Genomic DNA, 144,179 nt, shown 5'->3' on the forward strand with positions numbered 1-144,179 from the left:
GATTTACCATGGTAATTGGATCATAGGCATTTGAGAGACAATAGTCCTGAATAGAGGATGTCAGTTCTAAAAAGAAATAGATTGTTTGTTTATTAACACTGAAAGTAGACCACATTAATGTGGGAACACAAAATTCAGAGAAAAGAGATACCCAGGATTAGGTTATCAGGTAGTTTTATAGGTCCTGATGAATTGCCACTGATCCTTATTAGGATTTTAATGGCAAGAAATATGTCAACCAGCTTTTTGGAATATAAGGAACATCATCATCAAAACCAAAAGATCTTCAGTAAAGAGCCCCCACAAGTGACTTGTTGGGCATTCAAGCACTGGTCCAAACAGAAGCACAGTACAATGATCGAGAATGTCACATTTGGGTGGGTGAGGGCTTGTGCTTCAAAAAGATAATGCTCTACATGACCAGTCAGGGCGCTGGTACTTAATACAGTAGCCTGGACTTTCATCTCAGAACAGCACACTTTTTGTTTGAATATGTATTCTGGGAGAGTGTGCTCTCTGTCCTTCCTGATTTGGATATGCAGTTGGAAACAGACAGACATATCTGCCCTCTTAGAAAAAATGAAAGCTAAGCAGATGGTGTTTAAATGATACAAATCATGCTAAAGAGTGCACAAAACAATTAATGAGTGATGTAATATAAAAAATACCTAGGTCCCAATTATGATGTTGGTCGGAGTTGCCTCCGACCGACACCGTCTTGATATGGGAACCGACCAACCATAGGTCGTGGTTCCAAGCACAGTATTTTGATGTGACCGCACCATACTTCTATTTCTCTATGGCAGCTTGAGTGGGGGGGGGGGGGGGGCGGAAACTGCCTGCAGCCCAAGCTCTCATAGAAAAATTGGAGTTTGTGTATATCCCTGCACTGTTGGCAGGCACAACACGGTGCAGGGATTTCTATGGTGCCCCCCTCAACCCCAAACCAGAGGCTGCAGAGAGTAGGGGGCCCTGATAGGGGCCCCTTATGTCACTTTCCAACAGGATTTCCATATTGGAAAGCCAGACATGAAAAGCCTGTCGGAAACCGACATCATAATCTCGATGGTGGAAACTCCGTCCGCATAGGATTATCTTGGGTTTCTGACTGGCCGACAGGCTCCATGAGCTGGGATTTATGAGGCAATACATTTTGTTTAACTGGCAGCTCTGTGTTTTTCCTGTGAGCGCGTTCCACTTGCAACCCTTAATTTGGGTATATAGCTCCGTTACCCCTTCACCAAGAATCAACGGAAGGCACTCTCGGGGGTGAGTTAATATATGTTATTGTGAACTCTGTAGAAATTCCGTCACGGGTACATCCCCGTGACAAAAAGGCACCCGCCCGCGAGTGTACAGGCAAAGGTGGTGGGAGCAGTCATAAATATTTCAACTTCCCCAGCACATGTCCAAAGAATATGCACAGCTGGGTTAGCCACTTATGGGGAGCTGGCCAGAGGAAAATATTGCATGTACTATATGATCAAGCAAGCACAAAATGCTCTGAAAAACAAAGGTGAAAGTGGAGTTATGCTTAGCTTTGGTTATAATATCTCAATGTACATTTACAATAACTCAGAGATTTACATAAAAAACACAGCTAAAGTGCAGTTATAGTTAGTAATTAAAACTGAAAGACCACTGAAATTTGAAACTTCTGGTTACAACCACAATTTATAAGACACACAACAGTCATGCAAACAATAACTTGCACACCAAAAGCAAAATGTATTTAAACAGGAAAACATACTCAAACCATTACATAATGCTGAATTCATGGCCCTTGCTTTGAAAATGATATGGGTAATGTGATATGTAATCTCTTCTGCAAGATTATTTGCAACATTTGTGGTGAGGTTATGCTCTTTGCATTTGGGTACGGGTTATAGGTTATGCATACAATGTTTTGCACACCAGGTAATCATAGATGTCTATGATGCTGCATGTGTGGTTTACATAACAAAGCCTTATCCCTCTAGTGAGGTGCTAAACTAATACCATTAATGTGGGTAGCTAAACAAATAGCAGTACTATGTTTTTCTAGCAAATCGCTGTAGATGTGGAACTGAAAAATCATTTTGCAAACATTTTGAATTGTGAATAATTGTCATTGATTATCTCACTGCTGGTGAATTTCAGTGATGTGCACATTGTCAATTGTGACAATAATGACACTCTAATTGTAGTTCAGTGGTGGCTCATCCACATGGTCGTTCGGGTGCTGCCTCACCCAATGCGAGCCATCACATAAAGAGCAGTTATTATTTTGCATTTGTAGGTGTTTTAATTAATCACCCATACTTTGGTCCTGGGTTTCTATAATCACATATGGATGAAAGGGGTGTGACATTCCAACGACACACTATGCTCACAATTCATGAAGGTAATAACATAATTCTGATGTCTGGATGACCAATCCCCTTGTTCAAATAGTCAGACATGCCTAATTAATGCGTCTAAACCACAGTGACAAAAACAAGCTGCAGCTTCTAAGAGCACTTGTCAGGCATGCACTTTATAGTAGAGAAGCTCAGAACTGCTGGTGGAAGGAGTGTAAAATCAAAGAGTATGTTAATGGGGCAGGCAGAGTGTAGTGTGTGTTTATTCTGTCATATTCAGTTGCCTGGGTGAAGCATTGTTTCAGTACAGCTACAAGGGCTTAGCAGAAGGGACAAAGAATTCCAGTGTGCTAAAGGAAGTAAGGGTGCTGCAGGGGCCTGAAATCAGGGAAAGAGTCCAGTAGGAGCAGGATAGAAGAAAGTGCTGCTGCATGCATCCGGAGGGAGGGTGGACACTGGACACAGGGATCTTAATGGAGGGAGTGCTGCAACCACTTGAAAAGAGTGGCACATGGGCCTCAAGAGAGCCACTACTGTCCAGAACAGAAGAAGTAAATTAGAAGTCAAATATTTTAATGTGCAGGCATCAGGAGGTTAGAGGAAGTGAGCTCTGCAAGAGTCAGAAGAGATGAGAACGCTTTTATTTACTGGAACAAAATAGGGTTACTGATGAAACCTGGGATAATACATACTGCAGTAACATTGCGCACACTTGTTCGTGTATTTAAATATTTCAAGAGTATCCCTTCAGAATTGTTTTTTAAACCTAAAGCTTTTTATCCAACTTCTTTGCCAAAATATGTTGTAAATGCACTATTTTGTCATGTATTTTACAAAATTGTGTCCGGTTGAGACCCCTCAAACCACGGTACAATATGTCGCACTCACTTGGTCAAAGTCGCAAACAGTTTTTACGCCGCACTACCTTCAAATTTCACCAGCTCTCACTGACAACATCGGGGCAAGCATCCTTTGCATACCAGGTGCTGATATCTGCATTGTAAGCTGTACTTACACAGCAGGCACGATTAAACAGCAGCTGCTTCATTTGCTCACAGAGGTGGAATAACAGGAATACTGCAGCTGTTCACGTGCTCCTCTTAGACATATATGGCCTGATTCTGAGCGCCTCTTTCTATGAAGCTATAACTCCTGGTAGCCCACAACCCCTTTCCGCTCCTCGCTCATCATCCGTTCTCCTGTATCCCATGGTCAGGCACTCGAGCTACTTGGTAAAGGCACCACCTGTCAAACTCTCTCTCCACCTGAGCTTCTGGATAGTGCCTGACCTTGGAATGGAGGGAAAGGAAAGAGGGATTCTGCAGACGAGTATGGGATAAACATACATGCGCCTTGCCTCTCGGATTTTGGTGTAGGGTCAAGCAAACAGAAAGACCCGGGTCGTTGAATATTCTCCCGATATGAACTCTTTGCAGAAGAGGCACAGTGACAGACATGTCTATGACAGGGCTAAGTCAATGCTTTTTTTAAAACTGTGTAAAATTCAAAAGTCAGGAGCTGGACAAGGCCAGGAGCTGCATAGCGCAGGCCACCCTTATGGCGGTCGCACCAGTCCCCGGGGCTCTGGGAAGGTGGGGGGGTCGACGCGCCCTCTGATGACGCAGTGCTCCACCTCCCCTGAGCAGCCAATGAGGTGCCTCATGGGGGCACGAACCGGAAGCACTTTAAGTGCTTCTGGTTCAAGCGTGATTCCGCAGATGTCGGGGCAGGCCGGTTTAGACCGGTCTGCCTTGTGCCCCCTTTAAAAGGGGCTAGGGGAGCGGGAACAGTCCCTTGTTCTCTCGCTGCCCTCAGCCAGCATACAGGTCCGGGCCCTCAAAAGGCCCGTAAATTGTTTTTCCCCATCCACCATCCCCTAAGGCAGGCAGTTTATAGGAGTGTTGCAATCATATTGTGTCTGTCTTTGTTTAAAAAAATAATTAGTTGCAGGTAGCTCGAGGGTCATGGTTAAAAAAAAAGGGGCTATTATCGATGGTTTTTGTATTTTGTAATAAAAGTGTTAGTATATTGTCTCAGTTACAGGTAATGTGTAGTGTAACGTATGTGTTGATGCTATGGTAATGTGTAATAAAAGTGTCAGTATGTCGTTTTCAGCTACAGGTAATGTGTAATGTAAAAGCTCTGCTTTGATGCTAGGGTAATGTGTAATAAAAGTGTCAGTATATGTCGCTTTCAGTTACAGGTAAGGTGTAATGTAAAGTTATGTGTGGATGCTATGGTAATGTGTAATAAAAGTGTCAGTAGATGTTGTTGTAAGTTACAGGTAATGTGTAATGTAAAGTAATGTTGATACTATGGTAATGTGTAATAAAAGTGTCAGTATGTTATATGTTGTTGCAGGTAAAAATTGTCATATTTTAGTTTTTCCTTGGTCAGGCGGTAAGGTCATGATTGGAGAGCATGTTTTTGGTTCATAGCTGGCATCACCACTTAGCAAATGGGGACGCCCGAGGGGGAGACAGAGGGTCCCACATGGAATTCCAGGGGCATTTACAGCCGGTCGGTGGGCTGAAAGGGTGCGGGGGCCAGGAAGTCACTCTTCCAGTAGTCTGCCGTATGCGCAGCCGCACAAGGGCGCAAGGTTGGAGAATTGCAGTGCCCCTTTATGGCGTTAAGGCTCAGGGCGTAGGGGGGGCCCGGAGGAGACATCCGTCCGGTAAGCTGGATCCCCTACGCAACGTTTACAACTCCAGGGGCGGTGACAGCCAGTCGGTAGGCTGTCGGGGTACGGGGCTGGGGAAGTCACTCTTTCCAGTAGGCCTGTGGCCACCCTCGCACGCGCATCAGTGCGCAAGTATGCAGAATTGCAGCCCCCGTTATGGAGTTAAGGCTCGGTGTGGGGGGGCCCAGGGCAAAATATCCGTCCAATAAGCAGTACCCTCTACGCAGGCCTACTCCGATGGAGTCTTTGTCATTTTAACGGGATCTGGGGGCCGCCAGCCATTGACCTTGCCGTAGGCTCTAGCGGGGGCATGCAGAAAGTAATGTATATACATGTTTAGACTATGATAGGAATTTTGTATGTGTTAGTAACATGTTAAGGTTTTATTAAGTAACCTTGGGTATCGATCAGGGTATCCGGACTTTCTGCGTAACTGTAAAAAATGTAAATAATATCAATGTTTTTAATTATGTAATAAATACAGCCGGGGGTTCACCCCTCCTAATCCAAAAGAGTGTGGTGTGAAATGCTTGCCTTGGAGGAGGGAGGGAGTCCTCATCCAAGGGGCGGTCTTGTGTCTTAAAGAAAAGGGGACTTAGGCAAGTACCAGGCCATATGGGTGATCACAGTTTTTGAGGCCTCACTAAACTAAAACGTGTACCTACGTCAAATTTCCTAACTTAGCATTTTTCTCAAAATCGCAGTAATGGACAATGATCTACTGTAATAAAAAAGGCACAGGGAAATACGTTTACCAGTCGTGTTCTGATATGCTGCTGTGAAATTCCACATCGTTTTATGTAACAGCAGCTCCAATAAGATTAGCATGGACTGCTATGGAATATGCTCTCAGTAATAGCACTTTTGATTAGCCTATATGCCTGATATGAGCAAAAGCAGAGCTGTGTGCCTTGCTGCAGTGTAGGGCATGACGATGCGGTAAACTCGGAGAAACAGAGACAAGGCAGATGGCACAGTGGCTAACAATGGAACCAAGACATGATGCCCCCTGCCACCCCCTGCAGCTGCCACTGACACCAAAGAAATGAAGATAACGAGAACGGGTCTGCTGACATATTTAACTGATTGCATAAATGGCAGAGGGTTCAAAGTCCGTATTTTCATAGTAATTATGTAATGCCCATGATGCATATTTCTCAAACTTACATCACTCAAATTTTGGGGTGTTTTGAAATGCTTGAAACTCGGAAACTTGATTGTGAATTCAATGGTTTTGACCCTTAAATCCCCGTTTCAAAGTTTTCATGTAAAAACACAATTTATCTTGGTGCTACCTGTGCTGCTAGGAAGGCAGATGTAGACTTTGAACTACCTCTCTCAGAACGGATTTCACTACATAAAGTAGACAACAGAATTCAATGACATTTGTGTTCATTCGACCCCAAGGTACGTTGGTACAACATATTCCATTCAAACAGGAGCCAAAATGAAAAAAAATAATGAATCTGCCAAAACCCTAGTGAGTGCTTTAGCCGGTATAAAATGACACCGGCATGACATTGCACGTGTTTTTTAGCCACATTCTGCCTTTTCAGTCCAGGTGATACAGGCAACAAAATAAACCAGGAAAGTCCCAGAAACTTTAGGTTCTAGGTAAACAGTAAATACAAGTTTCGACTGAAGACTTACCTTACAAATTGACATTAATTCAGTTTTCATAAAATGATGGTATGTCCTACTAGGATGTAAGAAGTTGCCAACATAAACTCTCACGTGCAGTGAGGTGCGTGGTAATCAGAGAGAGAATGGTTCTTTTCTGTCGCCCTCGCTACTTACAATGGATGTGATGGTACACGTGGTTACCAAACCTATTCCGCTAACGCCCTTCAAATATGTACTTTCGTGTCAGTATTTCCCGCTTCCGTGCTTCCATATTTGCCACATTAGTACGAGTTGCAGAAGACCGTGAATGTATGCTGCACAGGATTTAACTTAGTTGAAGATTTTGTTATTGCTGCTACAGTAGTAGCTTCCAGTAGACCATCGATCGATCGATCGATCGATCAAGTAGCATATTCTTTCCACGCACAATAATGTATCGGTCACATCTGAATGACCCTCTCTAGTGCGATAAAGACACGCACAACAGCCTTGTGCTTTTATTCAACTCTGAGCCGTTACACCGGGGATCGTTCAAATTGTGTGTAAGAATGAAATATTGTAATTGCTCACACAATGACTAGCAAATCACCTGAGAATGTGCCAACAATTCCATAGAGTCTTACCACCCAAAGCTACTGTTTCCTTTACTAGGATATATTAGTCTCCCTTTCTCTCTCATCATATCTCCCCCAGTTTGTTTGACTCACTCCCTCTCCATCTCAATGACACACTCTATTTCTTTTTCTTTTTTAATTTCTCCCTTTTTTCTGTCGCTCGTTCCTCCTTCTTTTTCTATTTCTCTAGCAATCTCCCCCCCTCTCTCTCTATAGATATTTATATATAGCTATCTATGCATATATATAAATATGTGTGTGTGTATATGAAATTATATATTGTGTTCAATATTTATATATTTACCAGCTATAGTTTACTGAGTGAATTGTAACTCGAGCCGCATCATGCATTGCTTGCGATCTCACCTATTACATCACGCATGACAAGTTAAATAATATCGCTGATGACATCCCAAATTACATCATTTGACATCACTTTCGACATCACTAATGACATCATCCAAGCTACTACTACTAAAATTACTCTATAACCCTTTGTATCATTTTAAAATAGAATGTTTGACGTAAATGTCTCACAATCATATAGATGTACCAACTGGGGGTTTATAAGGTGCAAATATTTTTTTTCACATGCCCACTGAAAAATTTGAGACACTATAGATTGTCGAATGATCCATAATTTCCAATTACAGACCTTTTAAGTTGCTCTAAAGTTGTTCGCCATTCTGTTAATTTGAGGAATATGTGTAATACATTTTTACAAACTACAGAGAGTTGTCTATATGGCCTGGTTAAATAAATACCTTATCAGTGAGTAATGCACAGATGCGAAGCCATTGCCATACAATTGTATGCCAGTTGGGTTATGCATCATGCACACCACAAAGGTCATTCTATGCTGAAATTTCACTCAGCCAGAGTTGTGAGCCTTGGGGCCTTTTTCACAAAGGGCATCAACACTCATGGAGGAGGCCCCACAGTCGTGGTGGGGGCCTGCATTCATGGAAACACCTGCGCATTGCAGTTTCTCATGGTGGAGGTCCCGCCACGAGAGTGGGCCTCCCGCTATGATTGTGGGACCTTCCCTATGAGTGTGGAACCCCTTTGTGAACCAGGCCCAAAGTGTTTCAAAGTGATTCAGTGAACAAAACAAATTCTCACTGAATAAACTCTGGGTTCGAGGACAGTACACTGAAGATTGACCCGCTACCTCCAACTTTTTAATCCCTCACACCCCACCCGACCTTTATTTAAGGTTAGTTTCTAAAAAGCAAGTAAAAAGATTTACACAAACACAAGTAAAAGCATTTCCTTCAGCAAAGTTCTAGTTACATGCCAAGTTTAGTGCAATTCCGTTTCCACCACCATACTTTGTATTAATCCACATGAAATTTGCCATCATGAAGCAAAATCGGAAACCCTTTTTTTTGGAAAGTTTTGGACATATTTTTTGAATGGTGCAGACGTTAGTGACTAAAAAACGCTACAGATGCTACAGATAATATACCTATACATTTTCACTGACAAAACAAACGTGAAAGTGATATTAGAGTTGGGTGACTGAGTCACACAAAATGTAACGTTCAAAACATGAAAAAACACTGTAATTCACCATAGTTCAGATAGTTCTGCAAGCTAACTATAGCTGACACCCGATTCTTGCGCTGCTTATGACCTCAAACATGCATCACTCTTAACATGTTAAATGAGACCATTGAGGACACCACGACATCTTGAATTATATCACTGATGACATCACGGATAACATCACTGATGACATAATTCAATTAATGTGAAAGTGTATTATAGCTTTTGTTTACTGAAAGTGATTCAACAAAATACATTTAGGACCAATTTTCTATCATCACTTGAGAGGTAACGAACGCAACCAATTTACAATATGTATGACAAGAAGACTATGGGCCTCATTACGATGTTGGTCGGAAAGGCTTCAAATGGCATTCGGATTTTGCGAACTCGTTTCGGAACCAATGTTTCCTAACGACCCGGAAACGTTTCGGAACGACTGATTACGATAGAAGATAACAGTTTGGTCTTTCCGACTCGGTTCAGACCAGCATTCTGAGAAACCGAGTTGGTCAGAGCCAAATCGTACAGCTCTACGGACCGTGTTTCCGACCGACATATTACGATGTCAGATTTGGACAGCCTTTCCGACTCGGTTGGACCAGAACGCCTATCGGAAACTGACTTTGGGGGCCCGTTGCAGGCCCCCCTTCAACCGGAGGCCTCCGGTTGGGGTCCGTGGGGGTACCCATGGGAACGCTCTTTCAAACCATGCACAGTGTGACAGGCACAATGGGGGGCCCGCCACAGGGTGCAAGGTTTTTCGCAACCAGCCCTTTCTTCAATGGTAGCCTGTGTTGTAGGTTGGGACGGTGTTTGGAAACATCGTAATTGGTCGGTCGGACTCCCCGAACCCAAGTCAGCCGGAAACGATTCCGACAAGGGGTCAGGCAAAATACTTTCTGACCGACATCATAATGAGGCCCTAAGTGTCAATTTGGTCACATTTAGATGATGCCGTCATCTTTTACTGGAATTATTCTGCCTACCAAATGAAATGTCTCTATAGACAATGAATGAATGAATTTAGGGATTTATAAAGCGTGCAAATACTGCTAGAGGGTTCCGGCGCTATTAATGGGACTAACACCTTAGTAGGTCTTGAATACCCTCTAAAAAGTGTTTTTCTTTATGTACCTTGAAGGAGTCTAGGCTGACAATCATAGACTGCAAATTCTTTCTGGGTAATGAGCATTATTTTGCTCTAGGATTAGTGACTTGTATATTAATGTGGAGAGCTGTATATTGGAATATAAAATACAGAAATATCATCTGGCATAATATCTAGTTCTAAATACCATTCACAAAAATTGTCCTCGTGGGTGCTGTCTTTTTATTATTAACTCCAATTGAGAGATTTGTTTGTAAACAATATTTGTTTGGCTACTATGTTGCAGAGCCACAATTCAGTTTATAACTCTCTTATAGTGTGGATATCTGATACTGGGGACATTCTGGTACCATCTCGCCACAGTTGACTTTGCTGTGGGCAGATAATATATGAGGCCAAGAGTCCAAAGTCAGATCCAATTTAAAAACTAATCAGCACAAATTACTGGATTTAACTCAATGTTTTGCATTTAGAAAAATCTTTGGATTGTTAGCTACCACAAGTCTCAATGCATGTATGGTTAGAACTAGTGCAGATAAAAGAGAGCCTCTATGTAGGGCACCATCAATGGTCCAACGCAAGCCCATGCAGCTGTGGTGCAGGAGGCCATCCCAATCATTCAGGTGCCCCTCAAGACTTGAGGCGGGCCCCCATTCAGTCCACGGTCAATGAAGACCTCTGAGATATGGGAGACTCAAGAGGTCCTCTTCATATTCTGCTGGGCGGCCCCATTATCTTTCGGACATCCACTGGGCAGCATTTTTTAAGCTATGCCACAAAATTAATAACGCCCACCGCCGCTCTCTGAAGTCAGTTTTCTGGTACATCCTGCCAGGATATAATGCACACTTATGAATCCATTTGTGCAGGGAATGTATCGCGCAATCAATGACCTGTGAGTCAAAGACACGTGGAAGAATGGAAGAGAAGCTACAGAAAGCCTGCTTATTTAGTTATATAATCATGTTACGATTAATTTAGAAATAATATTTATCTGCAGCAATTAATTGATCATTCGTTAGTGCTTCCTTCTTCCAATTTATGAATTCCGGAGTAATTGGAAGACATTTCCAAATTTTATAGGAGAATGCAAATTGTGTCATGATCAGCTCGAATCACTAAAACATATTTTATGCTGTTGCCAATATTTATTAGAGGAAAGAAGATATGCAATGCTGACTGAGTAGCTGAATACGATTGATGAGCTGAATATTACCCAAGAGTGCTAACTGAGAGGGAGAGATCTGAGATATCAGGAGGGAGTGGTTAGAACTTTGTGGAGGCATAGGTACTGATGAAGTGGAAAAGTAAAGGTTCTTGGTTTTGGAAGAGTTTAACATCAGAGACCCAGTGGTGAATGGCAGCAAAGCAGTCAGAGATACCTGATTTAAGGTAGAGAGCAAAGGTTAGAAAGGATCAAGAAATGTGTTTGTATTCATCATAGACATGGTTGGGGACACCAAAGGTGGAGCTCACATAACCAAGCGAGATATTTTGGAAAGAGAAATGCAGTGGGCCTAAGAGTACTAAGAATGAGCTGTGCTTCTTTTGGTACCTGGAAGTCTGCAGCTGAGGGGGAGAGGGGCTAGTCCACAGATGAAATCTCCAGCGCACACCTGGAGTCTGCAATTTATCCCATACTAGTGCCTAGAATGATCGACTGGCTATCCACAAGGAGGCTGCTTTTGAGGTCCTGGAGACTTTTTCCTGAGACTGACTCCAAGGCCCATATCCTCCTAGCCCATCCCCAAAACTGCATTCACCATTGATGTTGCTGGCAGAAAAGCTGCATTGTACCCAGCAGTACAGGACTCATGAAGGCACTCACAGCCACAGCCCATCAGGTTGGAAGAATGTGGGCTAGGCCCTGTGCCCTAGTCCAGTTGTTTTTAGAACCTAAGGCTTTCATGACTTTTTGATTTTAGTGGATTAAACAAGGGAAAATGGAAGGCTGCCACTCCTCTTTTGAAAATCACTAATGGGGAGAAGCACCATTCAGCTCTTATGATCAAAGGATTCTTTTAGAAACAGTAGGTGCCATAAATAAGGGGATTGACCAAACTGCGCTGCACATTAGTCATGTGCAATAGGCTAGTAAAGGGCAGCGGACGAACACTAAGTTGTTATAACTACCTGGGGTCATTGGAAACACTATCAATTACACCCACATCACTATGTGAGAGACTGAAAATTGTTGTGGAGACTGATGTGCACGGTAATAATTTTAATGAGGTGACCATGCAGCACCAGGGCCCCTCTACTTGCAAAAAGGTCTCGAAGGGATTTGTGGATAAGACCAAGGCAAAACAAGCTGTAACTGTGTCTTGCATAGGCCTGGGTGGAGTTCACGGAGACGCTCTATGCGGAACTCCGCAGATCACCACGGAGTGGTTAAAAAACTCTGCAGTGCTACGTGGAGTCCCGCAGGTGGGCGGAGTTTCCCTGTGTGCCCATTTGCGTTGCACTTTTATCATCAACGCAACTCGGAGTGCGTCCTCGCTTTCCAAATCACGCGCGAACGGCACTACGCAGTTCGCATGGGCACAGGCATTTTGTTTTCTACAGGTGCTGGGCCTGTTTTTTAATCCCTCTTTAAACTTTGTAGTCCTCCACCCTCCTAATTTATCTACAGCTTGTTTTTATTTATTGTATTAGTGTGTGTTTTAGTGTCTGTATATTTTCCATTTTCTTTATTTGTTTTGTGTTTTTTCATCACTTTTAGTATTTTTGTTTATTTTTCCATTTACTTCCTAATTTCTTCCTTCCTTCCTTCCTTCCTTCCTTCCTTCCTTCCTTCCTTCCTTCCTTCCTTCCTTCCTTCCTTCCTTCCTTCCTTCCTTCCTTCCTTCCTTCCTTCCTTCCTTCCTTCCTTTTCCTGTTTCTTTTCTTTACCCAAACCAGTACCATGAAAAAGCAGGGTGATCAGGGGAGTGGCGGCGCTCCGAACAGCCAGCAACAGCCGCCTACCTTGGGGGCAGCACCACCGCCCAGGTGTGCAGCCCAGGGCTATTTTCAGTGAGTAGGAGGTGACAGCACTATTTCTTTTTGTGCAGCTGCACCTCCTCTCCAAGCTGGCAGCAGGTAGCAGGCTTGGCAATGGATGCCCCCTGCGGGAGCTTCAGTTGCGCTGTGGAGGGTGCACCGGTGCTTGCAGTGCACCAGCCAGTTACAGCACACCTTCCAGAAGCTGGATATTCTTAAATGGGAGCAGGACCTGCTTGACCTGCTCCGTGTTGAGATCCTGGGGCTCGGTGAGTATTATTCATTATTTGTTCTGTTTATGTCCTGCAATGCTAACATTTTTTGCCAAATAGCATGTTGCTCACACTCAGAGGTAAGTTACATTTAGTTTACGTTAATAATATTACAATTATGTGATCCAGTTTCAGCTAGGCATGTGCTCAGTGCTACCTAATCATACTTATCATCGGCAGTCACTTTGGCTGATTAATTAAGAAGCCACTGTAGACTCTTCTGTCCTCCTGTCACCATAGTGAATCAGTGATATCAGTGAGTTAGCTTTCTCTGTGACCATCTGTATGTAGCTCATACAGTTCCAAGGGTTTTCACAGTGATATGTAGTATGCATCTATGCATGGGAAAAAAGGGAGTCTGAGTTGGTCCATCAAGGGGATTGGGAAACGAGAAGAGAATCAAAGATCATTCCTTGCAAAGCATTAGTTCAAAATGTATTTTTTGCCTAGGAAATTCGGAAAAGGGATTTGAGGATTAGTATGGCAACTCAACGATAGTCAATAGGTTCAAAACTAGTACTATAGGCAATCTGATTTAGATAGGTACAATGTGACTAGGTTTGCCTGTCATAATACTTTTGAGGAGATTAACTGAATCACTAATCTACTTTTTTTTATCTCTTCATTTCTTACATCAGCACCCAAGGGCAAGAAGAGGGAAGTTGTGGAGACGGGTCTGGGAGAAGCTGGTTAGGAGGTGCAAACCACCAGCGGCGCCGCCGAGGTCTCTGCTAACTCCAGTACGTCCTATTATTTATTGTTATTATTTCTCTAATTTTGGGTTTTAAACTTGTTGTTGGCTTGAGGGAGAATCTTGGGATATTGGAATGTTGGTGCTGGGTTCCAGGACAGGAATTGCTGCCTGGCGCTGGTATTGCAAGCAAAAAATAAAATTGCTCCGACACCATTACTTGCCGTCTTCCTTTCACATGGCAACGAGGATGGGATACGAACCTGCGCGTGCAAAGCAGAATGGATGAGCTCTTTTTCCTCTGCCCACTATGCTAGTTTTAAATTTGACTTGTTTCTTTTTATACAGTGTCTCTGTTGTTTTCCAACTCCCCTATCCAATTTTAGTTTCAATCCTGTTATCTCTGCATTTTTTGTTTCCTTATTTCATGTTTTTAATTTTGGTGGATGACTTTTTCCAGTCTCTAGTTCACTTATTTTCTGCTTTTTAAGTAATCTTTCCATTTCCCCTCTATATGTTGTGGTGCTATAAGACCAAGGACATATTTTTGTTATTCTACTGTCTACTGTAAAGATTGCAGGCCCAAGTAAGCTAGTATTATAAATAATATTCCCCATGTATGTTTGCTGAGAAGGCTTTCTTTTTCTTGTGCATGCGTTAACAGTTAACAAGAGCATGGCCATGGCCCTGGACCCCCCCCCCCAATGTTGTGGTGCTGTGTAATTCATTTATACAGTATACTAGCAGTCTCCATGACAGTGCAGCATGGCTAGAAAGTATGAGGTCACATTGCATTTGCCAACCAAAACCATATGTCTTTCATTGATCATTATTACACCCCTTCATTGTGCTTCAATGACTCAGAGTCATCATGATCATCATAGGTTATAACTCTGCCCCTCTATCACAAAATGTTTTTGGTTCATCATCATCAAAAGTATCTTTATTCGGATATTAAAACATCCAGAAAAGAACAATATATTTACACATTTCAAATACAATAATATGAGCAATTCATCTTAAAACATTAAAAAACAACATATCTGATGGACCATTCCAAGATATCAGTAGCAAAATTGGGCCCAAGATTTATACTAAATTACAAATTCATAGTTTTGTTTTTTTTATAAAGTGCAGTGAGATGACATCTGTACAGGTAGGGAATACCAACCTTTTAGCAATAAATAAAATGCAAGATCGTAGTTTACATAAGATCAATCAAGTTAAAAATAAGCCGTAGCCTAATTAAAACAAACTTCTTATAACATCCCAAGTACTGTAAACGTTGCAGTTCAACAATTGTGAAGACTCCATGAATCATCTCCTGTTCTGTGTACAGTGTAAAACTATCATACGGGGGGCCTTTTAATCCGGATGCCTCAACTACAGCATCCGGCAATCAAACTAACTTACGCCTCCCTTCTAGATTTCCTCAGTTTCACGGCTAATCTTAGAAAATTTACAGTACAGAACAATGTGAAGGGTTCCACGGACAGTTTTAAGTATAAGAGAGCTACTCTAACCTGGGTAAATTTATTCGCTCTTAGGATGGTTTTTAAAAAAAGAGCCCGCGGATATTCATAAAATGGACAAAAGAATACAAAATGTAGGGTGTCCTGTGGAGATCCCAGATCGCAGCCACAGGGACCCTTTGTACCAATTTCTTTCGTGTACCCCGCGGGAACTGCTAAAATATGGTGTAAGAGATCCAGTCTGAATCTGGTCATTAAAAATCTATCGTTTTTGTTATAGATCCGTGCCAGGTAGGGTTCGAGACCTACAACAGATTTAGTTAATATATGAGATCTCACTGACCCTTTCAGAATTTCGCTATCTTCCCGGGCACAGGCTATCCGCCTCATGTATTCTGCTTTTAACGTGACCTTTAGCTGCGGCGTTAGTGCCGTTGGTTCCTTAAAATATTTTGCAAAACCCAGCCACTCCAGTTTATCCTGAACATATTTAAGCCATGGTATCTTATGACCTTTATCCCTGTTAATACAGTCTGTTAGTATTTCTCTGCTTAGACTTGCTTCAGGGTTGGTCCAGATTTTAATCCAACACAGTAATGGCCTGAAACTTAATCTATCAGAGATATACGGGATCCCTAGCTCCTCATGAATAATATGGGCCGGTGTGCTTTGAGGAACCTGCAAGATCCTCCTAAGAAACTTGTTTTCCTCTAGTTGTATAGAGGCCACGTTTCTAAATCCCCAAACCTCACTCCCATACATAATTTTAGAACAACAAATTGAATGATATAAATTCAATATTTCCAGCACTGACCATCTACCTAATCTCGTGGCACGATTCATGATTGAGCCCATAATGCTCACGTGCTGTTTGCATTTTTCAGTGGTTAGTGCGTTAAAATTGAGATGTTTGTCGAAGGTGATCCCTAGATAGTTGAAGACCTCGACCTTCTCTAATTTGTGTCCCCCAATTTTAAAAGTAAAATTCTTGGTTTGTCTTTTTCCTACTTCCATAATATAGGATTTTGTGAGGTTAGGGGATAAATCTAGATTTGCCATGAACTCGCAGAAGCCATCAATAAGAGATTGCAGACCCCTCCCTGTACGCGAGAGGAGTACTGCGTCATCCGCATACAATAAGACCGGGATAATTCTATTTGCTACTCTCGGGCAATCAACTCCCAGTGTACTCAGAGCATTGTCCAAACCATTTATATATAATGTAAATAAAAAAGGCGCCAGGATGCAGCCTTGTCTCACACCCCCTGTGCAAGAAAAGTGGTCGGTTAGATTCCCCTCGTTGCTATACCGAACCTGGGCTGTAGTACTCATGTGCAATGATTTTAAAATGAATATCAAGCTCAAATCTACCCCTAGCAACTCTAGAATCTCCCATAATTTCCCTCGATTGACCCGGTCGAAGGCTGCTGTTAAGTCCATAAGAGCTAAAAAAACTGTACCTTCGCCAGCCACCGTGTATTTTGCGACCAGATTATATAAATTGAGGCATTGGTCAGTAGTTGAGCGGCCCATTCTAAAACCATACTGGGTGTCTGTGATAATTTCCTTTTCCTCCGCCCAGTCCATAAGACGATTTAAAATCACCTTCCCTAGCACCTTTGCAGACACGTCAATTAAAGAAATCGGTCGGTAACATTGTGGGTTACTCTTATTTCCCTTTTTAAATATGTGGACAATATGGGCAGTTGACCAGGACCTTGGCAGTCCCTCTTCCACGGCTGTATTAAAAATTCTCACTAATATAGGTGCCCACAGCTCAACCTGTGATAAGAATAGATCTGGAGGAATCCCGTCTGGCCCCGGGGCCTTGTTTCTTGTCAGGGCACATATTCCATTTTTGACTTCATCCACTGTAAACTCCACCCATGAATTTGGCAGAGTCCCCACATCTGTGGCTAATTGGGTTGGAGCGCTGACATGATTATACAGCTTACTAAAATGAGAAACCCATTCTTCTGGAAGGATGTTACAGGCCATCTTCTCGCTATTTGATGTCTGAAAAATTGGGTCGTTTATCACCTTCCAGAATTTAGACATGTCTCTCAGCTCCGCTGCCTCCTTTAGGTTCCCCCAAGCCTCAGATTGGATAGTTTGTTTCCTCCTTTTTATGGCCAGCTTATATTGGGCCCTGCATTCCGTTATCCTGCTCTTATCTTTTGGTACTTTTTTAAGTGCCCGTTTTAATTCTCTTTGGGCACTGGAGCAAGCTTTGTCAAACCATTTCGGTTGGCTGTTGGACGTGGGTGGTACTTTAGCCCTGAGTAACTTATCGATGTCCCTTGCCATATTTATAAAGGCGTTTATCAATTTTTTGCCTTTCACATCCTGGTCTAAACACGTCCAGATCCCACTATCGGGGGTTGCAATAAGATTTTTATAGAATGCTTCCCCATCTATGTTAGACCAACGTATGCGCCTGCCTTGATCAATTGCATCTAGTTTGCCCCTCGTCATACTGGCCTTTGCCTGAGAGGATGAATCCTCGACCATCAATGACAGCACCAAGGGGTTATGGTCACTAAAAATGCTAATCTGTATACTAAAATCTACAATCCTGTGTTTAAGATCATTCGAAACAAAAATAAAATCGATAATGGTATCCCTACCTCTGCCTTTAAACGTTGGGTTAATAACATTAGAATTAGTGGGCTTGATTAAGTCCATCGTGGGGATTAGATCATATGAGCCCAGGATATTACCAAGTTTACTACCTTCTAGTGTATGTTCTAGATGCCAGTCCTTGGTAGAGGGGCAGAAATCCCATTTAGCCCCTTCCCATTTTAAGTGTGGGCATTGATGGCAATTAAAATCGCCTGCCAGAATCAGGGTTGGGGGGTTATTTCCCCTGGAGTGTAGATCTGATAATCTATCCTCGAGCTCATTCAACCTCTGCGTTGGCTGAACTGCATTATAAAAATTTATTAAGACAACACTTAAGCCCTTCCTGCGATGACTAATACCCTGTAAATGATCCGAACTCCAGCCCATGACCTCCCAGGACCCTTGTAGTTTAAGAGACACATAAATCATTAGTCCCCCTTTCGCTCTTCCCATGCTAGATTTCCGGGCCGGTACAAAAAACATTTTATATCCCTCTAAGTGTACAGCGCTACTATCCGTCTCCCACGTCTCTTGAAGACAGATAATATGGAATTTCTGACTAAAGTCCAACCACTCCTTATTTTTTAACTTGGAAGATAATCCTGCAATATTCCAAGAGACCACCCTAAGTTCCTCCGCCTCGTAATTTGTTGTCCTCCTGGCTAGGGTGGACTGATTTTGGTCAAGGAACCCTGCAAAGCAAGTCCCTCCCGAAACCACGCTATTAACTACAGGAGTTGGTGAAATTTCATTTTGCCTGGTGGAAAGTTCTAGAGTATTTCCCGTGATATCCAGAAATTCCCTGTGCTCTAAATTAACTGAGGGAGATAGGGGCTCTAAAAGCTCTTCATGGGCCAGTCAGTCCAGTTCGTCCATCACTGCTGTCTCACATAATGGGGTGAACCGGTTAGGGCCAGACCACGGACTATTATTTCTTGTGATAAACCTTTCCCTTCTTCTCCAATTCATTTGTCTTTGCTCGGTTAAGTGGTCCCTGTAGAAAAAATTAAGTGGGAGCATTTTTATTGTCGACCCACTATCAAAGAACCCACAACTAAAAGCAAGTAATTCTTTTACCATTTGCGGGTCTCTGAAGTTAACAATAACGCAATCCCCTGGGAATTTTTTCTCTGATGGTCCAACCCAAGCTACCCTTCTTGCCATGAGGATTTGAGTATTCCTCGGATTAACTCCCCTCACGTTGTTATGTAACCAGTGGTTAATTTTATTTATCAGGGAGCTTGTCGATTCTTCTCTGTCGGGGTTTTGGGCTGGAACTCCCGCCAGGACTATTGTGTATGGGCAGGAGGCTGGGGGCAAGTCCAATGTCTGAAGACCCGGAGTGCTCTTGGCCTGTGCCTCTGGAAAACTGTGAGCTATTACCGTCCCACTATTCTTACCCTCCTGCTGTAGTCTAGGGGTTGCAATGATGGGGGGTGTATCTCTGTCCTTGTTCACTATAGTGTCAGCTCTCATATTGCTCCCTACCAGCCTGCTGTTATTTGAATCGGCACTGGCTGGACACAAGTCGCTCCTCAGCCCTTCCTGACTCGTGATTTTTCGGGCCACCGGATGTTCCCTATTTTGTGCGTCCAACAATCTGATTATTTTCCCCTCTATTTTCTTGATATGTTCTACTAAGGGGGCCAAGTGTTTAAGGAGAAGGGCTTCTATGTTGGACTCTAGTACTTTCGTTGTCTCCATTAACCATTCCTTTCTAACTACCGGGGAACAGGTTTCACATTGTGTGCAAGTAAGTCGGGATCTTATGTCCTCAGTAGCTATGGGCTCATTCCTAAGTGTACCTTTTTTAGATTTATTGCCATTTCTGTTTTTTTCGGTTCCTTTACGATGTGCGTTTGGCAGGGACCTTATATTCGCAATAGGGCCAGGAGCTAGGGTGGGGTCTGTCCCTAGTAACATTTTTTTCGATCGGGTAATCACTTCACTTTCTCTCCCTAGTGGGATGTCAGGTTCTCTCTCTACCCCAATGGCATTCCCAGTTTGTTCTTCAGCTCTAATTTCCCTGATACCCGGGGTTGGTGGCTCGGAGACTCCTGACACCGTCACATTTGATCTCAAGGGAGAAGTATGGTGTTGACAGGGGGGGGTTAAAGACCCCTCCAATATTATTACCTCTTGTTCCCCCTCTACTACCGTTGGTGTATGAACTTGTGCTGTGGTCACATGCTGGGTGTTACTATGGACTAAGATGTTCTGACCTTCAGGGGTACTCCCCCCAGGTGTGACACACTCAGCAATTGTCCCCAGTGAAGATCGTTTGTGGGCCAGGAGGGAATCAAGAGATAACCTCCGCTCCGTCAATAATATTTCATGTGAAAGTAAGGATTCTGCCCGTGTGATGAATGCATCTAGGGTTCCCTTTACTCCTCCCCCTGGTCTACTCTGGGGTTTTTTCGTTTTTCCCATGGTCCAACTTTGGCCTCCCGAGTTTATAATATCGTCTAACAACCGCTTTAACAACCGGAGAGCTTTAACCCTTAGTCAGCCACGTGTGGCTAGCCAATACCAAGCACGAAACAATAGGTGTTGTCTGACAGCAATGTATAGCCCACGAAATGCCCCCTGTAACTTATCTCTCCTGTCCTCTTGCAGATGTGACAGTGATCTGGAATTGGCTCGAAGACCAAGAGTTGTAGCCCGGCCCGGCCTCCTCCAGCCCCGGACGGCCACAGACGGCCCCGCCCTTGTCCCGGGCTTCTCCCGGCGCCGCCCGCGCGCGTCCCGCGACGCGGAGGAAGCCTCGCCCTTTTCTGCGCCTCCTGGCGCGACGACGGGCGGAAGTGCCCCAGTGGCGCTTGGGAGGCTGGGGAATGTAGTCCTTAGGGTGACAGGACGGCGGCAACAAGCCGATGGCGCTGGTGTCAGTGAGCGCTATTCACGTGCCTCGAGGTATGTTCAACCTCCTTACACCTCCTTACACCTCCTCTCTCGACTGGTTCTGGTCCCCCGCTCCTCCGTGGAAGCCTCGCCCTTTTCTGCGCCTCCTGGCGCGACGACGGGCGGAAGTGCCCCAGTGGCGCTTGGGAGGCTGGGGAATGTAGTCCTTAGGGTGACAGGACGGCGGCAACAAGCCGATGGCGCTGGTGTCAGTGAGCGCTATTCACGTGCCTCGAGGTATGTTCAACCTCCTTACACCTCCTTACACCTCCTCTCTCGACTGGTTCTGGTCCCCCGCTCCTCCGTGGAAGCCTCGCCCTTTTCTGCGCCTCCTGGCGCGACGACCGGCGGAAGTGCCCCAGTGGCGCTTGGGAGGCTGGGGAATGTAGTCCTTAGGGTGACAGGACGGCGGCAACAAGCCGATGGCGCTGGTGTCAGTGAGCGCTATTCACGTGCCTCGAGGTATGTTCAACCTCCTTACACCTCCTTACACCTCCTCTCTCGACTGGTTCTGGTCCCCCGCTCCTCCGTGGAAGCCTCGCCCTTTTCTGCGCCTCCTGGCGCGACGACGGGCGGAAGTGCCCCAGTGGCGCTTGGGAGGCTGGGGAATGTAGTCCTTAGGGTGACAGGACGGCGGCAACAAGCCGATGGCGCTGGTGTCAGTGAGCGCTATTCACGTGCCTCGAGGTATGTTCAACCTCCTTACACCTCCTTACACCTCCTTACACCTCCTCTCTCGACTGTTTTTGGTTGACTTCACTATCTGGCTTGTCTAACATCGTCAACCAACAAAATGCCCAGAGTTATATTTTTGTTAGAAGATACTGCAGTGCTAACTGAACTGTAGTGATGTATGTACTGGGGGTGCATTTTTCTGATAGAAAAAATTTAGGGGACGCAAAACTGGCATCTAAAAAATTTACAATGTTTTATTCTAGCCACACACACCACCTGTGATGCCGGCTCAAGTACTGCTGCAGGAGTGGAGTCAATTGGAGGGGGAGAAGCTGCGGCAGGGACGGGCACTGGTAAGTCACATAATTGCTTGTTTCTTAACTATTACTATTATTCTCAGTAGCTAACATGTCATTGTCGACTTGTGACTTGTGACTCGTGACCATGAACACTCCTACTTTACCAGCTGCAGTGGTGGCTGAGTAACTGCCTCGTCTATCTGCAACTAAGCAAAAGCTCACATAATGAGCATTGACGACTTGAGGGAAACGGGAAAGAACAGAAGGTTAAAAGAAAGGATAGATGGAATGGTATATGAGTAAAAGGGTGGGTTGGTAAAAGGGTATGTGGTTGGGTAAAGAGATAGATGGATAATGGATTAGAAATGTTGGTGAAAGAGTGGATGAGAAAAGTAGAGCTTAATTCATGGTGGCTATGGGTGAATTAGAATGAAAGGATGAATTTATATTTGGATTGCCTGGATGAATAAGCAAGGCAACTCTTCTCATGGAGAGGGCAATGATGCTCAACAACTTCTTTTACTTTGTTTTATGGTTATCAAAGCTATGATTCAAAGTGTTTTTTTTTATCTACTCTCTTGACTCACTGCATTTGTTAAGAGAGGCAGATGTATCCCACCCATCATCATTTATCACCACCTTCTCACCCATGGAATTTTGTCACCCATGACCGAAGTTCAGTATTGTTCCAGTCGTGACTGCAGAGTTGGCTGTGCGATGTGCATCTGCTTCAGTTAATGTGGCATTTACAAAGTTTTCAATGCATTGAAAACCAAACATTGGGAGAGTAGTTGGTCTAACAGCTAGGGCAGTCGACCTCAAATCTGGGGAACCAGGTTCAAGTCTCAGCAAGGACGGGCAGCATCATGTGATTCTGGACAAATCACTTAATCTCCCCTGGCCTAACAAAAATGAGTGTGTCGTCATGCAACGCAGCTGGTGCTCGTGTAAAGCGCTCTGATACCCAATACCAATGGGTCAAGTTTGTGCTATATGAAACTCTGTAAATAAAAAATAAAAAAACACAGGTTGTGTTTCCCTTCGCCCACTCAGCCACCTCTTCGTACTTCACTTCTTTATTCTTTAATAAGTTCTTCAATCCCAGCCTACCAAAAAATAGAAAAATCCATTCTTGCCATGTGTCACATTTTATAAAGTGAAGGGATTCCAAAATATATTTCATAGTTTCCCATAACAGATATATTTTACGCCTGTTCATATTTTTCCCTTTTGAACTTCTGTCAATTACTGTGACTGAATAAGCCAAAGCTTATAGTCACCAGGAAAATCAATGATCAGTGTAGTGAGAGTGACTCCACAATTCTATACCAAAAGCTCTACCCTACCCACCTAATCCCTCTAGCCTACCCTGCAGTAGACTAAGTCAAGTTTCCTTTCCTTACTGCCCAGCAAATTCATTTGTGGAAGTAATATGTGGTGGTGGGTGAGGCCAGTGAATTAAGTGGGACTAAGTGCATGATTTGATTTCAAGTTTAGCGTATAGGATACGCTGTGACGAACGTGCACAATACAATCTATATAGCCTGTTCCTTTCCCTGTATTACAGTGAATCATTTTCCCCAACATCTGCTTATGGCAGACAGGAGCAAAATACCTGAAAAGCTGGCTAGCAATGAGAATGCCTCCATTAATTTAGCACAACACACAACTTGTGCTCCATAGTGCATAATGCCTTACTCATTAATGAGAGGTAATTTATTTTTCCACTCAAAGTGTCTGTTACTAAAAAAGCCTTTAGAAGAAAAATTTAATCAAATCACTGTTTTTTTTAATTCAGTGTTATTCAACCTTATTACTTTTCTGCCACACAGGAAGTGCTTTATGCGAGGCATCTGTGGGTAAAACATAAAATTGGCCTTGTGACTCTTCTAATCATAATCACATCAAATTCCAATGGACGTAGGGGACCAGCAATTTACTGCTACTCTGCCACCTACTAATTTCAAACAATTGTTTGCACAGCGCATTATCTATAATTTGGCTTTTTCTTTTAGTTTTTCTCAATGTAACTACTCCTGCTGGTTGGCTCATACCACCCACCACACAGGAAATAGAGGCTTGTCGGTGGCGGCTGAGGCTGGACTTTATCTAGTGAGAATACTGGCTGCTGGTAGTCCAGGAAAAGAAGAGGCAGAAACAGCTTCCTCTGAGCCGGGCCCCATTACAGACGGTCACCCTCAGCCTCCAGCCTCCCAGCAATCCCATTGATTCGCCACCACCAGTTGACAGGGGCCCTGGCAACAACTTCTGCTGCACCCGTCCCGTTCCCCCTCTGACAGGCGGTTGCTGCTGTGCTTCCTGCAGCAGCTGGATGCTATGGATAGCTGGCTCATCAGGATGGAGCAGAGCCTGGACCAGCTCCATACCCAAATGGACAATGCCCTCTTCCAGTCCATTTTTTAATGTTTTTGTTTCTGTGGAAGGGACTTGTTGTGGGTAGAGAGTGTGGGAAGGGAGTTGGGACCAGGTTTTTATTTGTTGGACCTTTTTGGACATTGGTGGTTGGGTCAATTTGTTTGAGGAAATGGGTAGGCCTGTTGTGGGTAGAGAGGGTGGACTTGTCTGTAAAAAAAAATAAAGGGTAAAATATATTTCATCCAAATGCATTTCGTTTTTACGCAGCCTCGTTATCTGCTTGTAGGAGTGTATACCGCTTAGTTATAGGCAGTTATACCTATGTAACTGTCTTGACCATTAGGGGGGATGCTGCCAGTCCATGAGCTATATTGTCTACATCAACCTAGATAAACAATTACCTGCAGTAGCAGGTAATTACTTACTAACTTAACTAGTTCACTTCACTCCATAGTTGTCATTGCTGAATATACATGAAGCAATAACAGGGAAGGCATCAAAACTTCACAAGCGAGGTCCCACTCCCACCTAGGTGAGCTCAATCTGTAGGATTAATAGGAAGGATTATCCATCGCAGGCAACTAAATGGAGAAAAAAAACACTAAGTGAGTGGGTTATAAATTATATCAAAGCTTTACAAAGAATTGAGAACGAACAACTACATGACTGAACAAAGAATTCCTGATAGTGATAAAATAACAAAAATTGCAATAGTAATTCCTTAGCAATGGGGAACTACTATTTATTAAAACTAAATTTATGAAATCTACGGGTCTTGAAAACTGGACTCAAAATCTGGATTGGGAAGGTTAGGCGTTCACAGTTATGCAACACAAGGCCTGAATGATGATGCTGACGACTGATGTTTTTCATTCTATATCTATAATGTGGGCCACTTTTATGCATAGGTGGGTAAATGGGACCAGTGTGTGCAATTGTTTAGGTACTAGAAGTATCAACAGTGAGTTGATGTTGCTTTCACCACATTTGCCCCACCAAGTATGTGATCCATTGATTCTGTAAATTAAGCCATGCTTCAATAAATCACACAGGCCGGGGAAGAGGGCTAGGGGTTTGATGAATAGATAGGAAACGGGAATTGGTGAAAGGCTTGACAAAGATAAACACTACACAAGTACAACATTCATCTTGGTGATGAGCAGCACACCACTGTCATCAATCTGTTGTGGAAGGAAACAATGGAATGTGAATGACACTGTATAGTTAAATGCATTGCAAACAGTCTTTCTGCTTCAGAGACCCACGTTTTCAGATATCTAAATGTTCTGTCTTCTAGGTTGATAAAATTAAATTGAGGAGGAGTGAATGCACCCACCCACTTCTCCAAATATGATTATTTAAAGAAAATATACTGTATTACAAACTTAGGTGGTGTATCTGCGTTCTCCTTTGGAATGTCCATCACTCTTTGGTGCCTGTCTGGATTTGTCTGGTAGGTAAGTAGGTGTGTTGAGCTCAGATTTAACATTTCATTCATGAAGAAACTATTTCAGAGGAAAGTAAGCTTCATGGGGAGTGTACCAAGAAGACTCAGAGACAAAGCAAAAATAAAAAGTGGGCTCAAAGTTTCTCTTTTGCAACCAGTGCAACAGACACATGGTGCAGTTCGGGTTCTTCAATTTCCCCCTACTACCACGGACAGAGTGATTTCGCAGTCACACACACACACACACATCATACGCTGGTGGGGCCCATAACACCAACATTAATTCTATCAATCTATCAGTACCTTACTCAGAAGGGGAAAACATTTGGTTCCGAACTACACTGCTTCCCTTGATGGGAACTTTATCACTTTCCCTCTACTATCAAAACCCTCGCTTCTCTTTCCATCAAGGAAATATAGGTCAATGAATCATTTAGTTGGGATTAGCTTAAAGACTCCTTAATTCTCTGAAATTATTCAATAATACATTTCAATAAAAGAACAACCCGACACATGAATTCAATTAATATTTCTTTATCTAAATCAAATGCAGGTTAAATCCTAGTTAATAAATTTCATCTGTTGTCATATTTACCTATTCTGGCTAATTGTCGTTTTCTAAGTCAGAATCTGGTCCTCAGTCAAATCATCAAAGTTCTGTTCTATCATGCAGAGTCACCGTCCTCTCCGTAAGCATAACATCAGGATACTGGAAATGATGAAGTCACGATGAACGCACCACCTCTCTAGTCTACTATTATTTATACAAAAAATTACATTCCAAATATTGCAATTGACATTTTCAGTGATTCTCATTGGTCAACTGAAATACAGTCTAATGCATCAGGAAACATTCAATGTCGTTCCCACATATTAAAAGTTCCAAAACGAATGTATGGGAATATTAGCAATCCATAGTTCAGGTTGCAACAATTTCTGTTGAAGGGTTGGCCTTTCGCCCAGAGCAGCCTTGATGGGCACAGCAATGACAGTTCACCGGCAGGTCGCAGCTGCTGAAGTTTGCGCAGGCGCATTTCTCCTTTCCCTTCATTGGTATTACTTCATAAATGTCTGATTCAGTCGGCGGCCATTTTATAGCAGGCCCAAATGGTTAACTTAAGCAAAGAAACACAAAAAATGTAATTAATACATTGAAATGGTGAAACAGTGTTATTTCCCTTGCTAATACCCATGTGTGTGCATTTATCTAGCCATATGCAATGTTCAAAGCCATTAATACTTGTTTACTTAAGCATAATTCACGATAACATCACATAAGCAACGTTTATCCTATTAATATGCATACAAACTTAGTTTACATATTATTTTAGCCATGCACAGCAATCCCACATGTATTCTCTCGGTTAATAAGGTTGATGAGTTTCCATTCAACAAACTGTTAATTATTATGATTAATTATTAATCGTTTTAATACATAAATGGATTGGGTATATAAAAGGAAAACATTTTACCCGCTCCATCAATCCCCCCTTTGGTGATTTTATCACCATAAAACCCACAAATTTGATTTATTTTCCCCTTTTACGGAAATTCAAATGTTTTCTTGCTCAATTATAATTCTGTTTCCCCTTCATCTTCTCTTATTGTTTTGTCATACATACTCTCCTTCCATTCTTCCAATTCTATTTCTTCAAAATCTCTTTCTTGTTTCTTTTCCTTCTTTTTGATAATTTCTCGTCTAATTTTCTTTTTATTTCTTTTATGTCTGCAACACATACATCCTAGTCTAAGTATTAATAATATGAAAATTACACACGTTAATGGAAATAATATTTTCCCTAATGTAGTACTACCTAATTTACCTAAGAAAGTCTTAATAGCAGCCATCTTATTACTAATTTTAGTCCAGATACTTTCAACCTTCAGTGGTACTATTTCATCATGCAATTCTGTAATATTTTTGATATAAACCTTTAGATCTTGGCCTTCATCAGGAATGTAAGTACAACAATGTTGAACTTTCAGCATTCCACAGACTCCACCCTCTTTTGCCAATAAGATATCAAGGGCAAGTCGATTTTGCATTATCATAGCACGCATAACAACCATTTCGGTGTTTACCAAAAGAAATCCTCCAGCGGCGCTTGTTGACAAGCGATCCACTATTGTTGACAATTTCCGAATATTATTTGCATTCAAAGATATTCCCAATGCTGGTATCAAGGCTCCAAAAATGTCACCTACAATTTCTAGCCAAGTTTCTCTTCTACTACGCATTAATAGGTTATTTTGTCCATTATTTTCTACTCTATCCATGTGAAAGATCTTTGGAAAGACCAGGCCAACATAACATGTGCCATACCAATGGTCAGGCAACCAGTAATAAGCCTTGTTCCCACAAATGTAGTACAATCCAGGAAAAACTGGATCCTCTCCGCCTCTAAATCCCCATCCAGATGCAATAAAATATGTATCATGGCACTCACTAGTCCCGATATAATAATAATCATATTGGGATCTTTCCCTCATAATACATAATTTGCCTTTCTGTGGTGCATCTATAGCTATTGTTGGACTAGCTTCACTTTTCAGCTCCTCTTTTCCGTCTATGTCCCAAGCATTTTTCCTTGATTCATGTCCTTCTGCCTTTTTATGCATTCTTGATCTCCTTTCTTCAACCATATCTAAAAATGTTTTCTCTTCTTTCTTCAAACTGCAAGTTAAATTGTTTCTAAAAATATATTCTAAGGTTAGTTCTTTAGTTTCTATAAAAATCTCACCTAATACATTAGCAGTTTTAGCAGGATTCAATTCGTTATTCATGGGCAATTGTCCAAGAATGTTATCTATATTTGACAGATTATATTCTAATTTCCCTACTTGATAAAATATACTTGTTAAAACACTACATGTTATTCCATAAGTTGCTGTGAGGTGATGATAAGTCACTCCTTCTGAAACAGAGGCAGGCAACTGCATACATACGTAGCAATCCCTTACATCCATTGTTTTTACATATTCATACAACAATTTTGAAAACACATTGCTAGAAAAATCAGTTATAGACCTATCCTTGTGTATATGTTCAGTGCTTGTTTTAAATGGAACTACCATTTGTGAACTCTTCACTATCTTAGTCATATTCTCTGTATGCCCTTCTAGAGTATCTAAAGTTATCTTGAAAGAGATCAATAGAGCGAGTACGCTCCAAAGAAGCATTAATAATCCTGTACAACAACAACACATTTTACACCATCTTCTCATAAAGGTGCATCTACTCTTGTTATCATCTATGTTAGCCATCTTGTTAAATTGACCGTGTCTTTTGACTTAGCCTCTTCTACTCCACTCCTTGTTCTTTCACCTGAAAGAGCTAAGCTCTTATCAGGTTAATCTCAGTCCTTCGATTTCTTATTCAATTCTTTATATTTTCTACAAAGACCTTGAAATTACTCAGTTTGGCATCTCATCGTTTTTCACTTCCTTCTCATCATCCACATACAGAAATTCCTGAATTTCCGCTTCTTCTCCAATATCGGATAGGATAACTCTCAGGATTTCCGCTGTTTCTTCTTCCTCCACCACTTTCAGTAAAGTCTCCTGTGGATTTCCTTGACTATCTACCTCTTCTCCTTGTTCAGGTAGTGCCACATACGTCCATTCAGGTGACTTATACTTCTGGTTTGGTTTTCTTGATCATTTGTTTTCAGACACCTCTGTCTCTCCCTCTTTTTCTTTGAGCTGACTTGTCACTTCGTTGACTTGTTCAGCTTTTGAGGGTTTAACTCGTGTCAATCGATATCTCAGTCTCTTATTTCTTCTTAGTTTGCCTTCTTTATTGTTTCTTTCCTCGATCCAAGTTCTCTTTCTCAGAACTCGACCCTCTGGTATTTCGTTTTCACTGTCTTCAGATTCTGTTTCTTTTTCAACAGTTTCTTTTTCCACCTCTTGTGTTTGCCCTACTTCTGTCCCTCCTCGGGTCTCCGACACGCAATCTTCCTGCTTGCTGCTTGTCCCTTCACCTAACTCAGTGTTGGATGTCCCTACACCTCCTCGGGGGTTTTCCGCAGAAATCTGTCCCTCTCTCTCTATTTCTGTCCCTTCTTCCCCTTCAAGAATTTTCTCAGGTGGAACTTCTCTTACTCTTTCATCTGGTGTGAATGTCACTTCTGTTGAAATGTTCTTTTCTTTTCTCTTCTTCTTTTTGTGTTCGCCACTGGCGTTTTGCTCGTCTCCAGAATCTGAACTTGTATCTGAAATCTGCAATCTTTTCCTCAGAATTTCTTCTCTTGGAGTTAGAGCTAGTCTTGGCTCCTTCACCCCCTTTCAGGATTTTCTTTTGTCTTTGAATTCTCGTTGTCTGAATCAGCACTCGATTCCGAATCATCAAAATATTCTTTTCCAATGCTGTCTGCTGGATTTGGAACTCTCAATGTGTGACTTGCATGTATCCAATTTTTCAGTCCAGCACACTTCACAGCAGTTGTTGTGGTCAGGACAACTTGCCTTGGCCTTCCCCACCTTGGAACCAAGCAATTTCTTCTTCTGTGGAATTTTATTCTCACCCAGTCCCCTGGGCTCAGGTCATGTGCTAGTTTTCTGTCAAGGGTAGTGGCATCCGCTCCAACCTGGTGAAACACAGAATGGACTGCGTCAGCCAGGCCTTTACAGTAATCCAAAACCATGTCATCAGTTATTGTCATCAATTTGTTGACTGGAACAAACACGTGTCTCATGGCCCGTCCCATGATCATTTTGTGGGGACTCAAACCTACAGTTCTGTCTGGAGTAGATCTGATTGTCATCAAGACTAGAGGCAAGACATCAGGCCATTTCATTCCTGTGGCTAAACACATTTTCCCTATTCTGTTTTTGATCGTACCATTCATTTGTTCAACCACACCAGAAGCCTCTGGTCGATAGGCACAATGTAGTTTTTGTTGTACACTCAATGCTTCACAAATCAATCTCATGATTTCATTGTAAAAGTGTCCTCCTCTGTCTGATTCAATGGTCACTGGGAACCCGAACCTTGGGATGAATTCTGTTAACAATAGCTTTGCCACTGTTATTCCATCATTTCTTCTTGTTGGGAATGCCTCCACCCACCTGGAGAACAGACAGACTATCACCAGAACATACCTCAACCTGTTACAAGGGGGCATCTCAATGAAATCTATTTGCATTCTGGTGAAAGGTCCTCCCTCTCGGCCTATTGTGCCTAGACTCGCCACTGTTTTCCTTCCTGGATTGTACTGCTGACATATCAGGCATCTTTGACAGAGACTCTCTGCTATCAACCTGAATTTTGCATTGTACCAGGTCTGCTTAAAGGCCCTTATCATGGCATCTCTCCCTAGATGTCCTTGGCCATGATACATCCGTGCCATGGTTGACATCATGCTATCAGGCATTACTGGTCTTCCATCCCGATAGACCCACACAAGATCCTTTTCCCTTGGTGCACAACCTGCTTTTACCCACTGTTTCATTTCTTCATCTCCTTCTTCATCCTGTAACTGCCTCACTTCTTCCCATGTTCCCACAACGTTAGTAAACATTAAGGAGCAAGAAAACATTTCCTTTTCCTTGGCCCTATTGATTGAATACTGGTTTCGGGCACAATACTGAGCCAAGTCATTTGCATATCGATTCCCGGTAGTGATATAATCACTACCTTGACTATGAGCAGCACATTTTACAACCGCCAGTTCTTTGGGCAACTGTATTGCTTCAAGCAATTTTCCAACCACTTCTGCATTCTTTATAGGAGTTCCACTTGAGGTCAGGAAACCTCTCTGCAGCCAAAGTTGGCCAAAGTCATGGACAACTCCAAAGCCATACTGGCTGTCAGTTATCACAGTCACTCTCACATTCTTCCCAATTTTGCATGCCTTCGTCAATGCCACTAGTTCTGCTACTTGAGCGGATTTAACTCCTTTCAAGTGTGATGCTTTTACGACTGCTGCAACTGTGCATATTGCATATGCTGCACTCAACAATCCTTCATCCGTTCTCAAACAAGATCCATCCACAAACATCACATAATCACTTTCTTGCAATGGTAAATCTCTTATGTCTGGTCTGGGTTTCGTGCAAAAATCAAGTAAATCCAAGAAATCATGATCAACATCATCTCTTACCTCCACTCTCTCTGCATCTGGAAATAGTGTGGCTGGATTCACATTCACACATCTTTCCAGACTCACATTGGTTGCACCTAGAATGACCTTCTCATACTCCGACTATGTGACATGAACTGTGTTCGGCTCCTTGTTAAAAGGATCGCCACATCATGAGGTACAAACACTCTCACTGGATATCCCATCACAATTCCTTCACTTTGCTCTAGGCTTCGGCATGTAGCACCTACTGCTTTCAGACATCCTGGCAAACCTACAGCCACTGGATCTGGCATTGACGAGAGATATGCAACTGGTCTCCTCAATCTTTCATGTTTCTGTATTAACACTGAGAGTGCACATCCATTTCTCTCACTGCAGTACAACTCAAACTCTTTCTCATAGTCTGGCATACCCAAAGCTGGGGCTTCACAAAGGCTGTCCATTAATTGTCTAAATGCTGCCAATTCTTCTTTGTTCAATTCAAGGGGGTCTTTAACCACACTCTTTGTCAACTTTACCAATGGTTTGGCAATCAGGGAAAAGTTACTTATCCACTGACGACAGTAGCCAACCATCCCTAGGAACATTCTCACTTCTCTTTGTGTCATTGGGGCTCTCATTCCTCTGATAATTCTGATTCTGTCTATTGTTACTTTTCTCAGCCCTTTTTCAATGTTATGTCCTAGGTATTGTACTTCCTTTTTGCAGACTTGCAATTTTGTCGGAGATAATTTTAGTCCTCCATCTGCCAAATGGTTCAGCAAAGCTATCGTGTCTGTCTCACAAGCTTCACGCGTTTTCGATGCCACCAGTAGGTCATCGATGTACTGGACCAAAACTGAATTTTCAGGCATTGTTAGACTTTCCAGAGATTTGTTCAGCAACTGATTGAATATTGAGGGGCTCTCTGTGTACCCCTGTGGGATTCGGCACCAGGCCAAAATACGCTCTCCAAACCGAAAAGCAAAAATCGGCTGGCTGTCATGATGCAACGGAATGGAAAAGAAAGCATGACACAAATCAATTACTGTGTACCATTCTGCATCATGGGGAATCTGATACAAAATCACTGATGGATTTGGAACAATGGGACAACATGACACAACAATTTTGTTAATCTTTCTCAAATCCTGCACAATTCTGAACTTTCCATTAGGCTTCTTCAGTTCCATTATAGGTGAGTTACATGGACTGCTCATTATTTCCCTCAAAACTCCTTGCTGAATCATTTTCTCAACTAAAGGTGTCATTCCTTCAATTATTTCAGGTGTCAGTCTGTATTGTGGAATGTTTGGATAAACTACTCCTTCTTTTAACCCCTTCCATGCTCATGACGGAACGATTCCGTCATGAGCATCGGTTGAGCTGTGCTCATGACGGAACCGTTCCGTCATGGCCCCGCCCGCGCTCGAACCCTTCAGCACCGCGGGGGAATCCGCGCAGCGCTGAAGGGGTTAATGTAATTTTTACTGGATCTATATTTCTCATAAGGCCTACATCTTCTCCAGTAAAATCCCAGACTCCTGCTTTCAAAGACTGTTTCAATTCTTTGGGCAATTCATCTGGATTAAATACTGCATATGTTCCAATAGTTTCACATTCTCTGTTAGCTATGGTCATTTTGTACAATACATCCTCATCTGTGTTTCAAAGGCTATTCCATCTGGAGTACAAAATATAGTGCAGTTCATCTTGCACAGTAGGTCCCTACCCAGTAAATTTACAGGACTGGTGTCACACACCACATATCGGTGCATGTCAGAAAATTTCCCTATTTTAACCTTTACTGGTACTGTAAGGTATGTCCAAATCTGGGTGTTTGACACCCCAACTACTTGGATTGTTTCATCCGAAAGAGGAAGATTCTTTACATCTGCTGACCTGACAGTTGATCTCGTAGCTCCAGTGTCTACTAGAAAAGTAATGTTTTCATCATTAACTTTCCTATCCACAAATGGTCCTGTCTGATCTATTTCTAGAGCTGCGCCAAGCACGCACTCTTCTTCCTCCCTTCGGCACCGTCAATAATTCTCCTCTGAATCACTCTCGTCATTTCGCAGCCAATATTGTAAAACAGCGCTTGCGCGTTGCGGTTTGTTTACCTGTTCTTCATTGTAGAATCCCACTTCTTTGCTATATTTCTGGGTATTTCTGCTTTGCGGTAATGGCGGTTTTGGCACCTGATTCTGTGGATTAACAGCCTTCTGCTGCTGCTGCAGTTGGCCACTCACCTCACACTGCACCTGTGGATTCAATGATGGATTTTCATTATTAGTACTTGGTGGATATTTACACTCGGATTTCCAATGCCCTACCCTACCGCAATTGTGGCATGGAAACTTCTTTTTAGCTTCTTCTATATTACCTTTCCCCTTTCCTGGGCCAAATCTCGGTTTGTTCCCTGGGTTATTGGCTTGTTCGACTAACTGAGCTTCCTGTCTTTCTGCAACTTTCACTTGTGCCCACATTGCCTTTTCCTTTAGTTTTCGCTGCTTTGCCTCAATCTCATCACTAAAGTATTTGGCATGTCTCAGGATTTCGTCAATTTTCTTGCTTTGTCAATCGACTGTGTGCTGCTTTATCATTTCACTAATTTCGGGACATAAACCATACACAAATCTGCACACAAAATAACTCAAATCCTTTTCACCAAGATTCTCATCTCCACTAAACTGCTTGAAGGCTAGTATTAGTCTTTCATAGTAAACATGAACTGATTCTTTTACTTCCTGATGTGTTCGATCTATTTTTACCCAATCTGCTTCTTTGGGAGGCACTTTGTTTTTCAAAAATACCATAACTTGTTCATATTTCTTCATTACCTCGGGGTCTGGTGCTCCTGTTTTGGGATCTCTTGGGTTTTCTTTAGCTGGCCAATCTATGACTATTTTGCATTCTGCCCATAAGTCTGCTGGCACTATTATATCGAATAGGCTATTTAGATCAATCCACAGTACCTTTGACAGCTTAACAAACCTGTCCACCTGTCTGTACCACTCGACGGGCTTCTCTCGCAATCGAGGGAAGTCATTTGTAAATGACAAAATGTCCTGTCTTGTCCATGGGACATGCACATATCCCCCTCCTGGAATCTCTCTCATGGGAAACTCTGTCACTACCTTCTCCTTTTCTCTCACAGGAAATGCTGGGAAAGTTCTGTCTAAGGTATCATCTCGCTTTCTATACCATCTACTTTTCCATTTGTCCACATCTCCTCATTTTCTTAACAATGTGATTATGTCCTTAATCTGCATTATTCGTCCTGTAGTGTTCAGGTTTTCAATATCTTTGTCTGTGAAATCCACTTGGTAAGGCTTTTTGTAAAGCTTTCACCTTGTCCATGTCAATTCCCATTTCACTTGCTATTTCTTCTAACCTGTCATGTAAATTCTTTGCTCTCCAAGTGACACTCTTACATAAGAACAACAGCTCCTCATCCTGGTAATTTTTCAGCTTTTCTGTGGGGATTGTCCCTACTATTAATTCTTCTAACACCATGCGTAATTTCGCCACATCAATTGTTTGGGATTCCTTTTCTTTACCTTGCAAGACCTTCAGCCATTCGCTCAATTCGTCTGTAGTTATACCTACTGATTTTTCTACATTCCCTTGTTCTGTCATTCTTTGTGGTTCTAATATTGGTCCTCCTACTATTCTGTTTCTTTCTACAGAATCAGGACTATAAAACGGGTTATTTGACACATTTGGTTCACCTTCACTCATTGTGTGTCTCCAAGAATTCTCCCTTGCTCTCATTAGGGTTTGTTCCGCTTGTCTATTGCTTACATACGGAACTGTTAGACCATGCTCACTATCTTTCTGTTTTTCAAAAATGGGCATAACCGGACCTATGGTTACATGGACTGTAATTTTTGGTCAATTCTCTTATTTTCTCTGTTAGTTCTAACGCGTTTTTTGCTAATTCCCTGGAATTTTCACTTTCAGCCTTATTTTCCATCTCTTTCTCTCTTTCCCTAAGAGAATTTCTTCTCTTCACCTCTGGAGTCATAACCTCTGTTTTGATGATTCGCAGAGTTTCCTTCACTGGAGTACCTGAGGTTAGTATCTATGATTCCTGTCTGTACGGCGGTGGGTTTTTGTAAACCATATCATCTAGGACATCATCCTCTGATTCATTCACTCCATACCTTCTAGGTTCTACATTATGTCTTTTCTCTATACATTTCCTTCCTTCATTTTCTCCTGCAGCTCTTACGGGAAACAGTCCTTCAGTCATACTTGCGTCTCGCCACCTTCTCATTCGATCACAATGAGTTTCACGATCATTTGGCCGTCCAAACATATATCTATATATACTGCCATTTCTCTGTTTTTCTCGCTCATGCATCTCATCTTCCCACTCAGTCAAAGCCTCAAAATGTGTCGGTCTAGGCCATGGATCTAAGCTCATCATTCTCTCCCTCAGGTTCCTTAAAATTGCCAAATTAAACGACCCATTTTCTGGGAATGCTAAAACTCCGTCTTCCCTTGTGTACTTCGCCCAATTGTCTAACCAAATGCAAGTATGGTATCCATATTTCGCAACCATGAAGGATGCGGGGGTTTTTGTCGGAGGAAGTAACTGTCCTTCCCTAGTCGCAATCTCTTTGTCTTTCACAAACCATCCTTTTATTTTACTAAACAAGGATTTTTTCTTCTTCTCGGCTGAATGATAATACATTTTCCTTTCTCCCGTGAACCCTTAGTCTTTTTCTTCAACTGTACGATCTTTAGTCCAATAGCAGCGCGACTCTCACTAACGCACCAATCCTGGAGCGTCTACGTCACTGTCACTATCCTCAAATCCCAGCGCGACTTACACTAACGCACCAATCCTGGAGCGTCTACGTCACCCTGTACTTCTCCTAATCCTAGCGCGGCTTTACACTAACGTACCAATCCAGAGCGTTTTACACTTCTGACTAGCTGTCCAATCCCAGCGCGGTCTTTCTGACGTCACCAGTCGCTGCGGCAGCTCCTGCTCCTGACTCCTGTCTCCAGTCTACCCCTCCTTTACAAGACTACTCGGTAGACTTTGTTTCAATTTTACAATACCGTTAGTTACAACATATAAACATCTCCATTGTCTGCTTCGCTAACCACAGAATAGCAATAGACCTTTCTCACGAGAATCCTGTTTTTCCCCGAGAGCAGCGCTTACCTGTGCCCTACTACAGAATCGTTACTTCCGGTGATAAAGTAGCACATCCCTCCACTTCACCCTTCTATCAAGCATCAATTAACTGTTTCTGCAGAATTAAGACACATAGTTGGAAACGCAATGCTCCTGAGAAATAAAACCAGAGTTTCACAATTAACCCGAATGCTATTTCATTCACGCACTTTCACACAAGAAAATGTAGTACATTCACACAGAATTCTGTCTTTCCCGAGAACAGCGAACAGTCTGTCCTACTACAGAATTATGACATACGTTAACAAAGCAGCGCTTACCTCTACTTTGTCCTTCTAACAAGCTCAGAGAACACCTGCTACCTTTTCAGTGATAAGCGTTATCGATATGCCAACTGGTTTCCTGGTACTTAAAGACCAAAATTTCACAGGTACCCTTCGCTATCATACACACTCTTTTCACACAGAAATGTCTCTAACGGCAACATACGACAATGTCACCAATTCAAACCCAAACGATGTGACGCGCAACTTCAATTGTTACACGCTTTTCCCTGTGTACCTACAGGGCCAACAATTCCGTCTTTCCCGAGAGCAGCGTTTTCTTTTCTCTGCCCTACTACGGAACTGTTACCGACTTCCTACATCCCAGAAGCCGTACAAACTACATAAAACTCAATACGACTTCAACATACAGTGTTAGTACATATATCAATACCAATCAATAATCAATCAGCTATATACATGCCAAAATCATTAAACCAAAACAATAAAAACCATCTCTAGCTACCAGAAAAACTGGTGCAGTTCGGGTTCTTCAATTTCCCCCTACTACCACGGACAGAGTGATTTCGCAGTCACACACACACACACACACACATCATACGCTAGTGGGGCCCATAACACCAACATTCATTCTATCAATCTTTCCGTACCTTACTCAGAAGGGGAAAACATTTGGTTCCGAACTACACTGCTTCCCTTGATGGGAACTTTATCACTATCCCTCTACTATCAAAACCCTCGCTTCTCTTTCCATCAAGGAAATATAGGTCAATGAATCATTTAGTTGGGATTAGCTTAAAGACTCCTTAATTCTCTGAAATTATTCAATAATACATTTCAATACAAGAACAACCCGACACATGAATTCAATTAATATTTCTTTATCTAAATCAAATGCAGGTTAAATCCTAGTTAATAAATGTCATCTGTTGTCATATTTACCTATTCTGGCTAATTGTCGTTTTCTAAGTCAGAATCTGGTTCTCAGTCAAATCGTCAAAGTTCTGTTCTATCATGCAGAGTCACCGTCCTGTCCGTCAGCATAACATCAGGATACTGGAAATGATGGAAGTCACGACGAACGCACCACCTCTCTAGTCTACTATTATTTATACTAAAAATTACATTCCAAATGTTGCAATTGACATTTTTAGTGATTCTCATTGGTCAACTGAAATACATTCTAATGCATCAAGAAAAATTCGATGTCGTTCCCACATATTAAAAGTTCCAAAACGAATGTATGGGAATATTAGCAATCCATAGTTCAGGTTGCAACAATTTCTGTTGAAGGGTTGGCCTTTTGCCCAGAACAGCCTTGATGGGCACAGCGATGACAGTTCACCGGCAGGTCGCAGCTGCTGAAGTTTGCGCAGGTGCATTTCTCCTTTCCCTTCATTGGTATTACTTCATAAATGTCTGATTCAGTCGGCGGCCATTTTATAGCAGGCCCAAATGGTTAACTTAAGCAAAGAAACACAAAAAACGTAATTAATACATTGAAATGGTTAAACAGTGTTATTTCCCTTGCTAATACCCATATGTGTGTGCATTTATTTAGCCATATGCAACGTTCAAAGCCATTAATACTTGTTTATTTAAGCATAATTCACGATAACATCACATAAGCAACGTTAATCCTATTAATATGCATACAAACTTAGTTTACATATTATTTTAGCCATGCACAGCAATCCCACATGTATTCTCTTGGTTAATAAGGTTGATTAGTTTCCATTCAACAAACTGTTAATTATTATGATTAATTATTAATCGTTTTAATACAAACATACATAAATGGATTGGGTATATAATTGGAAAACATTTTACCCGCTCCATCAATCACACTCAGCAGCATTTCAAAAATCAAAGCACCTCTCTTCATTCCACATATCTGAGTACTTGCTCTCAGAAGCATGGTTTCCCTTTGAAGTTGATAACTTATTGCTTCTAGCTGTTGATGAGGTAGTCCCACTCTGAGTTCTTCCATCCTCTACGTGACTGCAAGTAATTCAGTCCCAGCCATGACCAGAGCAAGATAGACATGTAGTGCACTGCTGTTGAAGTGAAGGACAAGTAGAGAAACAGAATTGCAGTAGTTTGTATAGGTTTTTGTTTGTTAATTAAAGTGACTGTTCTGGTCTCTGAAGAAACAGAAAAAAGAAGTGGACCCTGCAAGTAAATCAGGCTAAGAGGGAAAGGGCCAATCACCTCCAGGAAAAAATGATCACCCAATAGTCAGACCCCAAACACTTCAAATCATCTTGAACAAGTTCCCAAATTACAGTTCAACACCCTCCCTCACTGTCTGCCACCACATGAATCATCAATCATCACTCACAATCACTCACTCACCATTTCAATTGTAGTTACTTCTTCCAATCCAAGCACGAGGTAGGTTAGGTAGTAGGTACATAATTGAATCTTTGACGCAGGCAACACATTGGAATTTGGTACTGACACTCTTGCATAGCAGTGATCTTCTGGAGCAGGCCTACTAAGTGAAGCAAAAAAGGATAGTCATGCAAGGAAGGCAGGCATTTACTCTAATATCATGAAGGAACTGAGGAGGCTCCTTCACTGTACACTGGTCCAACTGCAATCTGGCAATTTATGTGACTAAGAAATCGTCAGGCAGAATAATTCTGACACAAACATAATGTTGCACTAGCTGGTCTTTTTGCAAAGAAAGAATTTCAACAAGCAATAATCAAAAAGTTCTATGGTGGGGGGCGTGGTCTCGCTGGGAATGGAGTAGGACGCAGGTCGCGGCCGCTCCGGACCGCCGCTGATGTAAACTGCCACTTACAGTGGTGTGACGGCGACGCTTGGACCGGAGACACAGCCCGGGAAGAGCGGAGCACTGGAGGTGCCGGTCTGGGCGATCGGCGGTGGCTGTTGAGGCTGGCAAATACCGCGCAGACGAGGAGCCGGGTGCCGGCCGGGCTGGCCGCCATCTTCTCTACACCCGATCTGCGCGCCCGGAGCTGGGCGAGTCCGGAGCTGAGGAGGCGTCGCACTGGTGACTGCTGCAGGCTCCTTGCTGGAAGGCACCGACTGTAGAGGACCCCTGACCCCGGACGGCGTTGGCGATGAGAGCGATGACTGCGAGGCCCGAGCGGAGGCGGTGATCGCCGGCGTCAGACTCTGGTAGGCCAGGACGCTCCCGGGTGCGTTGGGGGCTCGCTGCGGGCCCGGAGACGGCTGCTGACGGCGCTGGGTGTGCGGAGTGCGGAGAACGACGGCTCCCCGAGGGGGACGCCTGGCTGGCCGGTGTGACTGGGGACGCAACGTGGTGGCTGAAGAGCACCCGCCGCCATTTTCCCTGCTGCGTGGATGCGGCCTGGTGGTGAGCCTGGCGCTAGAGGCGGCCTGGTGGGGCTGGCGGCCGAGGGAAAGCGTCGCCCCTGGTGAACCGGGCCCCGGTGAACTGGTGCTGACTGCCTGCTGGGCCTATATCCTGGGAGTGTCCGGTGCCCGGCCTCACTGCACCCCGGTTGGCGCCTGCTGAGCTGAGCCCCGGAGACCTGCGACTATTGGTGCTTGGGGGAGCGCTGAGACGAGAGAGCAAGCGGTTGGAAGGAGATCACGGAGCCCCGCGTTGCCGCGCTGTCCCTGGGGGCTGCTCTGGGACCCCCGACCGGCTCGTATTGAGACCTGTTTGAAGACGGAGGGAGTGCGCCTCAGCCTGGGGCGCTGCGGCCTAGATTTGCTTGGAGCCTGCCCAGACTGGCGGGGGCGGGGACAGAGGCTAACCTCAGCGTAAAGGCCCCCCCACGGCTGAAGGGCCGATCGGGGCCCCACCGGGTGGACCGGGACTGAAGCGTCGAGCCGGCAGATGCTACGGCACCCCCACTGCACCTCCCCCATTCGACTGAGCCGGTGGGATCCCCCGGGGGGGCGGATCGCCTGTCCGGCAGCTGGGCACCACGCGGGGGCTTGAGAACCTGACATTCCCCTTTCCCGACGGCGCAGAGCCTGGAGGGCCATTTGGAACGGGCTTCACTGCCATTAATGAACTGCGCAGCCCAGTGACCTGCGCTTTACGCTGGGTTCACATTCTGGAGTGCCGGGGTCCCTGCTCCCCCCTGTTGAGACGCTGCCCCCTGACCCTCTCGCAGCATGACGCGCACTAAGCCAGGGAAGGAGCCGCCCGCGGCCCCCAAAGATGCCTCGGTTAAGGACTTGTGGGGCAAGCTGAATGTACCATCGACGAGTGCAGCATTATCGGATCCTGGGGCCGCCGCTGCGCCAGTCACGCAGTCCTTCATGGCGTCGTTCATGCAGGAGCTCAAAACAGAAATTGGGTCGCTGCGCACAGAGGTCCAGGCCTGTGTCAAGGAGCTGCGACGAGATGTTGGGGAACTCGGTGGCCGGGTTGATGACTTGGAGAAAACCTTAGACGCACGTACGGAGGACCAGGAACACCTATGGCAGCGGCTCGCCACTCTAGAAGAACAACATGTCGAGCTGCAAATCAAACAAGAAGATTTGGAAAATAGGGGGCGCCGCAACAACATACGCATACGGGGGGTGCCAACTGGAGCGGAAGGAGCAGACATTATGTCATTTGTTGCGGACCTACTCCATGATATTCGAGGTGACGATGACACCTCACCACCCACATTGGACCGTGCGCACAGGGTCTCAGGACCGTCTGGAAGGCCGGGACTCATCCCTGACATCTTGACGCGGGTCCACTTCTTCGTCGGGAAAGAAGCCATTCTCAAAGCGGCTAGAAGCAAACCTGAAATCCTCTGTGGGGGCAAGCCCATCCAGCTATTTCAAGACCTGGCCCCTACTACCCTCCGGCGCCAGCGGGACTTCCGGCCCATTACGGACAAGCTGAGGGAACTCAACATTCGATATCAATGGGCCCACCCCTTTGCCCTCATGTTCCAGTGGGAATCTAAGCGACGTGTGCTGCGTTCCTATCGAGAGGCGGCCCAGCTGCTTCAGATCCCGGACTCCCCGCCGGCTAGCTCCTCGCGCCGGCCTACTGGTCTCCGCGTCCCTCTGAAGCCGCAGTGGTCCACGGTGCGCCACCCTAGGCACCCCTCCTCTCCGGATGGCAGCCGATCCTCCCGGGACAAGCAAGACATCATAGAGCACATCAAATCCCTGGAGGGAGGTCCGTCACCATCTGGTTCGCAAGCGCCCGCCTCCAAATGAATGTTTCTTGGTGACACCCTCTTTCTGGTAACAGCTTGGACACTGAGTCGGCTGTGGGCTTGGTCTACTTGTGGCGGCCCTGGCCCTGCCTCTCACGACGCCCGGGGGACCTCCCTGGGGGGGCGCACACCTGCCTGGTACCTGGCGTGACACCTGTACGGCTGCGGCGGTGGTCCGGAGCGGACCCTCGACATCATGGATCTACAGATAAGCGATGACTCACCCCCATTCCTATTTCTGGGAGAGTGACATCTCCGGGACAGCCTGTGCCATTGTGCCTGGCTACTCCCTAGACTGGAATAGGCCTTGCTGGCCCTGTTGGACGATTAAGTGTTTTGGTTGTTGTTCTTGCCATGTTTCCCTTCTCTCCTCTCCTTCCCTTTCTGTACCCTTTTGGTGGGGGGGACACACGTCTGAGGGGAACAACAGCATGAAAGATGTCTTGCTAGTGGTCCTGCGTCAATGACTGACTCGCCTTCTTGGAAGATTGTATCCCTCAATGTGAAAGGGCTTAACTCACCCAATAAGAGACGCCAAATATGGCGCTATTTGCTCCTGCAGAACCCCGACGTCATTTTCCTCCAAGAGACCCACCTTCTCAAATCGGATGTGGTGCGAATGGCTCACCCCCGCTTTCCCCACCAGTTTTGGTCTTCAGCCACCACTAAGTCGGCGGGAGTAGCCATCCTCTGTAGGGTGGGGTTCCTCCGGGGAGACACTAGGGTCAGCAGAGATGCCGAGGGTCGGTTCCTGCGGGTGGAGCTCAGGAGAGGGAATCACCCACTCACCTTGTGCAATATCTACTCCCCCAACCAGGGTCAAGATGCCTTTATACGCGGGATCATTAGGGAGCACCTTGAGCCAGTCGACACCGATCTCATAGTTGGAGGTTACTTCAACTTGGTGTGGGACGCGGAGATGGACCGCTGTGGGGGGGCGTTTCACGGGACGGGGGCCATGTCTGCGGCGGTGAAGAGTTCCCTCACTTCCTTAAACTTGGTGGACACCTGGCGGTACTACACTTTCTACTCCCATGTACACCGCTCATACTCTCGCATCGACCTCCTCTTTGCATCGCACTCCCTGCTCAAGGACATCATATCAGTGTCACACTCTAGCATTTCGATTTCGGATCACGCTCATGTGGAATTGCTTATACGGGAGTGTTCCACTCGCCCGACGCGCTTGAGCCGCTGGAGATTCCCGGATCACGTCCTTCGTGACCCGGTGGATAGAGCGGATAACGACGTGCCGGGGACCCTCCTCCCTCTTCTCTGGGATGCCTTTAAGGCTACGATACGGGGTACCCTCACGGCAATAGCAGCAGCCAGGGCGCGGGAAGCCAGGCTCTATGAAACCAAAATCGAGCGTGAAGTAAAGACATTGGAGAAGCTAGACCACGAGCGCCCGATGGCGTCGCGTAAGAGACGCTTGGCCGTTCTACACGGGCAGCTCCGCGCGCACCGTACCAACAAGGCTGAGCGCGCCCTGCTTTCACTCAAGCAGCGGTACTACGAGGGCGGAGATAAGGCAGGTGCGGTTCTGGCACGGCGCCTGCGAACACGAGCGGCACGAGCCCATATCGCCAAGCTGCAAATGACGGACGGGTCATGGGCCATTGCGGAACCGGCAAAGCTCCAAACGTTCCGCGATTACTACGCGGCTCTATATGCGAGTGACCCGCCGGCGGCAGCTCTGATATCGGAAACCGTAGACACCTGCGGATGGGAACCGCTGAGCAAGCGGCAATCTGAGACCCTGGAGGACTCTATCACCTGCACGGAAATGGCGGAAGCCCTGAAGGATCTTCCGCTCGGCAAGACGCCAGGCCCGGACGGGCTGCCGGTGTCCTTCTATAGGGCCTTTTTGCTGCAATTGCAACCGTATCTCCTGCGCCTCTTCAACTCGTTCGCGGAATCAGTGGGGCCCTCGCCGGACATGGCAATGGCTGAAATAGCCCTCATGCCGAAGCCCGGGAAGGATCACACCCTTTGCTCCTCTTACAGGCCTATCGCACTATTAAACACCGACTTGAAATTATACACCAAAATCCTGGCTAAACGGCTTAGCACCCACCTCCCGAACCTCATCGAGCCCGACCAGGTGGGGTTTATCCACCAACGCCAGGGGGCGGACAATGTGCGCCGCATAGCGCACATAGTGGGGAAGGCCAAACACTGGAGGATCCCAGCATGCTTGCTATCGCTTGATGCAGAAAAGGCCTTCGACCGAGTGGACTGGAATTTCCTCAGGGCGGTCCTGCGGAAGGTGTGGTTGGGCCCTAAGATGGTGGCACGTATCATGGCCCCCTATATCTCACCGATGGCCAGAGTGCGGGTCAACGGCCAACTCACGCAGCCTTTTCCCATTTGCAGAGGTACTCGGCAGGGTTGCCCCTTGTCGCCCCTGCTGTTCGCCCTTGCGGTGGAACCTCTGGCCATTAGGATACGCCAGTCGCCAGATATAGGTGGCATATCCCTTCGGGGGGTTGAGCACAAAATCGCTCTCTTTGCAGACGACCTCCTCCTTACTCTCTCAGACCCCCCCGCGCTCGCTGCCGGCGGTCCACTCGTTACTCCAAACCTTTGAGAGTGCCTCTGGGCTGAAAATCAATCATACGAAGTCCTGGGCCCTTAACCTTACAATTCCGGATGGGGAACTCGCGGCGATCCAGGCCTCCATTCCGTATCAATGGGCGAGCAAGTCGGTGCGGTACCTGGGCCTTAACATAACCCCAGACCTGGACACTTGGACGCAGGCCAACTGGCAGGAATACAAGCTCTCAGTCATGGCCGACCTCCGCACATGGAAGGCCCTGCCCCTCTCCTGGCTTGGTAGGCTGAACACGGTTAAAATGTCTATCTTGCCGAAGATCTTATACCTTTTCCAAACCTTGCCGACTCCTATTCCGGAACACTGCATTCAGGGGCAGCAGCGTGACCTCACCACATTCATATGGGGGGGGGGGGGAAGAAACCCCGCTTTTCCAACCGGATCCTGAAACTCCCTCGGGATCGGGGAGGGCTGGCCTGCCCCAACCTTTTAGACTACTACTGGGCGTCACATCTCCGCTATATCTTGGAATGGGGGGCGTGGGAGAGTGAAAAAGTGTGGTTCCGCATGGATCGGGCAGTCACTTGTCGTCCACTCTGGGACCATGCTTGGCTGCCCCGGGAGGCCCGTCACCGTAGCGCCTACATGGCGGTCCCCACCAAAACGGTCCTTGAAATCTGGGACAAGGTGGCAGTTCGTCGGAGCCTAACCACTTTTCCGTCTCCCCACACCCCGATTGACCGCAATCCGCAGTTCCCGCCGGCGGCTCGCCCTCCATATTTCGCGAATTGGACGGAAACCGGCTGCAGGACGATCCGTGACCTGCTTATTGGGGACTGTCTCAAAACATTCGCTCAATGTAAGCTAGAGTTTGGGCTTATGGAGAGGGACAAATTCCAGTATGTACAACTGCGCCATTGGATACAGGGCTTTGCCTTGGTGCAGGCGGCCACGCGGCCCTACACCCCGTTCGAGCGGTTGGCGCGTACTTTCGGCACATACAAGGGGCTGATCTCCCGCATATACAAACACGCACAGCGACCGGATTCCCATCCATACCAGGAGAGATGGCACAAAGTCACTGGCTCAGGTGTTACCCCTTCCCAATGGTCTCGGCTCTGGAGCAACATCCCCAAACTCCTACGTAGCATTCCCCAACAGGAATCGGCCTACAAGGTGATGACCCAATGGTACTACACCCCCGCTAGGCTCCAAAAAATGTTCCCTACGACATCCCCCCTCTGCTGGCGCTGCACTCAGGCGATGGGTGATTTCATCCACATTTGGTGGACATGCCCCCTACTGATCACCTTCTGGAATGAAGTCCTCAGTCACATAAAAAAGGTTTTGGGGTATCCTCTCCCGGAGGACCCGCTGGTGGTACTCTTGGGCCTTCGGCCGACGACTCTACGGGCCATGACGGGCCGTGACGGACACCTTAGCTTCCACATGCTGGGCGCTGCGAAACAAACAGTGGCTCTCTATTGGAAGAAGCCCGACACACCCTCAATCAATGTATGGTTTACCCGCCTGTGGCATGTGGTGGCAATGGAGTTCCTCACGGCACGCCTTCAACTCCGCGATACCAAGTATCGCCAGCGTTGGAAGCCCTTGATCGACCACCTGGGGAGACTAGAGCATACGAGACTGCAGCCTCCACGGCTCCGAGCCCTGAAACTCTTTGACGATGTAGTAGACCCTACCGATCCAGGGAACTTCTGGAGACAGGCAAACAATTTGGGGTCTCCGACTCTTCCAGACACCCCCGGGTTGGGGGGGAACCTGCCCATGGAGGACCTTGACCTTCGGCCTACGCCCTGTGGTACTGGTGGGGCCCATACTCCCCCCCCTCCATGCTGAACCTCCTCCCCTAGACTCCCCACCCCCACCTTCTTCCCTTTCGTTCTGTCTCCCTTCCCCATTAGTTGATTGGTCGCCTCTTCTCTATCCATTTGATGCAGGTGCGGTAGTGGATAGCTATCACACGAACACAGCACAGGGAGAATGGGCGGGTCCCTAATATGTTGTTCCTGTGCCATGACTTACATGCTGGTTGTTGCCCTATGCCATACTCGATACGACCCTGTTGGAAGCTAGCGAGCCTATGCCACACAACGCTTGGCAGTTGCCAGCCCTCTCATGCTATACTCACTGCAGGCCATGAATGGGGACTCATTGAGGGTGGGCTGGAGGGTATCCCTACACGCTGTCCATTAGACGGGCGGGATATGTAGCAATGCACTGCTTGTCGTGACCCAAATGTATAATAGCCGAGGCGGACTGCATGTGTGGGTGGATGTGTTTACAGGGAACTGCATAGCAACGGTGTCAAGTGCAGTCTTTAGAATGCCAGGACATTGGCCCCTGAGGACGTGCTTAGTGTTGCTCGACCTGCTTGCCTCCGCCTAGTGACTATTGCAATGTTATACACTCCCTTGTCAGATGGGGGGCTCGCGCAGGGTGTAGGGCCTCTACCGGGGATCCGGGCTAGGGGCTGCCTGCTCATAGACCTACCCCCGGGGCATCATTGAGTCTCCCAGGCTTCCCTGACTCTGAAAGTGTTTCCTGCTGTGTGTGAGTTGTTCGCTGCCAGCCTATAAGGTTGTAGGCACATAAGCTGTGTATCAACTCTGGCATGACCTGTTAAACGATTAATAAACGTTTGATAACAAAAAAAAAAGTTCTATGGTGGCACTGGGCCAAACACAGAAACCTGAAATAGCCACCGTCTGACATGGCCTTGACTATGTTACTGCCATTGTACATGGAAACAAATTTTATTCTTAGACTTCTTGGTCACAGACATCCATACACTTTGCTGTTAAAGCCGTCCAAGATGTTTACAATTGTATGTGATTTTTCCATGGTGAAAATGGCCACTGCTGCATGCCTTTAAGCACTCCTAAACTTTCTTTAGGGCAAAGACCTGTAGAAATCTTTTGCTTTACCCCTGCAAAGGAGATCCAGTGTGCTGTGATTCACATGAAATCAGTTGCCTGACAACTGGTCCACATGTCTGTTGTCAGGTGGAGAGTGTGTACAACACTTTTCTGAACAGCTTGTCCAACCAATTGCAGCACATCGTGATACACCTCTGGAACGGCAACTCTGACAAAATAGGTCTGACTTGGAACCTTTCATTTCCAGCAGATGGCTGCCACAAATTCTAAGAATACCACTCCTTCCACAAAAGAAAAAGGTAGGAGGTCCAGTGCTAACATTTTTGCCAGCTTCCCATTGTACAAATGTCCTGTTGGGTGGTTGTGGTCATAGGGCCCCTCCTGCCTGCACATCCCCATAATAGTAGCCTGTATTTTTTGTCTTTTCTGGGGACACTGATGCAGGTGACATTTGAGAAGTAGGTGGCGGTAGACTCAGTCTGCATCATAGTGGGGCAGTCACTGCATGCTGTGGTTTCTCCTGCTGATTTTGAGTCTTGTGCCATTGTGAGTCGCTTAGGTAGATGATTCTGCAGGAGCATTGCTGGGGACATAGCTGCTTTGATAGTGGATGTCACCCTGTTCTTCCTCATCATCATCATCATCACCTCCCACCTTTTATCTGATGCTCCCCAGCTCTCCTCACCATCAACACCACAACCACATTCAGCAATTCCTTTAGGATGCTCCACCCACCGCATTGCATGGTGTTTTTTCATATGGGTTGTTTGGCCTCCAGTACCATAATGTGTACCATTTGTGTGATAAATGGTGCATAGTGCAAGGTGCTCCCCCTCTTTGCTCACCGTAAAAAGTACCTAACTAGGGAGGAGTACTTTTTTTACTGTGCCACTGCCAAAGCCTGAAGAAGAACTGGAGGTAGGTGGATGTGCCATTGATTGTCTCTCTGCAGTGTATTCTTCTACTGAGGTAGTGGTTACTAGTGCAGGTCACTGCTGGGTATTTGCAAATATGGGAGCTGGCCTTGCTAACTCTGCCACATATCTTGGAGCTGGTTAAAGAGCAATGTCAGAATCCTTAGTGTCACCTTCCACAATGACTGGCTCTTCATTGTCATCCTCCTCATCATCCCCATCCAAAATTCTAAGGCTTTCAGGAACTTTTCTTTACCCTGCCTCTTCTCGGGTCTCCTGGACTTTGCCCGGGTCCACTCCATATCCCTAATATCATCATCAGAAGTGTTGCTTCGAGAAGATGGTGGAGTAGTACCTTTCCTTTCCCTTACTGGAGATCTGGGAGTCAATTAATCTAAAAGAGGAGGTTCTTGCTCAAAAGGAAGCTCAACCGCCTGTTCTGCTGGCTGCTGTCCACTTTATGCTGTTTCCTGAAACGATTGGATACTACTTTGCAAAAGGGACAAATCAAATTCAGTGTCACTGTTCATTGGCGTCCCCATGACTTCAGTGACCGCTTCACTGACAGACATGGTGTTGGGCTACTGTTGATGTGTGAGTGCTTTTCTCAGTTCATTCCACAGAGGCCAGTGCAGCAGGCACACAACGTGGTCCACAAAAGTTTTGGGGCGACATGCCACTGGTGGGAAGCTGCTTCTTCTCACTGACCACTTTCATGGAAGCATCTTTCTTCGGTGCTATCTTAAAACACTCAGTTGTCAGTTGCACTAAGCTGCACAAGAGGATGAGATTGGAGGATTGATGTGTGACTTCACTGCACAGGCCTTCTGTTTGGCAGTACTGCGAGTGATGTCTCGTCTCCTGTGCACCTAAAATCAAACAAGCAAGAAAAAGATTCAGTAAAACTTGGCATTGTTTTAGTTTGAATTAGGACATGCAAAGGCAATATTAGTGTGGTTGGTGACTTAGGTAATAACCATTTTAAAGTCAAACCACACCACCATACCATAAAATGTAATTCCCATCAGAAAAACACACAATATACAGAATGATAGAGCTCCCTCCTTTATGTCCATATATTCTAACGGAGATACCTGTGGCACTCAGGGAGCTGCATGGGTAAATGGAATAGTAATCTTTAAAAAAATGGAGGTTCCCCCGAGGAGCAGCTCTCTCCTTAGCATTCTTTCTAGCTCTGTACATATTTTTGATTGTTAATTGACTTATTGGGTCTCTGCTTTTCCCCTTTTCCTCTTATCACAGCAGTGTGACTGATAGACGAGGGGGGTCCAGTCTCCCCTGAGGGGCAATCACCAGGTGTATTCAGTGTTTTTCGCCTTGCTTGGGTTTGGTTTGTGTTTGTGTTTATTTAAAATAGAACCTTTTTGCTTCTCCTGTCTGTGCACTGTGGACGCTCATTTGTACTGCTCTCTTGAAGCTGCCAAACCTCCGGGTTGTCGGCTGAATAGCTGTGTCCCTGATTCTTGATGAATAAAGGTTTTTTCACAAAAAAAAAAAAATGGAGGTTAGTGTGTGCCTATGCAGGAACATGTGGTTGAGGGGGAAATGAAATAATCATCATTACACAAATTAATGATGCTGATGTGTCTAAAGTGCCCCACAGCCAGGCTGTCCAGCAGGAAATGGAATTATATACCTAAAAAAAAACTGAACAATTTTGCACAGTTGTGCACCGATGGTGGATAGATGGATGGATGGATGGATGGATGGATGGATGGATGGATGGATGGATGGATGGATGGATGGATGGATGGATGGATGGATGGATGGATGGATGGACGGACGGATTGATGGATGGATGAGAGGAAACCTATTGGAGATGCAAAATAAAACAAAAAGCAAAAAATGCATGCAAAATTATATAAGCACTGGTCATCAAAATCATATTTTTAATATGCATACTACAATGATTCTCAAGCATGTTATTAAACTGATATCTCACATCCATTCATTAAAGCCTATGGCAAAGGCACACTGGCTGGACAGGACACACACAAGTGCTGCCAGCCAGTGCAACATTGTCAAACTACAACACTGAGGAAGGAGGTATCGGGAGAAAGAACACATGCAAGCCCATGGCAAAAGCACACTGGCTGGACACACAAAATGGGTGTGAGCCAGTGCCACAACAACAACACTGAGCAAGGAGACATAGGAAATAAAGGAAGCATTCAAGCCAAAGGCAAAAGCACACTGGCTGGATGCACAAAATGGCTGACAGCCAGTGCCAATGGTCAAACTACAACACTGAGCTAGGAGGCATGGGGAACAAAGAATGCATGCAAGCCTATGGCAAAAGCACACTGGCTGTATGCATAAAATGACTGACAGCCAGTGCCACAGGTTCAAACAACAGTGCTGAGCAAGGAGGCATGGGTAACAAAGAAAACTTGCAAGCCTATGGCAAAAGCACACTGGCTGGACCCATAAAATGGCTGCCACAGGGTAAAACTACAACACTGAGCAAGGAGGTAAGGGGATCAAAGAGAACACATTCAGACCTATGGACACACACTCCACAAAATGGCCCCCGGCCACATGGCATGGAGAACAACAATAAATCAATGATGGCCTATTGCAAACACAGACACACACACTGGACAGACAAAGGAGGCATGGTAACACTGAAGAAAACACTACCATTAACTCAGCAATGCAAAACGAAAATTTACTGAGCTATAAAATTTTACAACAACACACATCCTCTCAAGGCATTAAATATTACCCCACATATACTTTATATACACAAAAATACGAAAAATACAAAAACAACACACATTTTTAGGTCAATCCAATGCCATCCCACCCCTGAATAATGTTTTAAAACAATATATCCAGCAGAAACTGTTGTTTAATACACCCAGGACTAGCACTGGCCTGGGCCTACTGGATGGCCCCTTGGCAGGATAAGCCGCATAGTAAAATAAATGCAAACATACAACTAGGCCCTTACTAAAAAAAAATGCAGGTCACTCACCCCAATAACTTTGAAAAATTGAATACAAGTACAAATAAATACTGGTGCATGTCCTCTATCAAACAAAAAAACAGCCTTATACAAGGTTTTTTTTAACTTATTTGTGAAATCTCAAATAGAAAGCCCTTAAATCCAATGGAATATATGCAGCAGACAAGGAGAGTGATCCTACTATCTCCAAATCCAAATGAAAAGGGACCAGGTGATGAGCAAAGCACTGTGAGGAGCCTGCTGGACAGGAACAGAAAATTGGATCTCTGGGGCACTTCCAGTTGAAAAAAACAACTTTAAAAGAAGGCTTCATGCACAAAAAAACAACTTCAGTGGCCAGTTGGAGAAGAAAATGTACCCAAAAAGCCTCTCAGATGCTTCTTGGGCACAAAAGCTGCTCAAGCGGTGCATTCAGGATCACAATTGGCACTACATTGGTGTCGTTACGGCCAGAAGCCATGCAAACAACCATGAAGTCTCACTTGAGGTTACTAGTCACCCGAGATTATTTTGCCACTCACAATTGATACCTATTTGGGAGCCGGGATGGTCATCAGTGGTCAGGAAAGACTGCCACCAGGATTTAAGAACCCGATGGGTCAGCGGTCAGAGTCATAGTCCCGACAAGAGGCAGTGACGAGGAAGGCACCGCAGTTGGAATTACGATGTCCCTTTCCAACAGTCTTTTCATAGAATAAGATCGCCATGAAAAGACAATCAGAGACAGACTTTGGGAGCGCCAAACAGGACCCCTGTCCCTCGTGGGCCACTGTAAAGTGGCCCTGGGAACATATGTAGTACCCCCACATAACTCCATGCACTGTGTGCCATGCACCACTTGGTGCATGTCACACAGTGCATGGATGTACACAAAGTGCTCATTTACACTGCGGCTTTTGCTGCAGCCCTTTTCCTAATCCACAGCACAAGCAGGAGTGTAAATGATTACTTTGTCACCACCAGCCAGTTCTACCACCTTTTCAGGGGATTTCAGACGGACTGAGCACCTTCAAATGGACATTAATAAATGGCAGATTCACTGCAACTGATGTTCCACTTGAACAAAGGAGCTCATAAATGGGCTGAACAATATTTCAGCCAGGGAAAACTGAAGACATATCAAGCACATTGCAAGGTGCACAGATTGCAGGGAAAATGGATAGACAAGCCATAACCCTCTTGTGTTAAAAAACTTGCAGTGTAAATAATCATAGCAACTGAAATATAAACCTTTGTATGGATTAAATATGAATATTGGGGTAAATAAAATAGGGTTTGGGTAGAACAATATGAGTAGACATGTTCCCTTTCAAAATATTACAAGTAATCGCACATTCTATATCATTAAGGCCTGTTTCAAATAGTTTTCTTCTCTTGTTTCACTACATGCAAATGATTAACTCCTAATAAGCTCGCTTTGTCCTTTAATACAATTTGCTGTGATTTATCAAAAACTGTGATAATTGGGCACATGATAATGTCGATTCCGAGGGTCTTTCCCTGAGCTGTTTGAAGCTTTTTTCGTGGAACTTTGTAGGTGTTCATTCTAAAATCACAAAGTTACTCCATGGTGGAAAACCATGTTCCCCTCTCATTATACACTGATCCACTTTAATCCTGAGTTAACGCTGGTCTGAGTCTTAAAGCCTTTGATAACAGATGGATAAAAGGGGTGCAGCATGATAGCACACATCATCCATGGGGATCTTAACAGATCATAGATAGAGAGAGAGTTAGATAGATAGATAAATAGACAGATAGATAGATAGATAGATAGATAGATAGATAGATAGATAGATAGATAGATAGATAGATAGATAGATAGATAGATAGATAGATAGATAGATAGATAGATAGATAGATAGATAGATAGATAGATAGATAGATAGATAGATAGATAGACAGACAGACAGACAGACAGACAGAGAGAGACAGAGATAGAGAGAGAGAGAGAGATAGAGTTCCAAACCACAAATATCAAGAAGCTTGTAAATTTCACCAGAAACTTAATATGGCATGACAGAATATTACACATTACTTATTATCTATTATGGTGGTGTTGTTACTCATTGGTACAAATATTTTGTGGTCATATGCTATGTTTCCTGTGGAAAGCAAGCGTGCCCACCCAGGGCCACACTAGGAGTGCACATCATATTCCAGGCATTAGGAAAAAGACTCCAGCTGCTCATTTAGAAAGAATGCAGCAGCGTGCATGACGTTTTTTCTTCATGCTTGCGGTGCAATAGAATTATGCCACTGGGTAAAACATCTGGAACTGAAAGCATCAGAAATGACAGAGAATACCAGATTGAAGAGCTTATTTAACTCACTTTTTGATATCAGGGGTGAGATATCCAGGTTATTTGCATCATTATTAGGGTTTCAGAAAATCCTCACCTGGACAGAGATTTCAAAATGGGACTTTCTTTGGAAAGTGTGGCAGACCATGTACAAGGACATTAAGAAATGCTTCAATAATATCCAAAGTAGAGTGGTCCACTAAAATTTACATGAGTGCTATTATATTCCTGCAAAGGTTCACCACATGTTTACAAAAGATAGCCACAGGTTTTCAAGAGTTTACAGGCAGGTGGTTGAAATCTTGCTTATTTAAAGGCCCTGCCCCGGATTGTGTCTTGTGTGGAGAGATTTTCTATTGGTGATAGCTGAAATATTGTGATAGCCGATGCCTGAAGATCCAGGAATAGCATTATTGAGCCTGAGACCATGAGGCACCGAAGGAGCTAGGAGTAATGACACATTTCTGATATGGTATTTTTGAGGGCTGCTAAACTAGCATAACACATTAGAAGAACAAAATAAACACTCACTATAACTCAGTGACACTGGATGTTGTGGAGCATGCAGGCAATGGAATGATTGATTAGGAATGCTAAGAAAGAATATTTGGAATTTGAAAAGCCCTGTACCCTTATACATTATGTCAGAAAAAATGCTGATACTTTGCATACCCCCAGGCTTAAAGCCCTAGGCCTCTTCACATAACCATATGATAGGGGGATTGATAGGAGTGGTAAGCCTAGATCAATCAGATGCCCTTTTGGAGAAAGAGAAAACTGTTGGGGTATTTCTCAGTGAAATTGTTAGGCGTCTGAAATGTTCAATTGAGGACAGCAACAGAACAAGAAGGTTAGTGAGATGCAGTTTGCTCAAGCATGTGAAAAGGGCTGCCCAGGGAGAAATAATGCACAAGGAACTTAAATACTATGTCGACCTGGGTGTGTTGGTGGTGTAACCTTATCTACATTAGCTGAATGGGGTCTGCACAGTCGTATTGAGGTCTTTCACACCTGCCTAGAAAACACCAGGAAGTTGGCATTTGGGTGCTGCTCATTGTGGGTCTCGTAGTACCAGTGTGACAAGTACTGTTGATTAAAAAGCTAGGAGTGTTGTAAGATATTGAACAAGACTTAGGGTGGCTGTGCAGTTTTGGTAAGCTGTTTTCAGAGCTTTCCACGGCAACGTAATACTGATTAATTTGAGAGATGGATAGGTTTAAATAAACATGTTGAGTCTAATTAATGGGTACTTTTTCAATTTTATATTTTTTGTACATGATTTGTAATCCCAGCTTCAGTTTTTGTCAAAAAGTGATTCTGGGCACATCGAATACTCTCATACCTAAAAATTGTAAGTCCTCCTGGGAACTCTCCTGTGTAGTCAAGTCTAGCGTTATGGAGACAAGCATTGTTTAACTCTTCAGCCAGAGGTTTGCGGTGCCAACAGTGCTAGTAAACCGCACCGCATGAGCCTGCATGTTTTTACTGGCACTGCATGCACACGCGCCGGGATCTGGTGTTTCTGTCTCTGCAGGGTGCCCAGTTCCCACTCTGCCCCTTTGGATGTATGAGATATGTGGTATGAATGTGTTTTGAATGCTATGCTTTTAAAATTTAATATTTTTGTTTCTCATGTAGACCTGTAGTGTGAATACCCAGGATAAATGCCTGTGTTGATGAAAACAAGCTATGTATATTGAGAAATACTTGATTAAACTATTGCATTGTTATTCAATAGAAAAATAAAATGATAAATACATAAATATACATAACCCTTTGGGCCGTACATTTATGTGTGAATCTTAGACTTATGAGGATGATGTTGGTGTTACATTGAAAAAAACAAGAAATTCGCTGAAAAAACTAAAGGTTAAAGTTACATTATAGTTAGGTAAAGCAATAATATCTTCATTTGCATTAAAGAAAACCTTGGAAATTAACTAAAAAAAAAAAGGCTAAAGGGATAATATAGTTAGGTGAAAATGCTGTTTTAAATTTAAAAAAAACACTGAAATTCAACAGTCATAGTTATGTCAAGCAACTATAATTTGTAACCTAAGGTAACTATAACTCACGCCCTTGCCATGCACAGCTAATTATTACATAACTCATGACCTGTTCTATGTTATCATTGATATCATCACTGCAATATTTGAAATGACATCATTGATAACAATATTGTGCATAGCAGGGCTGCAATTTATAATTACCTTAGGGCTGGCCATTGTAAGGTTACACACTTGTATTTGGGTTAAGCAAAGGTACAAGATCGCTGAGAAGAAAGGTGCATTGGCATGTCTATGTTATAATACATTTAATGTGTGAATTATTGGAAACTTGAGGAGGATTTTGTATGAGATGAAACCGCAGCCTCAACCTACACAGTTTGAAGCACTCAGTGTTTAGGAGCGTGCAGCTCATGCGAGAGAGAAGGAAAGATATCAGGGAAAGGCAGTGCGTATGTATGTTGATGCAAGGTAAGGCGCAGAACAGAAGTGGTTAACGGACATGATATAGGGAGCTAAGTTGTATCCAGTGTTGACAGATGAGGAGGTTGAGAAGAGTAGACAAGAGAAGAAAAGGGGAGAGCGCGGAAATAAGACAAAGGAATCATCTGAGGGAGGTGAAAATGGTAACAGCGATACTAGTGATAGTCTTTTAGATGTGTTGCTGTCAGAGCGTCCAACCTCACTCAATGAGACACAAACAAGGGTAGGTGGAAGAGCTACTATTACTGGACATTCTGGAATTGCTACGGCACCAGTAACTGTGAGCCCTAAAATAATGGGGACCACTCCTGTGAATATGAACCATACCTCAGTGGGAGGGAGTTTGGGGATTTGTGCCCCTGGTGCCTCCACAGTTCCAAATGTTACTGCACCTTTGAATGTTCCTGATGCTCTCACTGTTCCGGTTACCATTGGCCCTGGTACCCATATAAAAATCCTAGCTCTATAGGAAGTGTTATATGTAATTGGGCTGTTCCATCTGAGTCTAGAGTCCCAAAAAAGGCTTCTACAAATTTGAATGTAATGTTTATTCCCCTGGTCTCAATTAATGTGAGTATCCTTTGTGGTGCCATTTCAGACCTATCTGCAAATGAGACAGGATTTGGACCTTTGAGGTCAATCGGGGAGTTGCCAGGTTTGGGTTCGCTTACATGGGAGCCACCCCTTGATGTGTAGAGTAGCACCCCGAAAGACAGACCAGTACCAAAAACGTCTGAGGGTTCACATTGACTTGAAGCTCAGGAGCTAGATGCCTGGTTGAAGGTTCTTAGAGCCACCTTAAACAAAGGTAGAATCACAGAACTAAGTCAAGGAATGCTTAAGTCATCAATAAAAGTGCATTTGGTGTATGTAGATAAATTAAAGTTTGAATTAGATGAGATGAGAAGGTAAGGATTGAATTGGCTCAAATATTACTTATCAACAAAATAAGCTTCTGTTTATTTGCAAAGATGTTACTGGGAGAGTGAGGCAAGCTCCTAAATTATCTGAAATAGCTCAAAAATATTAAGTAAATTTGGAGCAGACAGAAGCTTAACAGAAAAAACATCGGTTCTGCTTTTCTGATCAGGATTTAGAAAATATGAGAATACCGAGGTTGAAAATGCAAATTTGAGAATTAATTTAAAGCATTTGGTTTTGGAGTGTGCTTGATAGATAGGAAGTCAAATGGTCAAAAAGGAAAAGTCCCACAAGGTCAATGGGGGAACAGTCTCCTTCTGGAGAGGGGGGAGCTGGAAATGACAATTCAACCTTTATGAGAGGTACCTAGTGGAGGTTATGTTTATGTACCTTGGAGTAGCAGTGATTTTGTGTCATTCTCTAATGATTTCCATAGGTGAAGGGAGAAACCTGTGAAATGATACAAACAAGTCGAGCGGTTTGTGAAAATGTCAACGGTCTCTATGACTGATTTAAATACTCTATTTGATATTTTGGTTCCAATTGATTTGTGGACAGCATGTGAGATAGCTATAAAAATGGCCTGAGAGAGAACCAGCAGGGATCCTTTGACTTTTAACCTGTCTCCCATAGTAATGAGGAAGTAAAACCAGGTGATGAGGTGGTTGAATTTTAAAGTGTCACCCCAAGATATTGAATGGGTCAAGATTGATCGTACAACCCAGGAACCTAAAGAGGTGATTCATGTATATTATGAGAGACAGTTGCAGGCGTTCAAACAGTATTGCAATATTGGAGACTAAGGACATGGGATATTTTCTGTCTAGGTTAGTGATGGCATTGAGATCAGCATGAAGATTCAACAGCATTTGATTGTTGTCGGTAGATGAGATCTTGCAGTTCGCTAAGTATTGCAGTGATGAGATTGACATGAGGCAGAAGAAATTAAAGGAGAAGTTCATGGTAGCCAAGATGAAAGCTGCTCAGAGGCGAAGTCAAGGTCTTACATTTGTGGGGAATGCACCCCCTATGCAGAGAGTGTACCTGCAGGGTGGAGGTGGTTTTCATGCCTGATTACACCAAAGTGTTTTTGCTCTTTTGCAGTGAGGGCTGCACTCTGTGGAAATATTGTTAATACGTACTCGCGCACATCATTTGACAAACGCTGTCTGACCCAGTATGAGCAGGTCGTAATGGCGACTGAGAACGTTACTCAGAAGAGGGGTTCTGTTTTGAATCCTGCCACCCTACTGCCTCTTCCTGATACTAATAATAATGAAAATGAAGTGGAGCATGACTGTCTCAATGTTACTGAACTGTCCACCAATGTGAGACCAGATATTCAATATGAGCCACTGCCTGAATCGGATTTTGCATTGTTTGTGGATGGCTAGTGTTTGCGAGACCATGAAGGAAATTTACGAGCTGCTTATGCAGTTTGTACAGTTTCAGAAGCAGTAGAAGCTTCATGGCTCCAGTGAGTGTTCACAACAGAAGTAGCTGTGTTTAAGACCTGCAGCCATTGACCATTTTCACTCATAATCAGGATGGCTTTGATACTTTTCATGATTTCAGACAGTTATGCTCCCAGATGGGTTTCATGACCTCCTCGAGCTTGCCCATTCGGAATGGGGAGCAAGTTCAAAAACTTCTTGAAGCATTGTAGATGCCTAGACAGATTTCTGCTGTTAAGTGTGCAGTGCATTGTAAGGGGAATAATTATGTGACTGATGGCAACAGAAACACAGAGGAAGTTGCCAGACACTGTGCTTACAGTGCTTGTACCTTTAATGGATGGTATACAAACGAGGGAACAGACAAGACCATCTGCAACCTTTTATTAACTACTGCTGATAATTGGGAGGAAATTAAGAGTTTGCCGGAAGAAGTGTCAGAGGCAGAACAGTAGAGTTTAGTCAAAGCATGTTGTGTAAAGAGAGATAAGGAAGATATTTGGTTTCAGGAGACGGGATGGCAGTGTTGCCTAACAGCATTTTACCCCTGATGGCCAGAAGTTATCATAGTCCTACTCATGTGGGAAGGAACGCAATGGTCTGTATGGTCAGGTATACGCCGATGTCCCAGCCCAATGCCCCAACCCACCTTCACCCCCCTTATAAGAGACCATGAACACCAAATGATGTTCTTTGGGTTAGGGGTCGTAAACCCCTGGCCATGTTTATTAAAACAAATAAACAGGAATACACATTTTGGCATTTATATGCACAGTAACACATAATTTTACATTTTTGCTTACAGAGTTACATCCTAGCCTTAACAGAGTTGCTAATACATGGGAGTTACCTTACCTTAACTAAGGTTGTTCCTGTGCATCCATCATAGACATCTTCCAAGTGAGATCATGACTGGTTCCAGGACCCTTCTTTTAGATCCCCTTGTCCGATACCAACTTGGGCATGAATTTTTCTGGGGAGGACCTTACCCACCAATCTCCCATTCCAGAAGTGCCTGTGCAGGGGGGCCGTCTGACTGCTAGGATACTTCCTTCAGGTACCTCCATACATCCATCTTCCTCCCCCCATGGGCCTATGCTACCTTGTGCCGACTGCGCATGCGCGGATGGGTGTGTGGTTAGGGCCGTGGGTTAACAACCGACCCAATCGCCGGTGCCACTGCAACCTTCTTTTGACTTGCTGCCAGCACCCCTTGGAGTGTCTAGTGAGGCTGCTGTCTCTTTGGTCTAAAAGGGGGCCTTAGATGGACCCGATTGTCCCACAATTCATGAACTCACCCGCCAACCAACATAAATACGACATATTAATCTAGCATAAATTCGACAAACTTTGATGACCTGCAAGAGAAAAAGTTGTGTTAGACATGACACACAACATTACCACGACTACCCATAAAGCCCAGGTTACTTCACCAAGCAAGATTGAAAGCTTTACATTTACCCATCCTGCTGAGCCACAAGAACTGAGCACCTCCCATGCCCTTTGCTCTGGGGATGATGGGTGGGGACAACATGGTCTCCAACATGTGCAGCTCCCGGGAGCACCAATCGCAGGAAAAATGCAAGGGTTGTGGCTGCAGATTTGCGGCAGCGGAGCTTGCCAATCCTGGGGACATACGGGTGGGGGAGTCACGAGGTCCTGTTGTGTCCGTGGAAAAAGAGACTTGCACACTGCCTGCCTTGCGGCACTTTTTATAGGGGGGAAGGGGCTGCTGTTTTAATCCCCAGAAGCATTCCACTGCTTCTGGGTGCTGCTTCCCGGCCAACCAATCACACACCTGACTCTGCCCCAAAGGTTGCAACAACCTGTGCTGCAACCCTCTTTTCGTGCCCGGCGTCACCGCTATAGGCACAGCTCACCCTATACGGGGGAGCTTCTGCACTTGTTTAGGCAGACTTGGTCCAATCCAAGGTTTAGATTGATGGCTGAAACGTTGTGCCACAGATGTGTTGTGTGTCAACAGAAGAATGTGGGAAAGAGAACTGCAGTAACACTGAGTCACATAGGGAGATGAGGTGGTCATTTCAATAGGATGTAGTTTGACTGCAATGAGATACCTGTATGCAAATGATTGAGGTACGTGTTGGTTGTTGTGTGTATCTGTTCACGATGGGTTGAGGAATATCACACACAAAGGAATGGCAGTCCCACAGTAGCAAAGCTTTTATTGAGGGAGTTAATACCAGATTTGACTTTCCTACTTCTTTGGAATCTGGCCGAGGCACACACTTTAATAATTAAATCCTGAGGATGCTGTGTGCTTCTTTACAAGTTGAACAGAGACTGCATTGTTGCTACAGACCTGAGGCTTCGGGTTTGGTGGAGCAGGTCAATGGGATTTTCAAATCCAGGCTTGCAAAAGTGTGTGCTTTTACAACTTTGAAATGGTCTGATGTGTTGCAGCTTGTTTTGATGAGTCTCTGTAGCATACCTGATCAAAGGACAGGGTTGTTTCCCCATGAGATCATCATGGGTAGGACAATGATGTTACCAGTCATACCTGCAAATGTGCTTGTGAACATTACTGATAATCTTATACTTAATTACTGCAATGGACTGGCTGATATGGTGCCTTCTGTCTACCATCAGGTTGAAGTGGCTACAACCCCATCTCACCAGGAGCAGTGCCATGACATCAGCCCCAGTGACTGGGTCCTGGTGAAAAAGCATATACAAAAGAGTTGTCTGGAGTATCGTTGTCATCGGCCATACCAGGTGATCCTTGTCACCGCAACTGCTGCAAAGTGAGAAGGTCTCCCCAATTGGATGCATGCTGCCCACATGTGCTAAGTTCTTTTTTCCCTTGATGATATATCAGCACCTTTCCCAGAAGCGCTAGTGGTGGTCGAGAGGCCATGGGAGAAAGTTAGTATGAAACAGCACTTGTTCAGCCTGAGGTGGGTCCTGGAGAGTTGGTTGTCGAAGCATGAAATGAAGGCACTAGTTCTGTGTTTGTGGCTGAACCAGACTCTGACCCTGACAAAGGGCTTAGTGCTGTAGAACCACAAGTGGCTGTAGTAGAACGTTGGCTGAGAAGGCAAGAGAAGGGGAGACTGGTCTCACATGGAGAAGGTGACCTCCTAGTCATTTTGCAGAATACTGCGGATTCCGGTCTGAGTGACGGAAGAGGAGAGGGGAATGCACTCAGAAGGTCAAAGCAAGCAAGAGTGCCTTGTTGAAGGTACTCTACTACTTAATAGACCTACTTCCCTGCAAATGACAGAGAGAACGAGATCAGGGTATTCTACTGAAACTTTCAATACTTGATCTTTAGTTTGATCTTACTTTTGAACTTCCTTTGTTACTGAAATTGAGTGCCTTGAAGCATCTGATTCTGGATTTGGCTGAATGTCCTTTCTTGGGTGTGAATGAGTTTCCAGTGCTAGTTGAGGAACTGATTGTCAGTTAACTTGAACTATTTATCATTAGAGACATTTAAATAGACGTTTTAGGGCAGAAAGAAGATTCATTAAGACGTTGTATATTATTTCACTGCATATCATTTGAACTTGGTTTTGCTGCTTGCACAGGTACAAATGACAGAAAAGGCTCTGAGCTGCTACGTTTCACCAAATGGTTCAGATTCTAGTGAAAAAATGGAAGCCAATTCTAATACTCAAAGGTATAGAAACATTATAGCTGGCACACTAATAGCGGCAGTTATCGTATTAATTATTGTGCTTATAGGGTTATATCTAGCTACATACAAGTCAATGGAAGTTTAGCCTACTGCTGCTCATATTACATCACTTCCTGATGATGATAGATTAAAGTTATGGGGTGTTGGGAAACTGCACACAGATTTCTTATGGGTGGATTGTGCTTCAAACATTCATTTTAGATTTTTGTGCAAATATATTAACAGCATGAATGTGAGAGATTGTTACAGAGGGTATAACGTACCTTCATACCCCATTGACATTAGAAATTCCTGTAGTCTTCTATTGAGCATATTCTATAGACAAGTTCGTTTTCAATATTAGTTTTCAAGCTATGCTTTTGTTCTTTCAGAAGTGCCTATGTTCAAACATTTGAATAAGAATCCTTATTTCAAAGGTGATGAGATTGCAGGCAAGTATTTTGTGTCTCTTATGTCACTGGACACTGCATAATCACATAGACATATTTTGACCTATTCAATGTCATTTTGGAGAAGAAATTCTTGAATTTGGTAGAGCAGAGAAGGAGAGGTTTGAGTCCAATTCCTAAACTGATAGAAAGCTTTTTATAATAGTGGATAAACTGGCTACTAGTGCTGCGAATTCCTTATATTGTTTGAAAATACTGAGATGCGTTATACCTTGTACTTGCAAAGGAGGGCAGAGTCTGCAGGATGTTCAAAGTTCAGCAATACTGTACTTTTATCCCAGATAAAAGTAGGAATATATCTAGGTTGACAAAAGATCTGAAAAAGTTAGAAATGACAGGATCTTGTGAAGCCATTGGGAATGGATTATCTGTGGTAGGTAAATGATTTGGAAACCTGGGAAGTGAAATCTTGAGTGCCGTCTTGAAACCCCTTTTGATAATTGCTCTTTGTGTAGTATTTCTATTCACGATCTTTAAGGGATACAAGTATGCACAAGTTAGATGGGGAGTGAAGAGGTAGAAAGCAGATGTAGAGTCAGAGGAGAAAAATACTCAAAACCGTGGAGTTTTAGATGGTCCGTCTGATAACATCAGATTGTAATCTGTAATGGATTAGACATGTGACCTGGAATTCGAAGGTTCCTTAGAGGGTATAATTGGGTATTGCACTTTAGCTTTGTTCAGATTTAGATTGTAAGAGGTACAGAACGCTTTGTAACATATCTGTTGTGTGACGTTATTCTATGCAATATTTTTTGTTTTGAGAACTTTGACAGAAGTTATACCATGCTGATACCTTTTTGTGCTTTCCTGAATTAATGGGGTTTGCGACATTTCCAGTCGGAATAGGGCTTAGTAGATCTTAGATAACCTTATGTATAGGCAGGAGGATTGAAACTTTCAATCTACTCACCAGACTTTGTTCCTTATCCTTTGTATAGCAGCTACCAAATTCCTCATTTGCTGTTATTGATTCTCTATTTTTATACATGTTTCTGAGATTAATTTATATCAGCTTGGCTTTGAATTTATAATAAATCCATACTCTATCCCATCAATTGCCTCTGAGCTTTACTGTGTGACCAAATGGGTTGCACTGTAACCAGCCGCGGCCCGTGGAGGGAGTTCCGTGGGGCGGAAAGGCGGGGCGGGGGAGGGGCAGTGTGAGGGTTACTAAAAACCGGAATGTGGATATTTGGATGTAAGTAAACAATTAAATAAATAAAATGAATTTCGTAGCGCGCGCTGCATCGCAAAATGCAATGCAGCGCGCGCTACGAAATTAGTTTTATTTATTTAATTGTTTACTTACCTCCAAATTTCCATATTCCGGTTTTTAGTAACCCCCACCCTGCCCCTCCCCCGCCCCCGCCTTTCCACCCCACGGAACTCCCTCCACGGGCCGCGGCTGACTGTAACTGGTAAATTTTAGTTGATCCTAACTCCTTTTATTTCTCAGGCACCTAGAATCTTCAAATGCTGGGGGCCAATAAGAAGGAGTCCTCAATCTATGCGTTCTCAGCACCATAATGAACCTTTTGTCTACTGTAATCCATCCATGCAATAGCACCCTAGAATTACCTGTTAATAGCATCAACATCATACTGACATAGACAGAAGAACAGTTGCTAAACACTGGCTTACCCTTTTGACGCCAGGCACTCCCATTGCTACCCAATTCTCAGGGTCAATGACGGCAGCAGTAGGAACAGAAAATAGAGTCACTGCACTTTGTGTGTGTGTGTGTGTGCGCACACTAGCATACTCATTTGCATGTTTCCACATGATCACATAGCTTAAGTGTTTATATATCCCACTGTTTTGTATGAAGATATGATTACAAAACACATAACTCACACTCTTAGGCACTAAGAACATTCTTAATAAAAGCATTATAGAGCCTTGACTGATGTTCTGGTGATTGGGGACCCAAAATTAGCAGTCCGGCAGTGGATCCTGTCTCCTGTACCACAGTAGTCTACTAAAAGGGTTGCAACTTTGCAGGAACACTGATGATGGATCAAAGAAGTGCTTTGATATTTAGGGTCTGATTTAGAGTTTGACATGTGGGGTTACTCTGTCACAAACATGGTAGGTGCCACATCCACTGTATTGCATGTGCTTTATACTCCCTAGCTCTTGTAATATGTGGGACTGACTGTCCAGCATTTTGTGATGGATTATCCCATCCATTAAACTCAAAATCAGGCCCACAATTTCCTGCATACTGTAGTAATGAAACATGACATTAATTTGTGTCAGATTACATCAAGGAAGTGCCCTATATCATGGGTTCAAGGGTTGCATAGTTGCCAGAGGCTCCAATCTCAGTTTAGCATCTGCTGGCAGGTGAAAAGCTTTTTCTTTCTGTAGAGTATGATCAATAAATCAGAAAAATAGTAAAAGCAATAAGTTTGGATCCTGTACTACAAATTAGGCAAAATGTTCCCACCAGCAGACCCTGGACCTATTCAGAGAGGCACAAAAGAAGGCCTTCAACAGACTTCTTCAGTTGACGCTGTTTAAAATACCCAGATGAGAGCACTTTTAACATCAATGTCTGATGTAATTGTGAGTGATATAAACTTTCAAAAGAAAATCAAATTCAAAGGAATCAAAAGGTCATCCATTCAGCACACGCGTGTGCCTCACTATTGAGCTAAACAGCGCAAGGCATTCACAGCATGTATTGTGTTTATAGTAACTTACTGCACACCTGTGCTGCCTCGAAACAAACCATGAATGCGACTAATGCTTCACCAAATGAAAGCATCTTCTCTACAAGCTACAGTACAGAGGCAAAATGAGTCAGTAGAGGAATTTAGCTCATGTAAGGAGAACTCACCAACAAATGCCAATTTGGCGATATGACAGACAAATTGATAAAGAACCAATTATTAGTCCAATGTTCTTCCATGAAAATGCAAGACCAACTGTGGGCTGCCAAGATTTCAACTCTTCAGAAGGGAATAGAAATAGCTAATTTACCAAGGAATCCAGGGTCTTTATGAGAGAAATGGGAAAATAAGAATTGTGACAACCACTTAGCTGGACAGGAAAGAAAAATTACAAAGAGGATATACCTCTGGGGAATAAAAATGAATTCAGTAGTGTCAGATGAGAACAATTGGAGGCAGAACACACAAAGAAGGAAAGTTGTGTTTTCAATGTGGGGGTTTACAGATGGTATGATAGAAAGAAGAATTTGACTAAGATGTATAGGCCCTAGACAAGGCCAATATTGCTTCAGTGGAGAGTATGGAAAGAGGCTTTGATAAGGTATTTCATGTAGGTGGTGAAGACGTAGAAACGAGAATGACATTTGGGCCTAAAACTAATGGTTGACGCATACTTGGTGGTTACCAGAATGCATGAAACCCTGTAAGTGAAAACATGAGACAGATCAGCATTGTTTGCCAAAATTATCAATCCCGCTGGATATCAAGGTAGGATTGTTAACGTATTGGGGTATGTGTGGTCTATTAATGGGTTTTCGTGAATAAAGAATACAAGGTACAGTTTATATAGGTTGCTTGGGGTCTCCAATGTTTAAGTTGATTCACCACTATGGTCTCCACATCATAATTAATTCTTGTTGTGAAAATGAAGTCACAGTAGTGGAGGACATCAGTGTAGAGAAGATAATGAAGAACGTCAAAAACCAACCTCAGGTCTGTCATTGGGTACACATATAAGATCACTCTGAATAGGAAGCCCAGGAGAACAGCAATTGAACCTGGGGAGGAAGCTAGAGAGATGTTGGAGGACATGGTAAAGAGCAATGTAAAAAGAACAAGCACAATCCATAGAGTGATCTTCTCCCTAATAGCTAGGAAACCTGATGGCAAGTTGAGGTTTTGCTAAGTTCTTCATACCCTCAATGAGACCATTGAAGTGGACAGTTTTCCATTACCAAATATAGGGGAGATGGTTTTACTGTCAAAGGGTGCTAGAGTATTTTTTGTAACTTGATCTTCACAGTGCCTACCATCAGGTCAGATTACACCCTGAGACAAAGAAATCAACAGCTTTCATGACAACTGAGGGTGTACTTCACTTTAACCACCTTCCCCTTGGCTTGGCTTCAGCTGGGAGCATTATTCAAAGATTTATGACATAAACACTCAAGGGTAAGAAACAAGTTGTCTTCTTCCAGGATGATATATCTTTGGTGGTTCGGTTGAGGAACACAACTTGATACTGAAGCAAGTGTTTTGCAAGATTGAGAAAGCAGAGCTGACTTTACATAAGGATAAATGTGAGTTTTTGAAGGAGGAGGTTGAATATCTGAGATACATGCTGATTGCACATGGGGTTAAACCCAAACCGGACTTGGTAGAGGCCATAGGTTTGCCCCAGAACCATGTGACAAAGAGAAGTTGAGGTCCTTGATGGGCCTGGTGCAGTGTTATGACAAATTTGTCAAAAATGTTTCAGAGAAAAACAGAAACCCAGAAGCTTCTGTTGCAAAACAAAGCAAAATTTGAGTGGAATTCAGAACAAGCCACAGCATTTGAAACTGTAACAGTTTAAATTGTATTTTCAAAGATTTTAACACTATTTTACAAAACTTGCAATACTATTGTCACTGTTGATGCTAGTGCAGTGGACATTAGGGCTTTTTTTATTACAAAAACAATCAGACAGAGAGAAAGCAGCATATTTTGCCTCTCACACTCTGCCACACATTGAGCATCAAAACTCTGTCATAGAAAGGAAGGCATTGGAAGCACCTTGGGTGATGAAATACTATGAGACTTACATTTAGGGGATACATATTTTATTGTGCATCATTGTAGATCATGGGCTCTGTTTTTGCCTCGGGCTCCAAGTTCAATTTAGCTTTTGCTGAATGGAAGAGAGCTTCATTACTTGCTATGGTCAGCACTCCCTATCCTTGGGAGATATCAGTACGTTTGGTTCGGGTAGTCTATATATCTAGACACCCTTACCTTTCCTGAATTGTACAACAGCACAGCAGATTGATAATTTAACTGTATCTTGGGATATCTTAGTTGATGTAAAATAACTTGTAAATGATCCCATGAAAATAAAAGATAATTAAACTATTACTTTTTAACAAAATGACAGTGCTCGAATGTACACAATTGTTCTTATGAAAAGCACTATGAGACAAATTTAGTCTAAGTTGCACTTCCAATAATTTAATTATAATCAGAACCCCTGTACTTTTCTTCGCTCCTGCTCTTTCCCTTTCTCCAACCAAGCAGTAGATAATAGTAAGCTGCTGAGAGACTACAACCGGGACACTGTCCCAACCAGTCGGGGTCAAGATGGTTGCCATAGGAAAATCCTCCTGCCTCCCTAAAGACTCAGAATAATAATACTTGCAATGTACAAAATAATTAAAATCAGACTCAGGAGAAACATGTATGGAGGTAATAATGCGTTAATAAACACTTGGCCACAGGCAACAGGTACTTAGGTTCTCTTCACCTCATGGAATGGCATGGGTTACTGTTGGAAATGGCCCTTTTTGCAGGGTCACCCCCAAACCTTTTGCCATACTCCTCCACATTTCAGACTTCATTTTTACTGGTAATATGACTCTGAGTACTTTGCCACAGCTAACCAGTGCTAAAGTACATGTGCTCTCTCTTCTAAAACATGGTAACGTTTCCTAATACCTAATTGGCATATTTAATTTACTTATAATATATTCCTAGTAAAGTGCACTACATGTGCCCAGGGCCTGTACATTGAATGCTGTTAATGGGCAGGCAGCACTGCTTGTGCCATCCACTTAAGTAACCCTCTAACCATGTCCCCGGCCTGCCATTGCAGAGCCTGTGTGTGTAATTTACACTTCCATTCCGACCTGGCAATAAAAACCATTTGTCAGGTCCAAGCCTTCCCTTAGTATACATATGTCACCCCTCAGGTAAGCCTTGGAGCACCAGAGTGCAGTGTATTTAAAAGGCAGGACATGTACTTTTAAACTTTACATGTCCTGGCAGTGAAAAATTCCCAAAGTCGTTATTCACTAGTGCAAGACGTATCTGTCCCATAGGATAACATAGGGATTACCTTATTACATTTTATAAGTGCAATTCATAATCTGGTAGAGATACACTTTTTAAGTTTGGTGGTTCTGGAATCACAATTTAAAATCACAATTTATGGTGGAGTTGGATTTTAAATTGCACTTATGAAAATGCCACTTTTGCAAAGTTGTCATTTTCTTACTTTAGCCATTTGGTGCCTACTGCCTTTCTCTGATCTCTTGTCTGGGGGGTTGTCATCTGGACTTTGGATAGTCCCCTTGATAGCCAAACACAAAGGGAGCTTAAATGTGACTTGATGGGCCATGCAGGGAGGATGGGAGGGAGGAGATGGACCCAGACTCATTTCCATATGAATAGGCTGTGTCCTTTACCAACGCAAAGGGCTGCATACCCCCTGGTAGTGAGTCTGGAACCAGGGCAGGATGGGAGTACATCTGTGCACTTGAAAGACCTGTCTTTGAAGTCTTCCCCACTGCAAAGGCCCAACTGGGTATACGTACTGGACCTCTGACACCACCACTTCAGTACACATCTAGACCTGTGACTACTCTGCAAGGGAGATGGACTGCTGTGCTGCTGAAATAACTGCCACTCAGCTGGACTGCTGCTTTGATCGACACCTGCCTTGGTGTACTGTACTGCTGCCTGCTTTTCTCTTGCAGTTGTGAGAAGGACTACACCTGCATTACTTGAATCCAGAGTGACCCCAAGGGCTAGCTGGCTGTACTCCTTATCTGAAGTCTCAGGGACCTAAAATACTTATTTCTAACAACCCTACTTTTGCACCTGGAGTCTGCCTACTGTGGGTCTTCCCTGCCAAGAGTTGCTACCCTAGTCCTGATTGCTTGCAAGTGGGCCTCAGGTGTTTGCTCCAGTGGAACCGATGTATCTTCTGCCAAACCAATGCATCACCACTGCTGCGCATATCAGCATCAGCACATCACCGCTGCTGCGTGGATTGGCACCGACTTATCACTACTGATGTGTGAATCAAACACATCACCTTTGAAACTGCCACTGCACGATGCTCTTCCCAGCACAAGATCCCTGTTAGCATCAGTCTTGACGAGGATGCCAAAACTCTACACTGTAGCTTTCCCGCTCATCAGAGCTGACGCATTGCCTCAACTTCACAACACATCCTCAACACTGGTCTTCACATTACAAGCTGCTTCAACAGGATTCTCAACATCGATGCAGCAGGATCTCACTGCGCATCTTTGATCCAAACCCATGCATTTTGTGTGGTGATTTCACTGTTTTATTGTTTGAAGTGTTTCACAAACACTTTACACACTGCCCCAGTCAACCTATAACCCAATATCTAACAGTTACACACACACACAAAACGTTAGTACGGTTCCACACAACATCCTCAAAAGAGGATCGCACATACAACACATAGACTAGGAAGATAACTGGAACAGAGGAACTCAAAAACAGGTACCTGGAGTTCAGCAAGAAATGCTACAAGAGAGGAGAAAATCCCTAGGGGGAATCATATGGTATCACAATAAAAAAGCAAATGTGCTGTATGTAGAGTTTAGATGCAAATTTGATGAAACTCAATTGGCAGGCATTGACTAACAGCTCAAATCTGCCCCCATTCTGGTGCTATCCTTTGTAACTGGGAAATGAACAGCTGCCATCTTGGATTAGAGAAGTGGAATAAAAACCAAGTTAAATTGCAGTTATTTCCAATTAGGAATCATGTAGACCTACCAATAATGTCCACCACGACCCAGGTGAGCACTGCAACATGTACAGGATCTCCAGTGATGCCATGATTCCAGGCCCGGTCTGCCCTTTCTAGGTCTCGCTTAGCGATGCAGCGCATTCGCTGCTCGCTTTGCAAGGCATCCAGTATACAGTATAGCGGGGAAGCTCCGCCCACTTTCCACCCATCTTTTTGATTGGCTTAAATACTAAATGCTGCATTGTGATTGGTTTTTGGCTTGTTAGTCCCGCCTCCTGGCGGGCATGTCATCATTTTTGTCCTTCCATGGCTAGCGGCCCCTTTACTTTAAAAACAGTTTTGTTCCCCTGCCTCTCCCCGTTCCCTCCCGCACGCTGTGACTTCTTGGACTAACACCACCCCCCCACCCCCTCCCATTCGTGCCTTCTTTGACGCCCGCATTTCCGTTTTTAAATGCAATAGGTCTCGGGTAAATAATAGTCCTATTGCATTTTCAATGCTTGTTTGTCGTGTGATTGGTGGGTGAATTTGCACTCTTTGTCTTGCATGCGCGCGATGCCTTACATTGTATGCATGCACGACAAAACAGTGGCGTTTTCCCAATTCACAGTGGGAGGTAGAGACAGCACAAGCAGCGAAGCAGGACGAGGTGAAGGGCGGCGGGTTCCACTCCCTCCTCCTCACCCAGAGATCACCTGCCTGACTACTCTTCTTCGGTCTGCAGGTGGGAGGGCCCATTGTGCAGCAACTCCCATGTCTCTCGTTGCTACATCCAGCGGTAGCAGGCAATCGGGAAATCATGAAATGGCAAGCATAGCCGCCATTAGTGGGCGGCCACAGAAAGAGTGAGCCCTCGGCAGCATCATGGAGGCAGCCCAACTAGGCTTGAGTGCGGCCCGCGATCGCGCCCTGTGAGCCCTGATTGCCCCCCCTGGCACCTCTCCCCCAACACCGCTCCCATCTACCAGGCTCTTCCATCATCATCATCCGCCACCAAGCAACAACGGACGCTGGCGAGATGGCAGGAGCGAGGATCCTGAGGAGAGGCAATAAGGAAGGATTGGGGCGCACAAGACCTATTGACCCGGCTAACATCGCATTGAACCCGGGCTGGAGTCTTCCATGTCCCCGGAGCACAGAACTTGTCCTGGAACTCTTCTCACCTCTGGAGGTCGGTGAGTGTGTGTCCCGAGTGCACATCCCGAGGGGTGTGGAGCTGGGCAGGGTGAGGAGTGGTAAGGTCTGCAGCACAGGGTCAGAAGGGGCAGTGCTTATTGGCAACCAGAAGAGGCATACAATCATGTTTCTGCCTGTATATGCCCCGGATGGCTGCCCCTTTGTCTAACACTCCCCGTCCCATTAAACAATATTTCAAACTCACTGTTTGCCCCTCCAACTAATTTTCTCTATCTCATAAGCAGTCCCTTTAAACCCTGCGTCCTTCCCTCCACCCCAAAACTCTGCCTCTCTCTGTTCTTTTAACTCGTTCTCCCTCACATGCCTGCTCCCCCACCTATACTCCCACCCAAAACTCTGTCCCACTCTTTTTTCGAGTTTTCTTCAGGTGCAGGTTTCCCAAGAGCTCACTCCTGTCTTTTTTTCATGATAGCAGCGGTATTGTGCTCTGTAGATTCTCCTTGACCTCTCTTATTCCAACATCTTATGTCACCTCAGAGGAACTTGCAAGAAGCCAAGATTTATGCTGGACAACTGTTGGCTCGACTCACAGCTTTTTATGTGAAATGTAGGGGTTCCAAAAATCCTCCTGCTGGGGTAACTCTCAGAAAGACAATTGTGGGATCACGGTCGGCGGATTATTTATGGTTGCAGATGGAAATTACGACCATGGACATACTCTGCCAGTAGGTCATATTTTGTACAGTAGTAAAATTAGTGGTAGGGCTGGGGCGTGGATCCTCCCAAGGGAGAGGAGGAGGGCTATGTTCATTGAGAAGGCAAAGAAAGGTGCAAAAGTAATTCGTTTTTTCCAACAAGACCATGACATTTTTTAAATCGGTAATGAACATTTTCACTAATGTTAAAGCTATGGGTTGTCTAATATGGAGGAGTAAGTAAAGTGGTGGATACTTACATAATGTCTGTTTGGTGGGGCTCTGACCCAAATTATGCCCATTGTTAGTGAGACTGCCTACTGGCTCATCAACGCAGGTTATACTTTGACAGGTCTTAGTAGCAGTAGACTAATATTGCTTGGGCAAAATACTTTCAACCTGTGTTATTGTGGCAATATTGGCTATTGGCTGTCCAGAGCCCCAGTGTCTTGCCTTCATCATGTCTGGAAGCTCAGTATGTGTGGTTTATTGATACTCTGTAAATGGTGGGTTATATTTGATCCCAAGTGCATGCTGCACAAGTTGAGGGTCCTGCAGCAGTAGGCTTTCCTAGCAATTGGAGATGATGCTAGTAAGCACACAGTGCTTCCCAAGCCCACCTACCTGAAACCAGTTGAAGTTGGTGGATGAGGAGAAGGCTGCCACTGCATCTATCTGTGCTGAGTCTATTCCGTTGTATGTCTGTCTATAGGTGAATGCATCTGTACAATCTTCAAAAACACCCATTGTTTGACAAGAAATAGGAACAAGGCACAGGACGAGAACATGATTTGCCTAGGATCACACATTGTCGGTCACGTAGGACAGCTGACCACACTTGTGCATTAGCAGAGCCAATAGCTCGGGCTAAACACTTACAAGGTCCCAAAGGCGAGACCGATTGCATTGCAAATGCTTGTTTTCTGATGGCACTGGGCTGCTGCTGGTAGCTCGGTCACTTTCTCCAGCTTTCCCAGTTAATTACAGTTGGCACAGGGAGATCTCAGGAGAGAGAGAGAGAGAGTAGGCAGAGAGATATGAGAGTGAAGAGGAAGCGAGCAGGTTTGGTTTGAACATTTTGCCAGGGCTATTGGTTGCCAACCCGGCCCTGCATGACACTACGTCAATTCCCATTGCTCTCCCGGTTTTGCAACCTTCACGGAGCCCTGCTCAGCACAAAAGATGGGCCCAAGCAACTCACGCCAAGGTAGCACTAAATAGTGATTACGGAGCCTCCATGAAACATCAAGGAGCAGGCAAAACAGAGTTGGACCACACATGGAATGTGATGTCTTCAGCCGACAAAGTGTGCACGATGGCAACTCTGCTACACCTGGCATTTGGTCAATCAAGTTCCGCAGTTGATAGTTGTTTGCTGGAGAGACACAACTTAGGGAAAACAAAATATGTAGTACAGCAATACATTTTCTTTATCCTACAGGCAAAGTCTCTGAGTAAGTAAATACTTTTGCATTATTTGTAACTTCTCTATATTTCAGAATATTACGTAATTTTACATTTGTACTTGATTTTGGACTTAAATACACTTACATAAAATAAAGTTTAAAAGGGCGGATAGTAATTAAAATTACTTTTTTCATATCCTATCTGGGTTTAGAACACCGAATCCAGCAATACCCTCTGTTGTATAAAATAATTTCGAGTCCTTGTTGATATGCCTAGAAAAAGCCACGTGATTAGGAGCTATAATTATTATCGCTTAGGGGTTTCATTCTTTCAGACCAAGTTTCAACTCCTATGCGTGCAAGAACAGAAGGGTGGGGTATTTGTCAAGAGAATTACAATCGAGAGCAGTTGTGTGATTTGATAAAATAAAAACAGCGCAATTGTAAAAGTAATTTTAATAGGTAGATGATATATGGCCGAACATACTTTTGGCCATGGATAGATGAGTTATTTTTCTGCAAAGACTTTGCTGAATTATTGTTGCGAGACTAGCAACATGTTTTGCTCCTTAATGTAAATGTGGATTTCCTGCAGTATACCAATGTCACACATTTGAATCTTCTCCTGGGTAACACAGCAGAATGGCTTCATCACTTACTAGTAATCTGCATTAACTGAAGTCCAGGTCTGCCTCTCATAGGTTCTTACAACATTAGGCCATATACAATAAGGAAATTGATGAGAAAGATGGAGCAATGTTTTCCGTCCTTCAACGTGCGTTGAAAAATAACACAGTTATGACAGTCCTTATTTTGCTAATTTTTTGTTTCATGTATAAATTCAGAATTACACTTGTAAAGGAGCGCCCCTACCCCGTCTTCCTGTTTTGTGAGATGTTCTGAGTTAATTCGCTCTTACAGAGTACATCATCATGATACTGCACCTAAGACCATTAAATATGTGAATCCAAACCAGCAGGACTAAACCCCACTGTGGGCCCCATAATCAACAATCACTTTTGTGCATGTCCTCCAGTAAAACATCGTAAGCATTTGGTTTATTACACAAAACATGTTTTCTGTTGCTTTCTGTTACCATTAATTATCTTGAAATGTACTGCTCCTTGCTTCACTTCAAAGCCAAAACAGACCTTCCTAGAATGCATCTTCATCTGCTTCCCTGTGAATAGTTATCGGTAATATGCAATATTAGAATTGTCCCTTATCTTAAAATTTTACTTTGGGCAATTTTTGGAAGCACATGATGAAGGTCTCTCCCGGTACATTTAAAGCCATAATTCAACATGCAAAAGATTTTCATGAAAGCTTTTTTAAATGCTGGGTGGCATAATGGATAAATAAAGGGATTAAGTGAGGAATTAAGGTAAGTCACTAGATATACAGTATCAGACCACTCTCTTGGTATACAATTAGGGTGGCATATTTTTTGAACAACCAAAAGTAGAGTGAAGGGAGCCCAACACAGAAAGAATGTGCCCACAAGAATTGATAAAGACTTGACAATCTTCATGTCCGTAGCCAATAATGTATTCTGTGTTATCTGATTAGATAGTTTTAATTTGCTTCCTGCAGTTGGGTCTGGTGCAAATATTTCATTTGAAGATTCATTGGGTAAAACGTTCTTAGGTACTTCTATTTTATTTAATGGTGAAGCATGTCTCTTACTCCTCTTTGACTCTGAAGACGTGCTTTTGCTGGTTTTCTTTTTTTGCACACATGGTATGGTGAATATTAGTGTGTTACCTCTTCTTATGTTGGATGTACCTTTATGTTCAACCGCTGGCTTCTGTTTAGCTTTAACGCGCTTTCGTATATTCATTTGAAGGTAAAAGTTAAAAACAAGTATGCAAATAACAGGTATAAAAAAGCATGTCACTGCAATTGAGGATGACCAAAACTTGGAATATTGAGTGTAGAGGAAGTCAGGTTCACATTCCCCCTCTGGAATGATGCTGTATCCTGCCACGTATTCCCAAAATACTATTAGAGGCCCATAAGCAACGAAACCGATGACCCACGTTGAAACCATCTTCAAAACTGCTGACTTAATGAAGTGTTGTTGTTCTCTGTAGACAATCTAAAAAATTAAGACGATAAAGTTGATGTATGTGGCTATGTATTTGGATGAACAAACATATACAAATAAAATGGATATGGTGTTGCAATTCTTTTTTAGGTTAGGTTAATGTTTCTTCTGCGAATTGATGGTGAACTCATCCTCATCACATCTGTTGTGATGGGGTGCCCATGGCCTGTGTCATCACACACAAATGCTGATGATTCGAGTGGGGGATTTCCAATTCTATGTCTCTTAACTTAAAAGGGTCTCAAAATATTTTCTTGAGGAATAGGACACTCTACCCCACACACTTTTACTCTGCATGCCATTAACCTGCAGTTTTTACACTGCAAAATCTTTTACAACGCAGGGATTTACAACGCAATCCAACTGTGGGCTGCCAAGATTTCAACTCTTCAGAAGGGAATAGAAATAGCTAATTTACCAAGGAATCCAGGGTCTTTATGAGAGAAATGGGAAAATAAGAATTGTGACAACCACTTAGCTGGACAGGAAAGAAAAATTACAAAGAGGATATACCTCTGGGGAATAAAAATGAATTCAGTAGTGTCAGATGAGAACAATTGGAGGCAGAACACACAAAGAAGGAAAGTTGTGTTTTCAATGTGGGGGTTTACAGATGGTATGATAGAAAGAAGAATTTGACTAAGATGTATAGGCCCTAGACAAGGCCAATATTGCTTCAGTGGAGAGTATGGAAAGAGGCTTTGATAAGGTATTTCATGTAGGTGGTGAAGACGTAGAAACGAGAATGACATTTGGGCCTAAAACTAATGGTTAGCGCATACTTGGTGGTTACCAGAATGCATGAAACCCTGTAAGTGAAAACATGAGACAGATCAGCATTGTTTGCCAAAATTATCAATCCCGCTGGATATCAAGGTAGGATTGTTAACGTATTGGGGTATGTGTGGTCTATTAATGGGTTTTCGTGAATAAAGAATACAAGGTACAGTTTATATAGGTTGCTTGGGGTCTCCAATGTTTAAGTTGATTCACCACTATGGTCTCCACATCATAATTAATTCTTGTTGTGAAAATGAAGTCACAGTAGTGGAGGACATCAGTGTAGAGAAGATAATGAAGAACGTCAAAAACCAACCTCAGGTCTGTCATTGGGTACACATATAAGATCACTCTGAATAGGAAGCCCAGGAGAACAGCAATTGAACCAGGGGAGGAAGCTAGAGAGATGTTGGAGGACATGGTAAAGAGCAATGTAAAAAGAACAAGCACAATCCATAGAGTGATCTTCTCCCTAATAGCTAGGAAACCTGATGGCAAGTTGAGGTTTTGCTAAGTTCTTCATACCCTCAATGAGACCATTGAAGTGGACAGTTTTCCATTACCAAATATAGGGGAGATGGTTTTACTGTCAAAGGGTGCTAGAGTATTTTTTGTAACTTGATCTTCACAGTGCCTACCATCAGGTCAGATTACACCCTGAGACAAAGAAATCAACAGCTTTCATGACAACTGAGGGTGTACTTCACTTTAACCACCTTCCCCTTGGCTTGGATTCAGCTGGGAGCATTATTCAAAGATTTATGACGTAAACACTCAAGGGTAAGAAACAAGTTGTCTTCTTCCAGGATGATATATCTTTGGTGGTTCGGTTGAGGAACACAACTTGATACTGAAGCAAGTGTTTTGCAAGATTGAGAAAGCAGAGCTGACTTTACATAAGGATAAATGTGAGTTTTTGAAGGAGGAGGTTGAATATCTGAGATACATGCTGATTGCACATGGGGTTAAACCCAAACCGGACTTGGTAGAGGCCATAGGTTTGCCCCAGAACCATGTGACAAAGAGAAGTTGAGGTCCTTGATGGGCCTGGTGCAGTGTTATGACAAATTTGTCAAAAATGTTTCAGAGAAAAACAGAAACCCAGAAGCTTCTGTTGCAAAACAAAGCAAAATTTGAGTGGAATTCAGAACAAGCCACAGCATTTGAAACTGTAACAGTTTAAATTGTATTTTCAAAGATTTTAACACTATTTTACAAAACTTGCAATACTATTGTCACTGTTGATGCTAGTGCAGTGGACATTAGGGCTTTTTTTATTACAAAAACAATCAGACAGAGAGAAAACAGCGTATTTTGCCTCTCACACTCTGCCACACATTGAGCATCAATACTCTGTCATAGAAAGGAAGGCATTGGAAGCACCTTGGGTGATGAAAAACTATGAGACTTACATTTAGGGGATACATATTTTATTGTGCATCATTGTAGATCATGGGCTCTGTTTTTGCCTCGGGCTCCAAGTTCAATTTAGCTTTTGCTGAATGGAAGAGAGCTTCATTACTTGCTATGGTCAGCACTCCCTATCCTTGGGAGATATCAGTACGTTTGGTTCGGGTAGTCTATATATCTAGACACCCTTACCTTTCCTGAATTGTACAACAGCACAGCAGATTGATAATTTAACTGTATCTTGGGATATCTTAGTTGATGTAAAATAACTTGTAAATGATCCCATGAAAATAAAAGATAATTAAACTATTACTTTTTAACAAAATGACAGTGCTCGAATGTACACAATTGTTCTTATGAAAAGCACTATGAGACAAATTTAGTCTAAGTTGCACTTCCAATAATTTAATTATAATCAGAACCCCTGTACTTTTCTTCGCTCCTGCTCTTTCCCTTTCTCCAACCAAGCAGTAGATAATAGTAAGCTGCTGAGAGACTACAACCGGGACACTGTCCCAACCAGTCGGGGTCAAGATGGTTGCCATAGGAAAATCCTCCTGCCTCCCTAAAGACTCAGAATAATAATACTTGCAATGTACAAAATAATTAAAATCAGACTCAGGAGAAACATGTATGGAGGTAATAATGCGTTAATAAACACTTGGCCACAGGCAACAGGTACTTAGGTTCTCTTCACCTCATGGAATGGCATGGGTTACTGTTGGAAATTGCCCTTTTTGCAGGGTCACCCCCAAACCTTTTGCCATACTCCTCCACTTTTCAGACTTCATTTTTACTGGTAATATGACTCTGAGTACTTTGCCACAGCTAACCAGTGCTAAAGTACATGTGGTCTCTCTTCTAAAACATGGTAACGTTGCCTAATACCCAATTGGCATATTTAATTTACTTATAATATATTCCTAGTAAAGTGCACTACATGTGCCCAGGGCCTGTACATTGAATGCTGTTAATGGGCAGGCAGCACTGCTTGTGCCATCCACTTAAGTAACCCTCTAACCATGTCCCCGGCCTGCCATTGCAGAGCCTGTGTGTGTAATTTACACTTCCATTCCGACCTGGCAATAAAAACCATTTGTCAGGTCCAAGCCTTCCCTTAGTATACATATGTCACCCCTCAGGTAAGCCTTGGAGCACCAGAGTGCAGTGTATTTAAAAGGCAGGACATGTACTTTTAAACTTTACATGTCCTGGCAGTGAAAAATTCCCAAAGTCGTTATTCACTAGTGCAAGACGTATCTGTCCCATAGGATAACATAGAGATTACCTTATTACATTTTATAAGTGCAATTCATAATCTGGTAGAGATACACTTTTTAAGTTTGGTGGTTCTGGAATCACAATTTAAAATCACAACTTATGGTGGAGTTGGATTTTAAATTGCACTTATGAAAATGCCACTTTTGCAAAGTTGTCATTTTCTTACTTTAGCCATTTGGTGCCTACTGCCTTTCTCTGATCTCTTGTCTGGGGGGTTGTCATCTGGACTTTGGATAGTCCCCTTGATAGCCAAACACAAAGGGAGCTTAAATGTGACTTGATGGGCCATGCAGGGAGGATGGGAGGGAGGAGATGGACCCAGACTCATTTCCATCTGAATAGGCTGTGTCCTTTACCAACGCAAAGGGCTGCATACCCCCTGGTAGTGAGTCTGGAACCAGGGCAGGATGGGAGTACATCTGTGCACTTGAAAGACCTGTCTTTGAAGTCTTCCCCACTGCAAAGGCCCAACTGGGTATACGTACTGGACCTCTGACACCACCACTTCAGTACACATCTAGACCTGTGACTACTCTGCAAGGGAGATGGACTGCTGTGCTGCTGAAATAACTGCCACTCAGCTGGACTGCTGCTTTGATCGACACCTGCCTTGGTGTACTGTACTGCTGCCTGCTTTTCTCTTGCATGTGTGAGAAGGACTACACCTGCATTACTTGAATCCAGAGTGACCCCAAGGGCTAGCTGGCTGTACTCCTTATCTGAAGTCTCAGGGACCTAAAATACTTATTTCTAACAACCCTACTTTTGCACCTGGAGTCTGCCTACTGTGGGTCTTCCCTGCCAAGAGTTGCTACCCTAGTCCTGATTGCTTGCAAGTGGGCCTTAGGTGTTTGCTCCAGTGGAACCGATGTATCTTCTGCCAAACCAATGCATCACCACTGCTACGCATATCAGCATCAGCACATCACCGCTGCTGCGTGGATTGGCACCGACTTATCACTACTGATGTGTGAATCAAACACATCACCTTTGAAACTGCCACTGCACGATGCTCTTCCCAGCACAAGATCCCTGTTGGCATCAGTCTTGACGAGGATGCCAAAACTCTACACTGTAGCTTTCCCGCATCTTTGATCCAAACCCATGCATTTTGTGTGGTGATTTCACTGTTTTATTGTTTGAAGTGTTTCACAAACACTTTACACACTGCCCCAGTCAACCTATAACCCAATATCTAACAGTTACACACACACACAAAACGTTAGTACAGTTCCACACAACATCCTCAAAAGAGGATCGCACATACAACACATAGACTAGGAAGATAACTGGAACAGAGGAACTCAAAAACAGGTACCTGGAGTTCAGCAAGAAATGCTACAAGAGAGGAGAAAATCCCTGGGGGGAATCATATGGTATCACAAAAAAAAAGCAAATGTGCTGTATGTAGAGTTTAGATGCAAATTTGATGAAACTCAATTGCCAGGCATTGACTAACAGCTCAAATCTGCCCCCATTCTGGTGCTATCCTTTGTAACTGGGAAATGAACAGCTGCCATCTTGGATTAGAGAAGTGGAATAAAAACCAAGTTAAATTGCAGTTATTTCCAATTAGGAATCATGTAGACCTACCAATAATGCCCACCACGACCCAGGTGAGCACTGCAACATGTACAGGATCTCCAGTGATGCCATGATTCCAGGCCCGGTCTGCCCTTTCTAGGTCTCGCTTAGTGATGCAGCGCATTCGCTGCTCGCTTTGCAAGGCATCCAGTATACAGTATAGCGGGGAAGCTCCGCCCACTTTCCACCCATCTTTTTGATTGGCTTTAATACTAAATGCTGCATTGTGATTGGTTTTTGGCTTGTTAGTCCCACCTCCTGGCGGGCATGTCATCATTTTTGTCCTTCCATGGCTAGCGGCCCCTTTATTTTAAAAACAGTTTTGTTCCCCTGCCTCTCCCCGTTCCCTCCCGCACTCTGTGAGTTCTTGGACTAACACCACCCCCCCACCCCCTCCCATTCGTGCCTTCTTTGACGCCCGCACTTCAGTTTTTAAATGCAATAGGTCTCGGGTAAATAATAGTCCTATTGCATTTTCAATGCTTGTTTGTCGTGTGATTGGTGGGTGAATTTGCACTCTTTGTCTTGCATGCGCGCGATGCCTTACATTGTATGCATGCACGACAAAACAGTGGCGTTTTCCCAATTCACAGTGGGAGGTAGAGACAGCACAAGCAGCGAAGCAGGACGAGGTTAAGGGCGGCGGGTTCCACTCCCTCCTCCTCACCCAGAGATCACCTGCCTGACTACTCTTCTTCGGTCTGCAGGTGGGGGGGTCCATTGTGCAGCAACTCCCATGTCTCTCGTTGCTACATCCAGCGGTAGCAGGCAATTGGGAAATCATGAAATGGCAAGCATAGCCGCCATTAGTGGGCGGCCACAGAAAGAGTGAGCCCTCGGCAGCATCATGGAGGCAGCCCAACTAGGCTTGAGTGCGGCCTGCGATCGCGCCCTGTGAGCCCCGATTGCCCCCCCTGGCACCTCTCCCCCAACACCGCTCCAATCTACCAGGCTCTTCCATCATCATCATCCGCCACCAAGCAACAACGGACACTGGCGAGATGGCAGGAGCGAGGATCCTGAGGAGAGGCAATAAGGAAGGATTGGGGCGCACAAGACCTATTGACCCGGCTAACATCGCATTGAACCCGGGCTGGAGTCTTCCATGTCCCCGGAGCACAGAACTTGTCCTGGAACTCTTCTCACCTCTGGAGGTCGGTGAGTGTGTGTCCCGAGTGCACATCCCGAGGGGTGTGGAGCTGGGCAGGGTGAGGAGTGGTAAGGTCTGCAGCACAGGGTCAGAAGGGGCAGTGCTTATTGGCAACCGGAAGAGGCATACAATCATGTTTCTGCCTGTATGTGCCCTGGATGGCTGCCCCTTTGTCTAACACTCCCCGTCCCATTAAACAATATTTCAAACTCACTGTTTGCCCCTCCAACTAATTTTCTCAATCTCATAAGCAGTCCCTTTAAACCCCGCGTCCTTCCCTCCACCCCAAAACTCTGCCTCTCTCTGTTCTTTTAACTCGTTCTCCCTCACATGCCTGCTCCCCCACCTATACTCCCACCCAAAACTCTGTCCCACTCTTTTTTCGAGTTTTCTTCAGGTGCAGGTTTCCCAAGTGCTCACTCCTGTCTTTTTTTCCTGATAGCAGCGGTATTGTGCTCTGTAGATTCTCCTTGACCTCTCTTATTCCAACATCTTATGTCACCTCAGAGGAACTTGCAAGAAGCCAAGATTTATGCTGGACAACTGTTGGCTCGACTCACAGCTTTTTATGAGAAATGTAGGGGTTCCAAAAATCCTCCTGCTGGGGTAACTCTCAGAAAGACAATTGTGGGATCACGGTCGGCGGATTATTTATGGTTGCAGATGGAAATTACGACCACGGACATACTCTGCCAGTAGGTCATATTTTGCACAGTAGTAAAATTAGTGGTAGGGCTGGGGCGTGGATCCTCCCAAGGGAGAGGAGGAGGGCTATGTTCATTGAGAAGGCAAAGAAAGGTGCAAAAGTAATTCGTTTTTTCCAACAAGACCATGACATTTTTTAAATCGGTAATGAACATTTTCACTAATGTTAAAGCTATGGGTTGTCTAATATGGAGGAGTAAGTAAAGTGGTGGATACTTACATAATGTCTGTTTGGTGGGGCTCTGACCCAAATTATGCCCATTGTTAGTGAGACTGCCTACTGGCTCATCAATGCAGGTTATACTTTGACAGGTCTTAGTAGCAGTAGACTAATATTGCTTGGGCAAAATACTTTCAACCTGTGTTATTGTGGCAATATTGGCTATTGGCTGTCCAGAGCCCCAGTGTCTTGCCTTCATCATGTCTGGAAGCTCAGTATGTGTGGTTTATTGATACTCTGTAAATGGTGGGGTATATTTGATCCCAAGTGCATGCTGCACAAGTTGAGGGTCCTGCAGCAGTAGGCTTTCCTAGCAATTGGAGATGATGCTAGTAAGCATACAGTGCTTCCCAAGCCCACCTACCTGAAACCAGTTGAAGTTGGTGGATGAGGAGAAGGCTGCCACTGCATCTATCTGTGCTGAGTCTATTCCGTTGTATGTCTGTCTATAGGTGAATGCATCTGTACAATCTTCAAAAACACCCATTGTTTGACAAGAAATAGGAACAAGGCACAGGACGAGAACATGATTTGCCTAGGATCACACATTGTCGGTCACGTAGGACAGCTGACCACACTTGTGCATTAGCAGAGCCAATAGCTCGGGCTAAACACTTACAAGGTCCCAAAGGCGAGACCGATTGCATTGCAAATGCTTGTTTTCTGATGGCCCTGGGATGCTGCTGGTAGCTCGGTCACTTTCTCCAGCTTTCCCAGTTAATTACAGTTGGCACAGGGAGATCTCAGGAGAGAGAGAGAGAGAGTAGGCAGAGAGATATGAGAGTGAAGAGGAAGCGAGCAGGTTTGGTTTGAACATTTCGCCAGGGCTATTGGTTGCCAACCCGGCCCTGCATGACACTACGTCAATTCCCATTGCACTCCCGGTTTTGCAACCTTCACGGAGCCCTGCTCAGCACAAAAGATGGGCCCAAGCAACTCACGCCAAGGTAGCACTAAATAGTGATTACGGAGCCTCCATGAAACATCAAGGAGCAGGCAAAACAGAGTTGGACCACACATGGAATGTGATGTCTTCAGCCGACAAAGTGTGCACGATGGCAACTCTGCTACACCTGGCATTTGGTCAATCAAGTTCCACAGTTGATAGTTGTTTGCTGGAGAGACACAACTTAGGGAAAACAAAATATGTAGTACAGCAATACATTTTCTTTATCCTACAGGCAAAGTCTCTGAGTAAGTAAATACTTTTGCATTATTTGTAACTTCTCTATATTTCAGAATATTACGTAATTTTACATTTGTACTTGATTTTGGACTTAAATGCACTTACATAAAATAAAGTTTAGAAGGGCGGATAGTAATTAAAATTACTTTTTTCATATCCTATCTGGGTTTAGAACACCGAATCCAGCAATACCCTCTGTTGTATAAAATAATTTTGAGTCCTTGTTGATATGCCTAGAAAAAGCCACGTGATTAGGAGCTATAATTATTATCGCTTAGGGGTTTCATTCTTTCAGACCAAGTTCCAACTCCTATGCGTGCAAGAACAGAAGGGTAGGGTATTTGTCAAGAGAATTACAATCGAGAGCAGTTGTATGATTTGATAAAATAAAAACAGCGCAATTGCAAAAGTAATTTTAGTAGGTAGATGATATATGGCCGAACATACTTTTGGCCATGGATAGATGAGTTATTTTTCTGCAAAGACTTTGCTGAATTATTGTTGCGAGACTAGCAACATGTTTTGCTCCTTAACGTAAATGTGGATTTCCTGCAGTATACCAATGTCACACATTTGAATCTTCTCCTGGGTAACACAGCAGAATGGCTTCAACACTTACTAGTAATCTCCATTAACTGAAGTCCAGGTCTGCCTCTCATAGGTTCTTACAACATTAGGCCATATACAATAAGGAAATTGATGAGAAAGATGGAGCAATGTTTTCCGTCCTTCAACGTGCGTTGAAAAATAACACAGTTATGACAGTCCTTATTTTGCAAATTTTTTGTTTCATGTATAAATTCAGAATTACACTTGTAAAGGAGCGCCCCTACCCCGGCTTCCTGTTTTGTGAGATGTTCTGAGTTAACTCGCTCTTACAGAGTACATCATCATGATACTGCACCTAAGACCATTAAATATGTGAATCCAAACCAGCAGGACTTAACCCCACTGTGGGCCCCATAATCAACAATCACTTTTGTGCATGTCCTCCAGTAAAACATCGTAAGTATTTGGTTTATTACACAAAACATGTTTTCTGTTGCTTTCTGTTACCATTAATTATCTTGAAATGTACTGCTCCTTGCTTCACTTCAAAGCCAAAACAGACCTTCCTAGAATGCATCTTCATCTGCTTCCCTGTGAATAGTTATCGGTAATATGCAATATTAGAATTGTCCCTTATCTTAAAATTTTACTTTGGGCAATTTTTGGAAGCACATGATGAAGGTCTCTCCCGGTACATTTAAAGCCATAATTCAACATGCAAAAGATTTTCATGAAAGCTTTTTTAAATGCTGGGTGGCATAATGGATAAATAAAGGGATTAAGTGAGGAATTAAGGTAAGTCACTAGATATACAGTATCAGACCACTCTCTTGGTATACAATTAGGGTGGCATATTTTTTGAACAACCAAAAGTAGAGTGAAGGGAGCCCAACACAGAAAGAATGTGCCCACAAGAATTGATAAAGACTTGACAATCTTCATGTCCGTAGCCAATAATGTATTCTGTGTTATCTGATTAGATAGTTTTAATTTGCTTCCTGTAGTTGGGTCTGGTGCAAATATTTAATTTGAAGATTCATTGGGTAAAACGTTCTTAGGTACTTCTATTTTATTTAATGGTGAAGCATGTCTCTTACTCCTCTTTGACTCTGAAGACGTGCTTTTGCTGGTTTTCTTTTTTTGCACACATGGTATGGTGAATATTAGTGTGTTACCTCTTCTTATGTTGGATGTACCTTTATGTTCAACCGCTGGCTTCTGTTTAGCTTTAACGCGCTTTCGTATATTCATTTGAAGGTAAAAGTTAAAAACAAGTATGCAAATAACAGGTATAAAAAAGTATGTCACTGCAATTGAGGATGACCAAAACTTGGAATATTGAGTGTAGAGGAAGTCAGGTTCACATTCCCCCTCTGGAATGATGCTGTATCCTGCCACGTATTCCCAAAATACTATTAGAGGCCCATAAGCAAGGAAACCGATGACCCACGTTGAAACCATCTTCAAGACTGCTGACTTAATGAAGTGTTGTTGTTCTCTGTAGACAATCTAAAAAATTAAGACGATAAAGTTGATGTATGTGGCTATGTATTTGAATGAACAAACATATACAAATAAAATGGATATGGTGTTGCAATTCTTTTTTAGGTTTGGTTAATGTTTCTTCTGCGAATTGATGGTGAACTCATCCTCATCACATCTGTTGTGACGGGGTGCCCATGGCCTGTGTCATCACACACAAATGCTGATGATTCGAGTGGAGGATTTCCAATTCTATGTCTCTTATCTTAAAAGGGTCTCAAAATATTTTCTTGAGGAATAGGACACTCTACCCCACACACTTTTACTCTGCATGCCATTAACCTGCAGTTTTTACACTGCAAAATCTTTTACAACGCAGGGATTTACAACGCAATCCATTTCAACGCATTCCCCATTACAACACAATTTACTATTCTAACTCCACGGGGCGTTACTTTGGGGAATGTGTTGCAATAGTTTGCGGTGTAAAGCCTTGCGTTGTAAAAGATTTTGTGGTGTAAAAATACAGGGTAGTGGCATGCGGAGTAATGCATGCAGGGTAAAGTATGTTTCCATTTCTTGCGTTCGCAAAATCTTGCATTTTTGCAGTCATGCCTTTTGACGTCAGGTGGGCGTTGGTCTTCTAAAATTAAAGTCACAAGTTACGTTTCCAGTACAGTTATAAGTAGGGGCATTCCTATTGTACTCGAGTTGCAACGTGTGAGGGGAGCAGAAAGGCCGTAACTTGGTGACATGAGCCATGTTAATCACAAAATCATCTCAATTTAAGATACGCGATGACAGAATGCTAAAGATTCTTTTATTAAGAACACTCTTTTAATGTTACTAGAAAGAAATTGGTTTCACATTGAAATGTTTTTAATTTGACATCAAAGAAGAAAGTGGTGGTGCTGAATCTTTTTCCACAGTCAGTATTTTTATTGAAACTGGTCGAAAGACAGCTTTACTATGTGCTAGAGTTCATGTAATGTACAAATAGAAAGGGACCTGGGGCAGACACTTGCAGCCGTTACTTATTATTGTAAATCAGAGAGCTCATAAGTGCAATACTAAAATGCTGCATTCGAATTGGCTCCTAGCCAGTTGAAATCTACCCAGGAGTGTAATCACTTGAGATAAGCCTAATTACAGCAGCAAACCATTTATCACAACATCTTCTTGCCCTAACAGCTGTCTGTGATACTCACAGAGTTCTAATAGAGAACTGTAGTGTCCCCCTAGTTCACAGTCTGTTCCTGTACTGGGAGACATGCGGTGTGAGACAACAGCTTTAGACATATTATATTTCCTGTGCAGAAATATGGATATGTATATGAACATTGTTCCTATCCCTTCTTCTACATGTTACTCAATAAATGAGTTCTGGAAAGTATTTGTTTGTATTTTGCATTTAAAGTGTTCCAATCCCATGACAGTTCTTGAAATAATATTCTCATTAGTCTCTTTGCTACAGTGCTCCTTATTTTAAAATGTTTCTATGAAGCATGCGTGAATGAAGTAATTCATAAGGTGCATAGTGCAGTGGTTTTATAGACAATAAATATATATTTGTAAATGTGTTTTTTTATTTCCTCAAATTTAAGTTATGACAAAAATATGTTGAGCCAGTGTGCACTCATGCAGGGAGCTGCAACTGCTGACAAAAAGAACTGTGGAAAAATAAAAGAAAAAGAAAATGTGCAAATGGCAGCTCATTTGAAGTGTCTCTCCTACCCCTCAGGAGCATAGATCTGTTCATTTGCAATATGAGATCAGTCTACAAATAGCTTCCTGCACCCACTAAAATGTACACTAGCATATGCATCAGTGAAGATTAAAAAACCTTCCATGCCTACCAAAATGTTAAAATTCAGGAGGTGTTAACTGACAGCGATGATGAATAATTCAAGGAAACCAATGTAGAAAGTGAAGGCTGGGCTTGAACATGTTTTACTCACAAAGCCAGACTTTTATTCTGATATGAATGTGAAAGATATTTAAGATTTTTTAGAAAATATGCTATCATTTTAGCTTTCCAGAAGCACTAACCAAAATTTCTGTGAAAAAATTCAACCGATAATTTTCTTCATTTACTGCACTCTTCTCAATTGGAAATGATTTCAATACTACAGCTCGCATTCCAGCAATATGGTGTTCAGAGATGCCTCCCATTTGTCATGAATATAGAATATTAGCACTTTATGTGCTTATTAGAACTCTGTGTTGATTGTTGGATGTGCATATTTTACTGAGCATATCAGTCTTGTGTTTCTGAGATGGCTGATGAAGTTATATGTGGATTTGTAGACAATGTATCCTAATTTTTGCTTCTGATGCACATACCATAATATCCATGAGAAAACCATAGAAGTAAACCATATTCTCTCAAACATGTTTCAACAAATCCCAAAAGAGGTTATTTCCATTCCTAAAATGAGTATAGGCTCAACATATTATTTTTGACATTTTTTATTCCCCTATCTATGTGCAGTTCTTTGCACCATAAAACACAGGCTTTCACTACACCATATAAAACACAAGTTTGTGAATTTCAGCTCACATTTTAAGGGTTTGATTTATAATAATAGTATTATCGGGGGTGGGGACATTTCCAGGTAAACATTAACTGGTGTGGAGTAGGGACTTGACTTCAGTTTGGGTCATCTGACTCCACCATTTCCAATTACTGCCTGCGAGTGCCCGTCACCTTTGAAAATATTGCTTAAATAGTGTTATTGACATTTTGTATCAGCCCACAGGATATCCTAAATGTTACTTGAGTTCAAAATACCTTAAAAAACAAGAGACAAGAGGCATTTGGCAAAATAGGAACAGTTTGTTAAATTAAACGTAGTGTCTGACGGGGTGGACCCGCTCCCACGCCAACAAAGAACAAAACATACCACCTGCCAGATTACGACTTTTAAAAGCGGTTCTTTGGCGTTCTCACAGCAGTGCCTTTAAAAGAGGCATCACAATGGAAACGTCAAAGCATGTTCCTGCACGGACTGAAATGCAGAATGTTGTGCATTTCGTTCAGTGCAGGAACATGCGGGTTCACGCGGACAAAGGGTCAGAACATGTGCCCCCCTGCATGCAGCCCATGGCGCAGATACACAGGGGGCACTGTAGGGCCCCCTTTGTTTCCTCACTGCCACACTTTTAATGGCAGTCGCACTGCCATAAAAAGTACGGCAGTGAGGAAACTCCTAATATGCTTGGTGGTGCCGCAACAACACCATCAGCATATTAGGAGCCTAAGACCTCTGCACCACCACCAAGGATCGTGGATCCCTGGCGGCAGCAGCAGTCCTGTGGTGGTCCTAATGCGACAGCAGACCACTAGTCTGGCGGTCCGCAGATTGCCACCACAGGTTTGCGGTCCATTAAACTGCTGAGCTCGTAATAACAAGAACAAACAAACTGCCAATACTGATAGTTAATAGTACATACCAAGTTAACACGGCGCAAGAACAAAAGATCAATGCAAACCGTAACTATTTAATAGTGTTTATTAAACAAAATGTTTTACTTGTGTTTTCCAATTGTCTCTCAAAATCCTTTATATACAACAAACAAGACACCACTATACACATGTAACAAGTTTTAAGAAAAGTTTTTAGAAAAATAAAGAATTTTTTGACCACATCACATACATACATTACTCTCAAACTATGTCAAACAATCATACTACATTCCACATTCATCAACCAACTGACATCCTACAACAACTCACGTGCCAAATCCTTAGGACCTTGACACAATTCCCTAATTGATGGACCCAGGAAATGAAACCAAACAAAGGCAAAAGTATCTATAGCAAATAGTTGTGCAGGCCTTCAAATTTCACCTCAGTATCACACATGAAAACCTCAATTGTTTTTAGAAAAAAGCACAACAGGAAAGACATATTTGATAATCCAATTGTTTGGTATTGAATAGAAGGTCTACGCGTTTCGAACCTACTCAATTAGAGGGTTTTCTTCAGTACCAAGACACTGTAGGATAAAGACAAGAGCAATATAAAAAATTATAATTCTTAAAAGAATGACCGATTCACTACCACGCACAACTTGCTTTGTAAACCTCAGAAAAAAGTCTTACCTATTCAAATCTCACCAAATGAGGGAAGTAACAAAGAACTTCTGGTGCAACTGCAAAACAGAAGAAGGAAGAAGGAAAGAAAAAGGACAGGAAACAGTCTGTCATTATCAAGTTCCATGTCGTAAGCTAGAGAGTAAATAAATCCTCTGGAGGAAAACACTTACTTTTATCAAGTGCCATACCGATTTACCAACAATACGTGATGCTGGCAGAAACTTTTACAAGTAATGACTTTTTCTTATCGCCCACGGCTGAAAAAGAAAAAGGAGTAGCAACAGCTATAGTCTTACAACATGGTGTGAAGATTTTCAATGTATATTATTAGCCCCCAAAGTCAACATACCTGGAGGATATTGAGACACGGTGTCTTGTCAGCGTTTTTTAGCGTATTTTTAGGAGTGCCCTCTTTCCCTGGAAAAAACATGGAGACTCCCATTGAAACGGCTCGCTACAAATGTGGAATCACAGGTAGTAATAATTAGAACTAAATTTTACCTGGAAAAGAGGCTGTTCCATTTTTCTCGCGGTATAAGTCACAGTGTAAATCGCGCGTTCGTCTAATTTCGTTGTACGGGATTGTTAGGCGAATGTTGGAAGCAAGCGTAGACGCACCTTCGTTAGCGGACGCCAGGGTTCCGATCCTGATGTTCGCTGACGATACTCTTATCTTGTCAAAAACCCCTGCAGGGCTGCAACGTGCATTAAATATTTTTGATACCTTTTGCACAGAGCACGGGCTTGAAGTAAACGTGGGGAAAACAAAATTAATGGCCTTTACCCCAAACCGTAGAATCTATCCCAAGGTAACCCTAAATAATTGTAAGTTAGACACTGTTAAGGAGTTTACATATTTAGGGGTACAGATAGCAGAGAGCGCTGGCTGGTTGCATCATTTTGAAAAAGTGGTCAAAAAACATCAACAAGTTTCAGGTGCTTTGAGGGGAGAACACCGCAAATCAAAAACAAAGCCGATCAAACCCGCACTTATAGTGTATGATGCCAAGGTTTTAGGTGCCACTTTATATGGAGCGGAGTTATGGGCCTGGGACAATCTTGCGGCCCTACAGATATCTGAGAACAAGTTCCTCAGAGGGATTACAGGACTTCCTCAGAGCACCCCCCTAATACCATTGTTCCTGGAGTTGGGTAAACGCCCAATTACTGACAGAGCGCGATTGCGCCCTGTTCTCTACTGGAGGCGTCTTTGGACAACTCCAGAGATTAGACAATATGCAGAGGGTTTTCTCTGGATAATTAAGGAAGACATCTTTCACAAGATAACATGGCTTAAAAATCTAAGGGCAATGCTAATTGATTTGGGGTTTTCCAATCTTTGGAATAACCCAGCGGAAGAAGAGTTCCCAAGCAAAGAAGACCTCAAATTACGTTATTGGGATTGGGTGGGTGGCAATCTGCTGAAAGACGTTAGGTCTGACTCTATGGCTGGTCGTTTCTTGGAGACAAAATTTTTTCCTATCCTAGAAAACTATTGGGATACTATTACGGTACCAATGGATAGGAAGCTAGTCTTCCAGCTAAGATCCGGATCCATTCCCTTAAAAAAACTAACGTCACGTTGGCATAAGTCGACTAACAGGTTATGTCCAGCCTGTGGTAATGCAGAGGAGAGTGTAGGTCACTTTCTATTTGTATGCAAAGCCTACTCATTACCCAGGAGACTATGGCTCACCCCTGTATGTAAAAACCTGGGGACACGTGACAGTACAGTGGCTTTAAGAATTGTGTGTACAACAACCCATGAATCGATAGTCATTGGGGTAGCCAAATACTTGGGTTGGGCCTGGGCCATCAGGCAACGTTTAATGAGGGGGACCATTTAATCAGGTTTTCCTTTTATTTTGATTGGCTAATAATGTAAAATTACTTGTCAAATGTAAACTTTTTTATGCTAATACTGTATGAGCTGCACAGAACGCTTATATGAATTTATATTTGTAAATATCTTGTTTTTTAATCTCTAATGTTTTTTAATCTCTAATGTTTTTATGCTGTGCTTTTATGAGAAATATCTCGAATAAAGCTTGTACAATCAATAGATATATATATATATGTATATATATATATATATATATATTTGTTTACACAAACAAATCCCATAAACAGTAGCACAAACTATTAATGGCACTGATGTTAAGGGAGTTTTTTCTCAGTGCTTTCTCTGATCTGAGGTCCACACACACCTAAAAATAACCATTTAAAAAGGTAAACGAGATTTTTAAAAAATCCCCCAAAAATCAAATAAAAGGCATTGCCCAACAGCCATGTGCAGTAGGGGTTGCCGTCTCTACAGAGGTTGGTATCAGGGACTTGCAATGGGACATGAATTTTGGTAAAAGCTGTTGCACTCATTCAAAGGTTCTGCTTAGCAGGTTAGGGAATACTTTTACAGAAGTTGGATGTAATACATCAACAACAGAAATTTACTGAAACAACTACAGCTTACTTATGACTAGGATTAGTTATAAATATATAAATAACAAGAACGGGTCGCTCGTCAAAAATACAATCACCTCCAACCTACTTTTTAGGAGGATGTGTACTGCCAAGAAAACCATCAGGTTTTGTAAAAGAACCCTCACTCACCTACCTAGTAGGTGACATGCTTCATCATTGGGTTCCCAACCTGGTTACTGAATTCTTCCAGAGTGTGCTTCGATGCCTGATTACAGCGGAGCTGGTTCTTTTCTTTTAGGTGAGATAGTGAGTGCAATGTGCCCAAGTGAGGTGAGATTTAAAATTGGCTCAATACTCTTGTGTTTCCGAACTCAATTTAATGTGTTGAGAGTATTGGTCAATGTTAAAAGGGGTGGTTGATATGTGAAGGATATTAATTTGATCCTCAATATCCTGTGGTAGATGTACAGGTTTCAGCCATGTACTGATGTGCCCAAAAGGGTCAAATGGCTTTCCTCAGGACCGTTGAACGCATGCATGCACACTAAGACATGCAACTTAGCTGTGGATTGTACTTACAACCCTATACACCAACTCCTTGTCACAGCTGTGTTCTGTGAAGATAAAAATTATATATATATACACAGTAGTCTGATAGCATACATCATCATTTCTAGGCAGTGTTACAGGTTTAAAAAATTTGACAAGGAGACTATCCTGGTCTCACTTTTCCTTCTGAGTCAATTGTATAATTTTACAATTTGACAACCGTGATCATCTGACTAATCAAGCTAAAAATCTGATATTTATGCGTTTATCATTTGAATCCTGACACGTATTGAACAAACAAGACAAACGGGACATGCCTACATGTGAACAGAGGTAGGTATCAGAGGAGGACAACACACAGAAATATATATTCCATGAATAAATATTCTAAACAAAGATTCTTCAAGTGGGCTAGTATGTCCAAACATGTGTGGTCTATAGCTCTCTTAATAGTTGTGCATATTGTTTCTACTCTCTTTCTTTTCATGCAATCAGGGATCGTAGTCATCTTATTAACCATACTTGTATCCAACACATTGTTTTATCATAAGGCCGACTACGCTCTTACACCATGTATGTAGTGGTATATATGTATGAGTAACGTAAAGTACGAGCATAACTTCTGCAAATTTGGCGATTTGCCACCTGAGATCGGCCAGCAGGGAGTGGACCCTATAGTCACACTTGGTAATGAAAAAAACATTTTTATAATAGCAAGTAATTGGGGTGAACGTTATGCGTCCAGAGCTCCAGTACTAATCCACCTTGTTGGTGTCCCTCTCCTAAAGCCCACTTACTTCGTGAAGGTATCGCACCCACAGATACCTATTGTTCCACGGTCGTCCCTCATTCTGTGTGGGAGCTCCAGGGGCCCAGTATAAGTACCTCCCTGTGTTTGCGTGCACGTCCAGTGACTATGCTCACGCTGTGACTTAGGAGCCGTGGCTATCACCTGGGTCAGGCAAGTGCCTGATCCCGTGTCAAATTCACGCTAAGATGATTGGGGAGCATGAGACACATAGATCAGGTGAATGCCTGATCCTGGTTGTGCCTGTAGGTTCGGAGCAATAAAGTTTTTTTATATATATATATATATATATATATATTATTCACTGAAAAAAACATAGGTTTCAGGGGCGTTATAGTTAGCTGGATATTTCCCTCGTACAAAACCCTAGAAATTACCCTGTTATAGTTAGTTCAGCTAACTATAACTCGGGCCCCCGCAATGCACTACTGATGACGTCACATATTACATCACTCATGACATGGTCAGTGACATCACTGATTAAATCACTGATGACATCTCAAATGACATCACTGATGACATTATCCATGTGATAAATTAGTGCATCTTCTCACACCCTAATATAACCTTTGATACACCGACTCAAAATTTCAGACGGCCATTTTGAAAACCATAGATGCTCCAATACCAATAACTACATACCCACTCATTAACTCTTAGGTCTACATACACCTCCACTCACTCACCTGCACAGTCACTCATACTTACAGTCACTCCGTACAAGACTATCATATGCATTTATACACCTATATAGACACTCACACACCGCCAATCATCCATTGAGGTACTGACACACCTAGTCAGTCGTGCAAGTAATTAAACACAGTCCAATTTACTCACCTATACAGTTAAACACACTCAAGTTCACTTACTCATAAAAATAGTACCACATTCTTATGCTCTTATACAATCATTGATACAAGCACACACTCATCCATACAGACACTCTCACAATCACACACTCTCACATATACCCACTTATATACTCTTACACACATATATACTGCCTTTCACATATGTAGTTAGTCACACATGTACCACTGAGATATACATTCAATCCCTAACACACCCATACATACACTCACCCAACCATACAGTCCATCACAGATGCACTCTTAAAACCATGCACCCATAGAATCACCCACTCACACATCTATGCATAGAGTCACACACACCCTACCCACACAAACACTCAGGCTCCCATACAGATACTCAGACAACCAATCAATAACCCATATAGACACTCATATAGCTATTCACAAAACCATGCAGCCACTTATACACCTACACACACACACATGCAGACATTCACACAGTTTAGTCACTAGTCTGCAGTAAGATACATTTAATGACTCACTTATAGAGTCAGTTACGCACCTAGAAAATCATCCATTCACACACTTGTACACCCACTCATTCTTCAACAGACCTTTCCCTATATATATTAAACATATTAAAACTGTACAGAAACACATACTCACTGGATGATGTCATCAGTGATGTCACTGACCATGTCATGAGTGATGTAATATGTGACGTCATCAGCAGTGCATTGCGGGGGTGCGAGTTATAGTTAGCTATAACAGGGGAATTTCTAGGGTTTTGTACGAGGGAAATGTCCAGCTAACTATAACGCCCCTGAAACCTATGGTTTTTTCAGTGAATTTCTAAGGTTTTTTAAATGCCAATTCCTAACTATAACGCCCCTGAAACCTTTGGTTTTTTCAGTGAATTTTAAAGGTTTTTTAAATGCTAATTCCTATTTAACTTATCTCTGAAGATGTCATGTTTAATGATTTTGATTGGATTTGTATATTTTTCAAATTCAGTGTGTCAAATTCATTAATTTTGTTTTTTTTATAGACATTTTTATCACCATTTTTTAAACTTATTTTTTCAATTAATTCTTTTAAAAATTAAAAAATATTATTTGAAGTTAATTGCTTTTTCAAACATATTTTTTTATATTTTTCAAAATATTATTTGAACTACATTTGCAAAACTTTATTTTATATATATTTTTTTAAATGTTTTTGGATCCGTGCACCCTAAGCGCACCGTTCACGATTCCTACGCGGTAGCGCATGGTATGCGTCGGGTACGTGGTTAGTGCGCGATCGCTATGCGACCGGTACGCGACACGTTCGATGTACGTAACGCGACGTTTACGCACTTCCGCGATGCGTCATCTGCGTCTATGACGCTGTAGGTGCGCGGATCCCGCTAAGTATTTAACATTTAAAAAAACATATATATGTGTTTCATGTGAATATTAATTGAAGACAAACTCTAAACTAGTCTTAAAGCTAATATATTTTTACATCTAATCCTATAATTTTTTTTAATTCAATTTCGCGGATGCTCGCTGGGTGCTTGCTGCGTAAGCGCACAGTGCGCGGATCCCATGTGACCTCCAAAAAAAGAGATTTGATTGGTTCATTGCACTTCCTCTTCTAACTACTGAACACCACCCATTTCAATCATTCTTCTTTGAGCTTCTTTAGAGGAACATCTCATCTAGAAGAAACTTTTTGGGGAAGATTTCCACAGCTGCAATTTTTCTCAAAACAATGGCTTCTGCACAACAACCAACATCTGAATCAGACCTTTCGTCCGATGAGGAATTTGTTGTGGAACCTCCACGCCAAGAAAGATACACCTCTGTGGTGTGGAAATTTTTTTCCTTCCCAGAAGGACAAAACAAAACTAACTCCACTAAAGTGACATGTAAAATATGTCAAAGAGTGCTTTCCAGAGGAGATCCCTCAAAAACAATACTCTTGTGGGACGGCGAGTATGCTAAAACACCTGAAGACTCTGCATCCCGTGAACCTGGCCAGGCAGGAATGCAGAAGACTCCGACAGCAGCCTCAGCCAGCAGTGGCAAGCACTTCTGCTGCAACTTCTGCAGCATCACCATCAACCACTCACCCGGACATACGTCCTGAATTTGGAAAACTGAAAATAAGTTGCATTAAGTGCAACAAACTGCTATGTTAGGGCGAGCAGTCAATTGACCTTATCTGCCGAGCACAGCAAAATCACAAGTGCTAAACTTGTGTTTATTTTTTTTTTGGAGAAGTTAACTGTTTTGTTCCTCCTGTTGTCTTTTTTTCCTTTTGAAAAAAACAAAAAAATAACAAAATTGTTCCAAAAAGTACAAAAAAATTAAAAAACAAAAAAGAAGAAAAAAAAAAGTTCTTATAAGAACTAACTTTCCTGGTTTAAAAAAAAACTACATTTCTTTGTTAGTGTGTGAAAGACTAGATAAATGTATGAGTAGTACATAATTGACTGAATGAATGCATTAGTAGCGTATGGTGAATGTATAAGTGCAGAACTATGAGGAAGTGCTGCAGCATCACACAGTAACCTCTTTAACTGCAGTGTGCTGTAGTACTTCCGAAGCACAGGAATGAAACATATGTACATAAATATGTTGCAAGTCTATGCTTCTCTCTGCACGGCTGCTTAAACTGCAGCCACGTAGTGACACAGGCACCCTTGCACCATAGTGCAAGGATATCTGTGTCATGTGCTGTTTTTCTACAGGAAGATACACCTTCCTGCACAAAAACAATGAGAAAATACATTTTTCTCCTTCAATGTATGCTGAACATTTCAACATGCATTGAAGAAATAAAAATGTGGATAAATGAAAACAATTTTTCTTGTTGTGCTTTCCTACACCAATTTTAGAATGGTACAGCATTCACACACATATCGAGATTTATGATTTATGATAAATCTAGACATATGTCTTGTTCTATAAGGATTCAGTACAATCATGCACAACAACACTTATAGAACACCCTATCAATGCAAAGAGGTCTGCATGATGAGGTTGTATTTACATGGAGTATAAAAAGTGCACAGAGTGCCATTTCCTCTCTTTCTAAATATGAAATACTATCTTACACAATAACTATTTTACAAAAACTGTCATATTTCCGTTTTTAAAATTCGTAGTGAATGATAAAAGTAAGCACAGAGTTTTGTCTGCAAAGATGTTCAAAGAAGAATGATTGAAATGATTGCAGTGCTTCAATAGCTAAAAAGGTGAAATATTATGAACCCTTCAAATCTCTTTTTTGCAGGTCACATGATAACTGATTATGGTCAGATTTCAAAAATACATAAATTAGAAACGTGTTTCAACTTTGTAGCTTCTTGCAGGCCTCTTCATTCTGCATATTCAGACTTACTTAAACTTACCTTTACAGTAATATGAATAAAAAATGGTACTCATTTTTTGCTGCTTTTCGATCTAATATAAATTGTTAAAAATTGCTTATTTTAAATTTTGGATCTGTGAAAGAAAATAAAAAACTAATTATTACATATAATAATACATTTTTTACAACACAACATATGTGCCGATTCCGATCCGTTAAAAATATTCCCCGTACGAATCGTATCCGGATTTTTTTCCGTACGATTCGTACAAGTCCCGTACAAACTGGCAAGTACGATTCGTATGTTAAAATCCATACGAATCGCATTGGGAAAATTCCCCGACACGTCCTCGGGTCGGAAACAGTGTCCGACACGTCCCCGGACAGTTTTACGTACGAATCGGTAAACTGAAGTCCGAGCGCGCAAGCACGATCCGTCCCGTCCGTCCGAATGCACAACCGTATGGAAAAAAGACCGTACGGAGCGAACTCCCATAGCAACCATGGAGACGTCCAAACATGTACCCGCATACGCGCCGAACACCCCCCAGCCCACCCCCCCAAGTATGTGCCATACCCCAGCCCCCCATGTACGTGCCGTACCCCCACCCCACCCCCGTATGTATGGAGCGTACCCCCACCCCGTATGTACGGAGCGTACCCCCACCCCGTATGTATGGATTGTACCCCCACCCTGTAGGTACGGAGCATACCCCCACCCCTGTATGTACGGTGCGGACACCCAGCATGGGTGGGGGTACGCTCTGTACATACGGGGTGGAGGTACACTCCGTACCTACGGGTGGGGGTACGCTCCATACATACAGGGTGGGGGTACGCTCTGTACATATGGGGTGGGGGTACGCTCCGTACATACGGGGGTGGGGGTACGCTCCGTACCTACAGGGTGGGGGTACGCTCCGTACATACGGGGTGAGGGTACGCTCCATACATACAGAGGTGGGGGTACACTCCGTACCTACAGGGTGGGGGTACGCTCCGTACATACAGGGTGGGGGTACGCTCCATACATACGGGGTGGGGGTACGCTCCGTACATACGGGGGCTGGGGGTACGTCGCGTACAGGTGCTTCTTCTGCGCGTCGTCCTGATTTCCCGGCAGTTTTTGGCTGCCGTAAAATATTATCCGTGCGGAGTGACGTGGGGACGGATCGTACTTGCTGGTTCGTGAAACGCTGCCTGACTCCCTCCGGACGTGACGTCCGCGGTGTCCCGGATCAGAATTGTGGGTATGTGTTGTGTCGGTCTGTGGTTTTTGCGATTCGTACAGAAATGGTGTTTCCGTACGAATCGTACTTGAATGTTAGTAATGTATTTTTCCCGGGTACGAGTCGGATGGAGAAAACGCTCCGTCTGACGATTCGTACCCGGTTTTTCCAGGATCGGAATCAGCCCCATAATGTCCACAAAGTAATTTCTTTGCCTTTTTTGCTGTTCTCAGAATATATTGAATTTCACTAGAAATAGTGATTTCAATAGTACTCATCACTTAACAGCGGGCAAAAAAAAAAACAATCAGAAAGATTGTTAAAAAAACAACAACATACTATTCTCAGTAAAATACCAGAAAATACAAATCATACATATATGAAATGCTTACAGATTACAACATTTTATAACTTTAACTTATAAAAACTGTAAATGTTGCCGCATTAAAATAATCACCGAACAAATGACCACCAAAAAGTCCATAATTAAAAAAAATACCTTTCCTTGAGGCCAAATGGTATTTTAGCACTTCTTCTTTATGTAAATTGTCCAATGGTAGTCCAATTAAATTATAATAATAAATTCCTCAGAGAGTGAATTATTTTCCTAAAACTTTGGCTTTAAAAATATTAGGTAGGAATTTGGTAATTCACTAGGCAAACGTTGTTTGAAAACCAACTGGGCATCATTACAAAGTGTCCAGCCTTTGTCACATTTTAGATAGGCAGTGTAATGCCCAGATGTGGTGGAAGGACCATCATGGAAAATTATTGCAATTGCTACAAAAGTCCTTCCTGATATTGATAGTTGTGCTGCTACAAATTGTTTTATTAAAGTATCCAATTTTCTTCCGTCAGCTGTACAACGTTGCATCATTAAAATTATGTACTCTCCATATTTTCTTAAAAATAATGTGGATAACATTTCTGATTTACATTGGCTACACTCCATGTTTTGAATTGCACCTTTCACTAATTTATTGAAAGACACTGATTTACAGTCTGGTAATGTTAAATACAGAAATCTCTCAGTGTCTACATTGGTGGTACATGTATACATGCAATTTTCACAATAATGTTCCCATTTGTAAGAAAGGCCAAAAATATTTTCTATTTCTACACCTTCATTTTCAAAAATTGTAAGCATATACATTAAAAATTCTAGAGCATCTTGTTGGATATTTTGTGTAAATTGTGTAGAACCAGAACACACATCCAAAAGATTACGAACATCTGAAAAAGATTGTATTTTACTTCTATCTGTTGTCAATTTTTCATAAACAGAATGCAACAGAGAACAAAATCTTTTTTGCAGATTCTGCATAATTTGTGCTTGCAAACCAAAAACAACATTAACCACTACATTAGCATAGCAGTTGACACCAGAACTATTTTCAAAATGATAACCAACAATCTCTTCAACTGTGTCCAATTTCTTTTTACCAGCAATCACAACATTATCTTCTTCTTTTCTTTTCTTGATACCTTCAGAACAGATATTCTTTAACCTTCTTTTTCGACCAACCATACGCTTTTAAAATACCGGATATTGACCTAAATTTGGAGCATATAACCTTCTTAACCTATTATACTCTTTTACACAGTGTGCATCTGCAGTAACCTTTGTCTCATCAAAATCAATCAAAAACAAACCAGATAATGTTCTGACTGGCGACAAAGCAACATATGCCATACCCTCTTTAAATACAGTAGACCCAATGTTCACCAATGCACTGTCTACACTTCATCCTTGAGATTTATGAATAGTCACTGCATATGCCAAAGAAAATGGAAATTGTTTCCTACGGACATATAAATCTTTAACAAGCAAAAAACGAACTGAACAACGACCAATTTCTTTAACTTCATCAATCTGATCAAATTTAATTTTTAAAAATTCAATTCCTTCTTTTTTCTGATAATTCACAAAATCCACCACTTTGCCCATAGCACCATTAACTAAACCTTTCTCGACATCCAAATTACGCCTTAAAATTACCCGACAATTTACACACACATACAGTGTCTTTTCCAAACCAGCAGTTTTAGATATTTTTTTTTCTAAACAATCTAGTTTTGATTTCAACTTACCCATCAAAATAATAGTGATTCCTTCATGTAGTATTTTATCGATGGCTTCCATTTTCACAATTTCTTCATTTTCCAATTTTAATAATTCTTCGTTGAATATTGAACACTCACGCAGTGTCGGCATTAAGCAAATCACTGACTTTTTTTTAGCAATTTCCACGTACACTTTTGCAGCAACTGCATTTTCGTTTGGAAAGACATTGCAAAGTAATCAACTCTCCAAAGCTTCTTTCCCTTTTTTTGATAGAATTCCAATTCTTATATCTTGAAGAATAGTTCCATATTCAGCATCATTTGCCTGTCTCATATTTGTTGTTAGTTCCTTGTATTCAAAATTACTCCAAATGTTCACATTACCAACACTGCCAAGAGACTTTCTGGTATCTTCATGGGCAAGTGTTTTAAATACCGGTTGTCCTTTTACCGGTGTCAGTTTCAGTAGATCTCCAAAAACTATGACGTGTTTTCCTCCAAATAACACGTCATACTCTGTTTTAAGAATTTGCTGCATTCTTAAATGCACAAAGGCAAGCATCAAGTTTGAAACAATGCTCACCTCATCAATAATGAGAAGTTTCATTTTCTTCAGCACTCTTGAAACTTCACAACAAGCTTCTCCAGATAGCTTGTGGTATTCCAATGTATTCTCATGCTCTACTGGCAGCATTAGTAAATGATGTAAAGAAATTCCTTTAATGTTATGTGCTGCCAACCCAGTTGGAGCAGTGACAACACAAGACAAATGCGACTCAGTTATTTTTGCAGATAACTTGCAATTACTTTAATTAAGAAACTCTTTCCTGTTCCAGCTTGACCACTCACATACATTCGGATAGGTTGAAATGATGTACATGAGCATCCTTTCTTTTCATGAAGTAATCCATGGTCAATCTGCTCTTTCACTTGCTGATATATTTCTTTCTGTTCAACATTTAGTTGCTCTTCCAAGTTTACTAACTGTATTGCATCTTCTTGTGCTTGATACATTGCTGTTTCCACCTCATTCATTGAAATCGCTGCTTCATTTTCAACAATTGGTTGTCCTAGTGGATCTTAACTCAGTACAGCAGAACTTTGACTGTCTTGAGAACTGTCTCTAGCAATCTCAGCTGCAATTGTAGCTTCTTGATCAATTTCATCATTCAACATTTTCACATAATTTGCAAAAGCACTGCATTGTATGCTATCTTTACAAGCATTAAATTAATCTTCATAGCTGGGAAAATCTCCAAGTAATTCCAGTTCAGAACGCCATGGTTTGAACATTTGTAAAAGGGCTAAATAGTAAAATTCCCTTTTGTCAGCAGTGTCACAACTCAGTTTTCTGTGATTAATTACATTTCCTTTCCTTTGTTTCACCAGACATCCTTCGGAACCAATCACTCCATATTTTCCATCGTTGATGTTCTCTGTAATATTCCGTTTAAAAGTGTAGTTTTGCAGCACTTCATAGAGACACATGTTCTCAAGATGATGACTTCTCTTTGGAAAGTATGTGTCCAACATATTGGTTTTCAAAATATCTGTACTTTCTGGGTAATTTTCTGCTAAGTATTCAATTTCTTGAACAGATTTCAGTACCCGATTTCGCATTCCTGCAAGACCTAGACTCACCCAAATGATTCTTCTACTTTTGGAATATAGACTTGCAGATGATAACCGATCTGAACATTCATATGCTCCAATTTCACGATGCGATAACATCTTCAAACTGAAACTGTATAATTTCTTACTTAGAGTCTTCTCGTGAGAAATCTCTTCCCACATTTCTTTCAATTCAGTCTTTTCTGATTTAGTAATGTAAGACGTTACATATCGAGCAACAGCAATGGAATTGTCCGCAACATACTGAATATCCATGTTAGCGTTCCACATGGATGAAATAACTGGATTGTAGTCATTTATGTATTTTGATTCTTCGCTTCTTCTTAAGTTGTAGGTGTTTTTCGGAGACTTTCTTGTGATTGTATGTCGTACAGCTGACATAAAACTGTTCGCTCTTCCTTTGGCTAATACAGGACGTGGAAATCCAAAACGACATTTGGTGTAGAACTTATCCTTTGACTTGTACTTTCGTCGACAGTATTTTCCACACCTATGGCTTTGAAATCGTAAGACTTGCTGTTTTAAGTTTTTTTCTTCTCTACTATTTGGAAGAGCACATGTAGCATAATCTTCAATGAAAGACAAAACAGTTTCATCTGAATCTGTTCCAAATTTGGGGGCATCCTTGACCCATAACAACATATGTATATGAGGAGCACCTCTTGCTTGATACTCCTTTCTCCAAAAGAAATCCACAACTTCTCCAAGAGGAGGATTCTTTTTATTGCAGATGAAAGACATCATAGCTTCAAATCTATGATTGAATTATCTGCATACATTGACAGGATCCAAAGAGCACAATTCTCCAGGTGTCTTGTATTCAATATTTTTTATATTGCAATTTGCCTCTCGAAGAAATTCAAGTAAATCATCCCAAGCATACTCAGCACAGCTTAGTGTAACAAACCATGTAGGAGTTCCCAAGTTCCGTAGCATGCATTTCAGTTCTCCATGTCGACGGTACCAATATTCATTAGTCCCACGCTGACATGTCATCAGATTAATCAACTGAGATTCTAAATGAGCATCTCTCTGATGCACTTTGTCCATAAAATCCTTTGCAGTTACATTTTGAAGATGCATTCCAGTTTTAAAAATGTGATTTACTGCATATGAAAGTCCAGACAAGTCACTTTCAAACAGAAGGTGAAACATATAAAGGATACATTGTCGAAATCTTGGGTCTTCTGCATATAATCTTGTTGTCCGATATTCAGATGCAGGAATCTGCACAGGACGTTCATCATATCGTCCACTTTTTCCTGTTGGAAACAACTGCGGGAAACAACAAGCTTTCAAGCTCTCTTCCCATACACTCATGGGACTTCCAGTTGCTTTTTTCATTTGAAATAACTCAATTGTATTCCCCATCACCTCTTTGGAATGAAGTGGATGTAAACTGTAATGTTCATAGATCTCTTCACATCTGGACATGTCCACTTTTTCAATTTGTCCACTTAATGTTTCATTATCTTCTGCTAAATCTATTTCTTCTTCTCCAACAAAAACATTTCTATAGTACTCATTATTTTTTAGCAGATACAATGATGCCTTTTGCACTTTTCTAACATCCACTGACTCTTGCCAGATTTTCTTATTCTTAGTTGGAACACCATTAACTAGAATGACTAGTGGCTCATTCACTACAGTGGAAGTGATAAAGGAACTGCACACAATCTACATATTTCATGACTGCACTTTAATGTCAATGCCTGACTAATGTAATCAACGCATAAGCAAATACTGGCTTCTAATGCTACTAAAACTTGACAACATGACAGGTTTTAAAACAGTTATCTGTCAGCAAATACACAATGTTACCAAACGCTTCTCTCACAGTGGTTCCCAAATGCACACAGACTCACAGTGTGATTCTAGACAAGCACCACTATCCCTAGGAGTTTACCAAAACTCATTCACTACACTGGAAGTGGTAAGGGAACTGCTCACAATCTACATATTTCACGACTACACTTTACTGTCAATACTTAACTCATTTAATGGAAGCATAAGCCATAACTGTCTTCTAATGCTACTAAAACTTCACAACATGACATGTTTTAAAACAGTTATCTGTCAGCAAATACACAATGTTACCAAACAATTCTCTCAAAGTGGTTCCCAAATGTACACAGACTCACAGTGTGATTCTAGACAAGCACCACTATCCCTAGCACTATACCAAAACACATTTCTTCATCTAGAAGAAGTACTACATTTTAGTATAGAAACATAACATAACTCCTTTCACAAATTCATAAACAATGTCTGGTTTCTAATTCTACCAAAATATAAAAACTGCACAGTTATCTGTCTGCAAACACTTGAAAAACACAAATGCTTATCACAGAATGGTTTCTACATGCACACACACTGTCAATAAGACTTCCTACACTTTAGCAGAAGAAATACATTAGTCTGATTAAAATCAAAATAGTCTACCTACATCCCCTCACAATTAAATAACTCACATTTCAAGATGTTTCGTAGATTAAGAAGTATATCAGTCACACACCAGATATCAGTCACACACCAGATTTTCTTATACAGAATCTCTGCACTGTGCACCTGTCAGCAGAACCAAAGAATGGCAAAGGTTCCCTCTCTTTTTCCACACATATACATGTAAACATCAAATCACACTCCTTCCCACATAAATTCAAAAGCAAACACACATTTCTATTGGTTAAACATTTCAACCCTTTTCAAATGACATAAACTTCAACCCTTCCCCCAATCTGCCTTCTGCCCGTTACCATAAAAACATCTCATGGAACACTGTACTGAGGACACAGGTCAGAAGTTCAGTACACACAATGTTGCTAATCAAGACAGCAAGTGTGCTTGACTTCTCAACATATCAGCTTATCATATATAATGTTCCTTACAATCAGTTTTTGTTAACCAATAAAAACAATGCATTTAAAAAAACAAAAATATGCACCCTACCTTTCAGTGTAGAAGGTTGTCAAACAACCAATGATTTCTTGTCTTTTTTCAAACTTGCATCTTAGCCACCATTTTAGAAACATCTTACTTTCTAAACTGCCATTTCATTTAGAGAGACCATCTGAGTGCATCCAGACCTCCTTACAAGATGCTTACAGTGTGGATTGTGGGACACAGCTACATTTTCTGGAGCCAAAGGTATGCAGAAAACAAAGGCATTCACAAAGACCTAGGTTTGCCAAATGTAGACATCAAATAGATTGGATAGAGAGGGTTAAAGTGGCACCAATTGATGCCATTGGTGAAATCCTTCATGCAAATCCAACATCCTGACCTCATAATAGTGCACTGTGGTGGCAACGACCTAGGCACTTTGACTGGGGTAGGTCTGGAAATGCTTATGAAGGACACCTTTGCAGAACTGATTTCACTTTTCCCTAAAACTGCCTTTGTGTATTCTAACATATGCCAAAGGCAGAAATGGAACTGGTCCGATCATTTTTGTCCACAGATTGAGAAAGCTAGGAAACATGTGAATAAATCTGTTTCTGCTTTTCTCCAAGACTACAGAATGGGGTCCATTTACAATAACAATCTGCGCTTTCATATGCAAGAGATGTATAGGAGAGATGGAGTACACTTTACTGATGAAGGAAACAGAGTCTTCCTCAACAACTTTAGACTCTGTATAGGTACTTACTTATAAGTACCAAAATCTCTGAATGAGCACTAAGGCTCTTTTTAGAGCCACTCAAGAACAAAACACTTAAGGTTAATCTTTATCTCCCAACAATTTCATTTTTTTTCCCTTGGATCCGCAAACCCACCGCGAGAGGATCCATGCATCCAACGCGATAGGATGCGCGCACCGTGCGCGCATTTCGCCGTATTTTTGTTTTTTTTTAAAAAGGGGCCCCAGGGGATCCTTCTGGGACCCCCTAAGCACCTCTAGAGGGTTAGAGTATTTCCACTCTACCCCCTTTGTATGTTTTACACACTTTTTCCCCTTGCTTCTTCAGCCTCGCTTCTACCGAGGCAGAAAATGGCCGCCAACAGTTCCTGATTTCGAATGTAGAGAGACACTCGACAGCCAATTAGCATTCGGCGTGTGATCGGGAGGGTGCGCGCTTGGTTCGGGGAGGGTGCGCTTACGGTGCGGGTAGGGTGCGCGGATCCTCCGAGGCCATAGATATATATGTACTTTTAACTCTAATTTTCTCAGGAACTACTGAACGGATTCACAACATATATGCAAAAGGCACGAGTCCGAACTGGGGACTACCTCTTTGCCAAATTTGGTGTCATTCCTTTCAGCGGTTCGGGCTGTAGCTGCGACAACAGATCCTATGGGAAATTGCATGGGGAAAACGCGTTTTGGGACCCCCCTTTTTTCTCGGCCCCCGCTTGATGGATCACCGCAAAACTTTCAGGGTAGGAGAGGAGCGGAGCTGGCCAAAAGTTTGGAAAATTTCGCGAGGATTCGTCAACTGACGCTAAACTTATTGGGAATAGAATGTTGCGGATTTCCTATGGAAAATAGGTCCTAACTATAACTACCAGTAGGTAATATATATATATATATATATATATATATATATATATATATATATATATTCACTGAAAAAACCATAGGTTTCACACATGTTATAGTTAGCGGAAATTTTACTGATAAAAAACCAATTAAATTCCCCCGTTATAGTTAGTGCAGGCAACTATAACTCACGCGACCGCAATCCTCTGCTGATGCTAATACTGTATTTAGACACTTATTTGCCCATGTCTTCTTCCATACATTTTTAGCTATACATATATTACAAATATTTTTTTTTCATAAAGACACATATGTCATCAGCAGAAGTCGCGTGAGTTATAGTTGCCTGCACTAACTATAACGGGGGAATTTCATTGGTTTTTTATCAGTAAAATTTCCACTAACTATAACATGTGTGAAACCTATGGTTTTTTCAGTGAATTTGCAAGGTTTTTTAAATGCTAATTCCTAACTATAACGTGTGTGAAACCTATGGTTTTTTCAGTGAATTTGTACGTTTTTTTAAATGCTAAGTTACTTTACGCCATTCGTGGCGTGCGCGCCCACTTAAAGCAGTTCGTTCCGTGCGCGCACGGTGCGCTTCGCGCACCGTGCGCGCACAGTGAGCACGCGGTGCGCTTCGCGCACCGCGCGCCCACTTTACGCAGTTAGTGCCGTTCACGCACGGTGGGCACGCGGTGCGCTAAGAGGAAGACTCTGTTCCCTTCATCATTGAAGTGCACACCATCTCCTCTATAAATGTCTTGCATGTCGTAACGCAAGTTGTTGTGGTAAATGGAACCCATACCATAGTCACGGAGGAAAGCAGAAACAGATTTGTTGACGTGCTTTCTTGCTTTGTCAATCTGCGGACAGAAATGATTGGACCAGTTCCATTTTTGCCTTTGGCATATGTTAGAAAACACAAAGGCAGTTTTAGGGAAAAGTGAAAACAGTTGTGCAAAGGTGTCCTTCATAAGCATTTCCAGACCTACCCCAGTCAAAGTGCCTAGGTCATTGCCACCACAGTGCACTATTATGAGGTCAGGGTGTTGGATGTGCATGAAGGACTTCACCAATGGCATCAATTGGTGCCACTTTAACCCTCTCTGACCAATCCATTTAATGTCTACATTTGGCAAAGCAAGGTCTCTCACCATATCTGTTTTCTCTGCATACTTTTCACTCCAGAAGACATAGCTGTGCCCTACAATCCACACTGTGAACATCTTCAAAGGAGAACTGGATGCACTCAGGAGGTGTCTTTCAGTAGAATGGCAATATGAAAAGAAAGACAGTTTGGAAATGGAGGCATACATATTTTTTTCATAAAAAAAAGAACTGATTGGCTGTTTCATACCATTCTAGAATAAAAACTAGGCTGTATGTGTAAATTATTAGAAGCATGTTTTGTATTGGTACAGAAAAATGTATTACCAAAGAACAGTACTATGGATTTGCTGTTAGGTTTGAAAAGTCAAGAACTCTTGCTCTGTGGAATTGAAACATTGTTTGGTGAACTTCTGACCTAACTCCACACAGCAGTGTTCCATGAGCTGTTGCTATGGTAGCAGGCAGAAGTCAAGTTGGGGGAAGGGTATTAGGCAGAAGTCAAGTTGGGGGAAGGGTACTTTTGGAAAAGGGTTGGTTTTCAACCAATAGAAATGTGTGATTACATTTGAAAAAAAAGGGGAAGCACTGAGATTTGAAACTAACATGTATATGTGTGGAAAAAGAGAGGGAAAGTTTGCCATTATCTGGTTCTGCTGAGAGGAGAGAGGTGTAAAGAACAGAGATCCTGGCTCTGATAATCTGCTGTTTGAGTGCCACATTTCTTTCACAACTAACTAATTTTAAAGGTGAGTTTAGAGTTTGAGAGGGGATGTATATGGTATTTTAAGAAATGAATAATAGAAATGGGATTCCTTTTGTTGAAGTTGTGTTTATTATTTTCTGTTTTGGGAGAAATTTAAATGTGAGGAACATGTAAAATAATATGGACTATGTTTTCACGATAAATTAAGGTGTACTGGTATAAAAAAAGAATAGTTTAAGGGTTTGAGGTTGGACTCAGTAATGCAAATACAGACAGCATCACTAAGGCTGGTTGCCCTTGCTGGAGTGTAGGCAGTCACCCAGGTTACAAATGGTGCTGGTATGAAAAAGCAGTTTGGACATGTGCTTTTTTAAGAATCTGAAAAGTGGATTCATAATGTGTCAGTCTGTAAAAGTGATTATCACTTGCCAAAAAAACAGAGTAGTAAGTGTGCTTTCAAATTGGCAAAGAAATTTCGTTTTGTGACTAATGTGAAAACATGACTCTGTGTGCAAATAGGAATTACAGGCAGAGATTTATTGCGTATTGCTCTGGTGATTTCACAGTTGCATTAGATGGAAAGGGGGAGCCATTTTTTGGTGCAAAAGCAGACTCTTAGCACACACCCAGCTGCTTACCATGTGGAATCATGCACAGTATTCACAAGCGAGTGGGGTTTGAGGTTTCAGTCAGTAATGCAAATACATTCAGCATCACTAAGGCTGGTTGCCCTTGCTGGAGTGTAGGCAGTCACCCAGGTTACAAATGGTGCTGGTCTGAAAAAGCAGTTTGGACATGTGCTTTTTTAAGAATCTGAAAAGTGGATTCATAATGTGTCAGTCTGTAAAAGTGTTTATCACTTGCCAAAAAAAAGAGTAGTAAGTGTGCTTTCAAATTGGCAAAGAAATTTCGTTTTGTGACTAATGTGAAAACATGACTCTGTGTGCAAATAGGAATTACAGGCAGAGATTTATTGCGTATTGCTCTGGTGATTTCACAGTTGCATTAGATGGAAAGGGGGAGCCATTTTTTGGTGCAGAAGCAGACTCTTAGCACACACCCAGCTGCTTACCATGTGGAATCATGCACAGTATTCACAAGCGAGTGGGGTTTGAGGTTTCAGTCAGTAATGCAAATACATTCAGCATCACTAAGGCTGGTTGCCCTTGCTGGAGTGTAGGCAGTCACCCAGGTTACAAATGGTGCTGGTCTGAAAAAGCAGTTTGGACATGTGCTTTTTTAAGAATCTGAAAAGTGGATTCATAATGTGTCAGTCTGTAAAAGTGTTTATCACTTGCCAAAAAAAAGAGTAGTAAGTGTGCTTTCAAATTGGCAAAGAAATTTCGTTTTGTGACTAATGTGAAAACATGACTCTGTGTGCAAATAGGAATTACAGGCAGAGATTTATTGCGTATTGCTCTGGTGATTTCACAGTTGCATTAGATGGAAAGGGGGAGCCATTTTTTGGTGCAGAAGCAGACTCTTAGCACACACCCAGCTGCTTACCATGTGGAATCATGCACAGTATTCACAAGCGAGTGGGGTTTGAGGTTTCAGTCAGTAATGCAAATACATTCAGCATCACTAAGGCTGGTTGCCCTTGCTGGAGTGTAGGCAGTCACCCAGGTTACAAATGGTGCTGGTCTGAAAAAGCAGTTTGGACATGTGCTTTTTTAAGAATCTGAAAAGTGGATTCATAATGTGTCAGTCTGTAAAAGTGATTATCACTTGCCAAAAAAAAGAGTAGTAAGTGTGCTTTCAAATTGGCAAAGAAATTTCGTTTTGTGACTAATGTGAAAACATGACTCTGTGTGCAAATAGGAATTACAGGCAGAGATTTATTGTGTATTGCTCTGGTGATTTCACAGTTGCATTAGATGGAAAGGGGGAGCCATTTTTTGGTGCAGAAGCAGACTCTTAGCACACACCCAGCTGCTTACCATGTGGAATCATGCACAGTATTCACAAGCGAGTGGGGTTTGAGGTTTGAGTCAGTAATGCAAATACATTCAGCATCACTAAGGCTGGTTGCCCTTGCTGGAGTGTAGGCAGTCACCCAGGTTACAAATGGTGCTGGTCTGAAAAAGCAGTTTGGACATGTGCTTTTTTAAGAATTTGAAAAGTGGATTCATAATGTGTCAGTCTGTAAAAGTGTTTATCACTTGCCAAAAAAAAGAGTAGTAAGTGTGCTTTCAAAATGGCAAAGAAATTTCGTTTTGTGACTAATGTGAAAACATGACTCTGTATGCATATAGGAATTACAGGCAGAGATTTATTGCGTATTGCTCTGGTGATTTCACAGTTGCATTAGATGGAAAGGGGGAGCCATTTTTTGGTGCAGAAGCAGACTCTTAGCACACACCCAGCTGCTTACCCTGTGGAATCATGCACAGTATTCACAAGCGAGTGGGGTTTGAGGTTTCAGTCAGTAATGCAAATACATACAGCATCACTAAGGCTGGTTGCCCTTGCTGGAGTGTAGGCAGTCACCCAGGTTACACATGGTGCTGGTCTGAAAAAGCAGTTTGGACATGTGCTTTTTTAAGAATCTGAAAAGTGGATTCATAATGTGTCAGTCTGTAAAAGTGTTTATCACTTGCCAAAAAAAAGAGTAGTATGTGTGCTTTCAAAATGGCAAAGAAATGTCGTTTTGTGACTAATGTGAAAACATGACTCTGTATGCAAATAGGAATTACAGGCAGAGATTTATTGCGTATTGCTCTGGTGATTTCACAGTTGCATTAGATGGAAAGGGGGAGCCATTTTTTGGTGCAGAAGCAGACTCTTAGCACACACCCAGCTGCTTACCATGTGGAATCATGCACAGTATTCACAAGCGAGTGGGGTTTGAGGTTTCAGTCAGTAATGCAAATACATTCAGCATCACTAAGGCTGGTTGCCCTTGCTGGAGTGTAGGCAGTCACCCAGGTTACAAATGGTGCTGGTCTGAAAAAGCAGTTTGGACATGTGCTTTTTTAAGAATCTGAAAAGTGGATTCATAATGTGTCAGTCTGTAAAAGTGATTATCACTTGCCAAAAAAAAGAGTAGTAAGTGTGCTTTCAAATTGGCAAAGAAATTTCGTTTTGTGACTAATGTGAAAACATGACTCTGTGTGCAAATAGGAATTACAGGCAGAGATTTATTGTGTATTGCTCTGGTGATTTCACAGTTGCATTAGATGGAAAGGGGGAGCCATTTTTTGGTGCAGAAGCAGACTCTTAGCACACACCCAGCTGCTTACCATGTGGAATCATGCACAGTATTCACAAGCGAGTGGGGTTTGAGTTTTGAGTCAGTAATGCAAATACATTCAGCATCACTAAGGCTGGTTGCCCTTGCTGGAGTGTAGGCAGTCACCCAGGTTACAAATGGTGCTGGTCTGAAAAAGCAGTTTGGACATGTGCTTTTTTAAGAATTTGAAAAGTGGATTCATCATGTGTCAGTCTGTAAAAGTGTTTATCACTTGCCAAAAAAAAGAGTAGTAAGTGTGCTTTCAAAATGGCAAAGAAATTTCGTTTTGTGACTAATGTGAAAACATGACTCTGTATGCATATAGGAATTACAGGCAGAGATTTATTGCGTATTGCTCTGGTGATTTCACAGTTGCATTAGATGGAAAGGGGGAGCCATTTTTTGGTGCAGAAGCAGACTCTTAGCACACACCCAGCTGCTTACCCTGTGGAATCATGCACAGTATTCACAAGCGAGTGGGGTTTGAGGTTTCAGTCAGTAATGCAAATACATACAGCATCACTAAGGCTGGTTGCCCTTGCTGGAGTGTAGGCAGTCACCCAGGTTACACATGGTGCTGGTCTGAAAAAGCAGTTTGGACATGTGCTTTTTTAAGAATCTGAAAAGTGGATTCATAATGTGTCAGTCTGTAAAAGTGTTTATCACTTGCCAAAAAAAAGAGTAGTATGTGTGCTTTCAAAATGGCAAAGAAATGTCGTTTTGTGACTAATGTGAAAACATGACTCTGTATGCATATAGGAATTACAGGCAGAGATTTATTGCGTATTGCTCTGGTGATTTCACAGTTGCATTAGATGGAAAGGGGGAGCCATTTTTTGGTGCAGAAGCAGACTCTTAGCACACACCCAGCTGCTTACCCTGTGGAATCATGCACAGTATTCACAAGCGAGTGGGGTTTGAGGTTTCAGTCAGTAATGCAAATACATACAGCATCACTAAGGCTGGTTGCCCTTGCTGGAGTGTAGGCAGTCACCCAGGTTACACATGGTGCTGGTCTGAAAAAGCAGTTTTCTGCCTAATTTCAAAGCATGACTTTGTGTGCACACAGGAATTATTTTTAGAAATTTAATTTGTGAAGGTGTTATTGTGATTTTCATTAATAGGAAAGGGGTTTATAGTATTTTAAGATTTCTAAAGAACATAAAAAATGTAGTAATATATTTAAATAAAATAAAGGAATTTTTTTTTAGTTTTTTTCAGGTATTGCTGAAGAGCAGTGAACAAAATTTAAGATGCCTACAAAACCCAGAGTAAAGAAAGACCACAAAAAAAACCTATATTTGAAGACAACTGGAGGACCTAAGTTAGTTGGAGATGCTCATGTTGGGAAAAAGAAAAAATCTTCTGGTAAGCAAACAAAAGATTTTTTAAAGAACATATTCAAAAAAAGGAAAAATGTACAAAATGTCTGTACTGGAAAAAATGTTTTCAATAGAAAAGGAGAGGAAAAAATTGAGCATTTAGTTAATGCAAATATACCTTCTGCAACTAAAAAGATACACTTAAACAGAAAAACAGTGTTTAAAGAGATACGTAGAAACATGTTTCAGAGAAGAGTTATGTCCAATTTGATAAAGGATGTGAAGAAATATAAGCAAAAGGCTAAGTTTTATAAGAGAAAAAAAGAAATTGAAGCCATTGCAGCAAAGGCATTAGAATTAAAAAGGAAACTATTCATTTTAATTTTGAATAGGATGCGTACATTAGATAAAATGGTTAATGTACTGAAATCACAAAGCAAAAGGAAAAGAGTAGTGAACAGAACAAACTTTTGTAAAGTGTTTTTAGGAAAATGGATGCATAGTTCAAGTAGTGAACCTTTTTTTAATGAAGAGAGCTATTTTCAAAGTAATAGTTTGCTGCATGCAGTTGACACCAGAGGTCGTGCTTACGAAGTGAAAAATGGTTGCATAATGGAGAAGGAGATAATGGTTCCAAGAGATGAGGTACAAGTGATGGCGGATGAGGCTATGGGGAGACGTCCTAAAGCCCCAGTGTACACTTGGAATTGTAGTAGGTATTTGCACTGTGCGTCAGGAATCTATTGATAAATTTCGTGAGTTTCTAAGAGAATATAGTAAAAAAAAGTGTAAAACAGAAGATTAAGGTGCTTCAAAGTCTGGATCCATGCAGAGTGAGAGAGAATACTGGTTTGCAGGGTCATTCTCTGGCTTGTCTATCTAGAAAAGTGTGTAATAGTGTTTTCCATCATTTTAGGATGCTGGCTGTTCATCATACTGAAATGAGAAAGTTTGTGAGACGGTTGTATTTTGCTAAAAGTCCAGCAATAAAGTTAGATGAATTGAATAGGGCTCTGTTCCGTGGAACGGTATCAGATGTAGAGAAGGTTGTTGATGAAATTCAGTTTTGTTACTTTGGTCCTGAACAAAACAGTGCAGAAAAGGACACAGTAAATGAGGAAGAAGTGGAAGAGAATGTAGAACCCTCTGTAAGTAAGACATTTAATGATCACAAAACAAAATTTGCAATAATCTCTAATGAAAGACCAAATATTACTTGTATTTGTTGCCGCAGAACTCATTATAGAAAACAAACTAGGAATGTTGATCTCTACAGAAAAAGTGAAAATGAAGATAATTATAAGTGGAAGGATTTTGCCACATATATATTTCTTGAAAATTGTTTTGAATTGGGTGAAGATCAGCGTATTTGTAAATACTGTTACAACAAGTTAGAGGAAAATAGAATGCCGACCAGAGCTGTACATAATAATTTAGAATTGGATGCTATTCCTGCTGAACTTTCTGAATTAAATACATATGAGTCTATACTCATTCAATGTGTTCATCCGTTCCAGACCATAGTACGTATGGAGCCCAAAACTGGTAAATTACCTCCTTCAGATTTACTGAGAGGTTTAAAAGGTAGAGTGGTGTATTTGCCCTTGGATTTGAAAAAAAATATGGAAACTATTGATGCGGATACTTTGGAAACTGAACCATTAATTATTCTGGTTAATGGTGTACCTACAAAGAATAAGAAGATTTGGCAGGAGCTGGTAGATGTACGGAAAGTACAAAGAGCAAATTTGTATTTGAAAAGGAATAACAAATGGTATGAATCAATTTATATAGAAGAAGAAGAAGAAGAAGATTTACAAGAAGACACAGAAACACCAACTGGACAAATTGAAAAAGTGGACAAGTCAAAGGAAGAAGAAATTTATGAACATTTTAGCATACATCCTCTTCATTCAAAAGAAGTTATGGGAGACAATATTGATCTATTTCAGATGAAGAAAGCAAAAGGAACTCCCGTGAGTGTATGGGAGGAGAGCTTGGAAGCTCGATGTTTTCCCCAGCTGTTTCCTAAAGGAAAAGGAGGACGATACGATGAACGTCCGGAACAGATTCAAGCTTCTGAGTATCGGACTACAAGACTATATGCTGAAGATCCCAGATTTCGACAAAGTATTCCTTATTTGTTCCATCTTTTATTTGAAAGCGACTTGTCTGCATTGTCTTATGCAGTAAATCACATTTTAAAAAGTGGAGTACATTTACAAAATGTGTCTGCTAAGGATTTTATGGAGAAAGTGCAGCACCGAGATGATCATTTGGAAACACAACTGATCAATCTGATGGCTTGTCAGCGTGGGACAAATGAATATTGGTACCGACGCCATGGTGAATTAAAATGCATGTTACGGAATTTAGGAACACCAACATGGTTCGTTACCCTAAGCTGTGCGGAGTACACTTGGGATGATTTACTGGATTTTCTACGAGAGGCAAATTCAAACATTAAAAACATCGAATACAAGACAGCAGGAGAACTGTGCTCATTGGATCCGGTTAATGTTTGCAGATATTTCAATCATAGATTTGAGGCTATGATGTCGTTCATCTGCAATAAAAAAAATCCACCTCTAGGAGAAGTAGTGGATTTCTTTTGGAGAAAAGAGTACCAGGCAAGAGGTGCTCCTCATATTCAGATGCTGTTGTGGATCAAGGATGCCCCAAAGTTTGGAACAGATGCTGATGAAGCAGTGTTATCTTACATTGAAGAATATGCAACATGTGCTATACCAAAAAGCACAGAAGAGAAAAAGTTAAAGGAGCAAGTTTTACGTTTCCAAAGTCATCGGTGTGGAAAATACTGTCGACGGAAATACAAGAGCAAAGATAAATACTACACTAAATGTCGATTTGGATTTCCTAGACCTGTTCTTTCAAATGGAAGAGTAAACAGTTTTATGTCATCTGTGAGACATACTATCACAAGAAAATCACCTAAGAATACCTACAACCTTAAAAGAAAAGAAGAATCAAAAAATGTAAATGACTACAACCCAGTCATTTTATCCATGTGGAACGCTAACATGGATATACAGTATGTATCTGACAATTCCATTGCTGTTGCTCGATATGTAACGTCTTACATTACGAAATCAGAAAAAACAGAATTGAAGGAAATGTGGGAAGAGATTTCTCACGAGAAAACTGTCAGTAAGAAGCTGTACAGTTTCAGTTTGAAGATGTTCTCGCATCGAGAAATTGGATCCTACGAATGTTCAGATAGGTTATCTTCTGCAAGTCTCTACTCGAAATCAAGAAGAATAATTTGGGCAAGTTTAGGCCTTGCAGCAATGAGAAATCGGGTACTATAATCTGTTGGAGAAATTGAATATTTGGCCGAGAATGACCCAGAAAGTACAGATATTTTGAAATCAAACATGTTGGACACATATTATCCCAAGAGAAGTCATCATCTGGAGAACATGTGTCTCTATGAAGTGCTGCAGAACTACATTTATTCACGGAAAGCCACAGAAGACATCAACAATGGAAAATATAAAGTCATTGGTGAGGAAGGATGTTTGGTGAAGCAAACAAAAAGAAGTTTGATAAATCACAGGAAGCTGAGTTGCGACACTACTGACAAAAAGGAATTTTACTACTTGGCTCTTTTACAGCTGTTTAAACCATGGCGTACAGAGGATGAACTACTGGGAGAATTTCAAAGCTATGAAGATTCTTTTAATGCTTGCAAAGACAGCATACAATGCAGTACATTCTCAACTTATCTGCAAATGTTAAATGAAGAAATTGAACAGGAAACTACAATTGCAGCAGAAATAGCTAGAGACAGTTCTCAGGACAGCCAAAGTTCAGGAACACTCAGTCAAGATCCCCTAGGACAACCAATCGTTGAAAATGAAGCATCAATAGCCATGAATGAAGTGGAAACGGCTATGAATCAAGCTCAAGAAGAATTTATAGACTTACAAAATTTGGAAAGACAACTGAACGAAGAGCAGCAACAAATTTATGAAGAGATCAGAAACAAAATTGATCACGGATTTCTACATGAAAAAAAAGAGTGCTCATGCACATCATTTCATCCAATCAGGATGTATGTAAGCGGACAAGCTGGAACTGGAAAAAGTTTCCTTATAAAAGTCATCAGAAGCTACCTACAGCAAAAAACGGATTCTACTTTGTCTTGTGTGGTTACTGCTCCAACTGGGTTAGCAGCATATAACATAAAAGGAATCACTTTACATCATTTACTAATGTTACCAGTGGAGCATGAGAACAAAATACAATACAACAAGCTAACTGGAGAAGCATGCTTGGAAGTTTCAAGAGTATTGAAGAAGATGCAAGTTCTCATTATTGATGAGGTGAGCATGGTATCAAACTTAATGCTTGCCTTTGTGCATTTAAGAATGCAGCAAATTCTGAAGACAGACTATGACGTGTTATTTGGAGGAAAACACGTCATAGTTTTTGGAGATCTTTTGCAACTTACTCCAGTTAAAGGACAACCAGTGTTTAATACTGTGACACATGAAGACACGAAGAAGTCATTGGGAAGCATCGGTAATACAAATATTTGGTCCTTCTTTGAGTACAAGGAACTTACTACTAATATGAGGCAAGCAAACGATGAAGAATATGGAAGTATTCTGAAAGATATCAGAATTGGACTACTCACTGAAGCTGGCAAAAAAGCATTACAGAGTCGGCTGCTACATAATTTATTTCCAAAGGAAGAAATAGTTGCAGAGAAGATATACAAGAACATTGCAGAAAAGAAAAGTGTCATCTGCTTAATGCCAACTCTACGTGAATGCTCAATATTCAATGAGGAGCTTTTGAAATTGGAAAAGGAAGATATCAGGAAATTGGAAGCAGTGGACAAAATTGAGGATGGAAGAATTACTGTCACATTAACAGGCACACTGAAAAATAAATTGGATTCACTAGAGAAGAACATTTCCAAAACAGCTGGATTAGAAAAAAATCTATATGTTTGCATGAACTGTAGAGTATTTTTAAGGAGAAATTTGGATGTTGAAAAAGGTTTAGTTAATGGAGCTATGGGAAGAGTTGTGGGTTTTATTAATTATCAGAAAAAAGATGGAATTGAATGTTTAAAAATAAAATTTGATCAGATAGAAGAAGTTAAAGACATTTGTCGTTGTTCAGTTCGTTTCATGCTTGTGAAAGATTTATATGTACGTAGGAAGCAGTTTCCGTTTTCTCTAGCATATGCTGTAACTATTCACAAGTCTCAAGGATTGACTGTAGATTGTGCATTTGTGAACATTGGTTCAACTGTGTTCAAAGAAGGTATGGCATATGTTGCTTTGTCACGAGTGAAAACATTATCAGGTTTATTCATGATAGACTTTGATGACTCAAAAGTTAGTGCTGATGCAAATTGTGTAAAGGAGTATAATAGATTAAGAAGAAGCTATGCTCCTCATTTAGGTCAGTATCCTGTGTTGGAGAAACGTGTAGTTTCTCGTAAAAGGAGAAATGAGAATATCTGTAATGAAGATGTAGAGAGGAGGAAAAAAAAGAGGAGTGATGTAATTGCAAGCAAAAAGAAAAAGGAAAATGAAGAACAGGTTGTAGGATGTCATTTTGAAAATAGCTCTGGTGTCAACTGCTACGCAAATGTAGTGCTGAATGTTGCATTTTATCTGGAAAGTGTGCAAGAGCAGATAATAGTAAATCAGGGAAAAAGATTCTGTTCTGAGTTGAGTCTCCTTTTTCAAAAGCTGAGTAATGATAAAACTCAAATAGAAAGTGCTACTGAAATTAGAAAACTTTTAGATGTATGTTCAGGACGAACACAGTTTTCTCAAAATGTACAGCAAGACGCACAGGAATTCTTGATGTTTTTTCTTCAGGTACTGGAAGAAGAAGGGGTTCCCATTGAAAATGTATTTGGTCTCTCTTATAAATGGGAACATAGTTGTGAAAACTGTTATAATATATGTGGCTCTAATGTTGATTCTGAAAGGTTTATTTATTTAACATTGCCAGAAAGTAAAACAGTCACTTTTGCTAAATTAGTTAAAGATGCTAATCATAGCATGGAATGCAGTGAGTGTCAATCTGACATGTTTTCAACGTTAATTTTAAAGGAATACGGACAGTATGTAATTTTAATGATGCAACGCTGTAAAGCTGATGGTTCAAAATTAGATACTTTAATAAAGAAGTTTACAGGACAGCAATTATCAATTTCAGGGAAAACTTTTGTAACAGTTGCAATAATTTTCCATGATGGACCTACTGTAACTTCTGGACATTACACAGTTTATCTTAAATGTGAAAAAGGCTGGACACTGTGTAATGATTCCCAATTGATTTTTAAGCAACGTTTGCCTTTTGATTTAGCAAATTCCTATCTAATCTTCCTGAAACCTAAATTTTAGAGAGATTTGGCAAGATCTGTACAAAACAATTTTACCATTTTATTGGATTACCATTGGAATTTTCAAAAAAAATGATTTTACAAATTATCATTTGGCCTAATGGAAAGGTAACCAATTGTAATGTGGACTTTTTCAATTTTTAATGAAACTTTGGAAAACCAAAAATTTAGAAAAAATCGGTAACATCTGCACAATTTAAATTTTGGAATGTTATTGGATCGCCATTGGAAATTTATTCAAAAAAGATTTTTAAAATTACTATTTGGCCATGCGGAAAGGTAAACAATTCTATTGTGGACTTATTTAATTATTAATAAATCTTTCGGAAACCAAAATGTTACAGAGAATCGGTGAGATCTGTACAATTTAAACTTTAGATTTTTATTGGATTACCATTGGAAATTTAATCAAAAAATAATTTTAAAATTACTATTTGGCCTAAAGGAAATGGAACCAGATGTATTGTGGAGTTATGTGAGATATATTATTGTGATTATACTTCTGAAACAAAAATATCAGACGGTATTTTAAAGAAATAAGTATTGATATTAGATGATATTTTTTAAGAATATTATGCATTTCTATAAAGTTATGTTTATGCAAAAAGAGATTGTGGGCTTTTTTAAAACAATCTTTGAGATTGTTAATTTTTTTTTGCCCGCTGTTAAATGACGAATGCAATTGCTTTCACAATTTATAGTGAAATGCAATATATTCTGAAAACAGCAAAAAAAAGGCAAACATGTTTTTGGGAAAAATATGTAAATATGTGTACTGTATTATAAAATGTTTTAATAAATATTAATACTTTTTTCTTTTTTTTCAGATTGAGATAGAACATTTTCGAAAACTAGAACCATTTTTAAAGCAATTTAAAAAAAATTTAAATGAATAAATATTTTTTTGAGTGGGTATGGTAAGTCAAAAATATCATGGTCCCTTTTTTCCACTTCTCTACAATCACATTTTCAGTTTTTCATTGTAGTCTCTCAAGGACCTTGTAATGTGATAATTGATTTTTAGTGTTTTTTAAAAAAAAAAAAAAAATTACGCGTACCGTACGCGTACGGTAAAAAAAAAATTAAAAAAAGTTTTTAAAAACAGATATAAAAAATAGTGGAAAGGTAAGGTTGGCTCTTAAAAGACCCGTTGTGTTCATGCAGGGACAGAGGAAAGAAAGAATGGGAATATTAGACGGTACGACAAGTGTGCTGATCTATTAAATTGTTCACTAGGGAAATACTGGTCTCCCTATAACAAATTAGATCATAACAAGTGGCGCACCGTATTTCAACCCTCAGAAACCGAGGGTTAGTTTCCAGAGGACCAGAAAAAGGAGATGCTCCCCCCACAGATGAAGGGCTCACCTGACCTGCAGAAGAAGGATTCGGCACTGCAGATGATGGTCCAGGCTGAGCTGCTGTGGATGTGCTTGGTTGATTTACTGAAGGGTTACCTTCAGTAAGTCGAGCATGTGTCCTTCTGTGTACATCCTTAAGGTGTCTCATCATGGTGTGATTCCCAAAGGAATACTTCCTGTCGGGATTCCCTCTTGAAAGTACACGGCCACACAGCTTACAAGTCACTAAGGGTGCATTTACCTTTTGCTGGCCCTCTGGAAAAGAAAAATACTCCCATATGTAAGAGGTCTTTTGTTTCCTCGCTCTCTGCCTCAAGGTAGTGCTGCTAGCCTCACTCTCAGAAGGGCTCTGCTGTTCTGCCATCGTATCACAAAGACAACCCAGCTCCTTCTCCTAAGGGATCACAAGCAGAAATGAGGGGAATGGGTGTGGTGTAGGAGAGTTCTAGAACTGAAAGTAGTTTCAACCAATCAAAAGTTGTGTTTCATGATCACATGACCAACCGTACGCTTACGGTGCGCTTACGGTGCGCTTACGGCAAAAGTACGCATGCGCGTAAAAAATACACGCGCTCGCGCGCATGCGCATAACAGTCACTCCCCAACACTTCCGCGTAACGTGCGCGTGTAGCGTACACGCGTACGCGCCCCACGCGCAGTACGCGCGGCTACGCAAATTGCGTAACTATACACAAACAGCGTAGATAAATTACGGACATTGCGTAAACCGTACGCTTACCGTACGCGCACTAAAAAAAATAAAAAAAAAATATGTATTGCTAGTAAATTTTACCTGTTTATTTTAAAAAAATTGTAAAATAAAAACATATTATAGAATTTTTAAAATTTAACCATAGTCTTTAAAAAAGGATAGACAATTAAAATAAAAATATGTAAAAAACCTTGCAAATTCACTGAAAAAACCATGGGTTTCACAAACGTTATAGTTAGGAATTAGCATTTAAAAAACCTTGCAAATTCAATGAAAAAACCAAAGGTTTCACACATGTTATAGTTAGCTGGACATTTCACTCGTAAAAAAACATTGAAATTCCCCCGTTATAGTTAGTTCAGCTAACTATAACTCGCGCGCCGGCAATCCACTACTGATGACGTCACATATTACATCACTCATGACATGGTCAGTGACATCACTCATGACATCACTGATGACATCTCAAATGACATCACTGATGACATTATCCTTGTGACAGAGTGGTAGACCTCCTCTCACCCTAATATAACCTTTGATACAAACATTCAAAAATAGAGACTGAAATTTTCAAAAAAATTGACATACCAATACCAGTTACAACAACCTATTCAGTAATTGTAAGATCCACATACACATCCACTCATCCACCAACAGTCCTATACAGTCACTCATACATGTACTCACACATCATATGTACTCATACACCTAAACATCCTGTAACACAATGCCACTCATCCATAGACTTACTCACACACATAGTCACTCATGCTAATAAAGAATCAAACATCCATTTACTTGCATATACAGTTATACACACACCACCACACTTACTTTTACAGAAACTTACACATACTTAGTCTTTTAAACAATCACTTATAGAAACACATACTTATTCATACAGGAACTCTACCAATCTCTCACTCTCACATATACTCACTTATAAACACCAATAGTCACATATACTAGTTTAAAACATATGTAGTTACTTATGAAGACACTATTGAGACAGTCATTCACTCACTAACACACCCATGCACACACTCATCCACCCATACAGTCCTGCACACATGCTGTCTTCAACACATACAAACAGTGAGACACTCATTCATGCATCTATGCACTACGTAATACCCCCCACCGCACCATGAAGACACTCAGACACTCATACTGATACTCAAAAAACCAACTAATAACCTATATAGACACTCATGTACCTACTCACCAACCCATGCAGCCACTTATACACAAAGTGAGAGACTGATACAGGTATTTACACATTTAAACATTACTCACTTAGCCATGTATTCAAAAAGATACACTTAATCAGTCAGTAATACAATCAATTTTTCAAAAACAAATCATCACTTTAGACACTTATATACCCATTTATTCTTCCATTGACCTTGAGATATACATAAATTAAACATATTTAATTTTCAGAAAAACACACATTCACTGGATGATGTCATCAGTGATGTCATTTGAGATGTCATCAGTGATGTCATGAGTGATGTCACTGACCATGTCATGAGTGATGTAATATTATGACGTCATCAGTAGTGGATTGCGGGCGCGCGAGTTATAGTTAGCTGAACTAACTATAACGGGGGAATTTCAATGGTTTTTTACGAGTGAAATGTCCAGCTAACTATAACATGTGTGAAACCTTTGGTTTTTTCATTGAATTTGCAAGGTTTTTTAAATGCTAATTCCTAACTATAACGTGTGTGAAACCCATGGTTTTTTCAGTGAATATATATATATATATATATATATATATATATATATATATATATATATATATATATATATATATATATTATAAAATCTACTGGCGGTCGCCAGTGAATAGGTATAGTTAGTGCCTAGTTTCCATAGGAAAAGCGTTTTTTGTTTTCCCAATAACTTTGGCGCCGGTCGACGAATCTTCGTGAAATTTTCAAAACCTATGACCCGTTCCCGACAGCTCCTATCCTGAAAGTTTCGGGGTGAACTGCTGAGCAGGGGCCGAGAAAAAAGGTGGGTCCCAAAACATGTTTTTTCCATGTTATTTTCCGTAGGAAACTTTAGACACGGCTACAGCTCGAACTGCTGAACAGAATTACACCAAATGTGGGAAAAAGGTAGCCCTTGGTTCAGAAAGAGACCTTTTTGTTAAATGGTGTAAATCCGTTCAGTAGTTCCTGAGAATTTAAAAAAAAGAGGTTGAAAAATGCATTTCCCATAGTAAACTTTAGACACGGCTACAGATCGAACTGCGGAACGGAATTACACCAATTTTGGCAAAAAGGTAGTGCTTGGTTCAAAAAGCGTCCTTTTTTTTAAATGGTGTAAATTCGTTCAGTAGTTTTTGAGGTATTAAAGGAAAATATCCTTATATATCTGGGCGGGACCTAACTACACAAGCACAAGCTTGGCTCTAATTGGCTGCCAACCCTTGGTGCAATGCTTTTTAGGTCTCGCCTAGCGATGCAGCGCATGCGCTACACACTACACAGACACCACTGCACTACCCTAAACACTAAAACAATACCCCAGAATGACCCCCTACACTACCCAAACACTACTGTACTACCCTAAACCCTTAAACACTACCCCAGCACGACCTCCTACACTACCCAAACATCCCTGCACTACCCTAAACCCTAAAACACTACCACCAGCACGATCCCCTACACTACAGAAACACCACTGCACTACCCTAAATCCTAACACACTATCCCCAGCATGACCCCGTACACTACCCAAACATCACTGCACTACCTTAAACCCTAAAACACTACCACCAGCACAACGATCCCCTACACTACCCAAACACCACTGCACTACCCTAAAATCTAAAACACTACCCCCAGCATGACCCTCTACACTACACAAACACCACTGCACTACCGTAAACCCTAAAACACTACACACTACACTACACAAACACCACTGCACTACCCTAAACCCTAAAACACTACCCCAGCACGAACCCCTACACCTACACAAACACCACTGCACTACCCTACACCCTAAAACACTACACCCAGCACGACCCCCTACACTACAAAAAACACCACTGCACTACCCTAAACCCTAAATCTACCCACAGCACGACCCCTACACTACCCAAACACCACTGCACTATGCTAAACCCTAAAACACTACCCCCAGTATGACCCCCTACACTACACAAACACCACTGCGCTACCCTAAACCCTAAACCACTACCCCAGCACTACCCCCTACACTACCCAAATACCACTGCGCTACCCTAAACCCTCAAATACTACCGCCGCATGACCCCCTACACTACCCAAACACCACTGTGCTACATTAAACCCTAAAACACTAACCCCAGCATGACCCTCTACGCTACCCACACACAACTGTGCTACCCTAAACCCTAAAACACTACCCCCAGCACGACCCCCTATGCTACCCAAACACCACTGCGCTACCCTAAACCCTAAAACACTACACCCAGCACGACCCCCTACGCTACACAAACACCACTGCGCTACCCTAAACCCTAAAACACTAACCCCCAGCACCACTCGCTACACTACACAAACACCACTGCGCTACCCTAAACCTTAAAACACTACCCCCAGCACGACCCCGACAATACACAAACACCACTGCGCTACCCTAAACCCTAAATCTACCCCCAGCATGACCACCTACACTACACAAACACCACTGCACTACCCTAAACCCTAAAACATTACCACTAACACGACCCCTACAATTCCCAACCACCACTGCACTACTCTAAACCCTAAAACACTACCCCCAGCATGACCCTCTACACTACCCAAACACAACTGCACTACCATAAACCCTAAAACACGACTCCCTATACTACACAAACACCACTGCACTACACCAAACCCTAAAACACTACCCCCAGCATGACCCCCTAGACTACACAAGCACCACTGCACTACCCTAAACCCTAAAACACTACCCCTACACTACACAAACACCATTGCACTACCCTAAACCCTAAAACACGACTCCCTACACTACAAAAACACCGCTGCACTACCCTAAACCCTAAATCAACCCCCAGCAAGACCCCCTACACCACCCAAACACCACTGTGCTACCCTAAACCCTAAAACACTTCCCCCAGCACTACCCCCTACACTACACAAACACCACTGCACTACCCTAAACCCTAAAACACTACCCCCAGCACGACCCCCTACACTACCCAAACACCACTGCGCTACCCTAAACCCTAAACCACTACCCCCAGCACGACCCCCTACACTACCCAAACACCACTGCGCTACCCTAAACCCTAAATCTGCCCCCTGCACGACCCCCTACACTACCCAAACACCACTGAGCTACCCTAAACCCTAAAACGCTACCCCCAGCACAACCCCCTACACTACCCAAACACCACTGCACTACCCTAAACCCTAAAACACTACTCCCAGCATGACCCCATACGCTACCCAAACACCACTGCGCTACCCTAAACCCTAAAACACTAGTCCCAGCACAAGCCCCTACACTACCCAAACACCACTACGCTACCCTAAACCTTAAAACACTATCCCAAGCACGACCCCCTACACTACACAAACACCACTACGCTAACCTAAACCCTAAAACACCACCCCCAGCACGACCCCCTACACTACCCAAACACCACTGCGCTGCCCTAAACCCTAAATCTACCCCCAGCACGACCCCCTACACTACACAAACACCACTGCACTACCCTAAACCCTAAAACACTACCCTCACCACAACCCCCTACATTACCCAAACACCACTGCACTACCCTAAAGCCTAGAAAGGTAACCCCCACCCCATGCCCAATCCCCCTTACCTGTCACTCCTCGTGGTTCCTGCTTCACGTCATCTCTGAGGGGCGGTGCATGTCGTTGTGAGGAAACGGAACAGCCTATGTTTCCTTACAACAAAGTGGATCGTCTAAATTGTTTTAGAAAGCATGGTCATTTACCACACATACCTTTACAACGAAATTTGTTGTAAAGGCATGCGTGGTAAATGACCATGCGTTCTAAAAAAAAAGCATAGTAATGACTTTGCAATGTACAAGGCATGCATGGTAATGCATGCGTTGTAATGGTATTGCGATGTAAAAAAGTCGTTGTAACAGCTGTTTACCGATCAAAGCTGGCCCCTGTTCTTCAGTGAGTCTTTTATTTGATTAGGAGGAAGGAATGTGTTTTTTTACCGAAAAGGGCAATCCCGGCTGTTGTATAGTGAAAGTGTCCCCGTGGCCTGGTTTCACTTCCGGTGAGAGAGTCGGTTTCGATCTAAAGTAGTTCTGTTGTTGGACAGGGCCGGCACGACACGTCATCAGAAAACAAGAGTGGTAGTAATGTATGGCGGATCGCACCTCAGAAAACAATATATAATAAGGTTGGGCGGTTCAAATATTTTCAAAGGTACACAAAGCAATGAAGCAATTTGTTGTGGGGCCACTAGGGATAACAAATGCGCCTTACTGCCTTAGGTGCACAGATACATAGATCCTGTAAACAGTCACTATGTGAAACAATATAATATACAAGTATCCCGGCACTCCAAAGTAATGTTCTATTCTAACCTGTATACGGCCATTATGGACAAACTACGTTTCATTATATCAGTACATCACTGGCAATAAACAAAGATGGGTTTATAGAAAAAATACTCTTTTTAATATAAACAAGACATTATACAAAACATCACAGTTTTTCAAATAAGACCATAAAAACCCATTGTCCCTGGACAAGCATAATATTTAGGAGACTATTCATGGAGGGTATTTGTAGGTTTACAGTCTTGATCCGAATACGCAACAGCCGACACGTGTTTCGTCACACCAAGTGACTTTCTCAAGGCTTTTCGAAAGTAGTCTTTTCTGTGACTATAACGTTCCTATTGCTCCAAAGTGATTTGCCATTCACAGTCACAATTTGACCAATATTTTCCTAGTTTGCTAGCGATGTCCACATATCCCAAAAGTTAGGATACCAGAAATTCACCTAAACCGGTAGTTCCAAAAGTATGTACCATAGATCTCTGTTGTGAAGTTCCTAAGGCAACTTCAATCAAAATCTAAACAAATATAATAATGATAATAAAAATAGTGACACCAGAAATAGAAAAATACAAAATTATTTATGACAATGTATGTTTTTTCTGATATATAGGTAATTATATAAAAACATGTAGATGGCAAAACATGAGCTGTAAATTATTCTGACTATGATCATTCATCCACACAGTCAATCTTCATACTCTAATGCTTGTAATATGTATGATAGAATGTCAGCATCTTTTATAAGTTGTAATTTACAGCTCATGTTTTGTCATCTACATGTTTTTATATAATTACCTATATATAAAAAAAACATACATTGTAATAAATAATTTTGTATTTTTCTATTTCTTGTGTCACTATTTTTATTATCATTATTATATTTGTTTAGTTTTTTATTGAAATAGTCTTAGGAACTTCACAGCATGTATTTCCCTGCCTAGGTGCACTTCTTATCAGTTTCAGGGGACCCTGCGTCTTTACATCCATAGATCTCTGTTTACATGTCTGTTTTTTCTATATTTAGCGTGCGTTTGTAGTGCCCAAAAGGACAGAATCAAAGTTGTGCTTGCCCCTTTTGGGAACTCCTCTTTTTGTAGTTCAATTACCAAAGGTATATGTAGCCTTTAAAATGTCTTATATACGGCAGCCATTTTTTAATTCCTTACAGGCTATAATAGGCCCCACATGCTCAATGTAGGATTCCGACAGCATAAGCTTTACGGTACGCATCTGTGTAGAGCTAGGAATCAGTCAGTGCGTATTTAGCAACTGGTATTGATGTGTCTATTTTTTCGTAAATGGTAGTCTGTATTTTAGAGTGGGTGTAACAAAGGTTATATTCAGGTGAGAGGAGGTGCATCAGATTTTCACGTGGATGATGTCATCAGTCATGTCATTTGAGATGTCATCAGTGATTTCATCAGTGATATCACTGACCATGTCATGAATGATGTAATATGTGACGTCATCAGCAGTGCGGGGCGCAAGTTATAGTTAGCTGAACTAACTATAACACTGGAATTTCTATGGTTTTGTACGAGTGAAATGTCCAACTAGCTATAACGTTCCTGAAACCTATGTTTTTTTCAGTGAATATATATTCACTGAAAAAACCATAGGTTTCACACACGTTATAGTTAGCTGGACATTTCACTCGTAAAAAACCATTGAAATTCCCCCTATAACTATAACTCGCGCCCCCGTAATCCACTGCTGATGACGTCACATATTACATCACTCATGACATGGTCAGTGACATCACTCATGACATCACTGATGACATCTCAAATGACATCACTGATCACATCACTGATGACATCATCCAGTGAATATGTGTCTTTCTGAAAAATAAATATTTTTTATATATGTATATCTAAAGGTAAATGGAAGAAAAAATGGCTAAATAAGTGTCTAAATGGATGGTTTTTTTGTAAAATTAAATGTATAACTGACTTAATAATAGTATCTTAGTGAATACAAGTATTAGTAAGTAATGTTTAAATATTTAAATATCTGTATAAGCGTCTCGCTTTGTGTATAAGTGGCTGCATGGGTTGGTGAGTAGCTACATAAGTGTATATATGGGTTAATAGTTCGTTTTTAGAGTATCAGTATGAGTGTCTGTATGGTTCAGTGGGGGATGTTGCTTAGCGTATGGATGCATGAATGAGTGACTCACTGTTTGTATGTATTTTGAAGACAGTATGTGAGCAGGACAGTATGGGTGGATGAGTGTGTGTATGGGTGAGCAAGAGAGTGAATGACTGTCTCAATTGTGTCTTTATGAGTAAGTCTATATGTTTTGAACTAGTATATGTGAGTATTGATGTATATAAGTGAGAATATATGAGAGTGAGAGATTGGAAGAGTTCCTGTACAAATAAGTATGTGTTTCTATAAGTGATTGTTTTAGAGAGTAAGTATGTGTATGTTTCTGTAGAAGTAAGTGTAGTGGTGTGTGTATAGCTGTACATGCAAGTAAATGGATGTTTATTTGCATGTGTGAGTATGTGAGTGAGTAACTCTATGTATGAGTGTAGGTGTGTAACAGGATGTATAGGTGTATGAGTACATATGATGACTGAGTACATGTATGAGTGACAATATAGAAGTGTTGATGAATGAGTGGATGCGTATGTAGATTTTGGAATTACTGAATAGGTTGTTCTAACTGGTATTGGTATCTCTATAGTTTTCAAAACTTTAGTTTGTATTTTTCAATGTGTGTATCAAAGTTTATATTCGGATAAGAGGAGGTCTGCCACTCTTACACAAGGATGATGTCATCAGTGATGTCATGAGTGATGTAATATGTGACGTCATCTAATGTGAAAAAAGTGAACACCGGGCACAGTGTGTAGTGCACAATAGTCGCAAATCAACTCCCAATTGAACAAGAAATATTTCAAATTACATAAACATGATTACGCATGCCTGACAAACATATATCTCAATTTAGTAAGAACAAACAAATTGATATGTTTATAATATATCTTTTTTTTAATTAATGCAGAAAGTTTTTCTTAAAAATTTCATTTTCAATCTTTTTTTCCTTTTTTTTAAAACGAAATAAATTATTTTCTTAATCGATAGTTACATTCATGGAAACCAATAAATTGAATTGTAGTTTAAACATGATTAATTTTTCATAATAAATTTACAGTGCATGCCTATATTGCCACAATTATTTCTAACTTATTGGACTGTGGTTAATCCTCACTAATCCTAGGAGGGTCAGTAATTAACAACAAAGTAGTGCAAAATTATTTCTTTCATCAGATTTCATATTCTATGAATATAATTCAACATTTTAAGCCATCACTTGACACTTGGTTTTATAGGTGATAGGTTGACATATAGGCGGTCGAATGACACAACGCGTTTCGGCTAGGCCTTCGTCAGGAACCCGCTCTGAATTTACACTACATATAGAAATCAATGACAAAAATAAAAAAACATATATTGATTAAAACCAGACTTGCAAAATTGGGAGTTAATATAGCAATCACTGTTCATTAACATTACCTCTAAGGTATTGATTGTGTGTGAATTAACATATCATGTCCTAGGTCTCTAAAACCATACTAACAATATGCACTCCTGCTGGCAGAAGAAGGATTTACTAAAGGGATTTGCATAAAGTTATTCTGGCGGATAAATATTTTCAATTATTTCTAAGCGTGGAATTCGGGGCCCAATTGTTTTTTATTCAAGTTCTACAACCACCTAAATAGTAATGTACCTCTACGTGTGTAATCTATCTGGTAACAAAAGCCTGCTCCTTCTAATATATCTAATAAAAGTGTATTGTACTAACCCTCTTGTCAGTAGTCGTTCACGTTCTTAACTTCAATTTGTCCGTACGCTTCAAATTGTGTTGTTCCACTTGACAATAGTGTGAACCATGACTAATTTAAAGAAAGGAAAGATACATGTGTATATTATAAACAGGCTACTGAATAATATGCTATAGTTGTAATAAGACAACGATTTTTACAAGGATCACTCACTTTTGTGGGACGGTACTCAGGACGTCGATATGGCTCTCAATATAAAATGTATTACGCCTAGGGTGGCCAGTTATATCCTATCTTCATAGGAGCAGTTGGATCTAGGGGTTTAAATATATGTACATATATCTTTTACTATCTCCAGTAAAATGAAGTTAAATTAAAGATCAAGCCTGCTTTTAAGAGCTACATGATATTCCTAATGCTGTAACCAGTAATTATCTCATTAACTATATTTATATATTTACAACTGATATCAGTTCTGAAGGATCGTGTTGTTCAAACTAATATACAACATTTCGATTTATATATCTGCATACTATCTGCAAAGCATACTTTCAATTGCTACTGACTTTCAATTATTATCTTATTGATTTACCTTAATATTTCAAATGTACATACCTTAGTTCGTTTTATGTTGTTTTTTACCCCACGTAACTCGTTTTGATTTTATCGTATTTTGTGACCAAATCTGTTCTTCTGCGGTTAATGGTCTATTCCATCCTCCTAGTTGGTGACATGAATATATGTATTTTAATTAATGCCATATGTTACATAATTGGGTTAAGCTCGTATTTATCAATATTCTAACTAGATGGTTGTACAATGAGAATATCCTCCCCAGCTTTTTTTTGGTAAATAAAATGACTCCAAATGGTAGCCATTTGTGGGACTTAATGCCGCTAAAAGTCTAGATCTATTTGACATTTAGCGTTTCAATTCATTACTCGATTGGATTTAAGTGTTAATCCCTTATCAAGATCTAAGGCTGCTCGATTTACAAATTGCAGTTGAACATCCGTGTTTACGATTGTAATGTTTTTAGCCTTTCGCATCTCCACGTCATGTCTGAATGGAAATTTCGTTTTTAAACATCCTCCAAACTTGAAAACGGTATGGTTTACAGATTGCGTATTAATACCCATTAGGCTTCCAACATTTCACGACCTGTTCTGAATTTGCTCTAGTATTCAAACCTGCCCAAACCTGAGAATGGTTTTAATTTCGAATTCACATCTCGGCACTCTCACTGAGAGCATTTCAAGGTCATGTCTCAATGGAAATTTCATTTTTAAACATCCCCAAACTTTGAAAACGGTATGGTTAACAGGTTGCGTCTTAATACCCATAAGGCTTCTAACACTTCGCGACCTGTTCTGAATTTACTCTAGTGTTCAAACCTGCCCAAACCTAAGAGTGATTTAATTTCAAATTCACGTCTCGGCACTCTCGCTAAGAGCCTGTATTCAACATACCTTTTCTCTCACATGTTGTGCACCTTCATTGGATTCAGCGGTTACCTAATTGGTTACGCCATAGATCTATTTATGCAAATTGTCTGGACATGTGATTCTTTTACGTATCTCGTCGGCACCTTGGAGCTAGAACGAATAAAACGGGTTGGAGTTTTGCGTGTATTCTACCGATCATTGACAAAAAAATAGGACTTATAGTGCACCAGACAATGTTAGCTAGAATAGCGCCATGATGGAGTGGTTAATCAAACTCACTACCATGTTAAATTGATTATAGATGTTAGAGAACTAGACGCCATGATACAGCAATAAATGAATCTAGTTGCCTTGCTGGAATATTTATCGGCATTAAGAGACTGCGTAATTTATTGTAGTAACGTTCAAGCAGTGAGTGTAACTTGTTGAGTATGAGCGTTCAAAAGTTATTCCGATTGGATTTAGACTAGTCGTGAATTTTACCGACTTATCTTCATCTTTGTAGTTTATCTTATATTATTGTTCCGCAAACAGGCCCAAATATTTCAGTATATGTTATCACAGTCCAAGGTGCAAATTGGATCTATCCGGTACAGTATCAAATGACAAGGGAGAGTAGTCATCATGGTGCATGAATAAATTTTATCCATTATTTTTTATGGCTTGGTCCCAGGGAATTTCTAAGTTTAACCCTGATATCACTGTATTAAGGATAAACATCCAATACACTTCCCTCATTTTTCTAGTTTTGTCGGTCTGTATACCTGCTCGTGGCAAAAATGTTTCCAAAATATACCACTGGATGTCTTCCGCTGTGTGTCCCAAATCTACAAAATGTTGCACCATGGGCGCTGATGTTTTCTGCGTTCTGATAGCAGATCTATGTTCTGTTAGTCTAACATGGAAAGCTCTCCCTGTTTCTCTCACATATCCCATGTGGCATGGACATATAATCAAGTAGACAACATTAGTGGATTTACAATTGTTCAGTGTGTTAGGGGAGATGTTAACGCCATTGAATGTAAATGTGGATGCTTCAATAGCCATTGAGCATGATTTACATGACGTACATTTAAAATTTCCCACCACTTTTTTTGAGCCTTCAAGATTCGTTTGAGTAAGGCTAGTCTCATTTTTCATCCTTGAGTGGACTATGTGATCTTTCAAGCTTTTGTTACGCCTGTATGCAAATAGTGGTTTAGATATTGTCTCCCTTTGTTTGGATTTGTCCACATTTAGTATATGCCAGCTTGAGCATACCGCTTGGCGAATTCTTGCATTCAACATGGAATGTCGTGTCGCAAAGACCAAAGGTGGATTTGTTTTGGCCTTTACATTTGTTAATAAATGTTGCCTGTCATAATAGCGTGCCCGCTTGTAGGCATCCCGTACAATTTTGTTTGGGTAGCCTCTGACTCTAAACTTTTTCTTCATAATCTCTGATTTCTCATCAAAATCCTGAATGTTTGTACAGTTACGCCTAAGGCGTAAGAATTCTCCAAACGGTATGTTGTCTTTTTGGGTCTTGGGGTGAAAGCTATCATAATGCAGTAGTGTGTTCCTAGCGGTGGATTTAGTGAACAACACAACTGTTAAAACTCCCATGTCATGCTTGATAATGATGTCCAAAAATTCCACTTGATGAGAGCTGATGTTATGAGTGAAGCTGATGTTATTTTCACATAAATTAATCCACTCAATGAATTCTAGCAATTTTTCATATGTGTCAGACCAAACGAAAAAAACATCATCAATGAACCGCGACCAATTGGTTACGGATTCATAAAATGGTGCTATTTCGTTATAGATGAATTTCTTTTCAAAGAAGGTCATATAGATGTTAGCTACAGTGGGGGCACAAGATGCCCCCATACTGACTCCTTGATTCTATTTATACAGTTGTTGGTTGAATTCAAACACATTATCCTCTAGTACAATCTTGAGGCATTCCAGTACAAAAACAGATGGGCATTCAATATTGTAGGCCCGAATGAACCAGTGTACAGATGCAAGAGCTCCTTCAATGGGAATATTACTATATAGGGCCTCTATGTCCATAGTGACCATATATTAGGTGTCTGTACAGAAAGGAGTGTTTTCTAGTAGATTGATAATATGTCTATATCTTTTACAAATGCCGGAGTTTTGGGAATATGCTTGCATAATATAGCATCTACGTATTTAGCTAATGGTTCCGTTATTGAACCGATAGTAGTTACTATCGGTCGTAATGGAGGGTCCCTAGCGTTCTTATGTACCTTTGGTATGCCATAGATGCTAGCCATTCTGGGTTTTTCTTTATTAAGGAAAGTCCATTCCTTTATGCATATATCTCCATTTTTCAATGCCCTGTTGGTATATGTGACGTCATCAGCAGTGGATTGTGGGCGCGCGAGTTATAGTTAGCTGAACTAACTATAACGGGGGAATTTCAATGGTTTTTTACGAGTGAAATGTCCAGCTAACTATAACGTGTGTGAAACCTATGGTTTTTTCAGTGAATTTGCAAGGTTTTTTAAATGCTAATTCCTAACTATAACCTGTGTGAAACCTATGGTTTTTTCAGTGAATTTCAAAGGTTTTTTAAATGCTAATTCCTAACTAAAACGTGTGTGAAACCTATGGTTTTTTAAGTGAATTTGCAAGGTTTTTTAAATGCTAATTTATGAATGTATTATTATATTTTTTAAATATTTATTTTACAATAAGCTACCTATGTATATAGTTATAGATTGACTGTATCCTGTAATATGGAATGGCTCAGCTGTTTTTTTTTTATTTTGGATATAGTTGAACAGCATAGTTAATATCTTCTATAAACTTATAAACACTTAAATATATATATATTTTTTTAAGGGTTTTTGACCGTGCGTGCACGATGCGTGCACGGTGCGCGCATGCATACGTGCTCCGTGTGCTCCACGTGCGCATTCGTACGTCGTGCGTGCTCCGTGCGCTCGTGCTCCGTACGTGCATGCACGCGTGCTCCGTACGCGCATGCGCCCGTGCTCCGTACGCGCTTGCTCCGTACGCGCATGCGTGCGTGTACCGTGCGCGCATGGTGCGCGCACGGCAAGTCATGTGAAACAACACTTTTCATTGGTTTATAGTAGTTTCAGGTCATGTGATTAAGAAACAACACTTTTCATTGGTTTATAGTAGTTTCAGTTCCAGAAACTTCCAACACCACACCCACTCCCCTCATTATTTCTTCTGATTCCCTGAGAGAAGGAGCTGAGCAGCTTTTCCAGTACTCCAGTACTTGAGAATGGCAGAGCAGCAGTCTTCTTCTGGGAGTGAGCAGGAGTCCTTTGTGCTACAGAGACAGAGGAAACAGAAAGACTCTTTTATATGGCAATTTTTTACATTTCCAGAGGGGCAGAAGAAGGTGAATGCTCCAAAAGTCACCTGCACTATTTGTGGTGTAGTCTTATCAAGAGGAGATCCTAAAAAGAAATACTATTTTAGTATTTTCACTATGATCAGGCACGTTAAAGGAGTACATCCTGTGGCTTTTGCTCGAGCTGCTAGAGACAACCCTCCAGCAGCTCAGCCGAGCACATCCGCAGCAGCGCAGCCGAGCACATCATCTGCAGCTCAGCCGAGCACTTCATCTGCGGCGGCAGCTTCACCTGCTTCTGTTCCTCTGGATATTCACCCTATGTTCAAGAGGGTGCATATACGGTGCAATCCGTGCAATGCTCTTCTCTCTTATGGTGACACCAGCATTCCCCTAATAGAGAGCAAGATACAGCAGCACACATGCGGCACCCCATAATTTTTTTCATTTTTTTGTTCCTCTGTTCCTCAATTAACACAACAGCTCTTTTTAGAGCCACCTAACATCCAAACACTTACACTTGATTTTTAATTCTATTTCTTTTATGATTTTTTTCCGCCGTGTGCGCACCGTGCGCGCACCATGTGCGCACCTCACTATTTTTTGTAAAAAAATAAAACGTTTTTTTCACCCTTTGGGATCCTTCAGGGACCCCCTGACAAAGGCTAGGGGGTCAGGAACTCTGTACCCTGCCCCCTTTTCACGTTCTCCACCTTTCTTGTAAATGGAAACACACATTTCTATTGGTTGCAAATTTCAACCCTTTCCAAATGATTCCTACCCCTAACATGACTTCAGTCAGCTAGCATAGCAACAGATCATGGTACACTGCTGTGAGCAGAGACGTCAGAAGTTCAGCACACAATGTTTCTAATCCAAAGAGCAAGAGTGCTTGACTTTTAAAACCTAACAGCAAATCCAAACTAATGTGCTATGGGAACACATTTTTCTGAACCAATACAAAACATGCTTTCAAAAATGTAAACATACAGCCTAGTTTTTAGTGTAAAATGGTCTTAAACAGCCAATCAGTTATTTTTATTTTTAAAAAAGTATATAAGCCTCCATTTTACAGCTATCTTTCATTTCATATTGTCATTCTACTGAAAGACACCTTCTGAGTGCATCCAGGTCTCCTCCTCACTCCCTGAAGTAGAGTGCTGTTCTACCATTTTCAAATAAAATTGATAGCTGTTCAGCTCCTTGTCCGAGGAAATAAGAAGAAATAGTGAGGGGAGTGGCTGTGGTGTTTGAAGATTCTGGAAGAGAAACTACTATGAACCAATGCTTTTGAGTGCATCCAGATCTCCTCCTCGCTCCCTGAAGTAGAGTGCTCTTCTGCCATTTTCAACTAAAATTGATACCTGTTCTGCTCCTTGTCCCACGAAATAAGAAGAAATAGTGAGGGAATTGGCAAGGCATTTATAGAGTAGACGGTGTACATTTCACAGATGAAGGGAACAGAGTCTTCCTCTTGAACTTTAGACTCTGCATCGATACTTACTTATAGGTACCAAAAAACACTCAATTAACACAATGGCTCTTTTTAGAGCCAACCAACATCCAAACACTTAAACTTGATTTTTAATTCTATTTTTTTTACGATTTTTTTGTCGCATCTCTATGCTTCCCCTGCGCAGGCGTACAAACTGCAGCCATGCGCCGGCGCAGGCTCCCTTGCACCATGGTGCAAGGATGCCTGCGTGGTGGGGAGATTGTTCTTGTGCAGGAAGGGACACCTTCCTGCACAAAAACAATCACAAGAGGCCTTTTCCTCTTTCAATGAGTGCTGTAGAATGGAGCACGCACTAAAAGAGGAAAAAACGAGGAGAAATAAAAACATTTCTCCTCGTTGTGCCTTGCTACACCACCTCTAGGGTGGCGTAGCATTCACACGCATCTCCAGAGTTACGATTTCTCGTAAATCTGGAGATGTGTCTAGTTCTATGGGTGTTGCGTGTGAACACCAATAACAACACCCATGGAACGCCCCTTCAACGCACAGTGCTGCGTGTGAAGTGGCCGTATTTACGAGGAGAGGAAAAGTCACACAGAGTGGCTTTTCCTCTTCTTGTAAATATGGAGGAGCCCCCTGCGCCATCAGTACGTCATGAAAAGTCACGTAGTGATGGCGCAGGGGGCTTATAAATCTGCCCCAGAGATGTTAAGAAAATTAAGGGTAAGACAGACAAAGGGAGAGAGACAGAAACAGAGACAGAGAGCAAGGAACTGAGATGGAGTAAGGCAGTTAGAATGACTGAGACATATGGAGACAGGGAGAGAAACATGGTTGAAAAAATAGTGATAGAGGCAGTAAACCTAGGGGAGTAGTAGAGAAGGAGCGAAGGAGTTACGAAAGAGCAGTAAAAGAAGAAGAGAGAGGAGAAGTGAAGAAAAGGGAGCATGAAAGTGAAGGGGTGAGAAATACAGATATTTTAAACTTACCTGACCAACAAAATAACTTAATTAGAAATTAATGGTTTTTTTTAATTGCAAGAAAAATGGATTCAATTTCCTAAATTTTCTTTCTAGATCTGAAAAAAAGAAAAAAGTATTAATATTCAACAATATATTTTTGCAAACAGTACATATATTTTCTTTTTTTACAAAGTAATTTTTTGCCCTTTTTTTGCTGTTTTCAGAATATATTGAACTTCACTGAAAATAGTGATATCAATTGTATTCATCACTTAACAGCGGGCAAAAAAAGAAACAATCTGAAAGATTATTTAAAAAAGCCCTGAATGTATCCTCAGTAAAACATACCTTGATAGAAATGTAACATATATATTAAAAATATATTCTAAGGACAATAACTATTTGCAATAAATAAAGTCTGTAAATCTTGTTGCTTAAGCACATACACCAAAATAATATCTGTCAAAGAAGTCCACAATACAAAGATGTACCTTTCCATGAGGCCAAATGGTAATTTTTAAATCCTTTTTAGGTGAAAAATCCAATGTTAATCGTATAAAATCGAAATAATGGTTTTTCAGATGCTGCAATTTGTATCTAAAATTTTGGTTTTAGAAAAATTAAGTAACAATTTGGTAATTCTGCAGGCAAACGTTGCTTGAAAATCAATTGAGAATCATGACACAGTGTCCAGCCTTTTTCACATTTTAGATAAACTGTGTAATGACCAGAAGTTATAGAAGGTCCATCATGAAAAATTATTGCAACTGCCACAAAAGTTTTTCCTGATATTGATAATTGATTTCCTACAAACTTCTTTATTAAAGTGTCCAATTTTGTTCAATCAGCTCTACAACGTTGTATCATTAAAATTACATACTGTCCATATTTCTTAAAAAATAACGTTGATAACATTTCTGATTTACATTGAGAACATTCCATGTTGTAATTTGCACCTTTAACTAATTTACTAAAAGTCACTGATTTACTCTCTGGTAATGTTAAATATATGAACCTTTCAGAATCAACATTAATGCTGCATGTGTTCAAACAATTTTCACAACAATGTTCCCATTTATAAGAGAGACCAAATATATTTTCTATTTCTACCCTTTCATCTTCCAGTACCATAAGCATATACATTAAGAATTCCTGTGCATCTTGCTGGACATTTTCTGTAAACTGTAGACATCCAGAACATACATCTAAAAGATTTCTAACATCAGAAGCACTTTCTATTTTAGTTTTATCATTACTCAGCTTCTCATAAAGGAAACTCAGCAGAAAACAGAATCTTTTTTCATGATTTAGTATTATCTGCTCTTTCAAACTTTCAAGATAAAATACAACATTCAGCACTACATTAGTGTAGCAGTTGACACCAGAGCTATTTTCAAAATGACAACCAAAAACCTCTTCAACGTTGTCCTTTTTCTTTTTGCTTGCAATCACATCAGTCTCTATTTGTTTACTCTTCTGTACAACCTCATTACAGATATTCTCAATTCTCCTTTTCTGACAAACAACACGTTTTTCAAACACAGGATACTGACCTAAATGAGGAGCATAGCTTCTTCTTAATCTATTATACTCCTTTACACAGTTTGCATCAGCACTAACTTTTGACTCATCAAAGTCTATCATGAATAAACCAGATATTTTTGTCACGCGTGACAAAGCAACATACGCCATACCTTCTTTAAACACACTAGATCCAATGTTTACAAAAGCACTATCTACAGTTAATCCTTGAGTTTTGTGAATAGTTACAGCATATGCTAGAGAAAACGGAAACTGCTTCCTGCGTACATATAAGTCTTTCACAAGCAAAAAATGAACTGAACAATGACTAATGTCTTTAACCTCTTCAATCTGATCAAATTTTATTTTTAAAAATTCAATTCCATCTTTTTTCTGGTAATTAACAAAACCCACAACTTTACCCATAGCTCCATTCACTAAACCTTTTTCTACATCCAAATTATGTCTTAAAATTACTCGACAGTTCATACATACATAAAGATTCTTTTCTAAACCAGCTGTTTTCGAGATGTTTTTCTCTAGAGAATCCAATTTAGTTGTCAATTTGCTTGTCAATATAATAGTTATTGCTTCATGCTGTATTTTATCCACAGCTTCCAGTTTTATAATCACTTCATTTTCCAATTTCAAAAGTTCTTGATTGAATATAGAGCATTCATGTAGTGTTGGCATTAAGCAGATTACAGTATTTTTTCCTGCAATTTTCTTGCATATTTTCTCTGGAACTATTTGTTCTGTTGGAAACAAATTACATAGCAATCGACTCTGTAAAGCGTTTCTGCCATGTTCTGTGAGAAGTCCAATTCTGATATCTTCGAGAATACTTGCATAATCATCATCATTTGCTTGCCGCATATTGGTAATGAGTTCTTTGTACTCAAAGTATGTCCAAATATTTACATTACCTATACTTCCTAATGACTTTTTCGTGTCTTCATGAGTAAGAGTATGAAATACTGGTTGTCCTTTAACTGGAGTGAGCTGCAGTAGATCCCCAAAAACTATAACATGTTTTCCTCCAAATAACACGTCATAGTCTGTCTTTAGAATTTGCTGCATTCTTAAATGCACAAAGGCAAGCATTAAGTTTGATACCATGCTTACCTCATCAACAATGAGAACTTTCATTTTTTTCAATACTCTTGAAACTTCAAAACATGCTTCTCCTGTTAGCTTGTGGTATTGTATTTTGTTCTCATGCTCTACTGGTAACATTAGCAAACGATGTAAGGTAATTCCTTTTATGTTATATGCTGCTAACCCAGTTGGAGCAGTAACAACACAAGATAAAGTTGAATCCGTTTTTTTTCTGTAGGTAGCTTCTAATTACTTTAATTAAGAAACTTTTTCCAGTTCCAGCTTGTCCACTCACATACATTCTGATTGGTTCAAATAATGTGCATGAGCACTCTTTATTTTCATGTGGTAATCCATGATCAATTTGTTTTGTGACTTCCTCATAAATTTGTTGTTGTTCATCATTCAGTTGTTGTTCCAAATTTGGTAAGTTTATTAAATCTTCCTGAGCTTGATTCTTAGCTGTTTCCACTTCAGTCATGGCTATTGCAGCTTCATTTTCTACGATTGTTTGTCCTAGAGGATCTTGACTGAGCGTCCCAGAACTTTGACTGTCTTGAGAACTGTCTCTAGCTACTTCAGCTGCAATTGTTGCTTCTTGTTCAATTTCTTCATTTAACATTTGTACATACGTTGTGAAAGTACTGCATTCTATGCTATCTTTGCATGCATTAAAGGAATCTTCATAGCTCTGAAAATCTCCAAGTAATTCATCCTCTGAACGCCATGGTTTAAACAACAGTAAAAGTGCTAAGTAGTAAAATTCCTTCTTGTCAGTAGTGTCGCAACTCAACTTTCTGTGATTAATCAAACTTTCTTTTGTTTGTTTCACCAAACATCCTTCCTCACCAATGACTTTATATTTTCCATTGTTGATGTCTTCTGTGGCATTCCGTTTAAAAATGTAGTTCTGCAGCACTTCATAGAGACACATGTTCTCAAGATGATGACTTCTGTTTGGGTAATATGTGTCCAACATGTTTGTTCTTAAAATGTCTGTATTTTCTGGTTCGTACTCTGCTAAATATTCAATTTCTCGAATAGATTTCAATACCCGATTTTGCATTCCTGCAAGGCCTAAACTTACCCAAATTATTCTTCTGGATTTGGAGTACAGACTTGCAGATGATAACCTATCTGAGCATTCGTATGATCCAATTTCTCGATGCGATAACATCTTTTAACTGAAACTGTATAGCTTTTTACTGACAGTCTTCTCGTGAGAAATCTCTTCCCACATTTCTTTCAATTCCGTTTTCTCAGATTTAGTGATGTAAGATGTGACATACCGAGCAACAGCAATAGAATTGTCAGCTACATACTGAATATCCATGTTAGCATTCCACATGGATAAAATGACTGGGTTGTAGTCATTTATATATTTTGACTCTTCTTTTCTTCTTAGGTTGTAGGTATTTTTAGGCGATTTTTTTGTAATAGTATGTCGCACAGCTGACATAAAACTGTTTACTCTTCCTTTTGAAAGAACAGGTCGTGGAAATCCAAATCGACTTTTTGTGTAGAATTTATCTTTACTCTTGTACTTTCGTCTACAGTATTTTCCACACCGATGTCTTTGGAAACGTAAAACTTGCTCTTTTAAGTTTTTTTCTTCTGTGCTTTTAGGTATAGCACATGTTGCATATTCTTCAATGAAAGATAAAACTGCATCATCAGAATCAGTTCCAAATTTTGGGGCATCCTTGATCCACAACAGCATATGAATATGAGGAGCACCTCTTGCTTGGTACTCTTTTCTCCAAAAGAAATCCACAACTTCTCCAAGAGGTGGATTTTTTTTATTGCAGATGAAGGACATCATAGCCTCAAATCTATGATTGAAATATCTGCAAACATTAACCGGATCCAATGAGCACAATTCTCCTGCTGTCTTGTATTGGATGTTTTCAATATTTGAATTTGCCTCTCGAAGAAAATCCAGTAAATCATCCCAAGCGTACTCAGCACGGATGGAGTTCCTAAATTCCGTAACATACATTTCAATTCTCCATGGCGTCGGTACCAATATTCATTAGTCCCACGCTGACAAGCCATCAGATTAATCAATTGAGATTCCAAATGATCATCTCGCTGTTGCACTTTGTTCAGAAAATCCTTTGCAGACACATTATGTAGATGTACTCCAGTTTTTAAAATGTGATTTACTGCATAAGATAGTGCAGACAAGTCACTTTCAAATAAAAGATGGAACAAATAAGGAATACTTTGACGAAATCTTGGATCTTCTGCATATAATCTTGTAGTCCGATACTCAGAAGCAGGAATCTGTACTGGACGCTCATCATATCGTCCACCTTTTCCTGTTGGA

This window comes from Triturus cristatus, chromosome 5_1 (assembly GCF_964204655.1).
Source record: "Triturus cristatus chromosome 5_1, aTriCri1.1, whole genome shotgun sequence".
NCBI classification, from domain to species: Eukaryota; Metazoa; Chordata; class Amphibia; order Caudata; family Salamandridae; genus Triturus; species Triturus cristatus.